We start from the raw sequence: 144,179 nt of genomic DNA, 5'->3' as shown, positions 1-144,179 counted from the left end.
CCTGGGAGACCCCAGGAGGACCCTTGGAGGACTTTAAAGAGTCACAGGGCCTCTCTGCTCTTCTCAAACCAACTTTTCACCTCCCTGCCATGCAGCTCATGAGTCTGTCATCTGGAGGAGGCAGGAAAGAAATGGATCCTTTTGGCAGCTTCCCACGCAGTTGGAAAAGCTGGGAACAAACTCACTCACATTTTCCCATCCAGGAGAAACCACAGGCTGAGGAGGTCTCTCTTGGCCCTGAACTGTGCCACCTTGGGGGAAGGGTAACAAGGGTAAAATCAAACTCTTCCTCTTCAAAACCTAAGCTCAGTTACTGCTCCACAAGTGCTGAAAATGCTCCACTGGAAACGCAGACTTCCACAACGGCGCTCTTGTCTGTGGGTGACTGTCTAAGACAGTACTGTCCAGGGGCTTCCACACTGCAGGGCCCAAGCCAGGACCTAGGTCTGCATGCCTATTAGCCAGTGCATGGGCAGGAGAGACTCCTACCAGGCTGCCTGGCGTGCGGTGCTGGATCCCAAAGCTCTCACCAAGTCAGCTGTGTCTGTAGATGGGTGCCAAGTTGTTTGGGATGGGTGACACAAACAAGGGAAACTGACTCAGCCAGGTTGCTGCCACTTCCGAAGTCGCTTGTCTTTTGTGAAGGCAGCTAGAAGAGATGAGTTTTCAGTAGTTGCTTCTCAGTGGCCAGATTTTCGCCTTCTCTTAGCTTTGTCCTTGTTCTCCAGGCACAGCTGAAGGCTAGAAGTTCAAGATCGAGGTGTTGGAAAGTTTGGTTTTTCCTGAGGACCACAGAGGAAGGATCTGTTCTGGACCTCTCTCTTTGGCTTAGAGATGGCTGCCCTCTCACTTCCTCTCCATATGCTTTCTGAGTACTTGAACTTCCACCTATTCTTAAAGCTAGCTAACAAACACTGGTATTTCTTATCCTGGCAGTTTCAATATATTAATTTCTTTAGCTGCTGGAATCAGAATGAACAAAAATGAAATTATAGCCAACTGACAAGGCCAATGTGTTGACTCCCTTGGGCACCTGCTTAAGGGATCGCCTCAGGGCCTCTGATGACCCAAACAGCTGTATTCTTTAGTCCCTAGGCTAAAGTTGTTCAGGCTCCAAACAAGCCTTGCAAATAGTGGTAATAAAATGTGAATGCTTACTACTTTGCAAGTGATCTTTCTTTCTATGCTTCAAACACATGAGCAGACCTGTTTACTCTGGTTTTCATTCTTTTGGGAATGCTTTCGGGCATGGTACTGGTACTGCTGTAACCTGGGTCTGTGCCTCTTAGTCACTGGAGTGTGAACGTTTCTTGTCTTTCTCATCAGAGGACCTCTAATACACAGCACAGAGCCTGCTCCTCCGGAGGTTATGCATAACTAAACAAACAGGGCAGTAAATTAAGACGGACTTTTTCCCTCTCTCCTTTTCCCTGTGCCCCATGGGGAGATACACTGAGCTAATTAGGGGAAAGGTAGAGTGTGGCAAATGCAGTATTTCTCTATAAATAAGAATACTAGAAGACAGATGTTACTGATGGTACTGAAATACTTACCACAATAAATACCCAGAAATACCACAATAAAAATGTAAGTTTCAAAAGAACAGAAGTTTGCATGCATATATATCAACATAGTTAATTTGAGAATCTCAGTGCTATTTATTTCTATTGCAGCTAGACACAAAATGCTCAGATATAAAACAAATGATACATACTTTAAACACTTTTACAAAGGTGAAAATATAAAGACTATGGATTTATGTTTGCAAATAATTTTACTTCAAATCTGTGAAAAACCTAACAGTTTATCAGACTTTGACACAGCGATGTTAGAATTACAGTGGACAAAATTGATGAAATCCTAATCAGTAACCTATAGCAACTGATTATTCTAATTAAAACTAGTATGACCTTCAACTATCCTAAGTACCGTTGCTACAATTTTCTATTTCTAAAAACTTTTATTTGGGGAGAACAAAACTGACCTTAATGCTATTTTGAGAAAGAGAATAAACATTAAATCTTCAATCTCAACTTTTAAAGCTTAGAGCTCTTTAAGTATTTCTGCTAATCTTAAACTACTTTTGGTTCAGTGCTAACTTTTGAACTATCTTAATCAGTGTGATTTAAGGTCTTTTTTTTTTTGTCCAGATAGTGCTCATGTTTTTTGTCTCTATACCAAAGCAGGAAGGCAAGAAAGGTTTTCCCTTTTCAGATCATATAATATCTATCCATTTTAAAATGCAGGGAATGAAACCACACAAACAATCCTACCAATAGGAAATTAAGGCTGCTATGGTTTTCCTTTATGTTTAAACCATAAGATTAGCAGTGTTATTGCCTACAAATGTTGAATATATAAGCATTTAGGCTTAAGTCACAGGACATCAATATTGCCATTTCTGTGTGTGTTTCAATTTCAGTTAATAAAACATTGTTTTCACAATTACCTTTGATAAGTTTAAAAATGAAGTCAGAAAACACTACACAAAAGCTGAAACTGGGTGACTTTGCTACAGGTAAATGATGCCTGGAGGGACAAGAGTGGTATTCTGGTGTCTGGTTAGTACCGGTACACGGTGCCCCCAGCCCTGCAGAGTGCAGGGCACACTCCAGCCAGCACGACACAAGTGCGGGCACCTTCCGTGCCCCAAAGGGCCTGGCCTGCTCGATTAGGCGAAATGTGTGGCTTTGCAAGAACTGCCAGGTGCCAGTTTGAAGTATATCATTCTTTGAGGCAAGCCCTTCTAGATACGTAAAGAGAAAAATGACATAACCTAGTCTGCAAAAGAGTTTCTAAAATCCTTTCCTAGTATGAATGTGAACCAGGCTTTGCGGAGTACATCTACCAGTGTTAGCACCATAGCTGAGCCTGAATTGAGGTAAAGATACACTCGCACACTTACAACAGCAATTTTGAATGGGGTATTTACAGCAGTATCCTTTCTGATTACTAAAAAAGCTGTTTGAAAAACCCCTTGATCCCAAGTGTGTGTGTGTATATATATAACACACAAGTTTATATTGAAATTGATAAATTACAAACCTAGGTATAAGTATAGTGAAGCAGAACTCATTTTTGAAATTCAAACTATATCATTTTTGGCTTGATGAAGTCAAAGATTTTGATTACTCTGAGCCAATATTACAGAGCCAGTGTATCAAATAGCAATGCCCAGAAATTCTGCTTCTCAGAGTATAGTTAAGCTTACTGTAGATGCTACCCAGTCAACATCCAGCCCCTTGCTCCATTTAATTTTAAAAAAAGGTAAGTGGCTTCTCTCTTGCCCAACTATTTAGGTAGAAAAACCGCTCTGAGACTTGTATTTTCATTTACAAAAAGGAATAGAGAGAAATGGGGAGAAAAGACCCTAAAACTTGGTTAAAATTTTGAAGAGGTACGATATATTTCAGCAAATGAAAACCAAGTTTAGCTAAGGGATAACTGGACAAAAATGAATAACTTTAAAAATTGCTTTTCCCTTCCACATTACTTAACATATAGGAAAATAAGTCTTAAATTTATTTTCTAGCTTTTGGGGATACAATACAGACTGATTTTTCAAAGGAGAATAATTACCATTATTTATTAAATAAGACAGACCCCCTGGAGTTTGAACAACACTAGAATTCAATCTCCAGGCAGAGCTGGTCTTGGTGCTCAGGCAGGGGCACTAAGACCAACGCTTATGGCTCAGGAAGCAGCTGATCAGGCCGTCTGACCAGGGTTCCTCAAAGACACTCAGCAGCAGTATTTTCAGCTGACTCTGAGATTCAGATAAGAACAGGAGTAACTTTCCCCTGGAGCCTACAGAAACATTTTAGGGAAACAGTTTAACATTTGTTCTCAACTTAAATATTTAGCTGAATACTGCAGATCATTCTTCAGAAAACTCATGTAAACCCATTCTTCTTTTATAAATCTGCTGGTGCCAACTGCACCTAACTGGTAATATACATGGAGGTATAACTTAGCTATGTTCGCAAGAATACTGTTTAACATATAAGGTCTTTCAGTTCCCTGTCAGTCAGTTCATTCACTTCCATGATCTTCTCTAAGTGCTCCATATATCGGCTATGGTCCTGCAAAAAGTGAGGAATCCTCATGTTTTCAGTAACTGCCAATCCTTTTAAGCGATCCACATCTTCATAAGAGACCTGAAAAAAGGGATGGGTTAATTTTTAAATGTAACTACCAGTTAAATTTTGAAGGGCAATTTCTTCCCTTGGTCTTAGTGAAGTTTGACGTAGGTAAAATTAATACCTGGAAAATAAAACTTTACTGTGTAGATGCATACCATCACCATATTTTGAAAAGTCAGTATGTGATTTAACAATCTATCTTGGACTTATAGTTTATCTAGAAATTAAACTAAAATCTCCTGCCTAAATCTAAAAGAATTGAGAAAACAGAATGTAAATGCTGTATTAATATATTAGGAAAATCAGCACAATTGTATATTAATTTTTTCTATTTAGTTTGAGAAATACAATTTGTGTTTTGTTAAATTCTCTTGCTTTGAAATTTTTAAGTATTTTTAAAAATTTCACATCTCTTTCATCATTTGAGGAAGAAGCCAGTCTTTCACAGGTACTATATTAAGCTTAGGGGTAAAATTTTTAAGTTCTATAAATTATCTGTGCAATGTGAAATTCCAAAACATGGTTCGTTTTAAGTATTATTATCTTCTGATCAACACTCAATTATTTTATTGAATATTTATGTCACTAACTGTAGTAGGTGATAGGAAATAGGTTTGGTGTTGATACTGATGTAGTTTTATCTTAAACCATTCTGAGTTTAATGAGACTAACGCTGGGAAATAAGGTTCTCATTTCAAGAAAAAGATACACACATGGAATGGAAAGGGCTGTAAAAGCACCTTGTGGTGTCTGATTTGAATTAGAATGTCCTTATGATTTAAAACAAACAAACAATTTGCTCATTGAAAAGGTCTAGAAGTATCAGCACCCCAGAAGTGATGTACACATTTTGTGCTGAGATCTTGTTTTCTAAATACCATTTCCCACTAAGAGGAATCAAGACTTCCTTGAAGAACTATCTAAAGTGAGCCCAGGGTATTTTACTTTGCTGGGAAACATGTAGACATGTTTTTAAAAGCATAAGAGCAGTCATTGGAAGAGCTGAAGAAAAGGGAGTAGGGAAATGCAACAGAATCCAAAGATCTCTATTTTGCTACTACCAGTGTGATAACTGACTTGGGCAAAAATCATCAAAAGATGTTAAAACCATTTCTAGAAAGGTTAGAGAATAGTACATTTAAAGGTATCATTCCACAAATTACTTATTGATGCAGTGGTGAAAAGGTACCTTTACAAAGGAGAGGTCTGGCAGTAATTAACTTACCCGGGTAATTAAAGAGTATCATTAATGATGGGACAAAATACATGCTGTCTAATGTGACACTGGGAGACACATGACTCATTTAAGCAGTATTTCTTGGCAAACATGTTTAACCCGAAGCTAATTATAAGAAATGGCACCCCACTCCAGTACTCTTGCCTGGAAAATCAAACAATCTGATAGTCCAGGAATTCTCAAGGGAATTGTCCTGAATTCTTAAAAATGTCACAAAAAAGAAAAAGCCTAGGGTGAGGGGGACTTTATAAATTAAGAGTGTAGAGAGAACAACTAAATGCAAGGCATAAATCTTGACTGCATTTAGAATCATGAAAAAGCTACACGGGACATTTTAGAGATGATCTGGAGAATATGAAGTGGACTGTTTTTTCAGGCATTATATGGAATCAATGACAAATTTCTTTAGAAAATCATATGGTCATGTCAGAATATCCTTGTTCTTGGGAGATCATGCTAATGCATGAAGATGAGTAGTTATACCTGCAGCTCACTTTAAAATATTTCAGAAAAATATGCATATAAAAATTAATGATTCCAAATTTCCTTTTTTTACTGTCCACAAAGAAATATTGTAACTTGGTTCTGTGACAGAACCCCATTTTTTCCCTCTTATCATCACATAAGGAATATGATTTTATTGGTAAAGAGTTTCAGCTTGAGCCCTATTTAATCATGAAATGAGCTGGAGGAAATGCTGACCTGGTGTGTCTGGGTGTGCTGTTGGTCTAACTCACCTTCCCCAGGGTGGTCAGAAGATGGAAGTCAATAGTCTCTCTATAGCGGAGGATTTGCAGGATACCATCCAAGTATACCTGGTCTTTACTGAAACACCCTGGAGGAACCAAAACAGAGCTTCTTTAATCAGAAAGTAAACAAAGTAACTAGATACCAGCCCATTCACTTTTCTAGAGGAATCAGTCCTGTGTATAACAAAAAAAGGGGCGGAGCAAACTTAGAAACTTAACTATCACCGTAACAATGAATGTAAGGTGCAGGGTCTTGAGAACCACCACGAATGAGTGCAGCCGAGTAGCTTCCCTTTAAGAATTGCTTTTCCCTGACTCCCCATCATCCAAACAGCATTCTCCCCTAAAGAAACACCAGTCATTTAAGGGACATGATTCATAATTGTCCCGCCCACCCTCTGAGCATAAGCTTAACTCCCATGATACACTGAAGCCATCTGGGGGGGGAAGGCTGGGGAAGGTAAGCTGGAGAACAGATGTCAGAAATCCCTTTGTTTTAAATAGTACCCTTTACTCTATTAAAATTAACTGTAGATGATTTTGATACTACCCCTTCCCCCAATGAAACCAAAAACTAGAACTGAATTTGTAAAGAATATGTAATATGAAAACCAGGAATGAGAGCTGAGCCTAGATAAAAAATGGTGTTCTACTTACAAAGAAAACCTTTCTCCCATCATGACATAACTTGTATAAATTTTTAAAATTTTTGCTCTAGGTTTAAATGGACTAGAGGGAACTAGAATTCTACCAAATGGAGGATCATATATTAAGAAATTATTGTTCAAGAGTTCCCAAGATGATGGACTAGGAAGACCCTAAGCACAGCTCCTCTTAGAGGCATACCCAAATTACACAATTTACAGACCAAGTGTCAGTGAGGAAGACCAAAGGCTACCAGAAAATATTTCTACACAAAAGATACAGAGGAGGAGCCACAGCTAGGTGGGCAGGAGGGGAGAAATCGCAGTGTCGGTGGGAGACCTACAAATGGAGACTAATGGCAGGGCGAGAGACCTTTACAAGGAGCAGGAGAATAAGCCGGACATTACCCTCCCCAGCCCAGGCGTACTGTGTGGGGAAGAGAAGACCCCAGAGTGTTTGGCTTTGAAGGTCAGAGGGACTTACTCTGGAGAGATCCAGACACTGTGCAAGAGAAAGACTCCACTTTTAAAGGAAAAGGTGCCCACAAAATTTCACATGCTCTGAGAGCCAGAGAAGGAGCAGTAATTTGAAAGGAGCCTGGTCAGAACTACTGTCAATCCTAAAAAATCTTCCAGTAAGGCAGAGGTCACCCTGGGGATCCAGACACTGGTGACGGCCACTTTGGGGAGTTGGTTTTACCATCTCAGAACTGGTGCTGTAGCACTGTTTTGGAATCCTCCCGGCAGCTTATAGCCTTGTGACCAGGTTCCAGGCCCACCCTACTCACCAGCCTGAAGGCACCAATATTGGGTCATCTCGGACCAAGCAATAAGCCAAGTAGAAATAAATCCCAGCCACAGGCGGACATACACAAGCCCTGGGACAATGGCAGTTTACAATACCAGGACTCAGCCCAGCCCGCAGCAGGGGAGAGCAGTCATAACACCTGGTGGGCCTCAGCCACCAGCAGGACAACAGCTTGAGACACTCTGGGCATCTTAGCCAGCACTGCAGATCAGGTCCCACTTACCAGCGAGCCAACAAAAGCGTCAGGACACAAAGGCCAACTCCCAACTGTGTCAAAGGCCAGTGAACCCACTGGGAGTTTCACCTCCAACATCATACCCAACCAGCTGTGTCAGGAACCCACCCACATTGCTGGCTCAGCAATCTGACAAAGCTCAGAAATTCCAGGAACTAAATAAACAATTCTGCATGTTACTAGTCACACATTAAGTTAGAAAAAAGCAAAAAGGAGTAAACTTACATCTGAATATAAATAAACAAGCAGATGCACAGTGAAATGTAAGTCGACTACATTCACAAGCACTTAGGAGGTAAAGGATACCTGGCGTCCACAAGTGTCCCAGGGTAGGTATGAGAAATGGAATACATAACGGGAGATTTCCCAGAAGCCAGTATCAGGAGGTCAATTTTCATCACACCTTCTTAGACACAATGTGTTCCAGAAAATGCAGACGATATACTCCTTACTGGAGAACTGCAAATCGAAACGACAAGGTGTATCCCCCTAGCAGTAGCAGAATGGACATCACCAAATATCTGCACAGGATAAATGCTAGAGGGGGCATCCTTGGAGTGGCAGGCCATAGAAACTGGTAACAGGCACTGCAGAGCAGGATGGAGGTTTCTCAGGGAGAGTGAGTCACCTGATGATCGAGCAGTAGCACTCCTGGCCAGTGAGGGGCCAAAGCACAGTGCTTCGCAATGCTTCAAGATGCATGCACCCCGCCCGAGACTGCCACATGGTTTACAGCAGCCAGGACAGAAAAGCAACAAAAGTGTCCATCAAGAGAGGCAGGGACATAGAAGCTTAGATACAGACACACAAATGGATACGACTCCTCATGATCAAGAAATGGAATAATGTCATTTGGGACCACACGACTGGACCTGCAGAACATTATACTGCATGACCAAAATCAGAGAAAGACACATATTCTATGATAACACTTAGAGGTGGAAACTAATTTAGCAAAAAAAAAAACCAACAGTTTGAGAGATTCACAGAGAAAAAACAAAACCATAATAGTGCCCCCAAGAGAAGGTACATGAGCAGGGAATTTCATTAGGTCATTAAGATTTAACAGGTACCCATTTATACATTTCAATAGATCATCAAAAAGGACCTAGTGTATAGCACAGGCTTCCCTGGTGGCTCAGACGGTAAAGAATCCTCCTGAAATGCGGGAGACCTGGGTTTGATGCCTGGTTCAGGAAGATCCCCTGGAGGAGGACATGGCAACCGACTCCAGTATTCTTGCCTGGAGAATCCCATGGATAGAGGGGCCTGGCAGGCTACAATCCATGGGGTCACATAGAGTCGGACAAGACTGAGCGAGTAAGCAGTGTACAACACAGGAAACTAAACCCAAAATCTTAACAACTATGGGGAAAGAAGCCTAAAAACAGTAGATCTCTCTCTATCTGAAACTGAACCATGTGGGTGCACAGGAAAAATAAAAACAACACTGTAAATAAGCTATTTCAGTATCAACTAAAACTTAAAAAAAAAAAAGCCTACCCTCGTCCAGGGGTTCCTTGCAGTCTGGTGATTACACATCCACATGGTCAGAGCAGGCTTGTGTGCCAGGGCTGGCAGAGGGCTGAAGGAGATGCGAAGGCTGTGCCAGAAAATGACCTTGCTCGGAGCTGCAAGTGACTGATCCTCCTGAGATGAGACCACAATCTCCAGATCCAGTGAGCACATCCCACAGCCAACTGTTGGCTATGCCCACCAACACAGGTGGACTCTGTGGGCCAGATGAGCTTTGAGAGACACCTGGCCGCCTCCTCTGCCGATGGCTTCCCTATCTCTAGCCTCCCTCATTAGAGATGCCCAGAGTATGGACATAGCACCCTGCACAGAGATCTTCGAGGGCTTGGCATTCCCCTGGGCCAAAAGGAGAAGGGAGAGGAAAGAAACACACACAAACGCTGGGCTGTGTGTTTTGCCACATTCCTCTCATTCACACCCAGCGGTGGGGGGTGGATCTTGCAGAATGACTCTGGATGCCCGAGTCAGGCATGAAGAAAGCCTACCGCCTGGTGGCTCTTTCTCATAACTACACCATTAATACAGGAACTGAGGAGTACAGCATATATGCAAGGACTGTGAGATGGGAAAGCATACCTGCCATCCAGAGATGTCCCGGCGAAGGCATGAGAAACAGAATCCACAGGAAGGCAGACTTCCCAGAAGCCAATTTCAAGAGGTCAGTTTTCATCACACCCTCTTATACATAAAAACTGTCCCACCAAAATACACACGTTATCACTCCTTAGTGGAGAATTGCAAATCTAAAGTACAAAGACCTGGATCCCCTGGCAGTCAGCAGAATGGCCATCACCGAATGATTACACACGATTGATGCCAGAGAGGGACCTCGACAGACAGGCCCCTCCTACAACGTGGCGGAGAATGGACACTGCTAACAGACATCAGCAGAACGGAGGCTTCTTAGGGAAAGAAATAAAGAGTCACCTGATAATCAAGCAACTGCACTCATAGTCAGTAAAGGAACAAAACCGCAATGCATAAAGACTCGTGCACCCCACCCTTGACTGCGGCACGGTTTACAGCAGCCAGGCAGAAAAGCAACAAAAATGTCCGTCACGAGCAGCTGGGATATAGAAGCTCAGGTACAAACACACAAAGGAATATTACTCCTTCCAAGAAAGAAATGGAATAATGCCATTTGGGGACACATGGCTGGACCAGCAGAACATAACTGGAGGAAAAAAAATGCAGTATGATAACACTTAGAGGTGAAAATTCAGATTTATCAAGATAAGAGCATGTTTACAAAACAAAAGAGACTTACACAGAAAAAGAAAAAAATATGAAGCCCCAAAAGAGAAGGTGCAGGAGCAGGGAATTCATTAGGTCATTGACATTAAAAGGTACCCAGTTATAGGTTTGAAATATATCCTCAAAGAGGACCTAGTGCATAGCACAGGGAATCAAACTCCAAACCCTAACAAATCTGTGGAAAAGAAGCCTAAAAGGAGTAGATCTCTAAATATCCGAATCTGAACCACGTGGGTGCACAGGAAAAAGAAACATGACACTGTAAATCAGCTGAACTTCAATATAAACTAAAGAATAAGTAAGAAATAAAATGTCTATCCCTTTACACAGGATCCTCGGGGTCCCGGTGGATACACAGCCACGTGGTCAAAACAGGCTTGTGTCCGAAGGGAGGGCTGGCAGAGGGCTGAAGGAGACGCGAAGGCTGTGCCAGCAAATGACCTTGCTTGGGGCTGTCGTGCCTGGTCCTCTTTGAATGGGACCAAATCTCCAGATCCAGCGGGCACATCCCACAGCCTATTTCTCCCTAGTGCCCACCAAGGCAGGTGGATTCTGTGGACTGGAAGAGCTTCGAAAAGTCACCCAGTCTCCTCTTCTGCTGATGGGTTCCCTATCTCTAGGCTCCTTCCTTAGAGTTGCCCCATGGATGGCTCACAGCACCCTGCACAGAGATGATCTAGGGGCTGACATTAACCCGGGCCAGTAGGAGAAGGGAAAGGAAAGTAAAACACGCAAGGCCTGAGTTGTGTGTTTTGCCACAGCCCACTCTCATTCACAACCCGTGGGTGGGGGGAGGGGGAGGGGGGAGACTTTCATAATGACTGTGGATGCCTGAGTCTCTGACTCAGGCATGAAGAAAGCCTGCCGCCTGGTGGCCGGTTTCTTGTAACTACACCCATAAAAGAGGCACTGAGGAGCACAGCATGTATGCAAGGACTGTGAGATGGGAAAGCATACCTGCCATCCAGAGATGTCCCGGTGAAGGCACGAGAAACGGAATTCATAGGAAGGCAGACTTCCCAGAAGCCAATTTCAAGAGGTCAATTTTCATCACACCCTCTTATACATAAAAACTGTCCCACCAAAATACACACGTTATCACTCCTTAGTGGAGAATTGCAAATCAAAAGGACAAAGACCTGGATCCCCTGGCAGTCAACAGAATGGCCATCACCGAATGATTACACACGATTGATGCTGGAGAGGGACCTCGACAAGCAGGCCCCTTCTACGATGTGGCGGGGGATGGACACCACTAACAGACATCAGCAGAACGGGACAGAGGTTTCTCAGGAAAAGAAATATAGAGTCACCTGATAATCGAGCAACTGCACCCCTGGCTAGTAAAAGGACAAAAACCCAATGCGTAAAGATGTACACACCACACTCTTGATGGCGACACAGTTTACAGAAGCCAAGACAGAAAAGCACCAAAAATGTCCATCATGAGAGGCAGGGATATAGAAGCTCAGGTACAGACACACAAAGGACTATTACTCCTCCCAAAAGAGAAATGGAATAATGCCATTTGGGGACACATGGCTGGACCAGCAGAGCATTGTAGCGCATGAACACAACCAGAGGAGGAAAAAATACCGTAGGATAACACTTAGAGGTGAAAATTCAGATTTATCAAGACAAGAACAGCTTTGAAAAGAAAAGAGACTACGGAGAAAAAAACACCATAGGGTGCCCCAAAAGAGAAGGTGCAGGAGCAGGGAATTCCATTAAGTCATTGGGATTAACAGGTACCCAGTTATAGATTTGAAATATATCCTCAAAGAGGACTTAGTGCATAGCACAGGGAACCAGACTCCAAACCCTAACCAATCTATGGAAAAGCAGCCTAAAATGGGTAGATCTTTACCTGAAACTGAACTATGTGGGTGCACAGAGAAAAACACGACACTGTAAATTAACTATACTTCAGTATGAGCTAAAAATTTTTTTAAAAAGAGCCTACCCTCTCCCATGGGATCCTCAGGGTCCAGGTGAATACACATCCATATGGTCAGAACAGGCTTGTGTCTGAAGGCAGGGCTGGCAGAGGGCTGAAGGAAACGCAAAGGCTGTGCCAGCAAATGACCTTGCTTGGAGCTGTCGTGCCTGATCCTCTTTGATTGGGACCACAATCTCCAGATCCAGTGGGCACATCCCACAGCCTTTTTAAGGCAGGTGGATTCCGTGGACTGGAGAACTCTGAAAATTCACCCGGTTTCCTCCTCTTCTGCTGATGGGTTCCCTATCTCTAGCCACCTTCCTTAGAGTTGCCCCAAGTGTGGCTTACACCAACATGCACAGGTATCTTCGAGGGTTTGGATCCATGCAGGGCAGCAGAAGGGAGAGGAAAGAAACAAAGACAAGCCCTGGGCTCTGTGTTTTGCCACATTCCACTCTCATTCACAACCCAAGGAGGGGGAAAAAACTTGCAGAAAGACTCTCGATGTCTGAGTCTGAAGAAAGCCTGCCCCCCTGGTGGCCATTCTCGTAACTACACCCATAAAACAGGCGCTGAGGAGTACACCACGCATGCAAGGACTTGTGAGGTAGGAAGCATACCTGCCATCCAGAAACGTCCCGGTGTGGGTATGAGAAATGGAACTCATAGGAGGCCAGACTTCCAAGAAGCCAATTTCAGGAGGTGAATTTTCATCACGCCCTCTTACACACACACAGTTGCCCAGAAAGACACACATCATATTGCTCCTTACCAGAGAATTGTAAATCAAAAGAAGTGTATTCCGTGACTGTCAACAAAGTTCCCATCACTGAACAATTACACACGATAGATGATGGAGAGGGGCCTGCACAAAAAAGAATGCTTGTATAATGTGGCAGGAAATGGAAACTGCTAGCAGACATCAACAGAGCAGGATTGAGGTTTCTCAGGGAAAGAATACAGTCATCTGACAGTTGAGCAATTGTACTCCTGGCTGGTGGAGGGACAAAACCACAACGCATAAAGATACATGCGCTTCACCCTTGACTGCCGCCCAGTTTAAAACAGCCCAGACAGAACAGCAACAAAAAGGTCCATCACTGGAGGCAGGGATATAGAAGCGTAGGTACAAACACACAGAGGAATACTCCTCCTCCTGAAAAAACAATGGAATAATTCCATTTGGGGACATATGGCTGGACCTGCAGAACATATACTGTGTGAACAAATCAGAGAAAGACATATATTCTATGATAACACTTAGAGGTGAAAAGTAAGATTTAGCAAAAAAAAAAAAAAAAAGAGAGAGAGAGCTTAAGAATACATAAGAGGCTCACAAAGGAAAAAAAAAAAATCCATATGATGCCCAAAAAGAGAAGGTGCAGGAGCAAGGAATTCCATTAGGTCACTGGAATTAACAGGTGCCTGTTTATACATTTGAAATAGATCAATAAAAAGGACCTGGTGTATAGCACAGGGAACAGGATGAAAGAAACACTGACAACTCTATGGGAAAGAAGCCTAAAAAGAGTTGATCTTTATCTTTCTGATACTGAACCATGTGTGTGCCCAGTTAAAATCCATGTGACACTGTAAATCATTTATACTACAGTATCAACAAAAACTTAGATTAAAAAGACAATGCCTGCCCTCTTCCATGGGACCCTCGGCATCCCGGTAGACACACATCCACAGGGTGAGAGCAGGCCATTGTCCCACGCCAAGACTGGCAGAGGGCTGAAGGATCTGGGAAGGCTGTGCCAGCAAATGACCTTGCCTTGGACATGGACCGCCCTGTTCCCTTTGGCTGGGAGCACAATCTCCAGATCCAGGAGGCACTCCCACAGCCAAAGGCGCCTAGTGCCGCAAAAGCAGGCAGATTCTGTGGACCGGAAACGCTTTGAAACGTCACCTTGTCCCACGTCTCCTGGCGCTGGCTTCTCTAGCTCTAGCCTCCTTCCTTAGAGTCACCCCAGGCATGCGTCACAGCATCCCGCACAGGGCTCCTGGAGCAGTGTGGATGCGCTACGGCTAAAGGAGAGGTTAGGGCACAGAAAGCCTGGGCTGTGAGTTGTGACACACTGCATTCTCATCTGGTTGGGTTCTATGTGGCCTCAGTAGCATCCAAGTCCTTGTGACCTTATGGACTCTAGCCCACGAGGCTCCTCTGTCCTTGCAATTCTCCAGGCAAGCATACTGGAGCAGGTTACAATGCCCTTCTCCAAGGTATTCTCATTTATGACCCAGGAAAAATAAGTTTCAGAAGGCTCTAGTTTCTTGAGTCACAGACTGGGGCATCAATAAAGCCTGCCGCCATGTGGCTGTTTCTTATAACTACACCTTTAAAACAGGCACAAAAGGGCACATCATATTCAGAAAGACTGGGAGGTGGTGAAAGATACCTGCCCTCAACAAATGTGCTGGGGTAGCTGAGAAATGTAATTTATAAGAAAGCAGACTTACGTAGCCAGTTTCAAGAGGTATATGTTCATCTCACAGTTTTAAACACAAAATTGGCATACGATAATATGCTCTATTTGGGTTGCTATTGGAGAACTGTAGATCAAAAGGACAACTAGATATATCCCCTGGCAGTACTCAGAATGGCCACCACCATAAAGTCTTCCAAGAATGAAAGCTGGAGAAGGACACTGAGAAAAAGTAACTCTCCTACCCTGCTAAAAGCAATGGAATCCTGAGGCAGCCACTCTGCAGAAACAAATGGAGGTTACTTGAATACTAAAAACAGAGATACCTAAAGGAGATCAGTCCTGGGTGTTCACTGGAAGGACTGATGCTGAAGCTGAAACTCCAATACTTTGGCCACCTCATGTGAAGAGCTGACTCATTGGAAAAGACTCTGATGCTGGGAGGGACTGGGGGCAGGAGGAGAAGGGGACGACAGAGGATGAGATGGCTGGATGGCATCACCGACTCAATGGACGAGTTTGGGTAGGCTCTGGGAGTTGATGATGGACAGGGAGCCTGGCGTGCTGCGGTTCATGGGGTCTCAAGGAGTCGGACACGACTGAGCGACTGGACTGAACTGAGTGATCCATCAATCTCACTCCTTGGCATATATCTGGCAGAAACCCTGGTCTAAAATGATAATGGTAGCCAAGTGTTGATCGTAGTGCTCTTTACAATGACAAACATTAAGTTTCCATTGTCTAGTCCCTAAGTTGTGTCCAACTCTTATGATCCCATGCACTACATGGAAGTAACCTAAATATCCACTGACAGAAGAAGGGATAAGGAAGATGATGTACATATTTCCACAGGAATCTTATTCAGGCATCGAAAAGGATGAAATAATCCATCGGCACCAACTTGAATGGACGTGAAGACTGTCATACTAAGTAAGTCAAACAGAGAAAGAGAACGATCATCTGAAGTTGCTTACATGCAGAATCTAAGTAAGACTGATAGAGATGACATAATTCATGAAGCATAAGGAGATTCACAGACTTAGAAAACCCACATATGGTCACTGAATTGTAAAGGTGGAGGGCAAGGATAAATTAGGAGTTTGGGACTGACATATATAACCTACATTATTGAAAACAGATAACCAAGACGGACCTCCTGTATAGCACAGTGATTGTGCCAATATTCTCTAATAATCTGGGAAGAAACAAACTTGAGAAACTATGGATACATGCATATGTATAAAGGAACCATTTTGCTTCATATCTGGAACAACACTGTTTATCAACTATACTTCAAATGAAAAAATGAAACAAATAGGACCTAAATAAAATGAAAATTTCTGCACTCCTGAAGAAACCAAAACAAAAGGAAAGATCACCCTCACAATGGGAGAAAAGATTTGTCAAGGATCAACCAAAAAGAGATTAATCATTAAAATATACAAAGAGTTCATGCAGCTCAGTATCAATAAAACCAAAGAATGCAACCAAATAACAGGCAGAAAGCCTAAACCGACATGTCTCCAGAGAACACGTGCAGAACTAAGAGGCATGTGGGAGAAGCTCAACAGCACTGATTACCAGAGGAATGCAAACCAAAGCTACAGTGAGAGGCCATCTCTCACCAGTCACAGCAGCTGCCATCAAAACGTCTATGAACAAGAAAAGCTGGAGTGGGAATGGGAAAAACTGAATCCTAACTATTGCTGGGCATGTAGACTGGCTCAGCCAGTACAGAGAACACTGTGCAGGTTCCGTAAGAACTAAAAATAGAGATACCACATGCTCCAGCAATCCCACTCCTAGGCACAGCTGCCCAAACCCATGGTGCAGAAGATGCAGGCACCCCAATGTGTTTTCAGCACTGTTTACAGTAACTGACATGGAAGCAACCTATTTTTCCATCAATAGAATAAGGGGTAAAGAAGATCTAATACACATGCCAAATGGAATAGTACTCAGCCATAGAAAAGAATGAAATGATGCCATTGGCAGCAATAGGAATGGACCTGGAGATTCTCATACTAAGTGAAGTCAGTCAAATAGGGAAAGATGAATATGCCATGAAATCGCTAACATGCAGACTCTAAACAATGATACAAATGAAATCATTTACAAAACAAAAACAGGCTCACAAGCTTAGAAAACAAACTTAGGGTTATTACCAAAGGGGAAAGATGGAGGGCAGGGACAAATTGGGAGTTAGAGACTTACAATACATTATGAGACTGAAAACAGATAGCCAAGAAGGACCTGCTCTACAGCACTGTGAACTCTGCTCAATATTCTCTAAAAACTTAATTTAAATGGGAGAAGAATTTGAGAAAGAAGAGATACATGTACATGTATAACTGAATCACTTTACTGTGTACCTGAACTAATAGAACACTGTTAAATCTACTTTCAATTAAAATGAAAATTGAAAGAAACAAGATCTAATTATTCTCAAAGGCTTTTGCACAGCTGAGGAAACCATGAACAAAAGACAGCCCACACAACAGGAGAAAATATTTGCAAAGATTAATCTTGAAAATATACAAAGAGTTCACGCAGTTCAATATCAAACAAAACAAACAACACAATCTAGTAATGGGCAGAAGACCTAACAGACATTTCCCCAAAGAACACGCACAGACGGCCACAAGGCAAATGGAGAGTCTCAACATTGCTAACTATCAGAGGAATGCAAATCAAAACTACAACCAGGTATCACCTCACACCAATGCAAATGGTCATGATCAAAAATCTGCTAGACGTGGAATCTAGAACGATCTCCTGTATATAAAAAATAAGAGAGTTGAACTGAACTAAAAAAAATCTATGAACAATAAATACTGAAGAGGATGTTGAGAAAAGTAAATTGGTACAGCAAAAAGTAAATTATGGAGGACATTATGGAAATGCCTCAAAAAAGTTAAAACTAGCGCTACCATATGATCCAGCAATGCCACTCCGGGGCATATATCTGGGGAAACTATGGGTAAAGGATACGTGTACCCCAGTGTTCACTGCAGTGCTATTTATAAAAATGGAGGAAACCAGTATGGATACCGACAGAGGAATGAATAAAGCAATGGTATATATCATGGTATATATCAATGAAGCAATGCTACACAATGGTATATATCACCCAGCCATTAAAAAGAAGCCATTTGCAGCAACATGGATAGATCAGGAGATTATCCTTAGTGAAGACAGAGAAAGACAAAGATCTGATATCGCTTATATAGTGTATCAAAAAAATGATACAAATCAAGTTTGCATCTGTTTGCAAAACAGAAACTGAATCATAGACTTAGAATACAAACTTACGGCTACCAAAGGAGAAGGGTAGGGGGCGAGGATAAACTGGTTGTTTGGGATTAACATGTCCATACTGCTATATTTGAAACAAATAACCAGAAAGGACCTGCTGTATAGAAAAGGGAACTGTGGTAAAATTCTGTAGTAACCTAAATGGGTGATGCACTTGGAAAAGAATAGATATATCTGTGTAACTGAGCAACTTCACTGTACACATTCAGCTAACGCAGCACTGTTAATCAGCTGTGTGTGTGTGCTCGGCTGTTCAGTCGTCTCCAACTCCTTGTGACCCCAGTAGACTCTAGCCCACCAGGCTCCTCTGTAAACTCCAATACAAGATAAATCTTAAAAAATAAATTAGAAAAAAAACAAAAACATCAGTATGACAAGAAACAAAAAACAAATGTCCAAGATGTCTCCCTATTAAAAGTGGTTAAAGAGACATTGCTGCCAGAAGTAATGCATGAGCAGTGATTTTTTCCAACCCCTGTAAAAGACATTTTTGGAGGAGCTGGGAATATTTAAATACGGTATATGCAAGAGTTGATACTGCTGAATTAAAACTCACTTTCTTAAGTGTGATAATGATACTGCTTTAAGTAGAAGAGAATGTTTTTAGTCTTAGAAGATGCGTGCTTAAGTTAAGGAATGAAATGTCAAGTGTACAATTTGCTTTTAAAAATTTACAGAGAGGACTTCTCTGGTGGTCCAGTGGTTAAGAATTTGCCTGCCAATGCAGAGAACATGGATTCGCTCCTTGGCCCAGGGAAGAGCCCACGTGCCATGGAGCAACTGTGCCCACGAGCCACGACTCCTGAAGCCCGTGTGCCACCACGAGAGGCCCCCACCCCACAACGAGAGAGTGGCCCACCCCACAACTAGAGAGGCCCACCCCACAACGAGAGAGTGGCCCTCACTCGCTGCAACTAGAGAGAACCCATGAGAGCGACCTGGTGTAGCCAAAACAGACCAATGAATACATGATTTTTTAAAAAGTCACAAAGAGGGGACTTCCCTTTTTGTCCAGTGTTAAGACTTCATCTTTCAGTGAAAGGAGTGTGGGCCCAATCCTTGGGCAGGTAGCTAAGACCCGTCATGTATCTCTTGCCAAAACTCCAAAAACATAAAAAAACAGATGCAATATTGTAACAAATTCAATAAAGACTTAAAAAATGGCCTACATTAAAAAAAAAAAACTTTAAAAAACAAAGTCAGAATAGCATCAAGAAAGTGAAAAGACATACTACAGGAGAAAATATTTCATTATTTGGTAAGAGATTTGTATCTATACTATACAAAAAAAAAAAAAACCCTCTTACCTCAATAATAAAGACAAACCAATTAAAAATGGGCAAATTATCTAAACAGTTCTCCAAAGAAAATACACAAATAGCCTATAATCACATGAAAAGATACTGAATATCATTAGCCAGCAGACAAACCATGAGTTAACCACTTTATACCCACTAGTATGGCTACAATAGTAATTAAAACATGAAGATAGTAGGTGTTTTGGAGAATATGGTATACTAGAAATCCTCATACACTGTGGTGGGATTGTAAAATGGTGCAGTACTTTGGAAACACTGGCAGTTCCTCAAAAGGTTGGGCACAGAGTTACCTATAAGCCCAAAATTCCACCCCTAAGTATACACTCAGGAGAATTAGCAATATAAGCTTGTACACAAATACTCATAAGAGCGTTATTCATAATAGCCAAAAAGTGCAAACAACCAAAATGCCCATTACCTGGTGAAAGAATAAATAAACTGCATCCTATGCATGCCCTGGACATTATTCAGCAATAAAAAGGACTGGTATGCCGGTACACGCTACAATAGGAGCGAACTTTAAAAATGCACTAAGAAACCAGCCACAAAGGATCACGTGTGACTCCACGTACATGAAACATCCAAAACAGGCAAAACTAATAAAAGTAGATTAATGGTTATTTACTGCTGGGAACAATGGGGTAAGAGAATAGGGAATGCCTGCTAATGGGATAAGTTTCTTTTGGGGGTGATGAAATGTTCTGGAATTAGACAGTGGTATTGTCTGCACAACTCTATGGACATTATAAACACCACTGAACTGTATATTTAAAATTGATGAACTATGTATCTCAATAATGCTATTTTTAAAGTCAGAGAGAAAGCAAAAATGGGAAAATGTTAACAACTAGTGAATCCAGAGTATTATAAGTGTTCATTCCATCATCATTTCCCAATTTCTGTAGGTTTGAAATTTTTCTTAAGAGATGAGCAAAATACTGCTAACAAAATGTGGTTTGGGAAAATCAGCACTGACCTCAAGTAACAAAAGTTTAATTTTTCAAAGGTGAGTGGATTCAATGATGGGAAGAGCAGGATATGACCAAAATCAATAGACAAGTTACCCAATAAGTCACAAAATCTACAGTTAAGGCACTCTTACCTGGTTGAGAGGTATCAGTCCATCCCCTCTTGGCTCGTACACAATAATCCCATCTCGTATTGGGGTCCTTGACAAACTGTCCAAGATCTCTGAATAGTTCACAAAAAGACATCTGGCTGGCGCGATAAACAGTGTAGTAGAGGAGGGCAGCCCTCCATAAAAAGGGGTCTTTTCTAAACAGGACACTGTGGATACTTGCCAGTCCTTCCTCTGTGGGGTTGTTTGGCTTCAGTTCAAGTTTTTTACGGCCAGTCCAACTGTTCCATGGCTGCTGAAGGTTGTTAATACCTCGAAAATAATGTGTGCCTATGGAGAAAATAAGGCACATGAAAAACAAGAAATGCATTCTTATTTCAATTCTTCTCCAAGAAAAGATTCTACCAACAGTTCTAAAACCAAATTGATGTATACCTAACAAATCAAAACAAAGCAGAAAATGGCCTGACCCTAATGCCTTTGGGTTTGACCGAGGACACGGCCTTCAGAAGGACTGTATTTCTCATTAGAAGAGGTATAACTTTTAAGGCAATTTATTTTCTTTTTAAGAGAAGCATTATAGACTTGATATTTGAAAAGTATCTCAGAGGTCACTTAATTCCATTTCCTCAGTTGAAGGTGGGTGAACTGGCAGATGCTTTGCTGTCTGAGCCACCAGGGAAGCCCGACCTGAAATCCAGAGGAGTTAAATGACTCTCCATTTACACAGTACCCTAAAAAATTTAATTTGAAGACACTAATATCTTCACTTTAAGTGACACCTAACAGTTTCATCACTTTTTGCCAAATATTACTAAGAAAAAAAAATTATAAAAAAACAGGTGCTTGAGGTAATTTGTTATTACAACTGAGTAAGTGGAGAAGGGTGGTCGCCTACCTATTTCATGCCTCAGCATTCCTTCCAGCCAGTGCTCTCGTGCAGTGGAAACATTGATGGTCAACGTTGGACATCCATTTACTACTGTCATGGAAGCTCGGGAAAGCAGGTCCTCAGTGAGATGAACTACAATCTAAGAAGCAAAAGTTAAAATACACACACACACAAGACGAAACATAGAAGGCATGGGGAGAAAGTTTTCACAGACAATAGACCCATAAATTAACACCGTTTTCTTTTGTTTATACCAAGAAACCAAGAAGCTGAAATGCAGAATCAATCACTTTCCTTAGAATTTTGAGCTTTGGGAACTCAAGAACCTTTACTAGATTGAAAGAAAAGTAGGTAGCTATGCAGAGGACACAGAGACTGTCCCTCTGCTCTGCTCTCAAATATAGTCCCTGGGATGAAATGATGCAAAGGAAGGCACAGGAGCCTAGTCACTGCTAGGTCAGCACTTATTTTGAGACTGAACACTAAGAACTGGCCATTAATAAGAAAGGCCACTGTGGCAAGTCTCTTCCTTAATAATTTTCCTAAAGCAATTCATATACTCCCACAAGCTACACAAAAATGGTAATAAGAGGAAAAATAAACTGAACACAACAATTCAATGCAACAAAAACTTAAACTTATATTTAATTAGAAATCTGGATGACTTATTCAATGAGTAAAATAATGTTGGGAAAACAAAACCTGCAGGAAGAAAAAAGAAAAACACGTAGCACTCACTGAGAGTTACAACGTTCAGTCAACTCATCATGTTCACTCATGATTTCATACCTCACCCATGCAGCCTTCTTTCATCATGTACTTCCTAACATGACTCCAGATTCGAGTTTTAGACAGCAGGCTACCACCGGTGGCTTGTTCAAATTTTTCATAACTTCCATACTTTTGTAAAGTCAGTTCCATAATATTGATGGACTGTAAAAGAAACAGAGATAAAGTAAAGTGTCTCCGATTCCTCTGATGTGAGTAATGAGCTATATGCTTGTCATGACCTGTTCTGTGTTTACTGATTTACAAATTAAATTGTAGCTAAGCACATTTTTCTAATCCTAAAGAGTTTTCATTCATTTTCACAAGTTTTTACAAAACACTTATGTACATACTTCTTAGCACAGGATAAAGGGGCTCAAAGCACTGCACACCTGTCAATATCTAACAGGCTGAGTTCTTAGTTTCTCTTGGCTTCTCTAAGACCATCTGGTGGTTTTGCAGAACTCAGAAGGTATGTCTCCAGTCTAATCGCTAATATATAATTACCACTTGGATAAAGAAAAAAATATTTCCAATTTTTAAGAACACACAAAAGAATCAACTATTCGTCTGTGATGATCCTATAGAACTTGAAGTTCTCCTTTGGCAGGAAACAGTCTCAACATTACTAAAAATACTTTTTATCTATCATTCAGGGCAGGGTACTATCTACTTCTCATTCTTCATAAATTTTCACATGAAAATAATATGAATGTTGAGATCTTTTTCTCTAAACAGAAATATACAGAAAGAAAGACTAAGAAAAGTAAGAAAACTGGTAAAAAAATCACAGATGATCAGCATCTATGGGAAAGCCACCAAAAAGGTAAACATAAGGATGGAGAATGCTATTGGAAGACAAGGATGGAGAATGCTATTGAAAGATCTTCTGGGAAAAACATCTAGAAAATTCACATATATATCTTATATGAATGGTGACAGAAGCTAGAAAATTCAGACACCTGTTATATTAAGTCTAAAATTTCTAACTGTCGTCAGACTAGTAAAGAGATGAAAAGTACAAGCTCTAGAGTCACACGACCTGAGCTGCCATCCTGGCTCTGCCACCGTCTGGCTGTGTGACTCTGAGCAAGTTACTTATTACTAAGCCTCCTTATTAGTAAATGAGGATAACTACAATAATGTCTACTTCATGGTTCTGTTGCGGAAAACTACCAGCCTCTGTAAAGCACAGTGGCAGATACAAGTAGTCAATACATGGCAATTATTACGTCAGCACTGTAATCACCACCAGTCCGTCATCATTCTTTATGAGTGCCACCACTGTAGATGACAGGCTCAACACAAAGACTACAGTAAAGCTCAGGCACTACAAGTTATAACTGAACATATATATCCCCACTGGAAAATACATGTTACTAATGAACTAGGCATGAATCATCAAGTTATTGTAACAAGAAATGGCTTCAACAGGTCTGCCTGGCTTCTGTTCCCAGAGTTATTATGAAAAGCCTTGCATTTCAAATTATAGCATGTGTTCTCAGTAGTGTCAGACTCTTTGCAACCCATGGACTGAAGCCTGTCAAACTCATCTGTCCCTGGAATTGTCTAGACAAGAATACTAGAGTGGCTTGCCATTTCCTACTCCAGGGGATCTTCTAGACCCAGGGATTGAACCCACTTCTCCTGCACTAGCAGGAAGAATTCTTTACTACTGTGCCACCTGGGAAAACCTTGGTCCAAAAGCATTGGAATTGTCCTGGAAACTGGTTTCAACTTCAGAATTTTGCCTGCCTCCAAGATGCATGCACACTGAATCAGAATTTGCATTTTAACAACATTCCCCAGGTGATTCAGGAACACAGTAGAAAGCTAGAAAGGTCTCAGAGAATGGGAACACAGCAAATAACCCAGAGGCTAATTTACTTATCTGACAACCAGGATAATTAAAAGAACAAATTAGCATATAATTAAAAGCCCATTTTAGCAGATTAGCTAAGGTATTTGCATACACTGGTCTAAAGGTCACTGCTACTGCTGCTAAGTCAGTTGAGTCAGACTCTGTGAGACCCCATAGACAGAAGCCCACCAGGCTCCTCTGTCCCTGGGATTCTCCAGGCAAGAACACTGGAGTGGGTTGCCATTTCCTTCTCCAATGCGTGAAAGTGAAGTCGCTCAGTCGTGTCCGACTCATGGCGACCCCACGGACTGTAGGCTACGAGGCTCCTCTGTCCATGGGATTTCCCAGGCAAGAGCACTGGAGTGGGCTGCCATTGTCTAGTCATCATTGTATCAGAGTTAGAAGAAAGTGAGAAACTTTGCCTTAATTCCCTAAGAGACAGAAGTGGCACTTCTATATTGGACTTACATTTAGACCTAAAAAAAGCTAAAGAATTTTTTTTATTATAACTTGTGCTTGTAAGTTTTTAAAAGTATCTACTTAATTTAGGAAAAATTAGCTTTTCTAGCATATGCTTACTCAGTAGGAAAATGTTATTATCTGGTTACTATTACAGCAGATATAAAACAGTCTAAAGAATTTAGAAAAACTTAAATACAGGTGATCCTAGTCATCACCAACAAATGGTACTTAATAGACGGCTACTAAGAATTCACATACTAAGTATTCATTTATATTCATAATAGGGAACACAGATTTAATTGAAAATTTATCAAAAACAGAAGCAGAAGATATTAAGATAGGGGTGGCAAGAATACATAGAAGAACTGTACAAAAAAGATCTTCATGACCCAGATAATCATGATGGTGTGGTGTGATCACTCACCTAGAGCCAGACTTCCTGGAATGCAAAGTCAAGTGGGCCTTAGGAAACATCACTACAAACAAAGCTAATGGAGGTGATGGAATTCCAGTTGAGCCATTTCAAATCCTGAAAGAGGATGCTGTGAAAGTGCTGCACTCAATATACCAGCAAATTTGGAAAACTCAGCAGTGGCCACAGGACTGGAAAAGGTCAGTTTTCATTCCAATCCCAAAGAAAGGCAATGCCAAAGAATGCTCAAACTACCGCACAATTGCACTCATCTCACACGCTAGTAAAGTAATGCTCAAAATTTTCCAAGCCAGGCTTCAGCAGTACGTGAACCATGAACTTCAAGCTGCTTTTACAAAAGGCAGAGGAATCAGAGATCAAATTGCCAATATCTGCTGGATCATGGAAAAAGCAAGAGAGTTCCAGAAAAACATCTATTTTTGCTTTATTGACTATGCCAAAGCCTTTGACTGTGTGGATCACAATAAACTGTGGAAAATTCTGAAAGAGATGGGAATACCAGACCACCTGACCTGCCTCTTGAGAAATCCACATGCAGGTCAGGAAGCAACTGTTAGAACTACACATGGAACAACAGACTGGTTCCAAATAGGAAAAGGAGTCCGTCAAGGCTGTATATTGTCACCCTGCTTATTTAACTTCTATGCAGAGTACATCATAAGAAATGCTGGGCTGGAGGGAGCACAAGCTAGAATCAAGATTGCCGGGAGAAATATCAACAACCTTAGATATGGAGATGACACCACCCTTATGGCAGAAAATGAAGAACTAAAGAGCCTCTTGATGAAAGTGAAAGAGGAGAGTGAAAAAGTTGGCTTAAAGGTCAACATTCAGAAAACAAAGATCATGGCATCTGGTCCCACCACTTCATGGCAAATATGTGAGCAAACCGTGGAAACAGTGGCAGACTTTATTTTTCTGGGCTCCAAAATCACTGCAGATGGTGACTGCAGCCATAAAATTAAAAGACACTTACTCCTTGGAAGGAAAGTTATGACCAACTTAGACAGCATATTCAAAAGCAGAGACATTACTTTGCCAACAAAGGTCTGTCTAGCCAAGGCTATGGTTTTCCCAGTGGTCATGTATGGATGTGAGAGTTGGAGTCTCAAGAAAGCTGAGCGCCGAAGAATTGATGCTTTGGAACTGTGGTATTGGAGCAGACTCTTGAGAGTCCCTTGGATTGCAAGGAGATCTAACCAGTCCATTCTAAAGGAGATCAGTCCTGGGTGTTTACTGGAAGGACTGATGTTGAAGCTGAAACTCCCAATACTTTGGCCACCTGATGTGAAGAGCAGACTCATTTGAAAAGACCCTGATGCTGGGAAAGACTGAGGGCAGGAGGAGAAGGAGACGTCAGAGGATGAGATGGTTGGATGGCATCACCGACTCAATGGACATGGGTTTGGGTGGACTCTGGGAGCTGGTGATGGACAGAGAGGCCTGGCGTGCTGCAGTTCATGGGATCTCAGAGTCAGACACGACTGAGCGACTGAACTGATCCTGAAAAAGTACCCTAACAAATGTAAGATTAAAAAATTATATTGGCAGTTTAACAACACTGGGGAAACCTTGTTCCTATCAACTAACTATTACATACATCAAAGAAAGAATAAAAATAGTGGGAGCTTTTTTGGAGAACGGATGTAATTTTTCTCTCCAAATGCCATACAACAGCACATCATTTCTTTCACTGCATGACTACATGCACCAACATGGTAGCAACCCTACATGGGAGCCACACAGATGTTCCCAAAAGCTTAGCTGAATATGTCATATTCACTCATTCTTCATTGAAGTGTCCATCCTGTTGTCATCTCTAGAATTTTTTTTATTAGTTTTCAACTGGTCCAACCTAGACACATTTGTCAGTAATCACACAGATTTCTAATATCCTTCACTGACTTTCCAATCCATTTGCATTAGACTCCAAAATAGAGAGACAGTGGTTGGACAGGTGAATAAATTCAAGTTTTAAGAGACAAGTCAGCAGTGTTCAGTGGTTACTTCATCAGTGAGTATTTTTGTGTGACAAGAATTTCTGCTTCGTTATGCAACCTCCTACAGGCCACAAAGATTTTACAAGTATGATTTCAACTTTGGAAAAAAGAAAAGGCAATAAGCAATTTTAAAAGGCACAAAGAAGCCTGGAAGGATACACCCAAATACTACATGATATGATTTTCATCTTTGGGAAAGGGTAATATGCTACACTGATGTTTGTTTGCACTTTACAGGACTTGTTTAAATTGTTTACAATATGCAAAGGAAAAAATCATTTTTTCTAGTTTCCCTGAGGTATGGTTGACAAAAATTACATAATGATGTGTTTAAGGTATATAATGTGATGACTATATATACATACACACACACACTGTGGAATGACTACTACAATCAAATTGATTTACAAATCCATCACCTCACATATGCAGTGGGAACATCTAAGATCTTAGCAAATTTCAAGTATAAAATATATTATTATTACCTATAATCATTATGCTGTATTTTAGATACCCAGGACTTATTCCAAGTTTATAACTGAATTTTGGTACCCTTTGATCTACATCTTGCTACAGGTTTTTATTTTTTAAAACAGGAAAAAAAAAGTTCATCCTTTCCCCCTAGTGCTCAGAGAATCAATATCTATACCACTTTGAGAATCAAACTTTCACACACCTTCACATGGTTAATACTTTTAAGAGGCAATAAATTTCATGTCAAATCTCTCTTCTCCATTAATATCATTTAAGTTAATCAGAAAACTACATCTCCCAATATTATTTGATGGGAGATTCAAACAAGCATCAGGGAATTCCCCAATCACCACTTTCAATTTGTCATTCAGAATATCCCTTTCCTATCTTCAAATATATCGCCACCATTTCTTTAACTTCCAATGACATTCAAGTATTAAAAGGAAAAAAGTTCAAGTTAATTTAACCAATTTAAAACATAAATCACATATCTAATTTAAGATTTTTCACCTCCCCTAGGCAGGGCCTGGTCTGGGCCCTAAAGAACTTTCACTAGGAAAGGAAGGCATAATCAGTGATTTGAGTCCCCCTAATAAGAAGCACAAGCTGGAATCAAGATTGCCAGGAGAAATATCAATAACCTCAGATATGCAGATAACACCACCCTTATGGCAGAAAGTGAAGAGGAACTAAAAGCCTCTTGATGAAAGTGAAAGAGGAGAGCGAAAAATTTGGCTTAAAGCTCAACATTCAGAAAATGAAGATCATGGCATCTAGTCCCATCACTTCATGGCAAATAGATGGGGAAACAGTGGAAACAGTGTCAGACTTTATTTTTGGGGGCTCCAAAATCACTGCAGATGGTGACTGCAGCCATGAAATTAAAAGATGCTTACTCCTTGGAAGAAAAGTTATGACCAAACTAGATAGCATGTTGAAGAGCAGAGACATTCCTTTGCCAACAAAGGTCTGTCTAGTCAAGGCTATGGTTTTTCCAGTGGTCAGGTATGGATGTGAGAGTTGTACTGTGAAGAAGGCTGAGCACTGAAGAATTGATGCTTTTGAACTGTGGTGTTGGAGAAGACTCTTGAGAGTCCCTTGGACTGTAAGGAGGTCCAACCAGTCCATTCTAAAGGAGATCAGCCCTGGGTGTTCTTCGGAAGGAATGATGCTGAAGCTGAAACTCCAGTACTTTGGCCACCTCATGCGAAGAGTTGACTCATTGGAGAAGACTCTGATGCTGGGAGGGGTTGGGGGTAGGAGGAGAAGGGGACAACAGAGGATGAGATGGCTGGATGGCATCACTGACTCAATGGACGTGAGTTTGAGTGAACTCTGGGAGTTGGTGATGGACAGGGAGGCCTGGCGTGCTGCGATTCATGGGGTCGCAAAGAGTCGGAGACGACTGAGCCACTGAACTGAACTGAATCTCTCCCCCATTTCCCTTCAGCATATTGAATATTCAGTACTTTTAATATATTCTGTGGCTCAGCGGGTACAGAATCTGTCTGCAAATGTAGGTGACACTGGTGACGTGGGTTTGATCCCTGGGTCGGGAAGATCCCCTTGAAGTAGGAAATGGCAGCCCACTCCAGTATTCTTGCCTGGAAAATGCCCTGGACAGAGGAGCCTGGTGGGCTACAATCCATGGGGTCACAGAGAGTCGGACATGACTGAGTGACTGTGCTTTTTGTTTGTGTACTGAATATACTCAGTATATGAAAGAAAGAGTGAACAATTCCTGTATAACTGGTTCAGCTGTGGTCCTTCTCCCTTGACTATAATGCTAGGGCAGGCCTTTTATAGAAGGTGCCTCCACTGCACAGCTACTGACCAACTTCCTCCAACAGAATCTATCCAAGAAGTCCCCCTGAAGTGGACCACTACCAAAACAACTTTTACGAAATTTAAAAGCACAACAGACCTTAATCAAAAAATAAGAAAAAATTTCAAGGAAACAACCTAACCTGGCATGTAAAAGAAAATGACAAACATACAAAACCTAAAGTCAGCAGAAGGAAGGAAATAATAAAGGTTAGGGAGGGCTTCCCTGGTGGCTCAGATAGTAAACAACCTGCCTGCGATTCGGGAGACCCAGGTTTGTCCCCTGGGTCAGGAAGATCCCCTGGAGAAAGGAATGGCAACCCACTCCAGTATCCTTGCCTGGAGAATCCCATGGACAGAGGAGCCTGGTGGGCTACAGTCCATGAGGTCACAAAGAGTCGGACACGACTGAGTGACTAACACTTTCTTTCAAAATTCTAAAGGGAGGGGATAATGAGCTTTTAATAACAATGATAATAATGATAACCCCTCCTTCCTAGAAAATCATTATCATTCAGATAGCCCTTGCACTGGAAAACCAAAGTGGAAAACCAAAGCAACTTGACATGACTGAGCAACTGACACTTTCACTTTCTTCACACTCCCTAGTGGCTCTGCAGAGCCTGTGCTCTGCAACAAAAGCAGCCACCACAATGAGAAGGCCACGCACAGTGTAGGCCCCACCTGCCATAAATCAGAGAAAAGCCCGAGTGGCAATCAAGACCCAGCACAGACAAAATACATAAAATTAAAAAATAAAGATTAGGGAGGAAATAAAATAGATACTAAAAACAATAGAAAAAATCAACAAAACAAGAGCTGGTTCTTTAAAAGGGTAAACAAAATTAACCTGTAGCCAGAAGAAATGACAGAGTACCCAAACAAAATAAGAAATGAAAAAGGAGAAATCTTGAGTGATACTACAGAAATACAAAAAACCATAAAAGAATACTATGAACAATTACATGGCAACAAATTTGACAACCTGGAAGAAATGAACAACTTTCTAGAAACATACAGCCTGCCAAAACCGAATTAAGAAAAAGAATTTGAAGAGATGGATCACTAGAAGTGAAATGGAATCTGTAATCATAAAAAAAAGCTTCCTACAAATCAAAGTCCAGGACCAGATGACTTCACAGGTGAAGTCCACCAATCATACAAAAAAGAACTAATACCAGTTCTTCTCAAACTTTTCCAAAAGACTGAAGTGGAGGAACATTCCCAGAGACATTCTATGAGGCCATCATCACCCTGAACCAAGACCAGACAAAGACACCACCAAAAAAGAAAATTACAAGCCAGTATCTTCAGTGAATATAGATGCAAAACTTCTCAACAAATTAGCAAACCAAATCCCAACAACACATAAAAAAAGATCACACACCATGACCAAGTGGGATTCATCCCCAATTCACAAGGACGGTTCAGCATACCCAAAATCAACCACATTACACCACATTAACGAAAGTAAAAAACCACATGTATCTCAATAGATGTAGAAAAAGCACTTAACAAAATTCAACATCCATTCATGATAAAAACTCTTCCCAAAGCAGCAACAGCGGGAACATATCTCAACATAATAAAGCTCATTTATGACAAACCCACAGATAATACAATACTCAACAGTGAAAAGCTAGACGCCTTCCCACTAAAATCTGGAACAAGTTAAGGATTCCCACTCTCACCACTTCTCTTCAACATAGTATTGAAGGTCCTAGCAGCAATCGGACAAGAAAACGAAGGAAAGGGTATCCAAATTGGAAAGGAAAAGATAAAATTGTCACTATATACAGATGATATGATACCATAAATAGAAAACCCTAAGGACGCCACACAAAAACTAGGCAAAACATTCTCTGACATAAATCATACCAATATTTTCTTAGGTTAGTCTCCCAAGGAAATTGAAACAAAAGCAAAAATAAACAAATGGGACATAATCAAACTTACAAGCTTTTGCACAGTAAAGAAAACCATTTTTTAAAAAATGAAAAGATAACTTATGGAAGAAAAATTTGCAAATGATGCAACGGATGAGGTTGTAATCTTAAGATGTATAAATAATATCCCATACAACTCAGCAATAAAAAACCCAGTCGAAAAATGGGCAGATGACCTTAATAGACATTTCCCCAAAGAAGACATACAGATGGCCAGCAGGCACATAAAAAGATGCTCAACACCACTAATTATTAGAGAAAAGCAAATCAGTACAATGAGGTACCACCTCACACTGGTCAGAATGGTCATCATTTACAAGTCTACAAATAACAAATGTTGGAGGGGGTGTGAAGAAAAGGGAACCCTCCTATGCTGTTGGTGGGAATGTAAGTTGGTTCAGTCCAAGGAAAGAAGTATGGAGGTTCCTCAGAAAACTAAAAAAGAGAATTACCACATGATCTAGCAATCCCACTGCTGGGAATATAACTGGACAAAGCTATAATACAAAAAGATACATGCACCCCTATGTTCAGAGCAGCATGGTTCACAATAGCCAAAATATGGAAACAACTTAAATGTCCATCAACAGATGAATCGATAAAGATGGTGTGTTACATATATACAATGGAATACTACTGGGGCATAAAAAAGAACAATAATGTCATTTGTAGCAACACAGAAACAACTAGATTATCATACTAAGTGAAGTGAGTCAGAAAGAGAAAGACAAACAGCATATGGTGGTAGTGGTTTAGTCACTAAGTCGTGTCTGACTCTCTGTGGCCCCATGGACTATAGCCTGCCAGGCTCCTCTGTCCATGGGATTTCTCAGGCAAGAATACTGGAGTGGGTTGCCATCTCCTTCTCCAGGGAGAGACTGAACCGATGTCTCCTGCATTGCAGGCAGTCGCAGGTTCTTTAGCACTGAGCCATGTGGAAAGCCCCAAATTACATATGGTATCACTTATATGTGGAATCTAAAATGTAGAACAAATGAACCTATCTATAAAAGAGAAACAGACTCAGAGAAAACAGACTTGGGCTTGCCAAGGGGGAAGAAGGGTGAGAGAGAGGAGGGCCAGGAGTTTCAAGAAATGGTGCTGGGATAACTGGATATAAATAAAAGAATAAAATCGGACCCCTACCACATATCATATACAAAAATTAACTCAAAATGCATAAAGACATAAATGTTAGAGCTACACACAAAACTCTTAGAAGAAAGCATAGGCACACATTTCACGATCTTGTATTAGGCAGTGGTTTCTTAGATATGACACCAAAACATCAACTAACAAAACACGTAGTTGGACTTCATCCAAATTAAAAGCTTTTATGCTTCAAAGGTCACCATCAAGAAAGCAGAAAGACAACTCAGAGAATGGGAGAAAAGTTTACAACTTTCGTATCTGAAAATGACATATCTAAAATATATTAAGAATTCCTATAACTCAATAATAAAAATACAAATAATCCAATTTAAAAAGTGGGCAAAAGATCCAAACACAGTTCTCCAAAGAAGATATACAAATGACCAAGAAGCTCATGAAAAGATGCTCAACACCATTAGTCAGAGAAATACAAATTAAAACTACAATGATATATCACTTCACACCCACTAGAATAGCTATAAAAACAAAAACGAGTTGACCAAAAAAGAAGAAGAGAGTTGACAATGATGTGGAGAAACTGAAACTCATACACTGTTGGTGGGAATGTAAAATGATGCAGTCATTTTGGAAGAGTTTTCCTTAAAAGGTTAGACACAGAGTTCCCATATGACCCATTATATATGATCTCTGATCTCCTACCATATGACCAACTACCATATAATCTACTATTAATACTAGGTATATACCCAGGATGACCAAGATCATGTTCACACAAAAATCTGGACACAAATGTTCATCGCAGCGTGGTTCATAACAGCCAAAAGGTGGAAACAATCTAAATATCAGCTGATGAATGGACTAATACAATGAGATATATATTATCCAATAATAAAAAGTACTGAAACATGCTATGATACGGACTAATCTTGAAAACATGCTAAACATGCTAAGTAAATGAAGCCAGTCACAATGAACCATGTACTGTATGACTCCATTTATCTGAAATGTCTGGAACAGTTAAATCCATAAAAAGAAAAATAGACTGATGCTTGTCTAAGGGTGGGTAGGGGTGGAAGTGTTGGCGAGAAATGGTGAGTCACTTCTAATGAGTACAGGGTTTCCTTTTTCAGGTGATAAAATGTTCTCAAATTTGATAGTGATAATGACTACATAATCCTAAGCATATTGACAATCACTTAACTGTACACTTTAGATGGATTAACTACATGGCATGTGAATTATATTCATAAAGCCATCATTTAAAAAACAAATAGTAATCAAACAGCACAGTATAATATTTAAACCACTAATTCAGAAAATGAAAAATCTCTGTAGAAAACTTACAGCACTATCTCATATGATATAGCAAACTTTCTGAAAAATCTCAACACTGTTGAATGATCTACTTTTGGTTTACTTGCTGATTCTTTTGCTGTTTAGCAATTTGGAAATCTCACCATCAGTCAAAAGCCACTTCAACAGTCATGTGCTAAAAACCTATTTCCCTTTTCAAATGCAGCTGTCACTCAATGAAAAGCTATATACAACAGGGACACTAATACAATATAAGCCTTGCTGACACTGCGGAAAGACTAGAAGTCAAAAGATCTGGTTTTATGTTGGTGCCCTACCTTTTACTGACTGCGTGATCTTAGGTCTGTCATTTCACCTTTCCGGTTTAGTTTCTTCAACAGCAAAATGGAGATGAAAATCTCTGCCCTACTTACCTAGTAGGGTTGGTGTGAGGATGAAATTAGAGATAGACACAGAGACTAAAAGAGGGGAGGAAGAGAAAGAGAACTTGTTTTGTCATCTATTTCCCAAATGACTGTGGGCTTCCCAGGTGGCTAAGTGGTCAAGAACCTGTCTGCTGACGTGGTTTGATCCCCAGGTCTAGAAGATTTCCTGGAGGAGGAAATGGCAACCCACTCCAGTATTCTTGCCTGGGAAATTCCACGGACAGAGGGGCCTGGCAGGCTACAATCAATGAGATCCCAAAAGAATAGGACATGGCTTAGAGACTAAACTACAGAGGGAATAGAGGAGCATCCTTACATACACACTGCGCTGTCCCCCCAAAGAAACAAACGTGCCCAATGAACTTGACCCTGAGTCACAAATTTGGATCTACTGTTTGTAGAGTATTTCATTGAATTTCTAGCATACCATTAACAACATCTTTCATTCATTCATCTTTATGGTTACTTTCTTTCTGCCAATCCCTGCTTTTATGTTTATATTTTAGAATCTTTTAGAATCTAATTCCAAGCCTGACCATTAGACTGACAGAGATTACACTGAAATTGACATAGTTTAATAATACTCTGTTGGATGTATGAATAACATTTTGTGAAAACACAGAAAGGTAAACTACAGTGGGGCCCTAGAGGAAACAGATGATATTCCAGGTAAAGGGGGATAATATTGTCAAAAGCATACACAAAGCAAAGAAAGTGAAATACAGAGCTTTCAGGCTAGACAGGCACCAGGAAACTCATTTATTTAGTGCCAGGAACTAAATGAGATTGGAAATCTAAATGAGCTTTTCAATCTAAATGAGATTTTGATTTTGAGATTTTCAATGTCTGTGAGATTCTGGGAACAGTTGAAATAAACAAAATACACTTTTATAAAAGAGGTTCGTCTCGTGGTAAAGGCAAAAAAAGAAACTTAAGGATGATAACAGAGTGATACATTTCGTGACAGATAATCTGCACAAGATGCTGTGGGAGTCCAGAGTTGACTTTGGAAACCTAAGCCTGAGCGAGATCAGGAACCATGAAAGACCTGCAGGCCATGGTAAAAATTCTGGACTTCATCCTGAATTATGAGCAGCTCTGAAGTTTTGCAGGAAGGAGTGACACAATCAGATTTGTACCTTAGACACTGACAGTAGTGTGGAGAGCAGGAGAAACTGCATTTGCCAATAATTCAGTTTTCTGTAAGATAGATTGTTAAACTGTGACCAGATTATAATAAAAAGAAAAATATTTCGATAAATTATATTCTACATATGCAGAACCCAGGAAATAGATCCGAGACACTAAGTCTGCCTTAAATGAAGGAACAAGTGAAAGAACATAGAGGACAAAGAAAACCATCACCTACAGCCTTCCCCTCAGTCCCCTTCTGCCCCTTCTGTCTTCAGGGTTAGGGGAAGTTTGGATGTATACAATGTTAAGCGGGAGAGTGAGAGGGTAAATGCTACCAAGAGAAGATATTTGTAAACAGTACAAATTAGTACTGCAAACTCTTCTTTCACTACCTACAAGGAAGAAGTAGATATTCAAGCTGTTTTGGAGAAAAGAATTTGTTAAGATAAGAACCTGAGATTGCAGGTTAGGCAAGTTTTCAAAGGCACATCAATGAAGTGTTGTTTCAATGAGTCATCAAGGTCATACCTTCTTCTAAGGACACACAATCTGATTGGGGTGTTTCCATCTTTGTAAGAAAATCTTCGTTGATACTAGGTTAAGAAATGACCTTACGTCTCCAATCTAATACACAAAACTACTATGAGAGGTACTAAACTCAAAATAATCTTTTAACTTTAATGAATCTGGAAGGCGGCTTGTGATTTGCTCAACAAAAAACTGTGTCACCTAAGGAGAAGTATAGTTTAAAGAAGGCTTGCTTTTCCCTCCCCCTTTATAGTCTGGACAACTTGAGGTCTACCAACACAAAATACCTTAATACTAATACAATTAAAATATGACCTCAAAGAAATTTTATATCAAGACATATTATCAGTGAAGGTATTTGATTTCCAATGGTGTTATTTCTACCAAAAAAGGAAAATGAACACTTGTCTTGTTTTAGAACACAATGTCATTTTATGTATTATGCATGCATTTTAATCTAACAATAAATTACCTATTCCATTTTCACTATAAACTCCAAAAGCAAGACATTTTCTGAGGACCACATTTAAAAATATTTATGCTATGCCATCACTGGCTTCAAAACAGAGCTTATGTGTAATAGATCTGGTCAATCAGAGGTGGCAAACTGGCAACCCAAGGGATGACTGTGGCCCACAAACAGGGTTTCATTGGTTTGAACAACTTTTTTTTTTTCTCTTTAAATTAGTTGTCAACATTTACAAATTGGAAGACTTTGTATAAAATTCAAGTTATCTATCTTCTCTTACAATTTCTGAGGATATGATACACTAGACCCCAACTGCTATCTGGTTTCCGGTTGCCTACAGTGCCCAGACAACTCCCTGCAATCATTTATGATCCTTGCTCAGATCCTACACATGTGACTCTAGCTGTATAAAGTCTGCTAACCAGGAAGAAAAAACAATCAATTTATTTCCTAGCATAATGAAGCTGGGCTTCCCTGATAGCTCAGTTGGTAAAGGATCTGCCTGCAATGCAGGAGACCCAGTTTGATTCCTGGGTTGGGAAGTCCACTGGAGAATGGATAGGCTACCCACCCCAGTATTCCTGGGCTTCCCTTTTGGCTCAGCTGGTAAAGAATCTGCCTGCAATGCAGGAGACCTGGGTTTGATCTCTGAGTTGAGAAGATCCCCTGGAGAAGGGAAAGGCTATCCACTCCAGTATTCTGGCCTGGCGAATTCCATGGACTGTATAGTCCATGGGGTCAGTCCATGGGGTGGGTCGCAAAGAGTCGGACACAACTGAGCAACTTTCACTTCACTTCATAATGAAGTTGGTCCATCGAGATACTTATTTTGAATATTTGAACTCTATAAATGAAAACGCAATGGTATTCCACAGAATGTTAAGCATTATGTTATTTCAATGGAGGAAAAAAGTTAGTCAGAATTCTTTTCTCTAAATACCTCTGAGATTTTATGATAACTCTATCAAGCTACCTCTGATAGCATGGACCATTAACTTTCATTTATTTCAAGAACTATATTTAGGATACTCTAATTACATAAGCAGAACAGCTTTTTTTTTTCAGTTAGACAGATGTAGAATATATTAATACCAAGTAATATCCTAACTCTTAAATAATATGGTTATGATGGAAGTCGTCTTTTTGAGAGACATCAATACCTTTAAAAAATCAATTGTTTCTTGCAGCTTGCTTTCTCAACTGGTACTGTTTCACTCGTGGACATAGCTTTTTATAAGAATTCAAGTCTGTGTCACTCTTAATGTTTTGTCACTACCAATATGCCTGCACTTGGTAACACTATGACTTTGTGCTCAGTCTCCAAGCTGTTGGAACCCCTGTCTGCTCTGAGGTACACAGTTCCTTTCCTGATGACTACTCTCCTTTCCAGAAGGTGCCTTGTCTGTGCTTTCCCCTCAAGATGCTGCTGGACTTCTGGTGACAGGAGCTAATTTTACAATCCAGTAATGTTAAGTGTAATACCTTCCTACTAAGTTTCAGGTTCTCACATTTAAAATTTTTGCCCCCATACTACATACTCATGTAAACATGGTTGCCAGTAAGGAATTTACATTTTCCTAGAGATACGTTGTGAAGTTTAATGAAAAATTCATATGAATTTAATATAAAATATAGATTTGCTCACACCCTGATTTCCTTGGTTATTCTCTTCCTATTTCTGCTATTAGGCTACCTTCTCAGTAACCTTAGTTTAAAAAGCATTCTTTAGAATTGTCAAGTTGAACACACATTGTAGAAAGAAGAACTGCATTGAAATGGTTTTTTTCCACTAGGTTTTGCACTTAGAGAAACAAATCTCACTTACTTGTAAAGTTAATTTTAGCAAACCAAAATATTTGCCAATTATGGGTTGAGTTAATAAAGCACTGATACCGGAAGTAAAAGAATCTTCAGTTAACACAGCAGGCAGAAACTGAGCTTTTCTGTGATTAACACATGATGTGGAAAGACAGTTAAACATTTTAACAAAACGCATGACACAACTGAATACATAAGGACATGAAACGGAATCTTTAAGTGATTAGCCATAAAATTTTGTGGGCTGGAACTTAGGTGTGTGGTCCTAGAAAGGGCTCTCAAGGATCACTGAGTCCATTCCCCTCAATATATATATGAGGAAAATTAAGCAGAGACTGCAATGTTTACATGAGTATATAGTATGGATGCAAAAATTAAAAACGGAAACATTCTGCACCACAGTGTACAAGAAAAACTTCAGAGATCTGGTCTACCTCTCCTCTAGGAAGCAAGAGTCCTAAAAATCAATCATAAGTCAAAGAATACATTTTTAAAGAAGGTAATTCTTCAATTTCTTAATTACATTTGTATGTCTAATAAACCTCTTACTTAAGACAGTGATTCTTATAAATAGCTATAAGATCCATTTCACTATTGGCTAAAAGGGTTATGTTTCAAAATACTGAAAAGATTAACATTTATGGAGTGCTCTGATATGCTAAGATGGAAAGATGAAAGACATTTTACTGTATGTTTTTTACGTCATTTTTTTTTTTTTTTTACAAATATATCTACACATTTCTTCTAGTAATTACAAGCCCTTACCACCTGTTCTTCATTCATACTGCTGCTGCTAAGTCGCTTCAGTTGTGTCTGACTCTGTGCGACCCCATAGACGGCAGCCCACCAGGCTCCCCCATCCCTGGGATTCTCCAGGCGAGAACACTGGAGTGGGTTGCCATTTCCTTCTCCAATGCATGAAAGTGAAAAGTGAAAGGGAAGTCACTCAGTCGTGTCCGACTCTTTGCGACTCCATGGACCGCAGCCTACCAGGCTCCTCCGTCCATGGGTTTTCCAGGCAAGAGTACTGGAGTGGGGTGCCACTGCCTTCTCCGTCATTCATACTAACATTCTTCAATACTTAATCCCCCACCCCATCTTTTCTAACTGCATCTTCTCCTCCAGTGGTTACAAGATAAGATGCCTAGAACCAAATCAAAGGTTTCAAAGAGTTTTCTTCTTTATAAATCACTTCAGTGGATTATTTTCGCTTAGATGGTGGATGTTAAACATCACTTCCTTCTACAACCTCCACTTCCATTAATATGGATAATCAAAAACTGATTGATTGTATTTGCAAATAACAACTGTTTGTGGCTTTTTCTGTTGCTGTGTTTTCTACTTACTATGGCTAGTGTAGCACCATCACAGCAGGAAAGCTAAGATGACTGCCCTGATGAGAACTATCCGAGAAGGAGGGAGCAGGGAATAATCTTGCCATTTTAGCCAATCCATACCAATGTTTCCTTCCATTAATATGGATAATCAAAAACTGATTGTATTTGCAAATAACAATTATTTTGAAAAATGTAATGCCTTAGAAAAACAATGGATATACTACTTCACTGAAGACATTTTGAAAGTTCAATTATTTTGCTTCAGTTGAAAATAACTTAAATTTTATTTTAACCCTCTTGTCAATTCTCAGTTGTGTATACTTCACATGAAATAGAAAGGAAACAGAAGAAATGCAATGAGGACAGTGGTCAACAGGGAAAAGGTTTATATTGTGGGAGCTGCAGAATCCCATGGACAGAGGAGCCTGGCGAGCTACAGTCCTTAGGGCCAGGAAGAGTCAGACACAACTGAAGCGACTTAGCACTCACGCATGTGGGAGCTGTAAATGTTTCTGCTTTTTCCCTGGCAGAGTCAAAGGGGCATGGGGAGAGCAGTCAGTCATCTACAGTGCTATGACAGCCTCTGGGGGCACTCTGTACTTGCTTCTTCCAATTTACTCATTTATGCACCCAGGTTTAACCTTGCTATTCTTTCCAAGGCACTAAATAACGATATATTATGGAGTTGAGACCGCAGCTGTAGCTGGAAGATGGGGATGGGTGCCGAAACAGCAGAAGGTAAATACTCATCTTAAAGCTTCAAAAAATCAGCAACTAATAATCACTCTTTCACAGGTGGGCCCAAGCTCAGTTTGTAAATAGCATCCCCTGAAACTGTGCCATACAATGGTCCTTTACAAAGCTGTAAGAAGCCAGACCTTATAACTCACCAGGAGTCTCAAACTGACGACTATAGCCCACAGAGATGTTTTACTTGAGCAATACTGAGCTTTTTTTTTTTAGTATTGAGTTTTATATTCTTTTTTCTAAAATCTGAATGTAAATGCCCTAAAAAAAAAAAATTAACCTAAGCCCACTATTCCCTGTTTCTTATATCCTGTAAAGTCTGCAGGAAACCAGAAGTAACCTCAAAAGAATCCTTTCACAATGAAGTCACAGGATGCAATTAACTTCTCCAGCAACTGAGTTGTAAAGAACATGTAAAGACTGGTCTACTAATGAAACAGATTACACATTCAATGCCCAAGATTTTTTATCATAGGCTAGTCACATAAGCACCCCTATGCCTAGAAAATCTAAAATTCCAGGCTCCCAAAAGGAAAAGAGGTATTCAATAACATACTGTTTGTACATGAGGCATGGCAAGCTCCTCTTACCACTTAGGGAAAGTTTATTTCAGTATAGGAAACTGTTCAACAGTCAAGTTCCCAGACACTAGGCTCCAATTAATCTTGCAACAAAGGCTTTCTAACGATGGTAGTCTCAGGCCTATTCTCTTAACTCCTCTTACATATCTTTACCATTTCTTCCTTGACAGCCAGCGGGGTAGCCTCAGCCCAGGGTCTTTACCCAACACGCCAAAGCCTTCCTTCCCCCCCGCCCCCCATTTTCCAATCATTTATGATCCCCACTGCTCCAGCTTTACTAACAAGAATATAATTCAAACTTTAATTTATAAGCCAAACAAAAGTTAACTTATTTTGCCTATGTTATTAACTATCACTCGACCAATCAGGCCTTCCAGCTAACAGGATACTAGCCATGATCTACAATGAAATATGATTCCAGTTAGAGTGGGAAATCAGTGACTTAAGCTACCCACTGGCTTTATCATATAAACATATAATTTTCATTTGACTGCTGGACATACTGCCAAGGATTCCTATCATTGCCCTGAAGACTCTTCCCATCTTGTTCAATAATGTGCCGGGTGTGAAGCCATTATGGATTTGATACCTAGGTTTTCCAGGATGGTCAGCCACAAAGAAGTAAGGCAGAATGTACTGGCTGCCAGGTCACTGCTCGAATGTAAGAAGTAAGGCTTTACTTCTGACTCATTGGTGAGGAGACACCTGACCCTGCACAGCTTTCAGCATTTTCTCATCCCTGATCCCTTGCTCTTCCCTCAAAGGTCCACAACTTCAGAAAACAGACATTCTCAGCTTCTGACCCCCAACGGTTGAGGAGCTGAGAGGAGCTGAGACTCACAATGGCAGCCAGCAAGAGGCTAAGCAGAGTTCAGCAGGCTCCACGTGGAGTTATTTTCAAGTCCTGCAGCCCATGCTAGATGCTCTGAACCACCTAAAGGGCCCAAGTACCTCCTGAGGAACCTACTGCCTAGACTAGAAAAAAACTGAGTCCTGGAACTCCTTGACATTGACAGCGCAACCAATTAGGAATGAATAGAACCTGGGCACTACCTTGGTTCCACTATGGTAGACTTATCTGGCCTGGATTTACCATTGCTCTGCCAATCTGTGCACTAAAGAGGACCACAGTCACTGTCCAACAACAATACAGATTGCCTGCCTTGGAAAGATCCAGATCATGAAACTTACAAGACTACCAGCTAGGGGGTTGGCAAGGCCTCAAGGGTGGAGGCCAGAGACCAGTGGGCTAGTTTGGCCACCCTGACCCCTTTGAGGAGCACAATTCTAAGTCCTGAAACTAGGCCTGAAGCTTTAACTTCATAGCTGGGAAAGGGAAGGATGTATCATGTCAGAATTCATTCAGATGCTAAGTAGGAACTTAAGCATATTTTATGGGGGCCCTGTTCTGATGAATCTCCTTTATTAAAGTGGTTTGAAGTACATTTGGCTTTTGTTGTGATCATTCTTCCAAATGGTGGCATTTGAAGTATTTCACACCAGCCAGCTAGGATTGCTGGTCCTATTTAGAAGTCTCAAATGACCCATAAGATGTTGAAATTGGGCTAAAATAAAGATTGTAGGGCCAGAAACCAAGCACCATCAATTCTCAATCTTTGGAGCTGCTGATGCTTCCTAAGTCCCATCCAAGGACATGAAAGAGCATTCATTTTAACCTAACAGTGGGAAATCCCTTTACCAACTGGTAGGGCTTGCAGGAAGACTCCAAATTAAAGAATACTGATAAAGAAATCTCAGCCATCTCTTTTAGCATTAAGGGGGAAAAACACAATAGCAATTTTATATTGCTGTCAATTTTAAGGGAATGTAGTACACACTACTGTATGTAAAACAGATAACTAATAAAGACCTACTGTATAGCACAGGGATCTCTGCTCAATATTCTATAATAACCTATATGGGAAAAGAGTCTAAAAGAAAGTATATTCATGTATAACAGATATACTTTTCTATACACCTGAAAAAATACTGTAAATCAACTATACTCCAATTAAAAAGGGGGGGGAGGCACTTTCCTGAGCAACTAAAACAAAGAAAGAAAAAGCTTTAAAAGACTGGTCCGATTTCATATAATCTATAACAAACAATAAAAAAATTGCTGGCCACAAGTCCAAAGAACTTGCACTGCGGCAAAATGCTAAAACAAGGCATCTGCTAGAGACAAGTGGAATCATGCGGCTTCCTGGAGCCTACAGATTTTCAATCAGTGATGAAGCCAAGTTGAACCTAATGCATTATAAAAACCCTATACAAAGTTAATTTAACCAAATGTAGTCTGCTTTTAAGATCTTAGCTCTATGCCTTGAAGGTAAATATCAGCCAGTTTCTCAAAAACTTAAGCAGATTTTGAAGTTCATAAGACCTTAACACAAAAAACTATGTGCTAAATATCTAAATTGAGCAATTGGAAAGAGATGCTTTTATCATTTGCATCATGATTTGCAAACCCTGAAGGTAATTTTAAAAATTCCATTATTTTCTTCTTTAAGTGAATACTGAAATAGTTATTTGATGATTGTTAAAATTTTCAGTAAAGCATTAAAAAGTTCTTTGGCAAGTTTCAAGCCTCAGTCCCCAAAATGCCGTTTGGGGCCTAAGCAAGCTGTGCACATAATACAACAGGGAGAACCAGAGATATGCGTGCTCCATCTAATGCATTCAAAATCAAAAAGAAAACACAAACACCTGTATGTGGATTTATGAAAGGGCCACAAGTCTGTAAATCCCAAATGAAACGTTAAGAGTCAGAATCTGAAGCTTTTTCCTAATATAGTTGCTTCCTGACACAATGTTTACACAGTAGATTCTTTATAAATTTTGATTAGAGTGAAGTAATTTAAATATGGGTTGACACTCACCTAGAGATTTCTTGTCACATATTTATGTATCCTAGATGGCAGATAACTATAAATAATTGGAGTATTTTCGAACTTTTTTGGCTTTCTATAAGATGGCAAATAATTGTTTTCACTACATAAAGTGAAATCAAATGACCGAAGTAGCATTTTACCTGCTTAAGAAATCGATCAGATGCATTGCTGTGCTTGGCCAATACGCTTGGCAGAGAGGGATTAGCATACTCAAACTGAGGATTGTAGGTGTAGTCAGACTTGAAGAACCTCAGTTTTTCTTTCTCCAAGTTGGTGGGCTTTATAGCAGTCAGTATACAAAATTTCTTTCCAGAAAAATCATCTCCTTTTTCAAAACTTCTCGACAGCAGAGGCTGTGGCTTTGGCTTTGTAAGTGTGGAGAAAAGGTGTCGCTTCACCTTTCTTTCATTTTTGGGTTTCGGTGGCAGTACTACGGTGTTTCCTGAAACAGAAATATCATCTGTAAACTTTACAGGACTTGACACTGAACTGGTGACAAACACAGCAGGCTGCCTTTCTAGGCAGTACCAAGTACTACTGCTCATCACAGGCACTGGGGCTTTCATCTTGCGAAGGTCTTTACTACGTGAAGAGCTAGGAGATTTGCTGGGTTTTCTACATCTTTTGGAGCCGGTAGAGGAAGGCTGTTTTTGTGAATGATGCTTTTTCTCCTCTTTGCTCTGTAGTAGGACATTGTAACTACTGGTTCCAGTTGTGAAAATGTCCTTCAGTATTCCAGGAGATAAATGTGAAATGCTTCTTTTGCTGTCAATCATCAAGGACGCTTCTGCATTTAGAATGGACTTCTTAGCAAGCTCTTGCTCAGGCCAGTGAAGCTTTTCTGTGTTAATAAAATCAAAAGAAATAACAAAGATGCCAGATGAAGCAAATTGCTTATTATATAAAAAGCACCCTGAAGGGTCTTTAAACTTTCATAATTTTGCAACAATCTTTGGAAAACACATTTTAAATATTAAAATAACATATTATTAAATTTGGTCAGGCCAGACATGGTCACTTCTATAAGAATGTATATACACCAAATTGGCTGTAAAAATCCTTAGCGTCAAACCATTTAGATGATCAAAGTTTATTACAGATATGAGATAATATATACAAATAATCTGAATACTCAATTCTACCAAAGCATGTAGATTTTCATAGAAAGGATATACTCTAATGGTATTATCAATATCAAAGTAAAATCCAAGACAGTTTCAAAGCCAACAGAATCTTGAACTCTGACACTATATATAAAGATAGCCACAGTAAAAGAAGGACAACACTCCCTTATCTATATAAAAAACATTTTAAATTAAATAAATGATAAGTATACATTCAAGCATGTTTTAGTAATATCACTGAATATTAATTAATTTTCTTAATTTTAGGCTATAGGTTAAGGTAGGACTTCCCTGGTGGCTCAGCACTAAAGAATCCATCTGCAATGCAGGAGGCGTGGGTTTGATCCCTGCCTCTGGAAGATCCCCTGAAGAAGGAAATGGCAATCCACTCCAGTATTCTTGCCTGGGAAATCCCATGGACAGAGGAGCCTGGCAGGCTGTAGTCCATGGGGTCACAGAGAGATGGACATGACTTAGCAACTATACAACACAGGTTAACATTAAGGAAAATCAAAATTTTTCTTGCCAAGTCTTTTAAAAACATAATTACTGCATAGGATGTGCATACAAGGTAAGTCACTTCAGTCATATCCAACTCTGTGCAACCACATGGACTGCAGCCTGCCAGGCTCCTCTGTCCATGGGATTTTCCAGGCAAGAATACTAGAGTGGGTTGCCATGCCCTCCTTCAGGGGACCTTCCTGACCCAGGAATTGAATCCGTGTCTCTTACATCTAACCTGTATTGGCAGAAGATTCTTTATCACTAGCACCACCAGGGAAGCCCACTATGTACAATATATCGTACAAGGAGAGGTCAGTTTTGCCTTTCTCCTCCATGGATCATAGCCTTGCTGTGGCAAAAGGGCTTGCACAGCTCATTGAAGCTATGAGCCATGCTATGCAGGGCCACCCAAGACAGACAAGTCTAGTGAAGGGTTCTGACAAAATGTGGTCCACTGGAGGAGAAAATGGCAACCCACTCTAGTATTTTTGCCTGGACAACTTCATGGATAGTATGAAGGCAAAAAGATACAAAACTGGAAGGTGAGCACCCCAGGTTGGAAGGTGTTCAGTATGCTACTATGGAAGAACTGAGGGCAATTACTAATAGCTCCAGTAAGAATGTAGTGGCTGGGCCAAAGCAGGAACAATACTCAGCTGTGGTTGTGTCTGGCGGTGAAAATAATGTCCAATATTATAAATAATACTGCATAGGAACATGAAATGTTAGGTCCATGAATTAAGGTAAATTGGACGTGATCAAGCAGGAGATGGCAAGACTGAACACTGGCATCTTAGGAATCAGTGAACTAAAATGGATGATGGGAGAATTTAATTCAGGTGACTATTTACTACCGTGGGCAAGAATCCCTTAGAAGAAATGGAGTAGCCCTCAAAGTCAATAAGAGTCCAAAATGCAGTACTTGGGTGCAATCTCAAAAATGACACCATGATCTCAGTTCATTTCCTAGGCAAACCATTCAACATCACAGTAATCCAAGTCTATGCCCCAACCACTAGTGCCGAAGAAGCTGAAGTTGACTACTTCTATAAAGACCTACAATACCTTATAGAGTTAACACCAAAAACGTTTTCATTTTCACCACAGGGGACTGAAATGCAAAAGTAGGAAGTCAAAAGATACCTGGAATAACAGGCAAGTTATTGGACTTGGGAGTACAAAATGAAGCAGGGCAAAGACTAACAGAGTTTTGTCAAGAGAACACACTGGTAATAGCAAATACTCTTTTCCAACAACCCAAGAGATGACTTTACACATGGAAATCACCAAATGGGAAATACTGAAATCAGATTGATTATATTCTTTGCAGCCAAAGATGGAGATGCTCTACACAGTCAGCAAAAACAAGACCAGGAGCTGACTGTGGCTCAGATCATGAGCTCCTTATTGCAAAATTCAGACTTATACTGAAGAAAGTAGGAAAACCCACTAGGCCATTCAGGTATGACCTAATCAAATCCCTTATGACTATGCAGTGGATGTGACAACAAATAGATTCAAAGGATTAGATATGGTGGACAGAGTGCCTGAAGAACTATGGATGGAGGTTCATACATTGTACAGGAGGTGGTGACCAAAACCATCCTGAAGACAAAGTAATGAAAGAAGGCAAGGTGATTGTCTGAGGAGGCTGAGGACAGAAGAGACATGAAAGGCAAGGGAGAAAGGAAAAGATATATCCAACTCAATGCAGAGTCCCAGAGAAGAGCAAGGAGTGATAAGAAGGACTTAATGAAAAAATGCAAAGAAATAGAGGAAAACAATAGAATGGGAAAGACTAGAAATCTCAAGAAAATTGGAGATATCAAGGGAACATTTCAATCAAGGATAGGCTTGATAAAGAACATAAACAGTAAGCCCCTATCAGAAGAGATTAAGAAGAGGCAGCAAGAATACACAGAAGAACTATACGGTTTTAATGACCCAGATAACCACAATGTTATGGTCACTCACCTAGAGCCAGACATCCTGGAGTATGAAGTCAAGTGGGCCTTAGGAAGCATTACTACTAACAAAGATGATGGAATTTCAGCTGAGTTATTTAAAACCCTAAAAGACAATGCTGTTAAAGTGTTGTACTCAATATGTCAGCAAATTAAAAAAAACTCAGCAGTGGCCACAGGACTGGAAAAGATCAGTTTTTATTCCAATCCCAAAGAAGGGCAATGCCAAAGAATGTTCAAATTACCATACAATTGCACTCATTTCACATGATAGTAAGGTTATGCTCAAAATCCTTCAAGCTAGGCTTGTGTTGTGTGCTTAGTCACTCAGTCGTATCTGACTCTTTGTGACCCCCATAGACTGCAGCCACCAGGCACCTCTGTCCATGAGGATTCTCCAGGCAAGAATACTGGAGTGGGTTGCCATGCCCTTCTCCAGGGATCCTCCCAACCCAGGGATTGAACTCAGGTCTCCCACATTGCAGGAGCATTCTTTACCGACTGAGCCACTAGGGAAGCCTTAAGCAGCACTTATACCAAAAGCTTCCAGATGTACATGCTGGGTTTCAAAGAGGCAGAGGAAGGAGAGATCAAATTGCCAACATTTGTTGATCATGAAGAAAGCAAGGGAATTCCAGAAAAACATCTCCTTTATAGACTACACTAAAATCTTTGCGTAGATCACAACAAACTGGAAAATTCTTAGAGATTGGAATACCTGACCACCTTACCTGTTTCCTGAGAAACCTATATGTGGATCAAGAAGCAACAGTTAGAATCTTACATGGAACAACTGATTGGTTCCAATATGGGAAAGAGTACAATAAGGCTATGTACTATCTCCCTGCTTATTTGACTTGTATGTGGAGTATATCATGCAAAATGGTGGGCTGGATGAATCACAAGCTGGAATACAGACTGCAGGGAGAAATATCAACAACCTCAGATATGCAGATGACACCACCCTAATGGCAGAAAGCAAAGAGGAATTAAAGAGCTTCTTGATGAAGGTGAAAGAGGAGAGCAGAGTGCACTCTTTCATTCCACAAATACAGGCGTATTGCTAATAGGTACATGAATCTGAAAAACATTTGTATAATTACATCATTCTTGTCTTCACCTAGCCTCTAATGTGGCTCTGAAGGTAAGGCAGTTCTATGAAGATTTGAGTACTAATACAAGGTAGTATAAGCTTAAATATGAAAAACAAAAGATACAGACAATAATCTAGAATTCAGAGAAGGAAAAGAGCAATGTGAAGAGAAACACTTGAGGAGAATTTAGCTGAACCCTTTAAGAGCTTTCACATTCAATTAACTGACCAAGCGTTCCAGTTTGTCTTAAATTCTCTTATTTGAATTCCTATCAGACCACGTCTGCCTATATAAAACCTTTTCTAAATCCTTTCTACAAATGTGATACACGATTCTCTCAAAAAGCTCTTTTGCAAGTCTCATGGATCCTTACACCTCTAGTCCTCAACCTCTGGCTCCTACTATAGAGGCAATTTCAAGGCTAGCTGACTTGGATAGCTGCCTTCCTTGCCAAGAAAGACAATCCATTAATTCCATTTAAAAAAATTATCTACATAGATCTGTCACTCATCCATTCAAGATTAGACATGCAGGGATCCTTTCTATGATTAAGTAGTAATAAATAATTTAGAAAAGGGAGAGGAACCAGAGGTCAAACTGCCAACATCCTCTGGATCACAGAAAAAGCAAGAGAGTTCCAGAAAAACATCTACTTCTGCTTTATTGACTACGCCAAAGCCTTTGACTGTGTGGATCACAACAAACTGTGGAAAATTCTGAAAGAGATGGGAATACCAAACCACCTTACCTGCCCCCTGAGAAATCTGTATGCAGGTCAGGAAGCAACAGTTAGAACCAGACATGGAACAACAGACTGGTTTCAAATTGGGAAACGAGTATGTCAAGGCTGTGCATTGTCACCTCCTTATTTAACTTCTATGCAGAGAACATCATGCAAATTGCCGGGCTGGCTGAAGCACAAGTTGGAATCAAGACTGCTGGGAGAAATATCAATAACCTCAGATATGCAGATGACACCACCCTTATGGCAGAAAGCAAAATGGAACTGAAGAGCTCTTGATGAACTTGAAAGAGGAGAGTGAAAAAGCTGGCTTAAAACTCAACATTCAGAAAACTAAGATCATGGGATTTGGTCCCATTACTTCATGGCAAATAGATGGGGAAACAATGGAAATAGTGACTGACTTTATTTTCTTGTAGGCATGAAATTAAAAGATGCTTACTCCTTGGGAGAAAAGCTATGAGCAACCTAGACAGCATATTAAAAAGCAAACATTACTTTTCTGACAAAGGTCCATCTAGTCAAAGCTATGGTTTTTCCAGTGGTCATGTTTGGATGTGAGAGCTTTTCTCTCATAAAGAAAGCTGAGCACTGAAGAACTGATGCTTTTGAACTGTGCTGTTGGAGAAGACTCTTGAGAGTCCCTTGGACTGCAAGGAGATCAAACCATTCAATTCTAAAGGAAATCAATTTGGATTCCTTTTATTTCTTTTTCTGCTCTGATTGCTGTGGCTAAAACTTCCAGAACTATGTTGAATAGTAGTGGTGAGAGTGGGTACCCTTGTCTTGTTCCTGACTTTAGGGGAAATGCTTTCAATTTTTCACCATTGAGGATAATGTTTGCTGTGGGTTTGTCATATATAGCTTTTATTATGTTGAGGTATGCTCCTTCTATTCCTGCTTTCTGGAGAGTTTTTATCATAAAAGGATGTTGAATTTTGTCAAAGGCCTTCTCTGCATCTATTGAGATAATCATATGGCTTTTATTTTTCAATTTGTTAATGTGATGAATTACACTGATTGATTTGCGGATACTGAAGAATCCTTGCATCCCTGGGATAAAGCCCACTTGGTCACGGTGTATGATCTTTTTAATGTGTTGTTGGATTCTGATTGCTAGAATTTTGTTGAGGATTTTTGCATCTATGTTCATCAGTGATATTGGCCTGTAGTTTTCTTTTTTTGTAGTATCTTTGTCAGGTTTTGGTATTAGGGTGATGGTGGCCTCATAGAATGAGTTTGGAAGTTTACCTTCCTCTGCAATTTTCTGGAAGTTTGAGTAGGATAGGTGTTAACTCTTCTCTAAATTTTTGGTAGAATTCAGCTGTGAAGCCGTCTGGACCTGGGCTTTTGTTTGCTGGAAGATTTCTGATTACAGTTTCAATTTCTGTGCTTGTGATGGGTCTGTTAATATTTTCTATTTCTTCCTGGTTCAGTTTTGGAAAATTGTACTTTTCTAAGAATTTGTCCATTTCTTCCAAGTTGTCCATTTTATTGGCATATAATTGCTGATAGTAGTCTCTTATGATCCTTTGTATTTCTGTGTTGTCTGTTGTGATCTCTCCATTTTCATTTCTAATTTTATTGATTTGATTTTTCTCTCTTTGCTTCTTGATGAGTCTGGCTAATGGTTTGTCAATTTTATTTATCCTTTCAAAGAACCAGCTTTTGGCTTTGTTGATTTTTGCTATGGTCTCTTTTGTTTCTTTTGCATTTATTTCTGCCCTAATTTTTAAGATTTCTTTCCTTCTGCTAACTCTGGGGTTCTTCATTTCTTCCTTTTCTAGTTGCTTTAGGTGTAGAGTTAGATTATTTATTTGACTTTTTTCTTGTTTCCTGAGGTATGCCTGTATTGCTATGAACTTTCCTCTTAGCACTGCTTTTATAGTGTCCCACAGGTTTTGGGTTGTTGTGTTTTCATTTTCATTAGTTTCTATGCATATTTTGATTTCTTTTTTGATTTCTTCTGTGATTTGTTGGTTATTCAGAAGCGTGTTGTTCAGCCTCCATATGTTGGAATTTTTAATAGTTTTTCTCCTGTAATTGAGTTTGCAGATGACATGGTCCTCTACATAGAAAACCCTAAAGACTCTACCAGAAAATTACTAGAGCTAATTAATGAATATAGTAAAGTTGCAGGATATAAAATCAACACTCAGAAATCCCTTGCATTCCTATACACTAATAATGAGAAAGTAGAAAAAGAAATTAAGGAAACAATTCCATTTACCATTGCAACAAAAAGAATAAAATACTTAGGAATATATCTACCTAAAGAAACTAAAGACCTATATATGGAAAACTATAAAACACTGATGAAAGAAATCAAAGAGGACACTAATAGATGGAGAAATATACCATGTTCATGGATCGGAAGAATCATTATAGTGAAAATGAGTATACTACCCAAAGCAATTTACAAATTCAATGCAATCCCTATCAAGCTACCAGCGATACTTTTCACAGAACTAGAACAAATAATTTCAAGATTTGTATGGAGATACAAAAAACCTCGAATAGCCAAAGCAATCTTGAGAAAGAAGAATGGAACTGGAGGAATCAACTTGCCTGATTTCAGGCTCTACTACAAAGCCACAGTCATCAAGACAGTATGGTATTGACACAAGGACAGAAAAATAGATCAATGGAACAAAATAGAAAGCCCAGAGATAAATCCACACACATATGGACACCTTATCTTTGACAAAGGAGGCAAGAATATACAATGGAATAAAGACAATCTCTTTAACAAGTGGTGCTGGGAAAACTGGTCAACCACTTGTAAAAGAATGAAACTAGATCACTTTCTAACACCGCACACAAAAATAAACTCAAAATGGATTAAAGATCTAAATGTAAGACCAGAAACTATAAAACTCCTAGAGGAGAACATAGGCAAAACACTCTCCAACATAAACCACAGCAGGATCCTCTATGATCCACCTCCCAGAATTCTGGAAATAAAAGCAAAAATAAACAAATGGGACCTAATTAAAATTAAAAGCTTCTGCACAACAAAGGAAACTATAAGCAAGGTGTAAAGACAGCCTTCCGAATGGGAGAAAATAATAGCAAATGAAGCAACTGACAAACAACTAATCTCAAAAATATACAAGCAACTCCTGCAGCTCAATTCCAGAAAAATAAACGACCCAATCAAAAAATGGGCCAAAGAACTAAATAGACATTTCTCCAAAGAAGACATACGGATGGCTAACAAACACATGAAAAGATGCTCAACATCACTCATTATTAGAGAAATGCAAATCAAAACCACAATGAGGTACCACTTCGCACCAGTCAGAATGGCTGCGATCCAAAAATCTGCAAGCAATAAATGCTGGAGAGGGTGTGGAGAGAAGGGAACCCTCCTACACTGTTGGTGGGAATGCAAACTAGTACAGCCACTATGGAGAACAGTGTGGAGATTCCTTAAAAAATTGCAAATAGAACTGCCTTATGACCCAGCAATCCCACTGCTGGGCATACACACAGAGGAAACCAGAATTGAAAGAGACACATGTACCCCAATGTTCATCGCAGCACTGTTTATAATAGCCAGGACATGGAAACAACCTAGATGTCCATCAGCAGATGAATGGATAAGAAAGCTGTGGTACATATACACAATGGAGTATTACTCAGCTGTTAAAAAGAATACATTTGAATCAGTTCTGATGAGATGGATGAAACTGGAGCCGATTATACAGAGTGAAGTAAGCCAGAAAGAAAAACACCAATACAGTATACTAACACATATATATGGAATTTAGAAAGATGGCAATGATGACCCTGTATGCAGGACAGCAAAAAAGACACAGATGTGTATAGCGGACTTTTGGACTCAGAGGGAGAGGGAGAGGGTGAGATGATTTGGGAGAATGGCATTGAAACATGTATAATACCATGTAAGAATCGAATCGCCAGTCTATGTCCGATGCAGGATATGGCATGCTTGGGGCTGGTATACGGGGATGACCCAGAGAGATGTTGTGGGGAGGGGGGTGGGAGGGGGGTTCATGTTTGGGGACGCATGTACACCTGTGGTGGATTCATGTCAATGTATGGCAAAACCAATACAGAATTGTAAAGTAAAAAAAAAAAAAAAAAGAACACAGAACATTGATACATTAGAAAAAATAAACAGTTAAAAAAAATTCACTTAAACAAAACAATATAATGTAAAAAAAATAAAAATAAATTAAAAAAAATTATTACAAGGAACCTGAAGTAAATAAAGAACAATATTTGTTTAAGAAAAAAAAAAATAAAGGAAACCAGTCCTGAATATTCATTGGAAGGACTGATGTTGAAGCTGAAGTTCCAATACTTTGGCCACCTGATGTGAAGAAATGACTCATTGGAAAAGACCCTGATGCTGTGAAAGATCGAAGGGGGGAGGAGAAGGGGATGACAGAAGATGAGATGGTTGGATGGCATCACTGACTTGATGGATGTGAGTTTGAGTAAACTTTGGGAATTGGTGATGGACAGGGAAGCCTGGCATGCTGCAGTCCACAGGGTTGCAAAGAGTCAGACATAACTAAGCAACTGAACTGAATAAATAATAATAGCAGCCACTATTTGTTGACACATTTATGTGAGTTTGGGATTTCACCAAAGACTGTAATGTTTTATCATTTAACCTTCAGAAATGTTAAATAATTTGCTCAAGGTTATATGACAAAGTAGGGAAGAACAAACTATGATCCGAATGTGTCTGATTACAGAGTCCATGTTCATTCTATTATATAAGGACAGTCATTCAATTATCAACAGACATTCGGTATTAAATCTGCTACACCTTTCTTCCTCTGTACAAGACATGGCACCCTATTAAGACATAGTAATCTGAATCACTAATGTACCAAGATAGGTACCACGACCATGTTTTATTCATCTTTCTCTTTCCAACATCTAGCAAGGTATCTGGTAGACATTCAATAAATGTACACTGAAAAATGAATGAATGGCATGATCCTTAATCTGCCACTCTCTAACCACGATGGATAAACATGTATTTGTAGTTCTAGAACCATTCCATATATCTGTGAGGAGATCACTGCAGAAGTGGAAAAATAACCTGGAAGACCTTGAACCAGTGGCTATCAACTGAGAGCAACTGTGCCATCTAGGGCACACTTGGCTATCACAAACTGGGAGTGATGCTACTAGTATCTTGTAGTTAGAGGCCAGGGATGAGGCTAAACATCTTTCAGTGCATATGACAGCCTCCTTCAACAAAAGCATTCATCCTAAAATTGTGCTAAGGTAGAGAAACTGTGCACTAAATGTTAAGTTTTAAAACCCAGAAATCATAGGATTTAAGGTAAAGAAACAATATGAGGTTAAAAGTGGATAATATACATAAGGTACTCAGAAGTCCTTTTAGTTAACATTTTCTAGGCTATGGCACCCCACTCCAGTACTCTTGCCTAGAAAATCCCATGGACAGAGGAGCCTGGTAGGCTGTGGTCCATGGGGTCGCAAAGAGTCGGACATGACTGAGTGACTTCACTTTCACTTTTCACTTTCATGCATTGGAGAAGGAAATGGCAACCCACTCCAGGGTTCTTGCCTGGAGAATCCCAGGAATGGGGAAGCCTGGTGGGCTGCCGTCTATGGGGTCACACAGAGTCGGACATGACTAAAGTGACTTAGCAGCAGCAGGCCAACGTATGAAACCTGAATTCTACTGTCTAAAAGATAACATGAAAGTATAAATTGTGTATGTGTCTGAAGTCACTTCAATGGTGTCCAACTCTCTGTGACCCCATGGACTGTAGCCCTCCAGGTTCCTCTGTCCACGGGATTCTCTAGGCAAGAATACTGGAGTGGATTGCCATGACCTCCTCCAGGGGATCTTCCCAACCCAGGGATCGAACCCATGTCTCTAAACTAGTAGGAGCTAAATAAACTGTCTACTGCATGGACAAGTTTAGAGGTAGGAACTAGATTGCACAGGGATATGCTGAAGGCTGACTATACAAAGGGGCTGCTCAGTACCATAAAAAACCAGCTCCAAGTAAATAGAACAAATAAAAGTTTCATCAATGGCTGGTAGGTCCCAGATCCTCACAGGTTTAATACTTAAGTGTTGTCAACTGATAGTCAACACTGGGTAGCCTGGGCAAACATGGGCCAAGGAACACGAACTGCAGTCCAAATGCCCACGAACAGTGTCGGTTTCCCTAATAAGACACCGCAAATTTAGAAGACAAGAGGTGATAATCAAAGAAAGACTGAAATGGACACTGCAAGGGAAAAAAGAGAACTGAGATAAGAACAAGGGTGTCATAAACCTACAAAAGTCAGGTAACTGCTAGGCACAGCCAGGAAGGTAAAGCGAGGTAATCAGGTTTTTTTCATTTGCTCTTCATAATAAAAAGGAGGGGAGTTACCTCAAATTAAAATCAGTGAATAAACTGCTCTGAAGAATTCCTAATTTAGGTGGTTTATTACAGGTTTTTTAAAAAATGAATATTCAATGTAAAAGTGTTTTATTTGGTTCCTAAAATTTAAGAGTTTTGTTTTGTCATAAAGTACCAGTGACCAAAATTCATAATTTTGTCCCACTGCAAACAAGTGATAAACTTCAGGATAGTTAAATTCTAAACTATCTGCTAAAACACTCCCTCCCAGGAGTTTCAGTTCACTTGCAAATTATCTACCTGAGAAATTCAGCATTAGTCCTTTTTAAGCTCCACCTGCTATTAAGTAGGCTGGGAGTTACCAATGGTCTATCTGTTTCAATAAATGTGAATCCTGCCAAATGCTGATATCCCATGACGTTCATAAAAGCAGGGCAGGTGGGCTTCAAACAATTCTTACAAGATAGATATAAATTAACTTCTCAAGAGTCATACTAATCTTATTTTGTTGTTACCGTTCAGTAGCTCAGTTGTGTCCAAACCTTTGTGACCTCACGGACTGCAGCACACCAGGCTTCCTCATCCTTCACTATCTCTAAGAGTTTGCTCAAACTCATGTCCATTGAGTCAATGATGCCATCCAACCATCTCATCCTGTATTGCCCCCTTTTCCTCCTGCCCTCAGTTTTTCCTAGCATCAGGGTTTTTTCCAGTGAGTCAGTTCTTCGCATCAGGTGGCCAAAGTACTGGAGCTTCAGCATCAATCCTTCCAATGAATATTTAGGGTTGATTTCCTTTACAATTGACAGGTTTGATCTTGCTGTCTAAGGAATGCTCAAACAAATCTTACTTTGTTGTATTAAGCAGCAGAGAACCTAAAAGACTGTTTTTGTCTTTTAAATACTATTGCTTACTTTAAGAAAAAATGACTTTTAAAACAGGCTTAAGAATAAAAAGATTTCAATGAAGACACCGTATTCGCCTAACTCAATTTTTACCGAAAAATTGAGATTTCTTAAAGCATAAGCAGGCTTCTTTGAGGGAAAGTGTAACTTACTTCCTCTCCTAAAAGTAGAAAAACTCATACTCTCATATTAAGTCACTATTTAAAGTAACATTTTAGCCACCAGCAATATGCTTCACTATAGCCTTGGAGGAAATGAAAATCTGTTGATCAAAGAAGCCATTCACCCCAAACTGATACCCATATTGAGGGAGAATTGCAAAATAATATTATATTAAAGTTGGTGGTCAGTATAGTCACATATATACTGAAATTACCAACACAATGAAAGCTGAATTTGTATCTAGAACAGGGGGAAAGAATACCAGGATTCCTGGCTTCCATTCCCAACTCTTTCAATAACCTCTCTGTAATAGTAGCCTAATCACTAAACCCATCGGTACCTCCTGTTCCTCATCTAAAGAAACAAGAGAGGGAAGGAACACTGTTTACTAAACTCTTAAAAGTGTTTCACAACTGAATAGGTGAGTTTTCACAGTAATTATAAGGTCTCTGGCTAAAGGAAAGATCAGATAATCTGTAACACAGCCTGGTGGAAAATACCATTCAACCAATTTTGACCCATAAAATGGCAATCTCATATATTTCACTAATATTTATGAAACCTGAGAAGCTGGGATAATTTTATACCACACAACAATAGGCTGTTTAATTACAAACAGAAGGCAAAACAAAATAATCCCCAAACAAGATAAACACTTTAATTCCACCAGGTTGTTCATCATTACTTAAATGGTATTTGTCAATAGTAGAAAGGATGAATAAGTTGTGATATATTTGTATAATAACATATATTGCAATAAAAAAACCAATTAGGTTACAACAGTACAGATGACTCTCAGACAATACTGAGCAAACAGCCACATCATGAGAGTTTATACTGTCTAATTTCATTTATATGTGGTTCAAAAACAGACAAAACTAATTATGGTATTAGAAGACAGAACAGTGATTACCCTTGAGGGAGGGGTTATAATTTGGGAGGTGGTACTGTAGTTTTAGGGGCTAAAAATGCCCTGTATTTTGTTCTGGACAGTGGTTACGTATGTACAGATTCATCAGGCTGCCCCTTTAAGACTTGTGAACTTTATTGAATATAAGTTAGACCATAATTTTTTTACATGGTATGTTAAAAATCAGTACCTTTGAAAACATTTATTGCCCAATTTGTCTGCATTATAATAGATGATCTTTTAATTACAAACTGAATTCAACATTATCCAATATAGTTTCTCAACTGTAAGAAGAAAGATGAAAAGGTAGTATCATTTAAGAACTGAGAAACTCAACTGTATTTCAGGATTCTTAAAAATGTCTTAGATTCCCAGGTAAGAGGATTTCAGTGTCACTCTATTAGTAGCAAGGATTCTTACAACATGATACTATTGATTTTTGGCCAGACTGTTGAGTTCTGTATGCATTTAGAAGCACGAAGAGTATTCTATAATGCCACGAAATGATGGTTGTGGTAAAAGAGGACACGACACATTAAACTGTCTAAAACAACAGTGAACATGAAAGAAAACTAACTTCCCCAGGTATTCCACATAAGGTGAAGACAAAATTCCCAATCACAGCACATGAAGTCTCTGACGATCACTGCTGTGCTTCTGTGGCCTCGGGGTGCACGATGTCCACACACCCGCCGCCCCTTAATCAGTCCATTCTAGCCTCCCTTCACTTTGTCAATCTCTCATACTCATCTCTCTCTGGACACAACACTTCATATCCCGTTCCCTATATATGAAGAGCTCTCCTCTCTGTTAGATTAATCCCTATTCATCCTTCAGTTCAAACTTGTTCAGGAAAACTTCCCTGGAATACTCTTTTGGCTCACTTGTCATTGTTGCAGTCTTACATTTGCTTATATGATGGCCTTCCCCATCACTGAAATTTTAAGTTCCATTACGGTATAAATCTATGTTTGTTTTTGCTCACTCACTGTTGAGAGATAACCAAGGAAGGAGAATATTTGAGAGGAGAGAAAGGACACAGGATTTAAATGCCTGAAAGTTGGGGGAAAAATCATAACTGGATGCATAAAGAAATGAAACAATGAGTGATGTTGAAGATAAGTTTTAACGGCAGGTGCCTACTGCTGTAGGACATACATGAGCTACATGCCTAAGTGCATTCATTCCAAATGGCCAAACACCGCTCGCAGGACTTCTGTCTAGTATTTTCAAACATTCACTTTGTTACAAAGGAGCTTCATCTCCAAATGAGTAATGAATCACTTCTCATCACATACGAAATACAGGCAGTAGGTAGTCACAAATGAACATAATCTTATACGGCTTCTGTTACTCACTGAATGAGCTAGATGTCGTCTTCTCTATTTCAAAAACAATTTTATAGTCAGGTAAAATGTCATCTTTCCAGGCAAAAATTATTACAGACTTGCCTGTGATAAAACTTAAAAACACCTGGAGTAAATTATCAGCTAACATAGCACTGGTGTTAAATGAGATTTTCATGTTGAATTTTGTGGCTTAACTCAGCATATCTTTTAACAAGTGTTTGACTTCCCTAGTGGTTGAGAAAACGGGCTTTGGAAGGGAGTTTCTCTGATTTGAATCTTGGCTATTTATTAGCAGTTGTGTGTGACCTTTCTCAAACTATTTGACATCTTTATGCTGCAGCTTCCTTATCTGGAAAATGGAATAAAAATACTACATACCTCACAGTATTAGTGGGAGGATCAAAAAAGTTAATATATGAGTAGTGCTGAGAACAATGCTGGCCTGTACTAAGAAGTGGGTGTTAATTATAAGTATCAATATTATATTCAGCTCCTATAGGAATACTACATGGAACACTGTAAATACTCCAGTATTTGGAATCAAATCTTATTTTACTCCTCCAATTGGCAGTTCACTGGGATGTCATATTTAGATATTAAATCATGACTAACACGTCAAAGGTGAGATATTATATAGGAAATAATTTCAGAAACAAGTAACTGTGCTTCAGTGCTCTACATTTATAGCTATCTTAAAGCTGAAAAGAAATGAACAGAGTACTTTCCATCAGTACTCTCACCACAAACGAGCAATCTTAATGCTCATCAGAAGAACATGGGCTTCTAAGATATCAGCGAATAGTGAGGGGATAGAGAGGGATAGTGAGGGGAAAGGAGGGTATACTTTTGGCTAAACTCTCTTCATAAAGTTTCTGGCTGTTGAAAGGGGGTTTTCTGATAAGTGGGGTTCTAGAACATGGGGGTTCCTTTTAACTAGTCAAGAAACTTACAAAAGAAATGGAAAAACTAATTTGAAAAATGACCAGTTGTTTTAATTTGGGGCTTGAACTGTCTCAAATGACTATTTTAATTTTTATTGAACTACAGTAATCCACTGTCAAATTATTTTGGGATAGCAACAAGCAGAGTTGGACTGATAAGTGTATTGCCACTAAATGATGGAATGAGGGTTCAGACAAGAGAAGTAGGTCTACTATTTTATAAAGTATTTCTCCTCAATCCTCCAACTGTGTATATTGAAAAACAGGAGATCCACATTGTATAGCTGACTGGTCAGAATACTCACTTTCTAAAACTAATATTATCATAATTATATTCTCTCTACCATTATTTTTGTGCTTTGGGAAAATAATTTTGTTTGATATTATTTCTAAATTGTTATCTAATAACCCTCCTTTTACAAAATCTAACTTGATTTTGCTCCAAGGCAGTGGTTCTCAAATGGAATGGGGGCAGTGGTAATTTTGCCCTCCAGGAGACATTTGATAAGGTCTGGAGATAATTTTGGTTGTCACAACTGTGTGTGTGTTGGTGGGGGGGGGGGTGGCATTGGGGGTGAGGGGATTACTAGCATCTAGTGGGAGAGGCTGGGGATCTGCTAAAGATTGTACAATGCCCAGCACAGCCCCTCACAACAAAGAATTACCCACTAATTCAATGTTAACAGTGCCAAGGTTGAGAGACCCTGCTCCAAGGTAAAAAGAAGATACACTATTTTAAAGTAACTTCCAACATTTTCATTGTATTTTAGATGAAAGAACAGCACCTACATCAAATCACTTAAAAAAAAACTAATGCCTCTGAAATCTTAAATCTTGTAATTGTTGATGCTTCCTATCAACATAAACAAGGATGAGACAAATCACAGCAATGTCACGACTGCACAAAATCAGTTCCCTATTTTACAACATGGAACATGAAATATAGTATAATTAAGACCATGAATATTTTCATTAAAACTTGATTTGGTTACACAATTAAAGATTTTGCAGGAAAATGGTCTACTAGGTATTACAATGCCTTAAAGTTTAAAAAAAAAAAACTGGCCTTATTCTGATGTTAGTTTTAAGTTCAGAGAATTTCCTTTACTCTGCTGTTCTTAGGTGTTTCTGGTCATGATATTAGACTATCAAGAACTCTGTCTTGCAGTAATGTTAAACAGAATTAAATGACAGGAAAATGGCCTAGGAAATTATTCTAATGTTATGCAAGATCATTTTTAAATAGTATCCACAGTTTTTTTAATAACAGAAAGCAAATAACTTTCTGACCTGGGGTCTAAACATCCATTTTTTGTGCTTGGTATAATACATTTATTCAGTGACCTATTGATTTCAACTCAAAATGTTCTGACTTAAGAATAAAAGCATACATACAAACCAGCACAAATACTGACATATACAGAGACATGCTCATTTGCTTAGCTCTTTTCTGAACATTCTAGAAAACTAGATTCCAGGGCACTATAATGCCCGATTACATATTTAATAAGCTTTGAAATAGAATTTAACAATATTTAGATTGTAGGGCCGGTAAGCCAGTAAAATTTACCCCATTACAATCCACAGCACGTGGTTATTGATAACTGACAAAATCTAACGGTACCGTTTTCTCTTCCCTGCGCACCTTCTGGGGGCTCCGCACTGTTCTGGGCGTCGCGTTGGGCACCGGAGTCCAAATCCTACCGTTACCTCGACCTCCGGGCGGACCCACCCGACACTCGCCGCAAGCGGCCGGGAGGACGCGGGCGGCTCCCCCCAGCCCAGGGACCACCATGCTTCCCAGCACTCACCTGTCACTCGAATAGACTCCAGCATCGTCCCGCTGAGGCCGCGGACGGTGGGCTCCGCGGGCGCTGGGGGCGAGGGCCAGATAGGAACCTGGCGAGCCGCCTCTAGCCTCCGGCCGTGCCTCGGACCCGGGGTCGCGGCAGGAGGTTGCTCGCGGCGACCAGGGGTAAAATAAGGTGGGAACGGACGGGCAAAGACGTGCGGACAGAGAGCTGCGCACAGCGTTCCTTCCAGCACGCAGGTAGCTGGAAGGTACTCAAGGCCGCCCAACAGTAGGCAGCAGCTCTGAGTACCCGCCGCCGTGACGTTGCCGCCCCCCCGTTGCTAGGAAACGCTTCTCGCTGCCCGCGTGCGCCAAGCTTTCAGAGCCTGCGCGCCATAGGAGGCGCTCGAGCTACGGTGGCCTGACTCGAAGAAGAGAGGAGGAACTACAACTTCCCGCGTGCACAGCGCTCGCCCACGCCTCCGTGAGCTTGTGGGCTGGGCCTTGGGAGAGGCTCGTGTCCCCGCCGGCTGGGATACACGCATTTTGACTCCCCGTCTCCGTAGACGTTTGTGAGCTGTTAACTCCGCAGTAAATTTACAAGAGACAGCTGGTGTGTCACTTAGTCCCAGCTGCGAGTTACAAAGCCGGTCTACTGCGGCTTTTAGTTACCTTTCCAGGTGCAGAAAAGCTAAAATAACTTTAGATTGCAGCTGGTAATCATGAAGGTGCTGGAAGCTCAACCATATTTATCAGTTGAGTGCTCTGGCATAATATCCTTAATACTAAGATACAAACTTTATAATTGTGCAGTTGATAGGGGCTGAATGTTGCTTTTTGTCTATTATTGCCTAGGAAATGTAGAGATTATGTTGTTTTCAGTTGCCCAGTCGTTTCTGACTCTTTGCAACCCCATGGACTAGCATCCAGGCCTCCGACCCTATCTCCCAAAGTTTGCCCAAATTCATGTCCACTGCATGAGTGATGCTATCCAGCCATCTCATCCTGTGCTAGGCTCTTCTGTTCTCCATCTTTCCCAGCATCAGGGACCTTTCCAATGAATTGGCTGTTTGCATCAGATGACCAAAATACTGGAGCTTCACCTTCAGCATCAGTCCTTCCAAAGAGTATTCAGGGTTGATTTCCCTTAAGATCTATTGGTTTGATCTCCTTCCTGTCCATGGGACTTTCAGTGGAGACTATACCATTTAACAAACATTTTCTGAGAGCCTAATATGTGCAAGCATCACTATGAACAAAGCTAGTGGAGGGGATGGAATTCCAATTGAACTATTTCAAATCCTAAAAGATGATGCCAATCTGATCACACAGACCACAGCCTTGTCTAACTCAATGAAACTAAGCCGTGTTGTGTGGGGCCACCCAAGACAGACAGGTCATGGTGGGGAGGTCTGACAGAATGTGGTCCACTGGAGAAGGGAATGGCAAACCACTTCAGTATTCTTGCCTTGAGAACCCCATGAACAGTATGAAAAGGCAAAAAGATAGGACACTGAAAGATGAACTTCCCAGGTCAGTAGGTGCCCAACATGCTACTGGAGATCAGTGGAGAAATAACTCCAGAAAGAATGAAGGGATGGAGCCAAAGCAAAAGCAACCCAGTTGTGGATGTGACTGGTGATAGAAGCAAGGTTCGATGCTGTAAAGAGCAATATTGCCTAGGAACCTGGAATGTTAGGTCCATGAATCAAGGCAAATAGGTAGTGGTCAAACAGGAGATGGCAAGAGTGAACGTCGACATTCTAGGAATCAGTGAACTAAGATGGACTGGAATGGGTGAATTTAACTCAGATGACCATTATATCTACTACTGCAGGCAGGAATCCCTTAGAAGAAATGGAGTAGCCATCATAGTCAACAAGAGAGTCTGAAATGCAGTACTTGGATGCAATCTTAAAAACGACAGAATGATCTCTGTTCATTTCCAAGGCAAACCATTCAATATCACAGTAATCCAAATATATGCCCTGACCAGTAACACTAAAGAAGCTGAAGTTGAACAGTTCTATGAAAATCTACAAGACCTAGAACTAACACCCAAAAAAGATGTCCTTTTCATTATAGGGAACTGGAATGCAAAAGTAGGAAGTCAAGAAACACCTGGAGTAACAGGCAAATTTGGCCTTGGAGTACAGAATGAAGCAGGGCAAAGGCTAATAGAGTTTTGCCAAGAGAACGCACTGGTCATAGCAAACACCCTCTTCCAACAACACAAGAGAAGACTCTACACATGGTTATCACCAGATGGTCAACACCAAAATCAGATTGATTATATTCTTTGCAGTCAAACATGGAAAAGCTCTATACAGTCAGCAAAACCAAGACCAGGAGCTGACTGTGGCTCAGATCATGACCTCCTTAATGCCAAAGTCAGACTTAAATTGAAGAAAGTGAAGAAAACCACTAGACCATTCAGGTATGACCTAAATCAAATCCCTTATGACTATACAGTGGAAGTGAGAAATAGATTTAAGGGACTAGATCTGATAGACAGAGAGCCTGATGAACTATGGACAGAGGTCCGTGACATTGTACAGGAGACAGGAATCAAGACCATCCCCAAGAAAAATAAATGCAAAAAAAGCAAAATGGCTGTCTGAGGAGGCCTTACAAATAGCTATGAAAAGAAGAGAAGTGAAAAGCAAAGGAGAAAAGGAAAGATATAAGCATCTGAATGCAAAGTTCCAAAGAATAGCAAGGAGAGATAAGAAAGCCTTCCTCAGCGATCAGTGCAAAGAAATAAAGGAAAACAAAAGAATGGGAAAGACTAGAGATCTCTTCAAGAAAATTAGAGATACCAAGGGAACATTTCATGCAAAGATGGGCTCAATAAAGGACAGAAATGGTATGGACCTAAAAGAAGCAGAAGATATTAAGAAGAGGTGGCAAGAATACACAGAAGAACTGAACAAAAAAGATCTTCACAACCCTGATAATTACAATGGTGTGATCACTCACCTAGAGCCAGACATCCTGGAATGTGAAGTCAAGTGGGCCTTAGGAAGCATCACTATGAACAAAGCTAGTGGAGGTGATGGAATTCCAGTTGAGCCATTTCAGATCCTAAAAGATGATGCATGCCAGCAAATTTGGAAAACTCAGCAGTGGCCACAGGACTGGAAAAGGTCAGTTTTCATTCCAATCCCAAAGAAAGGCAATGCCAAAGAATGCTCAAACTACCGTACAATTGCCCTCATCTCACACACTAGTAAAGTAATGCTCAAAATTCTCCAAGTCAGGCTTCAGCAATACATGAACCGTGAACTTCCAGATGTTCAAGCTGGTTTTAGAAAAGGCAGAGGGACCAGAGATCAAATTGCCAACATCCGCTGGATCATGGAAAAAGCAAGAGAGTTCCAGAAAAACATCTATTTCTGCTTTATTGACTATGCCAAAGCCTTTGCAGAAAAGGCGATGGCACCCCACTCCAGTACTCTTGCCTGGAAAATCACACGGATGGAGGAGCCTGGTGGGCTGCAGTCCATGGGGTGGCGAAGAGTTGGACACAACTGAGCGACTTCACTCTCACTTTTCACTTTCATGCATTGGAGAAGGAAATGGCAACCCACTCCAGTGTTCTTGCCTGGAGAATCACAGGGACAGGGGAACCTGGTTGGCTGCCATCTCTGAGGTCGCAGAGTCGGACACGACTGAAGCGACTTAACAGCAGCACCAGCAGCAAAGCCTTTGACTGTGTGGATCACAATAAACTGTGGAAAATTCTGAAAGAGATGGGCATACCAGACCACCTGACCTGCCTCTTGAGAAACCTGTATGCAGGTCAGGAAGCAACTGTTAGAACTGGACATGGAACAACACACTGGTTCCAAATAGGAACAGGAGTACGTCAAGACTGTATATTGTCACCCTGCTTATTTAACTTCTATGCAGAGTACATCATGAGAAATGCTGGGCTGGAAGAAGCACAAGCTGGAATCAAGATTGCTGGGAGAAATATCAATAACTTCAGATATGCAGATGACTCCACCCTTATGGCAGAAAGTGAAGAAGAACTAAAGAGCCTCTTGATGAAAGTGAAAATGGAGAGTGAAAAAGTTGGCTTAAAACTCAACATTCAGAAAACTAAGATCTTGGCATCTGGTCCCATCACTTGATGGCAAATAGATGGGGAAACAGTGACAGACTTTATTTTTGGGAAGTCCAAAATCACTTCAGATGATGACTGTAGCCATGAAATTAAAAGATGCTTACTCCTTGGGAGAAAAGTCATGACCAATATAGATAGCATATTAAAAATCAGAGATATTATTTTGCCAGCAAAGGTCTAATCTAGTCAGGGCTGAGGATTTTCCAGCAGTCATGTATGTGAGAGCTTGTTGAAGAATTGATGCTTTTTGTTGGGACCTAACAAATGCCACGATAGGCTTGAGGGACTAAGGTAGGACTCACGGGAAAAGCTGAGTCATTGCCCAGTGAGGTCATCCCCGGGGATGCCAGGACTTGTCTAATCAGCATACTCCCTGTAACCTGGTTTGAGTTTATCAGGACGTAAAAGACATCCCCCTGCAGCCAATAAAGATTAGCCAATTAGTAAATACTAGGAAACTCCTGCAGCCAATCAGCCCTTGCCAACGCTCTGTTCTAAAACCTATAAATACTGCTGTAAATCTGGGCTTGGGGCTCCTTGCTCCACTCCACTGCATTGGATGTGGCGGGAGCCCTAACTCGAACTAGAAATAAAACCCCTTCATGCTTTTGCATTGCTGTGGATGTCTCATTCTCTCAGTTTTGGGGACTCGGACTCTGGGCATAACACTTTTGAACTGTGGTGTTGGAGAAGACTCTTGAGAGTCCTTTGGACTGCATGGAGATCCAACCAGTCTATCCTAAAGGAAATCAGTCCTGAATATTCATTGGAAGGACTGATGGTGAAGCTGAAACTTCAATACTTTGGCCACCTGATGTGAAGAACTGACTCATCTGAAAAGACCCTGTTGTTGGGAAAGATTGAAGATAGGAGGATAAGGGGATGACAGAGGATGAGATGGTTGGATGGCATCACCGACTCAGTGGACATGAGTTTGAGTAAATCTGGCAGTTGGTGATGGACAGGGATTCCTGGCATGATGCAGTCCCTGGGGTCACAAAGAGTCTGACATGACTGAGCGACTGAACTGAAGTGACTTAATATGTGCAAGGTTCTAAGATAAGCCTTGGCATAAACAAGGGAAACCAGGCTGGATTTTACAGTAGAGGAACTCATGAGATAGAGTCGACACTGTCAATTTTCAGAGCCACGTCTTCTCTTTTAGCTTTCCTCAAGGTTGAGATAGGACACAAAAATAATTGTGGGGTGTGTTTTCAAACTTAGGAACAAAAGGAAAGTTGAAGTTATGTCAGAAACATCATCCTCTAAGAATGACAGAGAATATGAGAGTATTTGTACCTTTTTCACTAATTTAAGGAAGGGTGGAAATTTCAGAGTATCGCAGGTAGTGTATAACCTCACATCCTAGTCTGTCAGAAAATCCTGTGGGTACTACCTTTAGAATATATCCAGAATCCAGCCACTTCTCACTATTGCCACTGCCACCATTCTGGCTCAAGCCACCACCATCTTTTGTCTGGATTATAGCTGTAGCTGAACCCTGTATTTCTTTTTTTTTTTTTTTTTTATGGCCCAGGCAGTCTGAGGTTTTTTTGTTTTTGTTTTCTTTTTTAAATAGTGAAACTATGATAACACATTTACAGGAGACTTGAACACTGTATTTCCATTCTTGCCCTCTTTATTCTCAAAACTCAGTGGCCAGATTGATTCTATTAAAGAGTCAGATAATGTCAATTTTCTGTGAAAAGTACTTCAATGTCTTCCTTTCTTGCCTATGAGGTCCCTTATGACCTAGCCTCCTGTCATCTCTTTGGTCTCATTTCCCACTGTTCTCCTCTCCTTGGTCTCCTCCAGACACTCTGGCCTCTTAAATATTCCTCAACTATGCCAAGCACTGTTTCACCACATGACCTTTGCGATTTGGGGCTTTCCCTGCCTGGAATGCTCTGCCACCCCTAGCACCCACCCTGGCCTTGTGTCCACAGGACTAGCTCCTTCACTTCCCAGGACTTAATGTCACTTCTCAGAGACCTTTCCTGGTCACTCAATTTAAAATTCTATTCCTTTCTCAGATTTCCTAGCTCCTTTCTCTGCTTTATTTTTTTCTCCTTAGCACTTAATATCATATAATTTATTATGTCTTTTACTGATTTATCTTGATTATTGTCTGTCTCCATCTCTAGAACAAAATTTCCATAAGTGCAGTAACTTTTGATTGCTCGCTGCTATATTTCTAGCAACTAGAATAGTGTCTGGCACACAGTATAGACTCAATAAATTATTTGTAAGTTAATGAATCAGTAGATAATAGAAAGCTTGCATTTTCAATGATAATTCAAACAAAAACAAAATGATATAAAATGGGCATGTGGATAAAGAACACATCTTCAGGTTAAACATTTGATAATAGTAATGAGTAATGAATGCTTTGCGTTCAGAAGAGCCGTTGCTCTTGCAACATATGTCCTAAGGGAAAACTGTGTAAATGAAACTTGTATACTTATCTTCCTTACATACCTTCCTTAACTTCTTTATATACCTAAAACTGAAACCTGCTTTCCAAGTTTGCTATAAATGCATGTTACCTCTGCAAATTTCTAATTTTTCAAGTCACTGCAGTTTAAGAGCTGTAATTCTCAAAACAAAGAAAAACTAAAAGATGTTTCCATTCATACATCCAGCATCTAAAGAATTTACTCTGATTGTTTTTACTAAAACATACATAATCAGATTGTCTATTTCCATTATATTTTGGAGAAACTAAGATGTATTATTAATTCCACAGCTATTTATTTATATACAAGAGACAGGGCTTAGTGCTTTTAGAGTACATAAAAGACAATATATTTATCCACAATGTATTTGTCCTTACTGACTAGCAATGTGTGTGTATACACATACACCCAATAAAAGTTAGAAAATGATGTGCACCAAAGGTATACCTCCCTCTTCAACATTTCATTAAACTTAAGAAATGTGCAACTCTTTGCAACCCCATGGGCTATACAGGCCATGGAATTCTCCAGGCCAGAATACTGGAGTGGGTAGCTATTCCCTTCTCCAGGGGATCTTCCCAACCTAGGGGTCGAACCCAGGTCTCCCACATTGCAGGTGGATTCTTTACCAGCTGAGCCACCAGGGAAGCCCAAGAATACTGGAGTGGGTAGCCTATCCCTTCTCCAGAAGCTACCAGGGAAGCTGAGCTATCAGGGAAGCCCTTGATGCCCCTGTTAGTTCATTTAGAATATTATTTCTTTACTTTAAAAATCATTTCCATGTTCACCCTACCAATTTTTCTTGTGGATCATTTTGATTTATAAACATTTTCAGTGATAGAAACTATTAATATATAGAGGTACATATCAATTAATTCAAAGCATTAAAAAAAGATATTCTTTGTGTACTATTAGGCACTGAAGTACTCTTACTAACAAATTCATGAAAACAAAGAGTTTATCTAATTACTTACAAAGCTAGTACTGTTGTCAGCTTCTTTTACCATTCCCGCCCATGCCATCATTCATCCTCATCAAGTTTTGTGCATCTGCTTTGTTAATTATTGATTCATGCTATGCCTGCTTAGTATTTCCAATGGGTACAGCATCTGCAGCTGTCCACTTGGCTGCTTTTGAGTCAGCATTGTTTTTACATATCCGCCAGAACAATGAACAATTCCATCTTTTTAAGAAACTTTCCTTCCTACTTGTCTCTATATAAACTTCATTTTCAAAGCACTGATTGCAAAATACAGTTAAGAATTATTAAAACTGCTTTTAATAATTTGTTTACCTCTAAGAATACACCTCCCCCCTTTTTAAAGTTTTACTAAACTTAAGTTTTCCATTAATAGCCAAGAATGCTATTGTAGTTATCCTACTGCAGCATTATACTTCACTTTTTTAATGTTTATTTTTATGTTCGGTACCAGCATTGTATTGTGGATCATTTCAATTTCTGAGTCTCTTTAATGATCATTTCCATTAAATTCTAGATTTAAAAAATCACAGAAAAATAGATATTTTTCACAGAAATTGTTTTTATATTACGAATAAAGAGCTTATATTTTTCTTATTTTTCAGTAACATTTAATTAACTCATCTATTAACATGTATATTTCATGTATGAATCACATGGCAAGCTGCTGCTGCTGCTGTCGCTCCAGTTGTGTCCGACTCTATGTGACCCCATAGATGGCAGCCCATGAGGCTCCCCCGTCCCTGGGATTCTCCAGGCAAGAACACTGGAGTGGGTTGGCATTTCCTTCTCCAATGCATGAAAGTGAAAAGTGAAAGTGAAGTCACTTAGTTGTGTCCAACTCTTAGCGACCCCATGGACTGCAGCCCACCAGGCTCCTCCATCCATGGGATTTTCCAGGCAAAAGTACTGGAGTAGGGTGCCATTTCCTTCTCCACATGGCAAGCTACTCATAGTCAATGGAGTTTCAGGACAAAAGTCAGTTGAAACATCTCAGCAGTAAGAGACGATCAGAATTTTTTTTGAAGAAAAAAGTCAACATCTTCCTTTTTAAAGGTTTAGAATATATTTGGTCATTAACCTGGGTTGTAAAAGCCAGGAAGGAAGAAATAAGATGGTGAAGCCTGGAGAAGGTTGCTAGTATCACTAATGCCAGTGGAGAGACAAATAACTATAATATTTCACTTTCTACAGAAAAAGTTCATTTTGTTGAGAGCAGATCAAGCATATGTTTCTCTTCAAACTGAAAAAAAGTTTAATTTCTTAAGAAGAAGTTATCTTAGTAACTAAAAAAACAGGACATTAAAAAATATTTGTTTACTTTTAAATTTCAGATGAGAGTTTAAAAGAATGAGAAGAAGCTTCTAGAAAATACTTTTTACTTTCCTCCTTGTTCTCTTGGAAGCAATTTATAACATTCTGTGTCTTTGGAAATATATGAATTGAGGAAATTAATCTGCAGTTTGCTGTTATAAAAGAATAGAGGAACTCTAGCTGCAATATTCCAGATTCTAACAAGCATTAACAGAAGCCTCAGGACAGCTGTAAACAATGTTCCCTGATACATAAAAGTTATAAAAAATCCAGACAAAGTTGGTTTCTCTAGGTTAAAAAAAATTTTTTTTCAGTGCTATTTGAATGCTTTTGGGATGTCTGTATTGAGAGAATGGAATGTGTTCAGTAAGTCTTTTTCAGGAGAATGAAAAGCATAAAGTGGAATAAATAAAGAATGCTTTGTGAAATGGCCTTTGCCTTTTCATGTCAATGAAAATAGTGAGAACAGCACAAAAATTCTGGGAAACACTATGATATCTTTTGATAGGATGTTTTATTATAAATAAGGGAAGAAGAATATTTTTTAATCAGACAACAGAAATATTGTTCATCTTAATTACATTTTGAAGAAATCAAGATGTGCATTAATATCCCTGGTGGCTCAGAGGTTAAAGCGTCTGCCTCCAATGCGGGAGACCCGGGTTCGATCCCTGGGTCGGGAAGATCCCCTGGAGAAGGAAATGGTAACCCACTCCAGTATTCTTGCCTAGAGAATCCCATGGACAGAGAAGCCTGGTAGGCTACAGTCCACGGGGTCGAAAAGAGTCGGACACGACTGAACGACTTTACTCACTCACTCATACTCCTTCCACAGATATTTATTAATTATTTATACTGCACACATGCAAGAAAGATTTTGCATATTGGAAGATATGCATACTGGTACTTCATACATACATACGTCAACATGATATACATGTATCAGGCAGTCCTTGGGCACATACCTCAGGGATGCTGTGGTGAATAAATCAAATAGAGTCCTAGTTCTCTTGGAACTTACGTGGGAGAAACAACAATCATGTAAACAAATGATGTGGGCTTCCTTGGGGGCTCACTGTAAAGAATTCCACTGCCAATGCAGAAGACATGAGTTTGATCCTTGGGTTGGGAAGATCCCCTGGAGAAGGAAATGGCAACCCACTCCAGTATTCTTGCCTAGGAAATCCCATGGACGAAAGAGCCTGGTGGGCCACAGTCCATGGGGTCGCAAAAGAGCAGGATTGACTGATTATTGACTGAACAACAAACAAAGATGTAGCATGAAATACAAATAGGGGCTCTGAGGTGTAGTACTGTACACCGCTAGTATACTAGAGATGGTGACCTGAAGCATGGAGGGGCCAGAAAAAGCCTCAGAGGAAGTGACTATTGAGCTGAGACTTGAAGGATACAGAGAGTCGGACATGATTGAGCAACTGAACTGACTGACTTGAAGGATAAGAAGAAATCAGCCACAAGACATTTCGCTTAGAGGGAGGATTCAAGCATTCATAGTAGAGGGAATTGCAGAAGCAAAAGCCCAGAGATGGGCCCGATCTTATCCTGATCCTGGGGCTACGTGAAGGTCAGCATGGTTGGAATCCAGTGAACTGGGGAAAAGTGGTAGGAGAAAAGATCTCAGAGGTAGGCAGGGGCTAAGGAAAGGAGTCTGGACTTTTTTCTAAGTGTAATCAGAAGCCACTGGTGGATTTAAAACACAGCTGTGTTTTTATTTTTAAAGATTGCATTAACTGTTCTGAGAACAACGGAAAAGAGGATGAGAGTGGAAGCAGGGAAACCAGGCAGGAGACTCTTGCAGTGGGTCCAGTGATGGTGATGGTGGCTTAGAGTGTAACGGAAGCTCTAGAGAGGAAGAGAAGTAAAAGACCCAGGGTATACTTGGAGGCAGAGTTGATAGGTAGGTTGGGTATGTGGATAGAGTAGGAGGAAAGGAAGACGGAACTGACAATGACTCCTAGGATTTTGGCTTGAGCAGCTGGGTAGATAGTGGTACCATTTATGGAAATAGAGAAGATTGGAGAAAGAATAGGTTTAGTGGGGAAATTTCATTTTGGATTTGTTAAGTTTAATATACTAGTTAAAAGTCTAAGTCAAGATTTCATATAGTTAGTTGAACGTTCTTGTTCAGAGCTCAAGGAAGAGATCATGCCAAAGAAATAAATTTGGGAACCATCAGTATATAGAAGGTATTTTAAGTCAGTGGAACTGATGAGATCACCTAGGACGTGTGTGTAGGTACACAAGAGCAACCTGGGTAGAATTTAAAGTTCTTAGTCACTTAGTTGTGGAGCAGAGGAAAAGGAGCCAACAGAGTTATTCACACACACATCACACACAACTTATGATGGGGTTATGTCCCGATAAACACAACCTAAGTCAAAAATGCATTTGGTGTACCTAACCTACCTTATTGCCTAGCTTAGCCTGGAAGTTCCTGCTCCGAACAATTATATTAAGCTACTTTTGGGCAAAATTATCTAACATGAGGCCCATTATATAATAAAATGATGAATATCTCATGTAATTTATTGAGTACTGCACTGGAAATGAAAACCGGAACGGTTGTATGGGTATTGATTGTTTATCCTTCAGATCACACGGCTGATGGAATGGCATCTTGGTGCAACTGTGCAGCATTATGAGAAAGCATTGTACTGCTTACTGGTAGTCCAGGAAAAAGATCAAAATCCCAAGTACTGTTTCTACCAAAAGCATGTTGCTTTTGCATTATTATAAAATCCAATTATCGTAAGCAGAACCATCATAAATCAGGGACTCTGCACACAGACACACACACAGAGAAATTTACATATAACTATGTAACTATAGCTACATATGTATATGTGTGTGTGTGTGTGTGTGTGTAAGTTTTTGTTCTTTAGCTGCTTAGTTGTGTCTCTTTGTGACCCCATGGACTGCAGCCTGCCAGGCTCCTGTCCATGGGACTTTGCAGACAAGAATACTGCAGTGGGTTCCCATGTGTCTTCTCCTGAGGGAGGAATTGAAACCACATCTCCTGCACTGCAGGCAGATTCTTTATCATCTGAGCCACCAGAAGAAGGTTACATATTGGCAAATTAAATGCAGCTTGCTTGGCACCTTTCAAGGATAGATGAACTACCTAGTGTGTGGCCTCATAGAAAAAGGGCAAGATAGGAAGTCAGGGCTAGTAAATACATAGGCATGGCTACAAATGAACTACAGTTTCAATTTGACCAAGAGTTGGGAGAGGAGCATGAACTGAAGCTTAGGGTTAGAGGGGGCTTGCAGGCTTAGCAGGAAAGAGGAACAGTGGAAAAGAGATAAGGATTTGATATTTCAATCAGGAGGCCAGTTTGGGGATTTGAAATCTTGAAGATGGAGCACTTTCTGGTACACAAGTAGAAGAGAGGAGGAGGTCAGCAGAGCTGGAAGGTTTCTGGAATGATGAGATCAGAGTGCAGGAGGCTGTGTTTGCAGAGAAATTATCAGCAAACATTTCCTGAGGGCTCAGTACCTGCCAGTCATGAATGGTGCTGAGAAAGATGTGAGAAGCAGGGGAGATGAGATTGAAAGTGAATGTCAGGAGCCCTAACATTTGGAAGGGTTAATGGCTGAGGAGAAGAACCAAGCAACGTTTGGAAGGATTATGTGAGGAGACATTGTTGAAGTGTTTGGAAACTAAAGAAGTTCACGATAGACATCAGTGGAGTACAATGAACCTTGTTTCAAATTTAAGAATATTTTATTTTTGAGGTTCTATAAAAAGAGTTTGATGTTTAAGAAACATGGACTTCTGTTATTCTTTAATATTTAAGAGCTACTTTTATATGCATGTGTGCTAAGTTGCTTCAGTCATGTTCCACTCTTTGGAACTCCGTGGACTGTAGCCTGCCAGGCTCCTCTGTTCATGGGATTCTCCAGGCAATAATACTAGAGTGGGTTGCCATGCCCTCCTCCAGGGGATCTTCCCAACCCAGAGATGGAACCTGCCTCTTTTATGTCTCTTGCATTGGCAGGTGGGTTCTTTACCACTAATGCCACCTGGGAGGCCCACTTTTCTTTTATATGGGATTGCTAAAAAATTTAAAAATAAGGACTTAATTGGTGGTCCAATGTTTAGGACTCCAAGCTTTCAGTGAACAGGGTCCAGGCTCAGTCCCTGGCTGGGAAACTAAGATCCCACAAGGTGCAATGTGGAAAAAAAATTTTTTTTATTAAAAAATAGGTTCTGTGATTATAGCTTTGAGAAATCTAGGTATGGAAAAGTAAAGGTAGCAATATATAAATTATAGTGCAGTAAGTACATAAAAGCAGAGAAAGCAATGGCACCCCACTCCAGTACTCTTGACTGGAAAATCCCATGGACGGAGGAGCCTGGTGGGCTGCAGTCCATGGGGTCGCTAAGAGTTGGACATGACTGAGCGACTTCACTTTCACTTTTCACTTTCATGCACTGGAGAAGGAAATGGCAACCCACTCCAGTGTTCTTGCCTGGAGAATCCCAGGGACGGGGGAGCCTCGTGGGCTGTTGTCTATGGGGTCGCACAGAGTCGGACACGACTGAAGCGACTTAGCAGCAGCAGCAGCAGTAAGTACATAAAAGAATTCATCTTTATGAAAGGATTTACTATGGCCCTTTTCAAGAATGGAATGATTCCCTTAATGCCCTTATAAACCACTTGAGAAAGTAAAAAGGAGACAAAAGCTATAAATTTTGAGAAAAGTTGATTGGATAAAGGGAACATGACTATAGTTGGATTGACTTTTGGAAACAATACAGTATGTTAGAAAACATACAATCTGTTTTCCCTCAATTTGGAATATGAAAGTTTCATTGCTTAAATTAGAAGAGAAAAACATCTGATGTTAAGAACCCTTAAAACTGTTTAAACCCTTAAAATATGATACTAATGTCCATTAATAGCAGATACTGTAAGAAATAAACTATCCCATTTAGTAAACATGTGTATGACATCACTTGATGATTCTTATTTCATTATAATAAATGTGTAAAAGAAGTGGCCCTTCAGCCAGATAACCTGAAGTAGAGATCTTGACCTTAATCCTTCTTGCCATTGCTTTATGGTTAGATCTTGGCCTTTTTGATGCCTGTAAAAATAAGAATATTTATTTCATTGTATTATTTTGTGAATGAAATGAGAATGTGTATGAAAGTACTTTGAAAAATTAACTGTACATACGTAACATAAGGAGTGTCCTTACTGAGGTAAATGCTTTAGACTTTTTCTGTTTTTCTGCCCTCCATTAATTTTATCTGTGAAAGAATGATCACTATTTCCTTTGTTGAAAAAAAAAAGGATCTTTGAAGGAGCAAATAGTAATTTACTAGGGCAACATTTAATTTTTAGTCATCTTTGCTTCGGAGCGTTGATTCCATATTTAAATTAATATAATAAGCTGTAGTCTTTATCTAAATAACTTGGAAGATTGTGGCTTTTATTTAAATAATTAGAGAAACACTTTTGATGACTTTCAGAGTATTAATGTGATTAGGGCAAATTGTATAGTCTAACTACTAATAATCATGTGAACATAACATGTATTTTCTTTCCTAATTTAGCAATTAAAAAATTTTTTTAAGAAAGTAATTTTAAGGTTGTGATTTATTCAGCACTATATATATAGCTCAAGAGCACATTTACATTATTATTTTGTCTTTTGTGATGAAAATAAACAAATTAACTGAAATGTCAAGATCATAAGCAGGATTTGAAATCAGGCAGATCTGGTTCAAATTTTTAGGTGATAGTCTTAAACCAATAGCCTCTTTGTATTTCAGTTTCCCCCATCTCTAAAAATGGAATACTAGTTATCTTACATGCATTCATTTAACAAATATCTACTGAACTCATGTGCTAGGTAATAGCTATAAACACAAGTCCCTGCCATTCCAGTGCTTCCACTCTAGCAGAAAAAGAAGATGGTTAAACTTAAACACATAATTACCCCCATATAAGTGGTAAGTGCAATGAAGAAAACACATCAGAATAATAGGATAGAAAGTGGCTTGGGGGCAAAGAGAAGTGGTGTGGCCACCTGATCAGGGAAGTCTTCTTGAGGAAGTAGCACATTTAAGCTTAGACCCAATTAACAAGAAGGCATGGGCAGATCTAGCAATGTCCAGGGGGTGGAAAGTTCTTGATGCAGGAAAAATTTTGGCATATTTTTATGACTAGAAGAAAGGCTTATGAGGCTGGAGACTAGTGGAAAAAAGGTAAAGTATTGTGATATTTTCACATGATGTACATGCCAGGCTGAATGAATCACAAGTTGGAGTCAGGATGGCAGGAGAAATATCAATCACCTCAGATGTGCAGATGACACCACCCTAATGGCAGAAAACAAGGAGGAACTAAAGAGTCTCTTGATGAGGGTGAAAGAGGAAAGTGAAGAAGTTGGCTTCAAACTTAACATTCAGAAAACTAAGGCCATGGCATCTGGTCCCATCACTTCATGGCAAATAGATGGGGAAACAATGGAAACAGTGACAGACTTTATTTTCTTGGGCTCCAAAATCACTGCGGACAGTGACTGCAGCCATGAAATTAAAAGATGCTTGCTCCTTGGAAGGAAAGCTATGAAAAACCTACACAGCGTATTGAAAAGCAGAGCCATCACTTGCCTGACAAAGGTCCATATAGTCAAAGCTGTGGTTTTTCTAGTAGTCCTGTATGGATGTAAGAGATGGACCATAAAAAAGGCTGAGTGCTGAAGAATTGATGTTTTTGAACTGTAGTGCTGGAAAAGACTCTTGAGAGTCCCTTGGAGAGCAAGGAGATCAACCCTAAAGGAAATTAAACCAGAATATTCATTGAAGGATTGATGCTGAAGCTAAAGCTCCAATACTCTGGCCATCTGGTGTGAAGAGCTGACTCACTGGAAAAGACCCTGATGCTGGGAAAGATTGAAGGCGGGAGGAGACGGGGGTGACAAAGGATGAGATGTTTGGATGGCATCACTGACTTAATGGACATGAGTCTGAACAACTCTGGGAGATAGTGATGGACAGGGAAGCCTGGCATGCAAGTCCATGGGTTGTAAAGAGTTGGACACAACTTAGCAACTCTATAATAATTGTGATATTTGGGCCTCCCCAGGGGATGCTAGTGGTAAAGAACCTGTCTGCCAATGCAGAAGACATAAGGGATGTGGGTTTGATCCCTGGGTCATAAAGATGCCCTGGAGGAGGGCATGGCAACCCACTCCAGTGTTCTTGCCTGGAGAATCCCAGGGACGGGGGAGCCTGGTGGGCTGCTGTCTATGGGGTTGCACAGAGTTGGACACGACTGAAGCAGCTGAGCAGCAGCAGCAGCAGGATACTAAGAGAGGAAGGTTAGTCCCAGGTCATGTAGGGCCCTGTAGGTATGATAAAGAATTTGCATATTATCCTACTCGCAACAGAATACATAAACTGGCTCTACACAAGAAATTGACACTGTATAATTTACAGTTTAAAAAGCTCCTACCCTTTGGATAAATTACTAAAATATGATAGTTTAGTAGGTTTATAATAATCATGTTCCTATATACTAATAATAGATAAAGTATAATTTAAAATGTATAACTTAAAAAGCAATAACCACAAGGATGCATGTGAATACATTAAAGAATATAAAGATCTTTATGGAAGTACATTATATATATTTTTGGAAGATGTTAAAGTAGGCTTAATGATGATATATCCATGTGCACTAATAAAATGGTTTGATGTCACAAAGATGTGGTATGTAATATTACATAATCAAAACAGTTTGATATTGGAAGAGGACTAGACAAATAGACCAGTAGAATAGAATAAAGAGCTTCTAAATAGACCTACACGTACAGGTACACTACAAAAGTGGCATTACAGGTCAGTGGGGAAAGAACGGACAACTAAATAAATGCTGCTAAGACATTTGGTTTTCCAGATAAAAAACAAGATCAATTCAGATAATTTAAAGACAGAACCATTAAAAAAAAAACCACACTTTTTAGAAGAAAATATGGGAGAACAGATTTATAACCTCAGGGTAGGGAAGGATTTCTTGAGACACGAAAAGTACAAACCTTATTTGAAAATATACAAGTATTTAATTACATAAGGCTTCCCTGGTGGTGCAGAGGGTAAAGCGTCTGCTTCCAATGCGGGAGACCCAGGTTCGATCCCTGGGTCGGGAAGATCCCCTGGAGAAGGAAATGGTAACCCACTCCAGTATTCTTGCCTGGAGAATCCCATGGACGGAGGAGCCTGGTGGGCTGCAGTCCACGGGGTCACAAAGAGTCGGACACGACTGAGTGACTTTACTTACTTACTTACTATTTAATTACATTAGTAGTAAACATTTCTGTATATCCAAGACATCCTAAAATGAAAAGACAAACCTCAAACTAGGAAAAGATTTTTTCCAGCCACAAAACCAGGAAGAGTTATTTTCCTATAAAAATAGTAAACAACAAAACGCTTTGAATCAATAAGAAAAAGCAACCACATAGAAAAATGAGCAAAGAATATGAATTCTTTGAAATTCACAGAAAAGGAAAACTGAAAGGCCAATAAACACACAAAATAATGTTCATTTCCACTAGTAATAGGAGGAATGTATACAAATAAGAATGATAGAAGCTAAAAAGCATCCAAGTACTAAGGAGGGACTATAGTAGCAGACATACTCATAGAAAGGTGATTAGAATATAAATTGTTAGAATCATTTTGAAGGGCAATTGATGGTGACTGCAGCCATGAAATTAAAAGATGCTTACCCCTTGGAAGAAAAGTTATGACCAACCTAGACAGCATATTCAAAAGCAGAGATATTACTTTGCCAACTAAGGTCCGTCTAGTCAAGGCTATGGTTTTTCCTGTAGTCATGTATGGATGTGAGAGTTGGACTGTGAAGAAGGCTCAGTGCTGAAGAATTGATGCGTTTAAACTGTGGTATTGGAGAAGACTCTTGAGAGTCCCTTGGACTGCAAGGAGATCCAACCAGTCCATTCTGAAGGAGATCAGTCCTGGGATTTCTTTGGAAGGAATGATGCTAAAGCTGAAACTCCAGTACTTTGGCTACCTCATGCGAAGGGTTGACTCATTGGAAAAGACTCAGATGCTGGGAGGGATTGGGGGCAGGAGGAGAAGGGGACAACAGAGGATGAGATGGCTGGATGGCATCACCGACTCGATGGACGTGAGTCTGAGTGAACTCCGGGAGTTGGTGATGGACAGGGAGGCCTGGCGTGCTGCGATTCATGAGGTCGGGAAGAGTCGGACACGACTGAGCGACTGAACTGAACTGAGTACTGAAATATATACTTTTTGAAATGATCCTCTAATTTTTAAGTATATTACTCTAAAGAAAGTTTTGCATGGAGACATAAGGAGACATAAAAAAATTCATGGCATCATGGGGTCTTTGGAATGAAAAACTGGAAATGAGTTAAACATCCACTAACAGGATAATGGATATATAAATTACGAGTATATTAATAAAACAGAATTATCTCAGTGATAATGAATAAAATGCAGCTATATCTGCCAGTGAGGATGTATCTCATAAAGAGAATATTCGGAAAAGAAACCAATTGCAGAAATTTTTACTTACAGTAAAAACAAAATTTATGTAAAACACTATATATTGATATATATGTAAATGTAATAAAAGTACATACATTTCACAGGAATGATAAACATGAAAATCAGGATAGTTTAACCCCTGGGGAGTGGAAGGTAAATGACACGAAGGAGGAATACATAGGAGAATTTAATTACAAAGGTTTTTAAGCTAGGTGGTAGGTACATGGTTATCTGTTCTATTCACTAATTCTTTGTTACACTGGAAATATTTTATAGCACAGTGTTTAAAGAAGAAGGGTAGTTCTAACTATCAGGGGGTAAGAAGGGAAATAGGGAGACCTGTTAGGAGATCTGACCAGTCGATCCTAAAGGAACTCAATCCTGACTATTCATTGGAAGGACTCATGCTGAAGCTGAAACTCCAATACTTTGGCCACCTGATGTGAAGAACTGACTCACTGGAAAAGACCCTGATGCTGGGAAAGATTGAAGGGGAGGAGAAGGGGAGGACAGAGAATGAGATGGTGGGATGGCATCACTGATTCGATGGACATGAGTTTGAGTAAGCTCTGGGAGTTGGTGATGGACAGGGAAGCCTGATGTGCTGCAGTCCATGGGGTTGCAAAGAGTGGGACATGACTGAGTGACTGAAATGAACTGAGACTTCAGTCTCTAGCACTGCTTCTGGCACAGAGTAGGGGTTTAACAAACTTCAGCTTTATAGAGTGGTTGCTATTATCATCATTATCAGGGTAAAGACAGAGAGATTGTGAATAAACATAAACTAAATATTCTGAGTAGTTATATTGCACTACATATTCTATTTATCTCGTTTAGTCTTTATTAGAATCCAGTTATAAAGAATCTAAGGGGCTTACCTGGTGGCTCAGTGGTAAAGAATCTGCCTGCAATGCAGGAGATGCGAGTTCCAACCTTGGGTCGGCAAGAACCCCTAGAGAAGAAAATGGCAACACACTCCAGTTGCCTGGAAAATTCCATGGACAAAGGAGCCCCATGGGCTCATGCGTTTGCAGAGTTGGACACGACTGAGCACGCAGGCACACAGGCATAAAGAATCTAAGGCTCAAAGAGGTCAAAGCTGGAAGGCACAGGGCTTCATAAGTTTCTAATGACTCATTTTCCAATGCTGTGTAAACTTCCTCCTGAACCTCCAACCCTAATATACCCACCACTTTCTTGTCCAGCATTTGAAAAAAAATTCAGGCATCTTTTCTCTTTGGTTCATAGCTAGCATGGGCTTCTGTAGTGGCTCAGATGGAAAAAAAAATCCACCTGCAATGCAGAGGACCTGCATTCGATCCCTGGGTCAGGAAGATCCTCTGGAGAAGGGAGTGGCTACCCACTTAAGTATTCTTACCTGGAGAATCCCATGGACAGAGGAGCCTGGAGGGCTACAGTCCATATGGTCGCAAAGAGTCAGACACAAATTAACGATTAACATTTTTGAGTTGAAAAGAAAGTTAACGTCACTCAGTTGCATCCAACTCTTTGCAACCCCATGGACTATACAGTCCGTGGAATTCTCCAAGCAAGTGAAAGTCACTCAGTTGGGTCCAACTCTTTGCGACCCCATGGACTATATAGTCTCCAAGCCAAAATAATGGAGTGGGTAGCCTATCCCTTCTCCAGGGGATCTTCCCGACCCAGGAATCGAACCAGGGTTTCCTGCATTGCAGGCAGATTCTTTACCAACTGAGCTATCAGGGAAGCCAAGACTTTTGAGTGAGATATTAATAATTCAAAACACTTGGGTAGGACCTTATTACAGAATACTTTTGGATTGCTCTCAGTTTTTCACCTGATCTGCCTAACAACTCTGCGAAAGGCAGGGCAGCTGATTATTTCTGTTTTACAGATGAGAAAACCAAAATCCAAAGAGGCTAAATTGGAGGTTCTTAACCAGTGACCATGAATTTCATGGAATCGTATCTTAAAATGCTTATGATTGAAAGGGCATTTTAAAGCTTTAATTGTATTTTCAAAGGACTATGAGTCCCAAAAAGATTTAAAGGATGAGTTAAATGATTTGACTCCCTAAAAAGGTTTAAAAGATAATGAGTTAAATGGTTTGCCTAAAGCCTAGGGTCACATAGTCCTGGTGGAGTCAAGGCCCCAAGGAATTTATTCTCATCCCACAGTCAGAATTCTTTCCATTACTACATAAAGTCGCTCAGTTGTGTCTGACTCTTTGCGACCCCATGGATTGTAGCCCACCAGGCTCCTCTGTCCATGGGATTCTCCAGGCAAGAGTACTGGAGTGGGTTGCCATTTCCTTCTCCCATTACTACATAAAGTACCACAATTCAAATTACAGATATTACTAGTGAAATACTTTCTGTAATGGTCACTGACTGCTGAGATAGAAACCTTATTAAATATACTGAAATTCTTACTTGGGCGTAATGGTTTTGGCCTGTTCAACTGTTGGGCAGCCATTCAGAAATCTACACAGTGTTACAGATGAACAGGTCACAACCTGTTTGTTGTCTTTATAACAAGCCCTAATACAGACTTGTTAAATAAGGTATGACTCCAATACAGTAACTATAAAACATATTTTTCAGTTCGCAATAAAGAATAGTCATGAGACCTAGCTATGATCCAGTGGTGGAAAGTCGACTGAGCCAAGAATGGGATTTTCATTTCTCCAGGACCAGTTACTTAAAGTGTTAGGGTCTCCCTTCTCTTACCTGTAAAAGAAAGGATTAAAGTGGGTAGCCTCTCAGCTCTAACTTTGCATGCAGTTTGATGGGGTTAAAATAAGAAGAGCCGACAGGAGTTTTGTGTATAAGCATTAACAGGTCTGTTAAAGTTAACCTTATTTTCCCAGTGATAAATGTCAGTGCTCAAGGCAGCTCACTGGTCATTAGCCACAAGTGTCTGGGGGCTCACCAGACCTGCGCCTCAAGAAGGCCAAGACTGAGTGCACCTTGGAGTGAAGCAGGAGCTGGCGAGCATATGAACATAAAGCTATGTAAGTTCAAAGGTCCAGTGGGATTCCAAACAGAAGGGTCCTTAATCCTAGATTTAGGAATGAAGGAAAGCAGGAAGGCCCAGGCACGGGAGTGTGAAGGGATCTGCTTAAACAGGGTGGGGTGTTGAGAGCGTTGGGGGTGGGGCTTTGAGCCAGGAGGCAGTTGATGCACTGGAGAGCCGCACCTACCGCTGCATCCCCGCCGCCCGGGCCAGGCTGTCACTAAGCCGGCAAAGGCACCCTTGGGAACCTCCCAGCCCCGGCGAGGCCACGTGATCTAGCGCCAGGGCCAGGAGAGGCGTGCCCTGCCCCCCCCACCCCGCCCGTGCGCATGCGCGCGGGTCCGGGCGCTGAAATTCAAATTTGAACCGCCGCTGCAGGCCGAGTCGGACTTCGGAGGCAGCGGGGAAGAGGAGAGGAGCTTGGGAGAGTTCCCCACCACCTTCTTGTTTTCTACAAGTGACACACTGAGCCAGCACTCACTTTTCTTTTTCTGAATTTGAACCACCGTTTTGGCCGTCTCGTAATCGACACGCGAAGTCCGGGGCGATGGACCCGTTTACCGAGGTGAGAAAACTTACGGGCAGAGCCAGCCATGACGGCTCCCGCCCCCCACCCGCCCTTCCTACCTCTGTCAACCTCCCGGCCCAGTGGCCGGAGAGCGCGTGCGCGCGCGTGCGCAGAGTGGGCGTGCGCGGGTCCAGCTTGGAACTGGCAGGGTGCGACGGGTTCCCTCTTCTCTGGGCTGTAGTTCCCTCTTCTCTGGGCTGTAGTTCGTCCGCGGTTGCCTTGGTCTTGCTCTGCGGGGAAAGTTTTGAGTCTGTCCTCAGTAGCAGTGGTGAAAAGACCTCCTGTCAGCCCCGGTTATTGTACACCCCTCTGGAGTGGACCCCTAGGTCTTCCAAGGGTGCGGTGGGGGCCTGAGAAACAGAGTCTTTTGGAAGTAAAAGCCGGGATATTGCAGGGTGGAGTCGGGTGGCCAAGTGACTCAGTGCTGTGTGTGCAGCCGCCGCCTGGAAATGGAATGGAATGCGGTTTGCAGGGTTCGTGTGACTCGCAGAGGAGCGGTGCATTTAATAGTCTCTCAGTTGTGTCCGACTCTTTGCGACCCGGTGGTCTGTCCATGGAATTTTCCAGGCAAGAATACTGGCGTAGGTTGCCATTCCCTTCTCCACTCCATACCTTTAAGAATGCAGTGAACAAAATGACAGCAAAATGTAAGCCGCTGCCTGAGACCATTGCATCCGTTCCTATGAAGTCAATAGTTCTCTTTAGTTTCTATTGCTTACCTAACTATAACTAGCAAAGACGATTCATACCTGAGGTTGACACTAATTGAAAGGAAAATTGCTAATCAAATATGTTCAAATCAAAAGTTACAGCCCACGATTAAAAAAATAAAAAGAAACCTATTTTGGGTAGTGACTTCCCTGGTGGCTCAGACGGTAAAGTGTCTGTCTACAATGCGGGAGACCCGGGTTCGATCCCTTGGTTGGAAAGATCCCTTGGAGAAGGAAATGGCAATCCACTCTAGGACTATTGCCCGGAAAATCCCATGGACAGAGGAGCCTGGTAGGTCCATGGGGTCGCAAAGAGTCGGACACGACTGAGCAATTTCACTTTCATGGGGCATAACATTATAGCAGGCAGGACTTAACTCATCTTTTGTTCTTTGGAAATTAAATATGAATTAATTACATCATTACTGTGTCGATTATTTGTCTAGCTTTGACTTTTGTTGCGAATGTACATTGACACACTCGGGAATTTCGTGTGGCCAGTTGTCCACTACCTTTTCTTCAAGAACAATTCCTCTTTTTTTAGGGTGTTGTGCAAGTGTCGAACTGTTACTTTTTAAGTTGTTGCAAAGTGGGCCTAAAAATTTCTCTACAGTAGATTGAAAAGCTTGAGTGGAGAGTATTAATACTCTTTTTTTTTTTTTTTGATATGTAGTTACAATTCTGTTAAGTCTAAGATATTAAAAGTTTTAGCAATTACAGTTTACTTGTATTCAAACACAACAGTATTTGTTTCCAAATTCTCAATCATCTCAGGGATACACATCAATTTGTTAACCTGAAATATTCTAACAGAAAAATCCTGAGCACATTTTTGTATTAGCTTTAGGAAATAGAGCTGGTGGTTCGCCATGCATTTTTCACATACATTGAAATTAAAAAGGATATATTATGTTACAACTTAAAATAGGATTCCTTAAAATATTAGCCCTTCCTGTTCTCAATAGTTTTATGTTTCTAAGTAACTGACAAGAGCAAAGCATTTTGAAAGTTGGCTGAAAATTGCACTTCATTTTACTTAAAAATGTTATTCTGAACTGGTACAAATCTCAGTTGAAAGAAACTTTTATTTAAAAGAAACTTTTCATTTTACCAGAAATATGTGTGATTTAGTGTGTGTGTTTTATATTTTGAGAAGTTAGACCGGTTGCAGTTGGAATCAACAGCTTTGACATCTTTTCCTTAATTGGGAGTGAGTGAACTGTTTGAAATGGTTCCAAAGATTAGGTGCTTAATTATAGCATTCATAACATTTTTGTACAGTGAAGCTAACTGTTCCTCGTCTGAAAAGAAAATTGAAAGTCAGTTAAAATGACTTTCTCAGCTGGAGTTCCTTATCAGAACCACAGAACACAGACAATTATTTGAGAGAAACTGTTTTTCTGTTTTCCCGGAAGAGATTTTTTTTCTCCCAAAAGTGATTCTTAACCATGCCATTCTGTAGGCATAGGAGAGATGCTAATTCATTACATTAATGCCAGGGCCTTAAGGATTAATTCTCCTGGTACCTCTTGTTGAGAAAGGCTGTGCTGTGCTCGGTCGTGTCTGACTTTGCGACCCCATGGACTGTAGCTACAACCATCCTAAACTCTTGTTTCCTCAGACAAGGCTGTTGTGCAGTGGTTCCCCTCCCTGTTGTCACTGGTGTTGTCTGGCTTACTTTGTCTTCCTGCCTGTTCTGCCTGGCAAACTTTGTTTTGACCTCCGGCTCACAGTTTGATTCCCCTTCTTCAGAGGGGACATCACCTTTCACAATACACATCTCACTTGCATTTATATGCACCTGTTGAACATGTTTTCTCTTAGAATGTAAGCTTCATGAAGGTAGGAAATTGTTCAGAGAGATGTTTCTGGAACATCAAGCACAATCCAATAACGGTCTGCTGAATTGATGTGAAAGAGAGCCCTTCAGTGTAAATTGTTTTACAGACAATTAAATAAAGCAGTAACTGTTAGAACATTTTAGCAATATTCTTTTCTTGTAGGAAATCTCAAGCATAATGCATCCATTGCCCAGCAACACATGGCCATGTTGTTTTACTGTATCTGCCTCTAATCCCTCTCACTGAATTATTTGGAAGCAAATTCTAGAAGGCATATAATTTTATACATAAATACATAGGTATTCATCACTGAACACTAAAGACTTTAAAAAAAAATCATAATGCTGTTATCACACCTAAAAAATAAACAGCAGTTCCTTAAAATCATCAAGCATTGTCGTGTTCAACTATTCCTAAGTGTCTCATGATTTTGCAGTCTGAATCAGCATCTAGACAGAGTCCACAGGACCATGTGTTCCTGATGTTCTTCATGGACCAACCAGAGATAAAGAATCCATCTTGGTTTATGGATAAGCTGGCAGTTAAGGCACACATTTATTATTATGATCAGCTAATAGCATTAAAAAGTTAGTGTTGACCATATGAATTATCATCAGTTCTACTGATGATAAGTTTTTAAAAGAACAATTGGATTTAGTCAAGCTATAGTTTTTAGCAAAGCAGTTAAGAGTCCAGACTCTGGAGCCTGGTTCTTAATCTTGCCTTGCTACTCGTTAGCTGTGTGACCTATGGCTTGTTATTTAACCCCTACCTGAATTTTTTCATCTCTAAAACAGTAGTAAAAACAGAATTTTAACAAATCATATTTGAAGATGAAATGAGTTAGTGTATGCTGACACTGAAAGTACTTTTAAGTCCTGTCTAAGCACTAGTGATTGTTGTACTTGTTGCTTGCTGTGCTTAGTCACTCAGCCATAATCGACTCTTTGTGACCCCATGGGCTGTAGCCCATCTGACGCCTCAGTCCATGGGGTTTTTCGGGTAAGAAATACTGGAGTGGGCTACCATTTCATTCTCCAGGGGATCTTCCAGACCCAGGGATCAAACCCATGTCTCCTGTGTCTCCTGCATTGCAGGCAGATTCTTTATCCATTGAACTATCTGGGAAGTTCTTTTTGAATTTGTTGTTAGGTGGATTTAAAGCCATAAATTTATTACTCATAATGTCAATATTAGCATTTTAGTCTGAAGATCTGCTGATGGTGATGGTCACCCCAGGTTAGCACAGGAAATCCACAGCTAGTTGTGTCAAGTCAGAACTTTCCATGTAGGAACTTTAAAAGAGAAAAAGCTACAATTAAAATATATGAAACATTTTTTTTCTTGTGATGTAAATTGACAAACATGCTATCACTGTTTTGGATAGTTTCTTTAATTTTCCAGAATTAAGTGAACTCTCTATGATGACCAGGGAAGGAATGCTTCTAGAACATTTTGAAAATAATAAGTTGTTATTGAGTCTACTTTGTTTAAGAAGGTAGGAAATCAGTAATATCTCCCAGAAAAAAATTCTGTCACAAATGGTTTGAGGGATGTGGGTAGAAATTGCTTAAGGACTATACACTTCAGTTATTTTAGATCCCTTCATGTGGAGTATCTTATTTCCTGATTGTTAGTAATTGCACTGTTTAATTTTTTTTAATACCTCTATTATTTGAAGGAGGAGGTGTGATATTTGAAGGAATGTACCTTATAAATAAAAAAAGCTCTTAAATTCCTGATACACTATTATAAGGAAGGGTAACTTACATTTATGTAGCTGTTGACTTTATGTATTTTAGATATGTCACTTCTTTTACATTAATAATCTTTGGTATCTATAAGTTTTATATTACAGATTAGGGAACTTTTTTGCTTATCTACTCCAATTTGTTTTAATCTTGAAAATTTTGAATCTAATGTGACAATAGAACACTTTGTGTATGTTTGAATTGCAAAACCTCATTCTTTTGACCCATTGCTCATAGTAACTGAAAATATACTGACTCATAAGTATTCTAACTGACCAGAATGGAATGTGGCTGTGTCCATGAATGAACATACTTAGGCTAGTTTTGTATCTTAGGAATGATATATTTTATTGTGGGGAAAATTATCAGACATATATGAATTTGTATAACACTGCCACTTTTGAGTTTGTTGAAGACTTTAAAAGATAAAGGTTTTGTGTTTTGGAAGGCATTTGGCTCACAAATTACTCTTTCAGCGACATAGCATTTAGATTTAGTGTTATTTCTTTCAATGAGAAATCATTCCTAAAATAAGCTCATGCTTGTTTTTCATATTCAGAGGGACTTAAAAAGTGATTATTCTGTCTTAATTAAGCAATTAAAAAGATCAGGTGGAGTTAAATTCCTTAGTCTGCAATAATTACTTTATCTGTGTTTGCAGGACAGTGTATACTCCAGCCAGTAATCTGCACGCCTTCTTTGGTTGTGTTCAAAGAGAATGAATTGTTTTACAGGGTTTTGTGTTTGTTATACTATATTGATTCCAATAGGAGCATATTTTGGGGTTTGAAAAGAGTCATATTCATGATTCTATGGAATATTAAGATTTCAACTTAAAACTGTTTTATTATATATGGATATTTAATTAAATAAAACATAAAAATATTTAGGTTGATTTTTCTTTAGGCAACTGTTATTCTGCCTACCATCGTGATTAAAACAACCACCATGTTATTTCCCATGACTCAGTGGCTTAGCATTTGGGCTTAGCTGAGCCGGACTTCTGGTGTCCCTGGGAACATGCAGAAGTCTGCAGTCATATAGAAATTTCCGGGACTGGTTGGTCTAAAATTGTCTTCCTCCCAAGTCTGATGGTTGATGCTGGCTGTCAGCTGGGCCCTGTTTCTAGCAGGCTTAACCTGGGCCTCTTCACAGGAAGACAGTGTTCCAAGAGAGTGAGAACAGAAACCACAAGACCTCTTGAGCCCTGGGATTGGAAGTCACATACACAGTATCACTTCTGCCATGTTTTAACAGTCAAAGTGAATCATAAAGCCAGCCTGATTCAAATACGTTTTGAGGGAAGCAGAAAAAAGTCTGTGGCCATTTAAAATCTCATACAATGAACTTAACACATTTCATTCCCCCTTTAATGGTCATATTATATCTAATCAAATTTTGACATGACAGTACTCATTTGGTGAATCTTAGTTACTGAGAATTTGACTTTTGAAATGTATTTAACTGTTATTATACATGTTTGATGACAGTTAGTGATTTGAGAAGGCATCTGAAGTTTTGTGAACCTTTGACTAAACTTATGCTTTAATGCTCTGGTGTATTGTTTATGTAGAAATTGCTTGAGCGAACCCGTGCCAGACGAGAGAATCTTCAGAGGAAAATGGCTGAGCGGCCCATCCCAGCAGCAGGGTCTCTGACTCACGCCAAGCGGATCAGGGAGCCACTTTCAGAAGCAAGTAACCAGCAGCCCGTATCTGGTGGCGAAGGTAATAGGTTTTGTGGGGAAAAGTAGAATTTGCAGTTTTCAAAATGCAAATAAGTGCCAAACACTTTATTGTTCCTGCAGAAGACCAAGATCTTTGGGAGACAAATGTAATAGCTTCCAGGGGAAAGATCAACCTTTTATTGTATTCCAGGCCTATTATATTAGGTCTGGAACCTATCAGGCGAGAGCAGAATTTCTAACAAATATTTCAGATTAACTGGTTGAACTTTATTTTCCTCATTCCAAAAGTATCATTAAAAGCTCTAAGGGAAGAATACTATGGGAGCAGTGGAGCATTTACACTGGCCGTAGTGTTGAGTTTCTCTACCCCGCTTACATGAACAGGGCAACAAAAGGCAGGCCTGCCTGCAGATGCTTGAAATATCATGAGTCTTTTCATCCTCTGTCTGCTGAACCACGTCCCTCAGGCTGGGCACAAAGTATAGGTTGTTAATCTACAGAATTACTGAAATTAAATAGAAACAAAATTAACCACCAACACCCCCATCCACCCCAAGAGGGTCTTCCTTGGTGGCTTAGTGGTAAAGAATCCTTTTGGCAATGCAGTAGATGTGGGTTCTATCCCCAGGTCAGGAATATCTCTTGGAAGAGGAAATGGCAACCTACTCTAGTATTCTTGCCTGGAGAATCCATGGACAGAGGAGCTTGCAGGCTATAGTTTATGGGGTCACAAAGAGTTGGACACAGTATAGCAACTAAAACAACAACTGCAACAAACTCAAATGTACCTGGAAACTTTCTTATTCTTTCCTAAATCCTGGCCTCCTCAGCCTGTATCAGTCAGCTGGTTTAATCTTTTGGAATAATCGGAGATGATAATGTTCCTTAGTAGACATTTAAAATGCACATAGAAAAATAATATTACAGAGGGCAAAACCAACATTACAAAAGAGATGAGGTTGTAGTGCTGGCTCCCAACTATTTTGTAAGCTAACCATAAAATAAGAATTTCTTTTGTATGTTAATACATGTTGAAGGGAGGGAATACCGTATATATTACATGGGAAAACAGAGATCTAGCTCTAGTCTAGGATCTCTTCACTGTGGCACAGCTTTATGCATTCAGATGTTGAGTACTATGTACTTGAAAACTAGTGGTTAGAACTGTATTTTGATGCTTAAATGGAAATATTTACTGTTTCATATAAGAAATGTAAACTTAAAGCATTCTGTATTTTCAGGTAGTGAAGCATGTTAAATAGGAACACTTCCAAAAAAGGATTAGATTAGTTCATTTAAAATATACCCTTAAGTGAGTTGCAGAAGATTAGAAAGTTTCATGATGTATTATTTAATTAGATTGATATATATGAGGGCAATCATGACTTCCCACTAATGATACTTCAGTTACTGCCAGAACAAGAACACTTGGTTAGACAGACAGTGAAACTGACCTCAAATGGAATTTACATTCTTACCTTTTAAAGGATTAGTTTTATAGGAGGTATAGTAGAACTCATTCATGGGTAAAAATTATATTCCTTGTGTTTGGATCATTCCTTTTTCTTTTAGGACTTTTTAATTCGTTTATAGGTGTTCATAGAGGTTTAAAATGTAAAATGTTGTTTAACACTTGAGTTGATGAATTTGACTGTCAGATGAGTCAGTCAGTCTTTTGGTTCTCTGCCTCCTAAACCTCAAGCCAGGTGTCCTTCTACTCTTGTTTACTGTTCATGAAAAATTGTTTTTAAAAGCAGAAAGCTTGTTTTTACCCTTAGCTCAGGTGTGTCATGTTAAGCAGGTAACTCGATTTCTCTGGACTTGATTTTTCTTATTTAAAAATGTGGTAACTGGACTGTATGATCTTTAAAATCCCTTAGAACATTTGCTTTGCTTATTCTGTGTGCGTACTTTTTATTCCCTAGTATCTGAAGACCACAAAGAACATTATACATAAATCTTGAGGATGTTATTTGAAGATTTTTTTCATTCGGGTTTTTTTAAACTGCTGAATTATATGCTTGCTTAAACAGAAATCTCTCATGTCAGATTTCCAAGTTACTGAAAAATGTAGAACTTTACATATTTCTTCTTGTGAATTAAATCATTTAAAGGAACAGAGAGACTAGTGTTTTATTCATTTGTACCTACCATTAAAGATTTTCATGCCATGCAGAATCACAGAACTTTTAATTTTTTGTCCTTTTTAACCTAGAGAAATCTTGCACAAAACCATCACCATCCAAAAAACGCTGTTCTGACAACACTGAAGTAGAAGTTTCTGATGTGGAAAATGAAAAGCCGGTTGAGTCAATGTCTGCAAAACCTTGTTCTCCGAGGCCTGTGTCCCCTCAGGCTCAGCCACAGATGTCTCAGGCACCCGCTGGTGTCAGTGACTCCTTGGCTGCCCCAGCCTCAGCACCACTGCTGGGTGTGAGGAGCGGGCCGAATTCAAGACTGGGAGCAGCTGCAGCCTCCTCAGTCAGAACACGAATGCAAAAGCTGGCTGAGCAGCGGCGTTGTTGGGATAGTGACGATGTGACAGGTATGCACTCTTGTGGACCGTGTGGTCCTTAAATCTGTTTCAGTGCAGTTCAACTTGGTGGGTTAAAAATTTATTTATCAGTTAACACATGAAAGGTAAATGCTTTTGATCTATGTCCTGAGTATCCATTGCTTGCTAATGGCTTATATATCAATTTATATTTATCGGGTGTGTTCTCATTGAAGTAAATGAGATGAGGTTCTTAGACTGGTTCACAAAACCTTGATCTTATAAAGGAACTATCTTATATTTGCAATGAAAACACTAAAGGATAAACTGTACTCTTGGCATTATCAGCCTTGCTGACCTTCAGTTCTATATTCAAGAAATCCTGTTACATGGATTGACTGAATAAACCTGAGTGACTAAGGTATGCAATGCTGTTCATAGCGGAAAAAGAAAATTTCAAAAAATATTCATCGAGTACCTGCAAAGCATGTAATCATGCTAAGGTGCTGGAGACTATAGATAAAGTGACCTGATCTTGCATTTCATGGGCCCGTAATCTAATGGAGAGCTTATCTCTTACCTTATTGTGAAAAAAGCCTTGGAATGGCTTACAAAAATGAGTGTGCATGCTCAGTAGTGTGTAACTCTTTGTGACCCCATGGACTGTAGCCCACCAAGCTCCTCTGTCCATGGGCTCTTTCAGGCAAGAATACTGAAGTGGGTTGCCATTCCATCCTCCAGGGGATCTTCCCGACCCAGGGAGGAGGAAACGTAAACCTGACTTTTGCATTTCATGGGCCCGTAATCTGACGGAGAGCTTCTCTCTTACCTTGTTACCAAAAAAGCGTTGGGATAACTTACAAAAATACCTGTGTTAAAAATTGGAAAAATGAGAAAAATCAATATGAAGAGAAGGAAAAACAAAGTGAAGGGTAAAGTTAGTTTACTAGTACAGGCCTTAAGGTCCTCCTCACTTCCTAGAGATGGTTCTGAACTCACTAGCAGCTGATCAGAGAGGTGAAACACTATTAGTTACATGATAAAGTTTATAAAACAGAAGAAACAGAGTCATGGTTGGCATTAAGACCTGAGAGAACTTTCCTCTCTGGGTCCTAAAGATATTTTTTGTAGGAGCTAGCAAAGGTGTAAGGTTTCTCAGGGTAGGCAGACTTCTGGCTCAGTTCAGTAGAAGCAGTGCCGAAAGGAACCAGCCAGTGCAGGTGGACAGTCCACGGTGACTAAGCCTTATCCAAGGAAGCTTTGGCTTTCAAATATTGTAGGAGAGGAGACTGAGTTCAAAGAGGCTAAGACACCTGCCCACAGTCAGCACTAAAATGCAAACACTAAGATTTTGACTTTAGGGCTCAACTTTTATGTCCTGCCTAATGTTAATGGGTTACACACCCGTATTCCACTGATACTCCACACTGTCAGTTATACCTATTGATTTTAGTAGCGGGTGGGGCTAACCATGCTGCTTTTAGTATGTCTGAGGAAGCTAGCCAGTTAATGTGCCTGAATAGAAAGATGTCCCATTCTATTTTGTAGGAAATATCTATGGGCAGCAGAGTGCAGATTTTCCTTTCAGAAAAAAGAAAAAGAGTTGTGATCTAATACTTGATCAGAAGAACAATCAAGGCCCTAAGCATTCTTAGGAGAAACTGCTGCAACAGTGATCTTGAATATTTTGAAAGCAAATATTAACAAATGCCTACCTCAGTCTTGAAAATAAATCTCCTTAAGGCATCATAGCTCATCTAATTTTAAGGATTGAAACTTGTTAATAAAGTGTTTGTGATGAATGATTTAGTGAGTGCTATTCAAGACTGTGGCTATATGCCAATTAAAGGTTTGAGGAATAATAAAGTATAATTTATCTGAAGCCTTTGTTTCTGATAGAGAATAGAAGAGCGAGGTATCTATTAAGTCCATTTCTAAAGCATGGCAGTAAAATTGTCATCTGTTTAGAAAACAGTGTGTAGTCTAAGGAAAATGATAAAGTTATGCAAAAAAGTATTGTAGGGAAGGTGGTGGTCAGGGAAGCTTTTCTGGAGGTGACGAAGGCAATTAACCTGGACTTTGAAGGGCAGCTGGCTTCAGACAGTAGAGATATTCTAGGCAGAATCAACAGAACATATATATTAATAAAAAGCACAGAGGTATCATGAACACAGTATGTGTATAAAGAGTCGGCATTCTGGTATACTATTCATGTGGTATAAAAGCAAGACAGAAATTCAAAGAAAGCAGCAGGGTCCGTAGCATTTGGAATTTAATCAGAAGGTGATGGGTAGGTACTGAGAGTTTAGGTAGGCAAATGCTTTAGAAATATCACTCTGGCATCTGAATTGAGGAGAGATTGAAGAGGGCAGAGATTTGAAGCAGGAAGACCAGTTAAAAGATTAATATTGTGATTTGGGCATAATGATTAAGGCCCATGAAAGTAAAGAGGCTGGATTTGAGAGATTTAGGAGAAAGAATCTGTGGGACCTAATGACCAGGTGGTGGATGGTAAGGGAAAAGGGAGGAAGAGGCATGAAAAGGAGGAATGTGTTTGAAGCAGTTTCAACATCAGATATATTATTTGAGGTGCATGTGGGATAGCCAAATGTCGGTAGTTGGTAGTTAGAAGGAGACCATGAAGGATAGGCTGCAAAGACAGAACTAGCAGAGGATGATGTCACATATGGAAATACAAGGCCTGCCAAGTGTGTAGGCATTGGGTGAAAATACCAAAAGCAACTTGAGTGCAGCTGTGTATGCAGAAGTCAGATTGAAGTGAGTTAAGTGGTGAGTGAATTTAGTGCAGGGAAAGAGGGACAGTAGCTAAAAGCGGGTGTATGTTGATGAGAGGGTGATTGATTTTAGCTCTAAGATGAGAGAGAATTGAGCATATTAATGTGTAGAAAACAAAGTTTGTAGAGAGGAAGAAGTGGTTATTTGGAGCAAGATCCCTGAGAAAGTTTAAGAGGAGTAGAATTGAGAATTCAGGCAGATGTATAAGCCTTGAACAGTAGGAAGGATATCTGTTCTGTTGACGGAATTTGTGGAATAGGAAGTGCCATGAGCTTTGCCGTATATGCTCTTTATGCATACAGACCTTTTGTGGTTAAGTATTGTGTATTTGAGATTTATTTCCAAATGAAGTAACTGAGCAGAAAAACATATTAGTCTAACCCTGTGCTATTGGTATTGGATATGGTATGATATCCAATATGGTATTGGATATGGTATTCAATACCATAAACAAAAGTCATATGTCGCTTTTTAAATTTAAATTAATTAAAATGAAATAAAGTTTCTTATTGCTCATACCACAGTTCAAGTGCTCACTAGCCACAGTGGCTAGTTGTTACTGTATTAGATGACAAGAATATAGAACATCTCCATCACTGCAGAAAGTTCTATTGTGTAGCACTAGCCTAGTACACTTACCTGGAGAATCCCAGGGACGGGGGAGCCTGGTGGGCTTCCATCTATGGGGTCGCACAGAGTCGGACACGACTGAAGCGACTTAGCAGCAGCAGCAGTACATTCTAAAAACAAGTATGTTGAATATGTAATCTTAATTTGTGCAGTGTTATAACATCATTAATTAATCCTAAAAATATAACCTAAATGTATGGTGTTTTATAGATTTCATAATCTATCAAATAATTGAAAAAGTAAGTAACAAAGTATTTCTTTTTTAATTTGGGTTAAGTATCTGATTTGAAAATATATTGTCAAATTTAAGCAGTTTGCTAGTTTCATGTGTATTAGAAAAGCTTTTTTTTTTTGGAGTGATCCCTTTATTACATACACATATAGCTCATGGACTTTAACTTTCAAAACATTTTCAGATGATATACCTGAAAGCTCACCCATCTCAGCAATGCCGTCAGAGGAAAAGGCTGCCTTCCCTCCCAAACCATCCCTTTCAGATGCCTCAGCAACTCCAGTTGGGAGAAGGGGCCGACTGGCCAACCTTGCTGCAACTATTTGCTCCTGGGAAGATGATGTAAAAACCTCATCTGCAAAGCAAAACAGTGTGCAAGAACAGCCTGGTACCACTTGTTTATCCAAATTTTCCTCTGCAAGTGGAGCATCTGCTAGGATCAATAGCAGCAGTGTTAAGCAGGAAGCTACATGCTGTTCCCAAAGGGATGGCGATGCCTCTTTGAATAAAGCCTCATCTTCGAGTGCTGTGGGTGCACCTTTGATTAACGTTGCGATTTCTAGCCCTGGGGTAAGTAAATATAATTTTGGTATTTGGAAACCTTTTTGTTATGAGTAATAATTTATATTATATATATGTCTGTAGGTATGTATATTATATCATATATATAGGATGTTTATGTATTTTTAGAGTATTTCATAGAAAGTAAAAATCATAAATTTGATATTCTGACCCATTAAGTTATCAATTAACTACTAAATTATACAAATTTAATGTACTTCCAAAATATGTGCTTTTGAATGATGGAGACTCTTCTTACTCATCATGAGAGCCTGAAAATTACCTTCTCTATTAAAATGCTGTATGTATGTGTATAAATACAAGAAAGACATCAAATATCTCTGAAAGCTAATAGCTGTAGTTAGCTCCAGAAGGCAGTTGTCAAGGGTGGGTATGATCCTTTCACTGATATCCTTTTGAAGTATTTGAAAGATTACCCTACCCATGCGTTATCTCAGTGGTTTTTTAAAAATAATATGAAAAAAACAAAAATGAAAAAAAAATATTGTGTTTCTGAGCATTATCTTTAAGTATAGAGCTCAGTTTTGGAATGACACCTGCATTCAATCCCAGCCCTACCATATAATTAGAAGTGTGGCTTTGGAGAAGTTACTTAATCTTGCAGAACTATTTTTCCATTTGTAAAATGGGAAAGAAAAGGTTATGGGAGGATTAAATGAGATAATGTTCATAAAGCACTTAGTATGGTACTTGCACATAGTAAGTAGTACTTATAATTCACCTTTAAGTACATGATACATGACTTAATTAAAATACAAATATATATGTATTTGGCCTAATACAGTTAATATTCATAAGGGTACTAGTATGATGATATAAAAGAAATTGTTTTTTAAAATAGTGAGTAACCCTCTCCCTTGTACTAAATTACCCATCAGAATATTATGTAGACTAAACTACATAATTTGAATAATCACATTTTCTAAGTTAATTTTTTTCAAACCTTTCAAATTAATTTGATCTATTAGAGAGGAAGAAATTTTTTTACATGAGTGTACAAAAAGGCTATCAAGCATATAGGATTTGAATTGTTTTGTTGTAGAAATATCTTTAACTATTGTAAGTGTTGTTATTTACCCAAAGTGTTATCATGTTTCAGAAAGCTACTTCTTCTCCAGTGAAATCTTCTACAACATCCATCACCAGTGCTAAAAATTGTAAGGTCCAAAATCCTGAACTACTACAAAAAACCTCTGTTAGTCCTCTGAAAACAGAAGTATCAAAACCAGTTGAGAAGTCAGCTGTATCCTGTACAGTTCGGCCCAAGGAAGAATTAAACAGAGAAATTTGTCTGCAGTCTCAATCTAAGGACAAATCTGCAACACCAGGTTACATATTTTGAAAAAATCTAAAGTACTGCTGACTATTTTCAGGGTGTCTGTTCTTAGCATTTTAAACATCCAATTGTGAATGTTATAGTGTTGGTTTGCCAGGGCAATTGCCTGAATGCATCAAGTGAGATTTCTTCAAAGTCAACTTTAATTGAGTGAATAAATATTCATTTTTGTAGATTAGCCCAGTTACTGGTCAAAGAGTTTAACTTTGTTTAAGCATGTTTTTTTTTTCCTAGAATGACCATGCTAGATACTTTCTTCTATACCTGAAAATCACATTTTAAGGATATAATGCAGAAACATTCTTACAACCAAGTGTGCAGAGCACTGCATCTCAAACGGCACTATGACACATCCCTAGTAGCAAAGGGAAGAGAATATGTATACAGATGACTCCACTCTCATTAAATTTATATGTGGGTATACTGTACGTGAATATATACATAGGAAAATTCAGTTTTCCTACAGTAAATTGATGCTCCAGGAAGTTCATATTTATCTTGTGTATACTTCTGGTATACCCCCCACCTGACTGAGAAACACAGGATTAAAAAGTATCTCTCAAATATATGGTAATATAGTTTACTTTGAGCTATATTCTTTTTCATTAGAACTGCTCTTTGTATTAATTCTCCATTTTAACTTCTAAAAAATACAATATCTCTGGGAACAAGAGTTCATCATAAAAGAGAAGTATACAGAGATGAGAGTGGGGAATCCATTAGTTACAGGATAAGTAGAATCCAGCAGTCAGTTTCCAGATGAGCCGAAATAAGAAACAATAGCAAAATCCCCATGTGAAATTGGACTGTGACTCCCAGTATTCTAAAGACTTATGGCATAGATAAGAATGACATAAATAAGAAGTATTCTTGGGAAGTCTCTGCTGATGCATTCATTGGTTAGGACTTGTTGTTTTCACTGCTGTCATGGGTCAAATTCTGCCCTTTACCTGTTTTTGCAAATAAAGTTTTATTGGAACACAGCCATACCCATTTACTGTCTGTGGCTGCTTTCATGCTTCAGTGCAGGATTGAGTAGTTGTAGAATGTGCAATGGCCATGTGGCCTGCAGAGCCCAAAATATTTACTCTCTGGCTGCTTTTGGGAAAATGTTTACCACCTCTTTTTATGCAGTACAACCCCTAGCATTGTTATAGTGGAAGTGATTTATAGTCCACTTGTATTTTAAATGTATTTCATGCTATTTAAAATAAGTACTAAGACTTGGTGAAATCAAGACATACTTTGAAAAACTAAATTATCCTTAATTATCATTTTTTAAAAAGAAAAAGGATTTAATCACTGGATTTTCATGTTATACTTCCTTAAAAAAAATAAAATAAATTGGACTGTAGAGATATTAGAAATTTAGTTATCATGGCCAGGATACTTGGTGTTTAGGGCATATCATTAATGCACATATAGTCAATTTCCAATTATTTAGGTTCTGATTAAGTAGTTTAAGGGTTTTCTAATCCCCTCTATCCTCTCACTCTACCTTTTAAAAATTCCTTGTGTTTTTTAAAGTATTAAATCCTATAAAGCAGATTTTAGGATATAGAACTAAATAGTATGGTTAAAAAAGGTATTTTTAAGTTTTTTGAACTATTTTCCTACTGTTTTCTTTCTGAATGAATATTCCTAGTGGAATAAAAGCATTTTGGAGCTGAACTGGATTTAGAACATTTCCCATAGAAATCATAATTATTATTTATTCTAAGTAGCCTCTAAAATGTGTGTATTTTCTTTAGGAGGATCAGGAATTAAGCCTTTTCTGGAACGCTTTGGAGAGCGTTGTCAAGAACATAGCAAAGAAAGTCCAGCTCGTAGTACACCCCGTAGGACTCCCATTATCACTCCAAATACAAAGGCCATACAAGAAAGATTATTCAGGCAAAACGTGTCTTCATCTACTACTCACCTAGCACAGCAGCTCAAGCAGGTATATCTTACTGTGTTTAACATTATTCGTTACATAGCCTCAGCATAGGACCTAGATGTCAAATTCTGATGCCAGTCTTTTTGACTGAGATGAATAGCATCTTGATTCTCTGTATCACTTATTTCAAATTAAAAGTGTTGTTGTCTTATATTCCATGTATATTATGAATTTTTTAATCTTAGAAATGAAGAGAAGCCAAGTTAGTAGTATTTGGATATTATTAAACATACTTCTGGCTCTTGTGTAAAATAGAGATTTTGATGGTTTTAGGAACGTCAAAAAGAACTAGCATGTCTTCGTAGCCGATTTGACAAGGGCAATTTATGGAGTGCAGAAAAAGGCGAAAACTCAAAAAGCAAACAACTAGAAACCAAACAGGTAACATAAACAACAACTGGGATTAAACTTGTAGTTCTGTATTGCAATGGAGAAGGAAATGGCAACCCACTCCAGTATTCTTGCCTGGAGAATCCCATGGACGGAGGAGCTTGGTGGGCTACAGTCCGTGGGTTGCAAAGAGTCAGACACGACTGAGCAACTTCACTTCACTTCTGTATTGCAAAACAGTTCTCTATACACTTTCTTGTTCTGATTAACTATGCCGCTTTCCATTCATAAAGTCTTTAAATGTTCTTACCAACTCGGCTTTTCTCTTGTGATATTTTGCCATTTAATGGAACTTCTAACCATGTTTATGATGACCTACTTAAAATCAAATTTAAAAAGTATTCTCATCTTCAACTGATTTCAGATTCCTTTTGACATTCTATTTAGATGTTGATTTTCAAGTGTTTCTCAGAATCTACTTTTATCAGTAATGATTATATATCTCTCCTCAAATATCATACATTTATACTATCTGTAATCCTTTTAGTCACCAAATGCCTCCCAGATTTCTTTTTGCTTATGTTGTTCTACGTGCTAAGTTGCTTCAGACGTATCTGACTCTTTGTGACCCTGTGGACCGTAGCCCACCAGGTTCCTCTGTCCATGGGATTCTCCAGGCAGGAATATTGGAGTGGGTTGCCATGCCCTGCTCCAGGGGATCTTCCTGACCCAGGGATTGAACCCACGTCTCTTATGTCTCCTGCATTGGCAGGCAGGTTCTTTACCATCAGTGCCACCTGGGAAGCCTCTTACCCATACTACTTCTCATAGTATAATTTCATGGATAAGCCTTCAACAAAATTCCTACTGTGTTAAACTCTCTTCTATTTCATCTAGATGCCTATTGTGTACAAAAATACTATGTTAGGAGATAAATATGCATATATATTACTTACAATAAATATGATTGACATACAGCACTGTATAAGTTTAAGGTATACAGCATAATGACTTACATTATGAAATCATGACCCCAATAAATTTAGTGAATCTCCGTCATCTCATAGGTAGAAAATTAAAGGAGAATAAAAACATATTTTCCTTGTGATATGAACTCTTAGGATTTACTCTTTCATATTTAATTTAACAGTAGTGTTAATTATGTTAATCATGTACATTATATCTCTAGTACTCATTTGTCTTATAACTGGAAGTTTGTACCTTTTGACTACCTTCATCTAATTCTACATCTCCCTCCCACCTCCTCTGGTAACCACAAAGCTGATCTTTCTTCCTATGAATTTGTTTGGTTTTTAAAGTATAATTGACCTGCAGTACTATGCTAGTTCCCATACAATATAGTGATTTGTTATTTTTATAGATTACAAAATGGTCATTATGATAAGTCTAGTTAATCTTTGTCACCATACAAAGTTATTACTTTATTATTGACTGTATTCCCCATGCTGTACATTTCATCCCTGTGACCCATTTATTTTGTAACTGGAAGTTGTACATCTTAATTTCCCTGTGTTAGGTTACATTTTTAAGCTAAAAATAATAGAATTACATTTAACATGGGTACCGGTAGAAATAGAATAATACATTTTACCATATTCTTTGAGAAGGATCTATTTGATTTTATTTTTCACCAGTTCCCTTGCTTAACAAATCATGCTTCCCAAGGTTCTGATCTCTCTCTCTCTCTCTCTTTTTTTTTTTTGGTCTCACTTGTCCTGGAACATCTCTTTCCCATCCTCACATCTAGCTTCAGCCAATCACAGAAATGCTGATAATGCTTGACTGTGCAGCCCTCACCTCTCTCCTGAACCCTAGTCGAGCTTTGGTTGACTGAGGAGCTTTCTTTGCTGGAGTATCTTCCCCAGGTAGTCTCTGTCTTCACTTAGGGCTTTACTGTATACGTCCTCATCTAAAACAATCTGGTAGTTCTTCCTTGGCTCCTTCCTTTTGTTAGTGTCTTTCTTCCCACTGGCCTCTAGCACATATTATGCATAAATACACACACATCCAGTGATATGTTTTCTAAATATGTTGCCAAGCTGCCTTGTCCTCTGTATTTTCCCCTGCCATTGCCTTACTCATTCCTATACCCTTGCATGAGCACCTTGCTTTTAGTCTGGCTACTCTCCAGTCCACTGCTAACCCACTGCTGCCAGAAAAATATTTCCAAGAGGCAGATAAGCATGTATTCCTTTGCTTAAAATCCTGGAGAGCTTCCCATAGCCATCATCAGAAAAATGTCTAAAGTGCTTGATTGGATATCTAGAATCATTCAGAAATCTGACTTCTCTTCACTGCTCCTCTGCACGTGTGCTTCAGTCCTGTCATGCAGGCTATTTGCAGTTTCTTGAATGTACGCATGTTTTCAGATCTGTTTGTCTTTGCTTTGCTAGTCTCTCTGGGTGAAGTATCTCTGTGATGAGCTGCTTCATTAAGAATAGGTCAAACTTTAATTACCTTTGGAAATTTTTACTTGGTCCTTTCCCCAGTTCCCCTCCCTCCTTGTTTGGGTCCATGTCATCCTGTTTTTACCTCACTAGAATATTTATTTTCTTAAAAGTATTTTAACTTTGCTTTCCAGCACTGTATGAGAGCCTCATTCTTTTCTATCTATGTTCTTAGGGCTTGGCTCATAGTAGGAACTCAGTAAATTTGTCTTTGGAAGAAGTTCAGTTCAGTGGAGTCGCTCAGTCATGCCCGACTCTGCTTCCCTGTCCATCAACAACTCCTGGAGCTTACTAAAACTCATGTCCATTGAGTCGGTGATGCCATCCAACCATCTCATCCTCTGTTGTCCCCTTCTCCTCCTGCCTTCAATCTTTCCCAGCATCAGGGTCTTTTCAAATGAGTCAGTTCTTCACATCAGGTTGCCAAAGTTTCAGCTTTAGCATCAGTCCTTCCAATGAATATTCAGGACTGATTTCCTTTAGAAGGAAGAAATGAATGGGCTAGTTCTTCCCACTAGCATTTGTTGTTTGGTCGTCCATTGAGTCGGTGATGTCATCTAATCATCTCATCCTCTGTTGCCCCCTTCTCCTGTGCTCAGTCTTTCCCAGCATCAGGGTCTTTTCCAATGAATCAGCTCTTTGCATCAGGTGGCCATAGTATTGGAGCTTCAGCATCAGTCCTAAAGAATATTCAGAGTTGATTTCCTTAGGATTGACTGGTTTGATCTCCTTGCTCTCCAAGGGACTCTTGAGAGTCTTATTATAGCACCATAGTTGGAAAGCATCGGTACTTTGGCGCTCAGCCTTCTTTATCGTCCAGCTCTCACATCTGTACATAGCTACTGGAAAAACCATAGCTTTGACTATATGGACCTTTGTTGGCAAAGATATGTCTCTGCTTTTTAATATGCTGTCTAGGTTTGTCATAGTTTTTCTTCAAGGAGTAAGCTGGAAAAACCACTGCTTTGACTAGACGGACCTTTGTTGGCAAAGTAATGTCTCTGCTTTTTAATATGCTGTCTAGGTTTGTCATAATTTTTCTTCCAAGGAGCAAACGTCTTTTAATTTCATGGCTGCAGTCACCATCCACAGTGATTTTAGAGCCCACGGAAATAAAATCTGCCACTATTTCCCTTTTTTCTGCATTTAAATTTCCCATGAAGTGATGGGGCCAGATGCCATGATCATAACAAAAGCAACTCATTTAATCTCCTATTCCCCTCCCTTTCTTTGCCTCCTTTTCATCCAGACTCTTCCAAAGGAGTGTCTCTACTTGTATCTTGCAGCTTTTCTCTTCCTTCTCTCTTGATTTCTCCGCTCATGCTCTTGCCACTACCTTTATCAAATTTACCAGTGATCTTCAGAATCGCTTTTCTAGTGTTTAACTTGACCTGTTAGCAGCGGTTGACTTTGTGAATCACTCCCTTTTGTCTGAAGCACCTTCTTCACTTGTTTGCCAGTATGTTACAGTCTCATGATTTTCCTTCTCTTTCTCTAGGTGTGTTAAATGATTCCTGATAAACCTGTGGAATCCTTCCCTAGAGAGTTGTACATATGCATGTAAAGAAAATTCTGAACACAGTATTGGGAGAGTTCAAGGGTCTTCCCACTTCAGAATTCATCTGTGGTACCCATAGAAAAAGCAGCCTAAGTGATGGGAGGAGAAAGCAGTTGAGTGTGATATAACTAAAGTCAAGGGAAGAAGGAGCCTTTCAGAAGGAAGGAGTGGTCAGTATTGTCACGTGTTTGTTGTAAATGTGGACTGAACCGAGATCACAGTAAGGAGCTTATTGTGACTTGGCAGAACCTTTTGGTGAAGTGGTGAGGGTAGGAGGCAGGTAGTGGGTGAAGAGTAGAGTCCATTAGTGAGGCAGTCCCAGAGGTTTGGCTCTAAAGGGCAGGGAGCAAAGATATGGTGGCTGAAAAGGGATGTGGAAGTGGCGTATAGTTTTAGCTTGTATTTGTTTTGTTCTTCTTGAGGAGACTTAATTATTTTTTCCTCTTATTTGCCTTTCACTTGAATTGGTTTAATAAAGTTGACCTCTGATGTGAATTTTCCTTCTCTGTTGCCTAGTGGTCTCTAAAAAAGATTTTATGTACTGTGAATTATCAGGAATATGAACTAGTGTTCTAAACATGGCTGGACCTTTTCAACATTCATTTTCTGTTTTGTTCTGAGGGAGTTTATTTCTAACATTGACTCTTATTTGTTTCACTTAGTAACATGTAAAAAGACAAGATTTATAGTTTTGAGAAATAGAATTTACATTTGCTTTTTGCAGGAAATTCACTGTCAGAGCACTCCCCTCAAAAAACAAGTTGGTCCAAGTACCCCATCACTTACAGTAACAGAAAAGGTGACAGAAAATCAGACACCAGCAAACCCTTCTAGTAGAGAAACTTCAGGTAAGCATTTTCTATTTCTTTTTCACTTAAAATGTTGATTTTAGTCTACCATAATTTTGGAAACAGCAGAAATGCTGTTCTAGTGTAAAAAGACAAATTAATTTTTTTGTTTCTAGCTATGCTATATGCTTCTTCCTTAGTTTTCTCTCCAGAGTGAGAACTCATACTCTTAATGAGAGTATAAATTTACTGTAAATATTTTTTGGAGAAAAACTCAGTAATATCTGTTGAATTGTAAAGTGTGTGTACTCCTTAATTCAACTTCTTCACAAGTGTTTCTGTAAGTTGAATTCTTAGAACTAGTGTGCAATGGATGTATGTACAAATTTATTAATCATTGCGTCATTTGTAATAGTGGTAAGATTTAAATAACTTAAATGCCTATCAGTAGAAGACTGTAAATAAATTGTGCTTAATCCATGAAATTGAGTACTATGTAGCTGTTTAACGAAAATAAGGTAGCTTTGTATGTAGTGACATTTAATATATCATAGACAATTAATTTTTTTTGAAATTGTGAAAAACATATTACTAAAATTCACCATCTTAACAGTTTTTAAGTATGCAGTTCAGTAGTATATTCACATTGTTGAGGAACTTTCATCCGGCAAAACTAAAACTATATCCATTAAACAACAACTCTCCTTTCCCCCTCTTCAGCCCTTGGTCACCAGCATTCTACTTTCTGTTTCTGTCAATTTGACTACCTTAGGTAGCTCATGTAAATGCAGTCATATGGTATCTGTATTTTTGTGACTGGCATATTTAATTTAACATAATGTCCCAGGGTTCATCCATGTTGACATGTCGTATGTCAAGTGTGTGACATGATTACTTTCCTTTTTAAGGCTAAATAATATTTTCTTGTGTATATATACCATATTTTGTTTATCTATTATCCATTGATGGACATGTGGATTGTTTCTACTTCTTAGCTATTGTGGATAGTGGTGTTATGAACATGGGTGTGCAAATATCTCTTTGAGACCCTGCTTTTAATTCTTTTGGCTATATACCCAGAAGTGGAATTGCTTGATCATATAGTAGTTCGATTTTTAATATTTTTGAGGAACTATTATACTGGTTTCCATATTGGTTAAATTATTACATACTGGTCACACAGTGTTGTCAACAGTGCATGACGGTTCCAATTTCTCCTCACTCTCATCAACACTTGATGTTTTTTTGTGTGTTCTTAATAGTAGCCATCCTAATAGGTATGAGTTGTTAGCTCATTGTGATTTTGATTTACATTTGTCCTATGATTGATGATGTTGAGCATCTTTTCATATGCTTGTTGGCCATTCATATATCATATTTGTAGAAATGTCTGTTCATGTCCTTTGCCTATTTTTTTAATCAGGTTGATTTTTTTGTTATTGAGTTGTAGGAATCCTTTTTATATTCTTAATACTAACTTCTTAGATGTGTGATTTGCAGATATTTTCTTGAATTCAGTAGGTTGGTTTTTCACTCTGTTGACTGTGTTCTTTGATATACAGACATTTTTTTAATTGATGCATAGTTGTGAAAGTGCTGAACTCAATATGCTAGCAAATTTGGAAAACTCAGCAGTGGCCACAGGACTGGAAAAGGTCAGTTTTCATTTCAATCCCAAAGAAAGGCAATGCCAAAGAATGCTCAAACTACTGCACAGTTGCACTCATCTCACACATTAGTAAAGTAATGCTCAAAATTCTCCAAGCCAGGCTTCAGCAATACATGAACCGTGAACTTCCAGATGTTCAAGCTGGTTTTACAAAAGGCAGAAGAACCAGAGATCAAATTGCCAACATCTGCTGGATCATCGAAAAAGCAAGAGAGTTCCAGAAAAACATCTATTTCTGCTTTATTGACTATGCCAAAGCCTTTGACTCTGTGGATCACAATAAACTGTGGAAAATTCTGAAAGAGATGGGAATACCAGACCACCTGACCTGCCTCTTGAGAAACGTATACGCAGGTCAGGAAGCAACAGTTAGAACTGCACATGGAACAACAGACTGGTTCCAAATAGGAAAAGGAGTCCGTCAAGGCTGTATATTGTCACCCTGCTTATTTAACTTCTATGCAGAGTACATCATGAGAAACACTGGGCTGGAAGAAGCACAAGCTGGAATCAAGATTGCCAGGAGAAATATCAATAACCTCAGATATGCAGATGACACCACCCTTATGGCAGAAAGTGAAAAGGAACTAAAAAGCCTCTTGTTGAAAGTGAAAGATGAGAGTGGAAAAGTTGGCTTAAAGCTCAACATTCAGGAAACTAAGATCATGGCATCTGGTCCCACCACTTCATGGGATATAGATGGGGAAACAGTGGAAACAGTGTCAGACTTTATTTTTGGGGCCTCCAAAATCACTGCAGATGGTGACTGCAGCCATGAAATTAAAAGATGCTTACTCCTTGGAAGGAAAGTTATGACCAACCTAGATAACATATTAAAAAGTAGAGACATTACTTTGCCAACAAAGGTCCATCTCGTCAAGGCTATAGTTTTTCCAGTGGTCAGGTATGGATGTGCGAGTTGGACTGTGAAGAAAGCTGAGTGCTGAAGAATTGATGCTTTTGAACTGTGGTGTTGGAGAAGACTCTTGAGAGTCCCTTGGACTTCAGGGAGTTCCAACCAGTCCATTCTAAAGGAGATCAGTCCTGAGTGTTCATTGGAAGGACTGATGCTGAAGCTGAAACTCCAGTACTTTGGCCACCTCATGCGAAGAGTTGACTCGTTGGAAAAGACTCTGATGCTGGGAGGGATTGGGGGCAGGAGGAGAAGGGGACGACAGAGGATGAGATGGCTGGATGGCATCACTGACTCGATGGACATGAGTCTGAGTGAACTCCGGGAGTTGGTGATGGACAGGGAGGCCTGGCGTGCTGCGATTCATGGGGTCGGGAAGAGTCGGACCCGACTGAGCGACTGAACTGAACTAACTGATTTACAATATTATCTTAGTTTCAGGTGTACAGTGATGAAACGTATTTATAGATTATACTCCATTTTAGTTATTATAAAATATTGTTCCATATGTTGGACAATATATCCTTGTAACTTATTTATTTTATACATAGTTGTTTGTACCTCTTTATCCCTACCCCTACTGTGCCCTGCTTGCCACGAAAGTTTTTCAGTTTGGTGTAGTCCCATTTGTCTATTTTTGCTTCTGTTGTCTGTGCTTTTTGTGTTATACACAGGAAATCACCAAATCCAGAGTCATAAAGCTTTCCCTTGTTTTCTTCTGGGAGTTTTGTAGTTTTGAGTCTTATTAGGTTTTTAATCTGTTTTGAGTTGACTTTTGTATGTGGCATCAGATAAAAGTCTAACTTAATTCCTTGCATGTAGCTATCCAGTTTTTCTAACATTTGTCCTTTCTTCATTGAATTATCAGGGCAGCTTTGACCATATATTTGAAATTTTCTTTTTGGGCTCTCTATTGTTTTCCATTTGTTTATATATCTATCTTTATGTTGGTACCATACAGTATTAATTATTATAGCTTTATAATATATTTTGAAATGAGGAAATGTCAGTCTTTTAACTTTGTTCTCTTTCAGAATTGTTTTAGATATTCAGAGGTTCTTGAAGTTCCATACGAAAATTAGGACAGGCTTTCTATTTCTCCAAAAAGCGCTGTTGGGAGTTTGATAGGAATCGCATTAAGAGTCTTTTACTGAACAATTCTAAGTTTTTATATATATTCAAATTGTTTTTCCTATTTTTTTAGATTTTACTGAACGTGAAATGACGAAGTCTAGCCCTTTGAAAATAACACTGTTTTTAGAAGAGGACAAATCCTTAAAAGTGACATCAGAACCAAAGGTTGAACAGCAGACTGGTTGGTTTTCATTGTTTTCATTCTTTGTTTCTTATTAACTCTGGATATGCTAGGAGAATTAGTATTCTCATATTCAAATATGTAGCGTTCTATATTTCAAAATGTCTTGTGATTTTATAATACCCCTTTTAAAAAAAAATAGGAAATATTCTTGCTTTTGCAAAATATGGTACTGTTAACAGTTATCTTTAGGTCCCATGCCCTGTGAAAATGTGATTAAGGCTGTCACTTACTTTCATAGGGAAAGGAAATGTGCTACCCTTCTACACTCTGCATGTACAATTGGAAGAAATCAGTGCCCTTGAAGTTTATTTGTGAACCCTGCCCTTATTTGTGATGTTATTATTGTCCTGCTATTGACTATAGTGTGAAAAGACAGTTCTCAGCAAGAGAAAGAGAATTATTTGAAAGAGTATATTTTGTAAATCTGAAGCTTTTGGCTATTATCTTGCAGTTTGAGTCCTTAATTATCTTAAACCTGTGGCACTGAATCAGCTTTTAGTCGTTCCTACCTTCATTACTTAGAAAATGTTATTGGACCATTATAGCAGTATTCTGTTTCTTTTTGTTTTGTTTGTGTAGGAGATACATTTTCTTAGGGCCTTTTTTCCCCCCTATTTATTGAGTAAGCATATGAATATTAAGTCTTCTCTGTTATCTCTTTAATTCTTAAAGGTCTGAATCACAGTATTCACCTATTGAAATATTTTTCAGAAGTGGTACGTGAAATTGAGATGAGCGTGGATGATGATGATGATATCAATAGTTCAAAAGTAATTAATGACATCTTCAGTGATGTCCTAGAGGAAGGTGGACTAGATGTGGAAAAGATCCAAGAGGAGATGGATCAAGCAGATGCAGAAAGCAGCGAAGAACAGGAAGATGCACTGAATATTTCCTCGATGTCTTTGCTTGCTCCATTAGCACAGACAGTTGGTGTGGTAAGTCCAGAGGTAAGACAGGACTAAATGTAAATAGGCCCAGGACATAAAGAAACTAAGTAGAATTAGGATCTGTTTTTGTTTTAGTTGGTACCTGGGGATTTGGCACGCTATAGCCAGGGATATTTTGCAAACTTGATGTTAATTCTCTTAGACGAGATCTTAAAACTCTTAATTGGTTTCCTGTTGGCATCAGATGAAATCCAAACTGTAACATGGCTTAAAAAGCCAGCTACTTGGGCTCACATCCTGGCTCTGCCATGTACTGGTGTTTACTGGTCAGGTTATTTAACCTTTTTGTCACAATTAAATGTTCAGTTCAGTTCAGTTCAGTCGCGCCCGACTTTTTGCGACCCCATGAATTGCAGCACGCCAGGCCTCCCTGTCCATCACCAACTCCCGGAGTTCACTCAGACTCACGTCCATCGAGTCAGTGATGCCATCCAGCCATCTCATCCTCTGTCGTCCCCTTCTCCTCCTGCCCCCAATCCCTCCCAGCATCAGAGTCTTTTCCAATGAGTCAACTCTTTGCATGAAGTGGCCAAATTAAATGTTAAATTAGGTTAAAAACAGTACCTCCATCATGGAGTTGAAGTGCATATTAAATTGTATTAGAACATCAGTAGTTAGCACAAGATAGATAACTAACATTTATTAGCTATCATTCTGAACTGAATAACTGCAGCTTCTTTGGAAATTGATTCAATTAGAAATATTTTTTTAAAAAGTTACAAGTGTAGGCTTCAGCTGTCTGTGAATTTTTATTCATATACTTTTTAGCAATGTAGTTTGTCTTGTTTTTATGATAAATCAGTCAACTTTTTGGATATTTATTTTCTAGTAATAGAGAAGGCATTCAGTTCCTCAGATTTCTCATTTAGAATCAATGTCATCCATAAAATCTAATATCTGATGTGCCTTCCTGCAGAATTTAGTTTCTTCACCTAGATGGGAAGTGAAAGACACCAGCATCAGTGATGAAAGTCCAAAGCCAGGAAAATTCCAAAGAACCCGTGTCCCTCGAGCTGAGTCTGGTGATAGCATTGGTTCTGAAGATCATGATCTTCCTTATAGGTGAGAATATCTTGGAAGACATTCAGTCACTAAGCGTCATGGTTTAGGTTAAAATAAGAAGTTTTGTTATTTATAATTATAATGTTATTAGTGTTAATCTTCATAAAACTTTGAAACAGCTTTGGTCACCTTCTTTCACCCAGTGGCATTTTCCATTCTAGTGAAGTGTTCTGCTGATACTACTTTGCAATATTAGACTCTGCTGATATGTTCAACAAAGCGTAGTGCTTAGTGTGTTGCTGGATTTTTAATAGAGTGTAACTTATTTCCTGAAGCATTGATGCATATAGATCCCAAAGAGTCAAAGAAACGGACCGTCCTTCGATAAAGCAAGTGATTGTTCGGAAGGAAGATGTTACTTCAAAATTGGAAGAAAAAAAGAATGGTTTTCCTTGTCAGGTTAACATCAAACAGAAGATGCAGGTATGTGCTTCACTGGAAAGGGAATTTGGAATGTTAACACCTTGAGACTGTGAGCTTCTTGAGGACAAGGATCCTGTCTTATTCATCTCTGTATCCAGGACTAGGATAGTGTATGGCTTGCAGGGCCTCAGGAATTCAGTCCTGAATTCAGTCTGAGAAAAGTCCTCTTTACTGGGAAAGTTGGAAGCTTGTTTGATATTACTGAAATATTTACTTTTAAGAATGTTTGTCATACGCAAATGAACCTATCTTTGTGGAAGAAACGGACTCAAAGATATAGAGAACAGACTTGTAGTTGCCAAAGGGGAGGGCCAAGGGGGAGGAATGGATTGGGAATTTGATTAGCAGATGCCAGCTGTTACAGATAGAAGGGATGAACAGCCAAGTCCTACTGTATAGCATGCATGCTTGCTCAGTAGCTTCAGTTGTGTCCAACTCTTTGTGACCCCCATGGACCACAGTCCGCCAGACTGCTCTGTCCCTTGGATTCTCTAGGCAAGAATACTGGAGTGGGTTGCCATTTCCTCCTCCAGGGGAACTTCCTGACCCAGGGATCGAACCCGCATCTCTTATGTCTCCTGCATTGGCAGGCTGGTTCTTTACCACTGGCATCACCTGGGAAGCCCTGAGTAGTACAGCATAGAGAACTGTATTCAATATGATATATTGTATAGCACAGGGAACTATAGTCAATATCCTATGATAAGCCATAATGAAAAAGATGTTAAATGTTTTTGGTGCATAGTCTAGAAACTTGAACAGTGAAACTAACATTTTGACTTTCCTCTCTGGAGATTTTAGAAATTACCTAATTGGATAAATTATAAATAAAGCTTAAATAAAGTAAAAATCGTGATTCAATGTGAATTTTTTTTCTCCTCTCATTGGTTTCACTAGGAACTCAATAATGAAATAAATTTGCAGCAGACAGTGATCTATCAGGCTAGCCAGGCTCTTAACTGTTGTGTTGATGAAGAACATGGAAAAGGGTCACTGGAAGAAGCTGAGGCAGAAAGACTTCTTCTAGTAGCAAGTATGTGTGATACACCCAAAACAATTCCAACACAGTTTCACACCAGGAAAAGCTCATTTTGTCTAGTATATTCAGAAATTTCTAATTCTAGAGAAAGGGCTTTTTTTGATAGCCTGTTTCAGCCGATCTGTTTTTAATTTTTTTTTTTAATGAGGTTTGTGAAAACTTTGCATGTAAAATAAGGCATAGTTTACATGAAAGGGTCAAAGAATCTGGAGTGCATCTGAAGAAATGTAGAGTGTGCTGATAATGAATATATGAGTATATTTATACACACACACTATCTCTGTATGTGTAGCTAAAAACAAGTGTATGAATTTTGTTGTGTGTGTCTGTATGATGAAGGATGACAGGGCACGATAGGATGGAGAAATTAACCGTACGAGAAAACTGAGCAAAAGTTGGAGTATTGAGCATTTTGTGAACAGATGGGTGATCAAGGTCTTACCTAACTACCTATCACCTGTTTATGTGAAGGAAGAGTTACGGATTTTGTCTTTGGTGTTGTGTACAGTTGCCACATGAGTGCATGTGGTTTCATTTCATTTCTTGCACTGGTTTCATTTAGAAACATTTGCAGTTTTAATATTTGAAATATTAACTTGCATATTTCTACACAGCTGAGAAGAGAACACTTTTGATTGATGAGTTGAATAAATTGAAGAATGAAGGGCCTCAGAGGAAGAATAAGGCTGGTCCTATATCCCAAAGTGAATTTGTCCCTTCCAGAGGATCAATTACTTTGTCAGAAATCCGCTTGCCTCTAAAAGCAGATTTTGTCTGCAGTACAGCTCAGAAACCAGGTATGGTGATCTTTATTTTGTCACTTCGAGATCGTCTGTTAAATTATGAACCTAGGTTGGAATTGTGCAAATGGGAACAAGTAGAGCATCCGGAAAGAAGCAAGACTTGTATATCTTAGGCCTTGATTTCTTTTTATTTAAATATGTATCTAAAAATAACCAAGGACAAATTTCATATATGATCTTACTGATTACAGAATAACACAAATGGCTCCAACTGAAAGTAGGGCTTGTTAAACATAATACTGAACATAAATTGCCAAGGTGAGTTATTCTGACACAACAGACCATTTCACATTCATTAATTTTTTTGTGGAAAGTATTGGGCATCTAAAATAACTTATTTTACTTACTCTGTTCTATTTAAAATTCACTCCATTATGGAAATCTGTTTTTTGAATCCTGAATTACTGATTGTGGGAGTTAAGAGCACGATAGTATAGATACGTCTATTGAAATGTTATTTCGTTTAACCCTCTAGATTGAGTAAACTTTTCTAAGCTATGTATTCTACTTAAAATGGTATTTAAACAAGGTGGATAAAGGAGGTTACGGCACCAGTATCTGAAAAATAGGACAAGGTGGTAACTTTCACAGAAAATATAGTGTTTTAATTTCAGCTTTGAAATAACAAGCCAGAATATACCCTTTTGAGATATATACTATTAGCTGAAGAATTTTGGGTCAATAGGTAAAATTTAAAGTCAGCAGAAATTAGGAATGTGTAGTGAAGTTTTTTCAGTTTACGTAATAGGAAGATATCTTGATGATGCTACTCCAGGTATATATCTGTCCGCTTATGTCTTGTCTTTTTGTGTCTGGAAAGTTGACTTTAGTAAATTTTAAATAAATTTTATATAAATCAGTTGCAGTATTACTTTAGTCATTTGATCTCCCAGAATGCTGATTAGCTAAATCTGATTCTGCTTGTGCTTATTAGATAATGTAATTATTTCTTACAGATGCAGCAAATTACTATTTCTTAATTATACTAAAAGCAGGAGCTGAAAATATGGTAGCCACACCATTAGCAAGTACTTCAAATTCTCTTAACGGTGATGCTCTAACATTCACTACTACATTTACTCTGTAAGTAAATTAGGCTTTTGGTGGTTGAAACATGTTTTTCTTTTAATAGAATTAAGATAGTCTAAGCATACAGGTAGAATTCATAATCTTTGAAATGTAATCTGTATGTTATTTTTATATGGACAAATATCTCATTTTTCAATTTGTTGATTTAACTCTTATGTTTCTGATCTTCCGTTGAGGAGCATGTTTCTTCCGTGTGTCTACAAGTATTTGATATTTTGAAGTGTTTTAACATATATTTACTATACATACACACACGCACACACACACACACAAAATCTGGACCACAATTTTTTAATATATGCTTTAAATCTATGAATATACTTAACTTTCAGTCTCTGTGTAAGACATTTGTATTTAGTGTTACGTATTTATTTTGAAAGTAGAGTCAAAATCCAATTTAGAAAAAAGTTATTTTTATTATTTAAGATCTAGAGTTGTAAAAACTGAAGAAAATGTTTGACTTGTATTATAGGGAAAAAATTAACTGTTCTTACCAATTTTTATATTCTTTAATAATTTATAACTATTGTCTTTAGTCTAAAATATAGTGAATTCCTTTACTCTCAGTCTTGTAACAGTATTTATGGCATTGTTTTTAATGGCATAATTTGATATTTTTATTTTTCCAGGCAAGATGTGTCCAATGACTTTGAAATAAATATTGAAATTTACAGCTTGGTAAGCAGTTACAGCTTTCTAAAATTACTAATGGTGTGTTTTTCTTAAAGTTATCAGATTTTAAGTTAAATTCTGCTTTAATTTGTACGTAGGTACAAAGGAAAGATCCCTCAGGCCCTGATAAGAAGAAAAAAGCATACAAGTCAAAGGTAAGAATGAAAGAAACCCAGTAAAAATATAATCAGAAGTACAAGACATAATGTCAGTTAAAAATTATGTGTATTTTTAAAGAATTATCAGGCTTTTGGGTCATTTTTATGCCTCAGATTTCTAGTTACTGCATTTATTAGATATGAATACTAAGAGTAAACTTACAGTGAGTGACCATAACCCCAATTATAAACTACTGATACACTCAGGCTAGAAATTTTATTTTCTCTATATCTACTTGACAGCTAACTTTATAATGTGCTATGCCTAGTCGCTCAGTTGTGTCTGACTCTTTGCAACTTCATGGACTGCAGCCCGCCAGGCTCCTCTGTTCATGGAATTCTCCAGGCAAGAATACTAGAATAGGTTGCTATGTGCTCCTCCAGGGGTTCTTCCCAACCCTGGGATCAAACCCAAGTCTCCCACATTGCAGGCGGGGAGACTGTTTATTGACTGATCGATCAGAGAATCTCTTGAAACTTTTCTTAAGCTTTTCCTCTGAACTTTTGTCTTACAAACTCCTCTAAGCAATACTTAAGAATGATGTGATTGCTGTAGGCATATGGAATAGAAACAACTTAGTTTCTGTCCTTCCTAGCCTTTGCTCTTTTGTTCTTTTTCTAAATCATCATTTAAAAGAATTTTATTTAGCTTTAATGGAAAAGGAGTAACAGTATGGGGACAAACCCTAATAAAGGACTCAGGCAAAATGTATTGATATTTAAGAATTATTTTCTGTGTGGGAGAATCTCAAATTTAGTTAAAGTTCTGAATCATAATGTTTATTAGGAACTATACTAAGTTATCTTTTTTCCAGGCTATTACTCCTAAACGACTTCTCACATCGGTAACCACTGTAAGTAGAATTTTCAAAAAACTGAAGTTCCTTGAAAATTCTTCACCTTCTACATATACTGCCCTCAATTTGGGAGACTTGGGTTCTATTCCTGGATCAGAAAGATCCCCTGGAGAAGGGAAAGGCTACCCACACCAGTATTCTTGCCTTGAGATTTCATAGATAGACGAGTCTGGTGAGCTATAGTCCATGGGGTCACAAAGAGTCGGACACAACTGAGTAACTAAAACTAACCATTTCTACACCCTTAGCGCTTTGGAAATCTTTAAAATATCCTAAAAGGAAAAAATAATGTTTTCTGAAATGTAGTCCTTGCAGTGTTAAAGAGTTTTGTACTTACTATTTAAATCTTTGTATCATATAAAGAAAATAACATGTTCTTCTTCACGCCTTTTTTTTTTTTTTTTTTTTAGAAAAGCACCCTTCATTCTTCAGGTGAGTGGATCTTGAACTATTTGAAACACTAGAATAAGGAAAAAGAACTAAAGCAATTCAATACCTATTCGTGTAACCCTCTTGATTTATAAGTATCTACTTTAGTCTCCTTTGAATAATATTTTCTTAGTAACCTATAAGATTACTAGCCAGAATAGTCTGCTGTCAGAAACCACCACAGGCCACCAAACTGCACATTGTTCAGACTCTAGCAGGCACTACACATAGGATGCCTAGTCACTTTACAGCTGCAGCAAGTAGCATTACTCTTCACCATAGCTGCTCTTGTTCTGTAGATTTATTTTATGATGTTCACACTGTAGAACTCTTTTAACTGTACTGATCATGACAATTGTTATCATGTCAGTAAAACATCTTTCTAGTTTACTGAGAACTGGGGTGCCAGTAAGCCAGGAAAGACTTTTCCAGAGTAATGCTTTAGGCCAAAATTTTCCAAAAAGGGTTAGGGTTGAGCTGGTTTCCCTCATCTTTGGACTTTTGATTTCTGCTTCTTGGCACAAGAGCATAGCTGAGAAGAACCACGCAGATAAAGTCCTGCTGCTCATTGTGTCATCCTAGACTATAGCAGTAAAGTCCTTTCATGTCTCTTATAGGAAAGTTGCTTTTTATGTACATATTTTTAGGTTCTGTATCTTTAAAAACATCTGCCTCAAATGTTAAGGAGTGCTTGTACCTCATTTAAGTTAAATATAAATACTTAGCAGTTTATTTCATTAGGAAACATGTTGATGTTTTAGTCCCCCTGCCCTGCCCCCATATTAGAAATAAAGGAAAATGAAGCAATTTTGTCCCCCCTCCCCACCCGTGGCAGTTTAATTTCATTCTCTTAGGGTGGGGTGAGGGATTGTTATTTTATATGTACCAGAGTCACTCTGAACTAAACTTCGTTTCGTTTTTCTTTAGTTATGGCCAGTCTTAATGCTGTGCGGACCAGCAACTTTGCCCTTGTTGGATCTTACACTCTGTCATTATCTTCAGTAGGAAACACAAAATTTGCTCTGGACAGGGTAATCCAAATTTATTTATTTATTTACAGAAAAGTTAGGTCAATGGAAATGTCCCATTTCAAGTATTTGAAATCTTTGGCTGAATGTATATGCTCTTAGAATTGTGTATGTTAATTGGATATAGGTTTATTTGCATGATATGTTTTTTGATGTTGGAAGTATTTCTCCCTTTATCTTAATAGTTAAGTCTTCAAAGCGGTATATATTGGTTCATTCTAAATGTCAGTTCTGACTAAGAAAGTATTGCTGCTTGCATATAGATGTTAAGCTTACAGTTTTAAAACAGTATCTTGTTCATTTAAAACCAATATTTTGACATGATTAACATTTTTTATATTTAGTTTTACAAAATAGGGAAAGATAGGTTAATTTCTTGGAAAAGTACTCGTGAATCTAAGGGATTTCTTTCCCATCCTTTACTCTCCAAGTTTAAGACTTCATAGTTTAAATCTTTGTAATATCACTATTAAGAGCTTTTTACCACACTATAAAGACTAAACTTTTAATAGCAAACAAGACCATTTTAAGTGGCAAGAGAAGTAGAGGCAAACTTCAGTCCTAGGGTTGGCTTCTGCTGTATAATACAGACTATTTAAAAATGCTGTGAGAACTTTCTGTGGTTAGAATATAGAGATGTTTAAAAAAAAATCCATGTAACTTTTAATTTAGTAATTCAGCTAGATTAACAAATTGAGTGATTCTGGGTCTTTTTTCTCTTTGTCTTTTATTTTGTTTGTTTTAGATAAATTATGATGTAAAAGAGCGAGAGCTACTGGGCTATATGTTCCAGGAAAAGGTTGCCACATTTTCTTTGCTTGAAACTAATAAGCTTAAAAATTGGTCCTTAATTTTTGGCCCTTATATTTTTGTTTTACTAACCACTCTCATGTCTTCTTGATTATTTTGAATAATTAAGGACATTATGTTAATTATGCTTTATTTAGACCCTTGGGCATCTTTTTCTTTACTCTCATAATTCTTTAAGGCTTTCTTTAAAAGTTCTCTAGTTTTTTTTCATGCATGTTTGGTGTTTGGGCTTTTCTCCTGTATTCTTTTTTTTCATGTTACGATACTTTAAGATTCTGTGGTCACTTCAACATTGATTTTCTGGGTACCAAAATGCCAAATTTAGTAACTATCCTAAAATTAAAATTTACTCAATATTGTTGACTTCCTACCTATTGAAAGACCTGTTGGTGATGTTTTAAGTAAAAGTAGAAAACTTTTATGGTCTTAATTGGCTAATAGGTATGTTGCTATGTAGGTGATGCTGTTTATTAACTTTAAAATTAAAATTCATTTAATGCTAAAATTATACTAAATATAATCATATATTTTAGAAGATTTCTTTTTAGAATTTTTAATATTCCTGTGAAGATCAATCACAAGCATTTTGTGGGTGTATATAGAAATGCTAATTTGCAAAATACTGGATAGTGTTTTTTATTTTATTTAAAGTTCTTCAAACAAGATTTGCAAATTAGGGAAACATAAGAACTGGAGTTCTGTGAACTGTATTCCTTACTCAGTGTTGTCATATAGCCAATTTCTATGTATGTAGTTTCATTAATCTCTAAAATGAAAAAGATTTCAATGACATGTTAAATATAGACTGCTCTCTAAAAAATTTTTTCACTGCCATTTTAGTGTCACACGAACTAAAAATAAATTGTGATATGTTCATTCTCTTAATGATTTTTTTTGTAATTATAGCTAAAGTATCTTACCACATGACGTGAGTGTAAAAATCACTCAATTTAATTGGTTTGTGTTCAGTACTGTAAAGTCTCTTCCTGAGTCAAATACAATATAGATGTAAAAATTTTTCACAAGTATGCTTTTTTGAATACCAGGGGGAGGAAATATTTGTTCTAATATTTTATAGTTGATGTAGGAGAATGAGATAGTTAAATTTAGATGTTCTTTAAATTGATGGGGAAAATGGATGACCTTCTGTATACACATAATAACCTATTTGATTAAGTTTGAGAGAGTAAAGTCTCCTGTGTGCTCCCAGAGACCATTAGTGCAAGGGAGCGTTTGCTTATTTCACGGTTGTCTTGACCAGTAATGACAATGACATTGTCTCTGAGATCCCATCAGAATGCAGTTTCTTTTGAGGTTAGTCCGACTGTTGACTCTACAGATATAGGATAGTACTAATAATGAATTCCCTCGTGGCTCAGTCAGTAAAGCATCTGCCTGTAACGTGGGAGACCCAGGTCTGATCCCTGGGTGGGGAAGATCCCCTGCAGAAGGAAATGGCAACCCACTCCAGTATTCTTGCCTAGAAAATCCCATGGACGGAGGAGCCTGGTGGGCTACAGTCCATGGGGTTGCAAAGAGTAGGACACGACTGAGCGACTTCACTTTTCTTATTTGAGGTTATAGATATCTGATGTAGAGATTGGCATTCTGGAACTTAAATTATGAATCTCAATGAATCACAGTTTCAGATCCTTTCTTTGAATAGAGAATCCAGAATAGTCATAGGTTTTACTGTACTTTTATGGATAAAGGGAGAAGGATATCCCACAATTCATCTTCTGACTTAAAGAAATCTCATAGATATATGTACCTTCCAGGAAATAGAGATGTCAGTTTAAACAGTATTAGGACAAAAAACTGTAAAGTAGAACAACCGACTAGCATTGTAGAATTTTGAAGTTGTAGGAAGAGTGATTAGGTATTCTGGTGTGTCCGAAGCTATCCTGGTTTATACCTTTTGGCCTGGTGTGATTATTAGCAGGTATAATTATTCTCACTCAGAAGTATCTCGGTGTATAAAGAATTACAAAGTAACCCTGATTATAGAGTACATTTTACACCTCTTAATAATAATCCTTGAGGTGTTGATAATTTTAAAAGACCCCTTTTATTAAACAGAAAACAGAATATGATCACACATTTTCACGTCTCCACACTTGATAGGGCGTAGTAACATTGACGTCTGTGAATATTCTCAGTTCATTTCAGGATAAGCTTCTCACCAAGAATATTGTCTACTTTTCACAGCTTTTCACATTTTCTTGTCATCTTTCTGAGATTCTTTATACAGGAGCGCTCTCTTGGCTAAATGGTAGAATTCTATTAATTAGCATTGAGAGGCTAAGAGCTTAACACTGACAATATGGAAAAGAAAATGGTAAGGGAATTTATAACTAATGCAGTTAATGAGGCATATGACGTCTTGACCCTGATTAGCATTGTATAATTACATTATAGATGCCTTTAAAGTTCAGAAAGTTGAAAGTTTATTTTATGAAATTAGTCTGTTGAAATCTATACTTTTTGGTCAAGAAGTCTCCCTTTTTATCTTTATTAGGGTGGAGGAGTAAATTTTTATAAACTAACCTTCCATCAAAACTTTCAAATTTAGACTGAACTATGATTATTCCAACCAGAGTGTCATTCTTTTTCACTGGGCAGCAGGAATGACAGAGTTAATCATTTCCCTTTCTATCTTGACCCAGAAGTCAATATCACTTTAAATATGTGAATGTTACCATTTTATTCTAATGACACAGTTTCTCCAATTGAATTTTTCTTGTATTTGTAATCTTTAATTTAAATTCAAGATTATTTTATATTATCACATATACTTAAGCTCTTTTATTATTTAAAAGATACTTTTGGCCTGAGGTCTCTTTGCTAAACTTTAATATACTGGTGAGAATGACATATTTAAAATATTTATGTGAATATTTTCATACAAGATAGAAAGCATGAATTTATTTGGAAGAAAGTATCAGTCCCTCAAACTTCCAAGCAGTAAAAGCAACAGAGTCTCAATTTAGGCATTTAGTTTTGTTTGTCAATTTATGCTCCATGTTTTTTAAAGCTATGCTACTGGGTACATAGATACTTAAGATTATCATATCTTCTTGATGAATTGTTAACACTTTGTCTCTCTGGTAGTTATCTTTAAGGTCTATATTGTTTGTTATTAATATAATTACATCAGCTTTCTTATGATTAATGTTTGTATGGTATATCTTTTTCCATTCTTTTTAATTTTTCCTGGCCATGTCATGTGGTATGTGGGGTCTTAGTTCCCCAACCAGGGATCAAACCCATGTCCCCGTGCAGTGGAAGCATGGAGCCTAACCCCTGGACCACTCGGGAATACCCTCTTTTTCCATTCTTTATTCTTAACTTGTCTGTGTTCATATATGTCAAATTTATGTCTCATAAGCATATTTTATGGTCATGTTTTGTTATTGTTAAACAATTTTTGGTCTTTTCATTAGAATGTTTGATACATTTATATTTAATGCAATACTGATAGGGTTGGGTTTAGTCTATTACAAAGCAGGCATACTTACACTACAGGTTAAATCTGGCTCTTGGCCTTTTTTTTTTTTTTTTTGACAAAAGTTACTTTTGTCAGAATTAGTGAACTGATATTGATATATTATTAACTAAAGTTCAGCAGCCTGTTTTTGTAATTAAAGTATTGAAACATAATCATGCTTTTTTGCTCTGTAGCAACAGTTCTTTGTTCATTTGTTTTTCCTTTTTTGACTGCTTCTGAGTATTTTCATAATCATTTTTCTTTTCTGTTGGCCTTTTAGCTGTACCTCCCTGTATTGTTTTTCAGTTATTATTGAGAATTACAATATGTATCTTTAGCCTATTACTGTCACTACAGTCTACCTTGAAATACAATTACACTTTATGTACCTTGCAACTGTTAGAACTTTGCATTTGTCCATCCCATTATATTTTACTTCTACCCTTGTTATAAACCCCAATGCATTGTTATTTTTTCAATCAATTTTTAAAGGAAATTTAAAAGTATTGTCATTTGTATTTATCAGTTGTTATGTTCTTCATTCATTTCGTAGAGTCAGACTTCCATGTGGGATTGTTGCCGTCTTAGGAAGAAGTTTTTTTGTTTTTTAATTTCATTGTAGCATACGTCTGCTGGAAATCTCTAACTTTTGTTTATCTAAAAATGTCTTTCTTTACATTGTCTTCATTCCTGAAGGACTGCTAGACTGACAGGTTTTTTCCTTTCACCCATTCTTTTAAAGTTGACATTTTATTGTTTTCTGACTTTGTTTCTGATCAGCAGTCAGCCATCAGTCTTACCTCTTCTGTTTTTTAAAATTTTTATTATCTTTATTTTTATTTATTTGGCTCTGGTGGGTCTCCATTGCTGCTCACAGGCTTTCTCTAGTTGTGGCAAGCAGGGGATATTCTTCATTGCAGTGCGTAGGCTTCTTGTTGCAGCGGCTTCTCTTGTTACGGAGTATGGGCTGTAGCTGTTAGTAGTTAATGGCACGTGGGCTCTGTAGTTGCAGCTTACAGGCTTAGTTGCTCTGAGGCATGTGGAATCTTCTCCAATGGGACTGAATCCCTGTCTCCTGCATTGGCAGGCAAATTCTTAATCACTGGACAACTAAGAAAGTCCTGTTTTTATTTTTTTGTCTGTGCCAGTGCAGCTTGTGGGATCTTAGTTTCCTGACCAGGGATCAAACCTGGGCTCCCAGCAGTGAAAGCACTGAGTTCTAACCACTGGACTGCTAGGGAATTCCCCTTTTCCACTGTTAATATTTAAAATTTTTAAAATCTGAGGCAGTTTGACCCTAATCTGCCTAGGTGTGGTTTTCCTTGTCATGCTGGGTCATTTCTTTTTCATACTAAGTTAATGAACTTTATGGAGCGCTATCTAGTTCATGTTTTATAAGTTTTGGCAAATGCTTAGCCATTATCTCATCAAATATTTCTTCTGCCTTGTTTTTTATTCTTTCTAGGACTCCAGTTGAATTGTATGTTGGACTCTTGATTATGTTCCTACAGATCTATAGCCCGCTTTTTTTGTTTGTTTTTAATTTAATTGTTTTTTCCTTTGTGTTTCATTTTGGATCATTTCTATTTACCAGTTTTTGAGTTCATGTCTGTTTTTCTAATGTTCCCAGTTTCCTGTAAAGCCTATCCAATGAAAGCCGATTCAATTTCAACTTTTTTCTTATTCTAAGATTCCCACTGGAATTTTTTTTTAATATATTCTTTAGAGTTTCCAATTCTCTGTCGAAATTCTCCCTTTTCTCACCCATTTTTGCCCTTCTTTTCCTCTAAATTCCATAACAAAATATAAACGTCCTTGTCTTATAATTCTAACATCTAGATCATCTGTGGACCTGCTGTTGACAGGATTTGTTTTCTTTTGATTAAAGGCCACCTTTTCCTGCTTTTTCATGACTTGTAAAACTTTTAAACTGTAGGCTAGATGTTATGTTATTAAAAAGCAGTAGAGTCTGAAGTAGGTGGTGATAATACCCTTTTGTCTCTTAGTGTAATCAGTAGTGGAGCTGAGATGGGGTTTTGTTACTTGGGGTCAACACTTCTTTTTTTTTTTTTTTGCTTAAGAAGCAGTTTATTTTTTACAGTTCTGCAGACTGGAAGTCCAAAATCTAGGCTTTGAAGGGGGTGGGTTCTTCTGAAACCCTCTCTCCTTAGCTTGTAGATGGCTGTCTTAGGTGTCTTTCACATGGTCTTTTCTCTGTGTGTCTAAATCTTCCTCTTTTTATAAGGACACAGTCATATTGGTTTAGAGTCCCTCCTAATGAACTAATTTAACCTTAGTGACCTCTTTAAAGGCCCTATCTCCAAATATAGTCGCATTTTGTGGTATGGGGAGTCAGAACTTCAACATGTGATTTTGGTAACGGATGGATGGAGAGGGGACGCAGTTCAACGATAGCATGGTTAAAGCTGTAGCATGAATTTTAGGATTATAAATGTTGGAAACATATTTGTTTCTAAAGAATAAGAAAAACTTTATGGGTACAGAATGATTCAGCTTTAAAATAAGCAATAAAAAATTCTGTTTTCAATAACTTGTTGGTTTTGTAATTTAGCTTATGTTTATTTTGGTTCAAAGCGATGTGCTTCCAATGAAAGAATCAGATTCCTTTTTACTCATTCCTCACTAAATGGTTCTGGACACGATGGCAACATGAGATTTCCATTAAAATATTCATCCTTATCTTCATCATTATCATTAGTGTTGGCATCATCATCAAGCTAACAGTTATTACCTAATGACTATTTTAAAGAAAATTTTAATTGGAGGATAATTGCTTTACGATATTGTGTTGGTTTCTGTTGTGCAACAACTTGAATCAGTTGTAAGTATACATATATCCCCTTCCTCTTGAGCCTCCCTTCTTACCTAATGCCTATTGATGTTGAACATTTTTTCATGTGTTTGTTGGCAATTTGTATTTTGATTCTTTTGGATGAATTCTGAGAAGTGGAGTTGATTTATTTTATGAAAGTTCTGTTTTTAATATTTTGAGGAACCCTCATACTGAAAAGCTTTTCATTTTGGTGAAGTTTGTCTATTTTTTCTTTTGTTGGTCATGCTTTTGGTATTATATTTGAGAACCACTGCCAAATCCATGATCACTGCAGATTTACTCATCTATTTTTCTTCTAAGAATTGTATGGTTTTTGCCCTTATATTTAGGTCATTGATCCATTTTGAGTTAATTTTTGTATGTGACATGAGGTAGGGATCCAACCTCACTCTTTTGCATGTGGCTGTCCAGTTTCCCCAGCACCATTTGTTGAAAATACTGCTCTTTCCTCATTGAATGCTTTTGGTACCCTTGTTGAAAATCAGTCTGGGTTTATCAGTGTGTGGGTTTATTTCTGTACTCTCAGTTCTATTCCTATGGTCTGTATGTCTATCCTTATTCCAGTATCACACTCTTCTGGTTACTGTAGCTTTGGATTTGAAATTGAGAAGTACTATTTTGGAGACTGTTTTGGTTATCTGGGGCCTCTTGCAATTCCATATGAATTTGAGGATTAACTTTTCCATTCTGTAGTTCACTGTTCTTTATTGCTGAATAATATTATACTGTTTAAATATGCCAGTTGGTTTATCCCATCTCTATCAAGTATGTTCTGTTGATAGAGAATGGATAAACACATGTATTGTCTTCTTAAATCTGTGTTTTCTTTATCACATTAACTTGGGACTTAGGGTTCTGTTTTTAATCAGGCTGTATGTTGAATGAATTTATTCTTCAGAAGCATTTGTTGCTAAGGAACCAGTGGCTTTTTGGCCACCTACTTTATACTCCAGCTTTAGAAAATACCGTGTTTTCAAAGCATAATATTCTCTATTCATGCTATTCTCGATTTAAACATGTTTTATCAAGAAAAACTTTTACAAATAATTTGCTCTTTTTCCTCATAGGTGCCCTTTTTATCTCCTTTGGAAGGTCATATTTATTTAAAAATAAAGTGTCAGGTGAATTCAAGTGTGGAAGAAAGAGGTTTTCTAGTAAGTAACATCACTGGATCTATATATATATATTTTTCCATCTTTTGAAGTATAGACTTGGTTTCCCATAGGAATGAAAGTCTGTGTGACTAAGCAATTAACTGGTTCAGTAAAGATTTGTTGCATGACTGCTATATGCCTATCACTGTGCTGGTGTTGGAATGTAATGGGCCGCAAAAAATAATCCCTCCACTCAGAAACGTGTAGTTTAATAGGGAGAAATACAATGCAGCACTGTAATGGGAGAATGTATAGCGGGTGCAAACTGGCGGGACACCACGTCTTAGGCATGTGTGGGAGGGCTTACTGGAAGCTATTGGAAGTAATTTGTAAACTGGCAGCTGAACAAGTCAGCCAGGGGAAGAGAGGACAATCTGGGTGGAGTGAAGGACTCATTGTGGAGGGATGCAGGAGGAAGAAGGGCAGACCTTAGTGGTTTGGTTTTAGGGGTAGAGAAGCAAAATTAAGAATGTCACCCAGATCCCTGCCTTGCACAATTTGTTGGGTGACTACACTGAGATTAGGGACCCTGGGGAAGGAGCAAGTGTTTGTGTTTGTGATGGAAAGTGTTTTTTCCCCAAATTTAATTGTGGAAAATTGCAAACATACAGCAGTGTTGATAGACTTTGAATGCCCGCATACCATTTTAAGGTATGCATCTAGGTTTTGCCATTTTAACGTTTTTTACTGTCCTTGCTTTATCATGTATCTACTACCGAGCTATCCTTCTAGCGAGTCCTGAAACTATATTTGTGGGGGAGGAATTTCAAAATATATCGTGGACATTAGCATGTTCCCCTGAATCCTCAGTATCCATCCCCTGAGTTTTTATACAGGCATACATCTATGTAACCCAGATTTCTATTAAGATACAGAATACTGCCCCAGAAAGTTGCCTCATGTTCCGTGTCAGTCAGTCCCCACCCAAGGGAGAAAGTTTTAATGGTTTAAGTTTTAAACGACTTGAAGTTTAAATGCCTAGAGACATGTTTCAGAGGTTTGAGTTTGATACTCAAGGTAGACATTTTAGATGAGATGAAGGTTTGGAAATCTGCAGCAGAGAGGTAGTATTCAAAGTGCAGGCAGAGTTGAATAACCAGGAGAACGCTAACATTTAAGCCACAGACCTAAGAACAGAAGACTACAGGGCGGGCAAGGGATAATTTAGTATCATGGTTGCCAGGGGAAGAGAGTCTGAAAGAAAGAGTGATCAAGTTAGGTAAGGATTTATTGGAGACTGTTGGACTTATTTATGAGGTGGTCATTCTAGTCTTGCCAAGAGCAGGAGCTAGATTGCAAATGGCGTGGAAGATGAAGAATGAGAGTGCAGAAGCTCTTTGAAACAAAGTTTGGCTGCAGTGGGGTAAAAAGAATGTGGTACTTGCAGAGGTATGTAGGGTGAAAGAAGGATTTTGTTCAGATTTTATTAGGACTAAAGAGACTTGAGTGTCTGTAAATTCAAATGGGTAGCTTCTAATAGGGCCAAGGAGGGTAAAGATAGAGGCAATGGGGAACTTGCACTAGGGTTAAGGAATAATGCGTGGAACAAAGTCATGAAAGAGAGCAAATAAGATCCAAGCCACGGTTCATGATCTTGTACAGAATTACACTTTTTCCATTATCAAAGGAGAAAAGTATGTGTGTAGAATATACAGAAGATTGTGGATGTGGTACAAGAAGTAGAGAAAGTGTAATAGCTTTGGTTTTCTTTGTGAAGCAAGAGTTTGAACTGTATGACAGATATCACAAACCAATTTGTAGTGCTGACATAGGGTGCGGAAAGAAGAGCTAGACTGGACAGGAAGTCCAAGCTGCCAGGATGACTGTACATCAGACTTCACAGCTTTTACACATGTAAATCCAGCAGATGGCACTAGATATTCTTGGAAGAGTGTTTTTGTAAATATCAGACTTGAACATAGTGTATGCTTACTGACCTTTTCCTTTAATGTAAATATAATATTTCCACATCTTGCTTTAGATACCTTTAGCACCTGATAGACTCTTATGCCAACTGGTTCATTGGCCTATAAGGTCTGGCCTGTTTAACTTTTGAGCTGGGCTCTTAATTAAGTAGTTTAGAGTTCTATCTTTCCAGGTTAACTCTGTCTTGAATCCCAGAGCCCATTCTTATTGCATCCACACTTATAGAAATGTGGTAAAAAAAAAATTGCTCAGGACTCCCACAGATAACTTCTGTCCCCTGTCTAAATTGTGCCCTTTAATTACTTCTAACCTCTATTTAAAAATAGAGATAGTAATTGAAATTAAAGTTACTTGGTGCAGTTTTCTTTCCTGATGTGCCAGGGGCAGCTGAATCGAAGGAGACTACACCAGTGAAACTCTAAGTGATTCTAAAATGGTGCTAGTCTAGCTCTGCCAGTACTGATGAGCAGCAAGGAAAGTACATTCTGCATTAGCTAGAAGGTTCCAGTTCTTCTTTGTGATTGTATATTGTCATTTAATTTCCTTGGCCTTCAGTTACCCTAGCTATAAAAATGAAAAATCTGTCCTCTTGTTATTTTTCTCTGATTATAGTAGGGAGTAATGATAACTTGGTATTATTTTTATCTATCAAATTTTTCCTTTTCTATTACCTTTATAATGTAAAAGATGAATGTAAACACAAAAGGGAGCTGGTGAGTCATTTGTACTAACTTTGCTCTTGAGATTGAAATAACAAGATTTCTGGTCTTGATACAGAGTAGAATAAAAAAAATAAACTTAAGTACTTTTTAAAAAAAGGAAAAGAAAATCATGCAAGTCGATTTTGAAGTATGACATGTCAACATATTGAAGTTTAATGTGTAGAAAACATTTAATTGATCCTCATGTTTCTAAAGTCAGTATTTCATTGACTTTTTCAGACCATATTTGAAGATGTTAGTGGTTTTGGTGCCTGGCATCGAAGATGGTGTGTTCTTTCTGGAAACTGTATCTCTTATTGGACTTATCCAGATGATGAGAAACGAAAGGTAATATTAATATTGATGGTCAGTGGTGAAAGCCCTGACTCACTTTCAGGTAATATTTTATACAGGTGTTCCCTGTGGCCATAAGCCACCCAAACTCTGCACTCAGGTTTATTTACTAAGCCATTAAAATGTAGTGAGTGAGTGAGTGTGTGTGTGTGTGTATTTGTGTAACAACTTTATATCTTGTTCATTCCCTGTGATTTGACCATTCTTTAAATACTTTAAGGCATATATTTTTCTTTTCTTTTTCTAGAATGTTTTATAATATTTTTAAATTGATTTTTAGTCAGAAATATGTTAAATTCACTTGTGTATTTTATTAACAATTGATTTACCTAAATTTGGGATAAAACAGAAATGGAAAACCACCATAGGAATATTGTGATTTTAGTTTGTCTCTAAAATTTGATAATAGAATTTTATGTAATACATTGCATCTTATTTTAAAAAAATTTAATGTTATTGTCCAAGTGTGGTAATTTATTATCCAAAGACTGGAAAATAGAAATAAGCAGAATTATAAAGTAAACTCATCTATAAAAGATAACTACTGTTCACTTTTTGGTTGTATATCCTTCTAAATTTTTTAAATATATAATATATAATAATAATAATTATATATCCATTTATGAATCTTTTTTTAACAGAAAATATCATGTCTTTTTTAATTTGATTTTTACTTGATAATGAGTGTCCTGATATCTTTCCACATAGGTAAAAATACATCTATGACATTGCATTAGATAACTGTATGTATTACATTATAGCCATGTAGAATTTTATTTTAAAATTTATTGTGAAATATTTGGAACATTCAAAAAAAAAACATAATTTCCACCAGCCTCTATATTATCAGTCCAGTTGAAACTCCTTATATAATTTTCTCTCCTTCATAGAGATAACCCCTATCCTAAAATTATTTTTTTCCCATGTATTTCTTTAAATTTTTTTATATGTGATATATATAAGCAGTGTATTATTGCAATTGCATATTTTGAAACATTTTACAAATAGTATCACACTGTATATAGTGTTTTGCAACTTGCATGTTTGAATCAACATGATTTGTGAAATTAGTGTTGGCTGGTGTGTGTAGCATGTATGTAGCTCTAGTTTGCAGAGCTTTACCCATCTTTCTCTGTACTGAAATACTCCATTATAAGAATGCATCACAATCAATTTATACACTTCTCTTATTTATGGGCATTGATTATTTCAAATTGTCTTTGTTATAAACAGCTCTGCTATGACTTAACTATATGGATCAGTGCTCTTTCTTTATTTAAACTGGCGTATAATTGCTTTGCAGTGTTGTGTTAGTCTCTGCTGTACAATAAAGAGAATCAGCTACATGTATACTTATCACCCCTCCCTCTTGGACCTCCCTTCCACCCCTAACCCCCATCCCACCCATCTGGGTCATCACAGAGCACCAAGCTGGATCAGAGCTCTTTCTCGAGTTTGTATCTAGCAGCAGAACCTCTGGTTTGTAGGGTTTTGCATGTCTTCAGTTTAGCTAGATTTTGTCCGGTGAATGTTGAAATTGGTTGTATAACGTTCTGTTCCCACCAGGAGTTCTCAGTGTTCCACATCCCAGCAACATTTGTTGTTTCAGCCTTTTAAACTCTGAATGTGATAGGTGTGAAATGTTATTTTACTGTGTTTTTATTTTAATTTTCCTTGACTGAGCATTGAGCAAGCATCTTTTCTTATGTGTTTTGGCCACTTGTTTTTCTCGTCTTTTGCTTGGCATATGCTTTAATTTATCCTTATAGTATCTTTTCGTAAACAGAAGTTTTAATCTAAGACAAATCTATCAGTTTATTACTTTATTGTTTGCTTTTTTGTGTCTTAGTTAAGAAAACCATCTCTACTCTATAGTCATAAAGAATATACTTCCTTATGACTTCTAAAAATTATAAAGATTTATGTGTAACATTTAATTTACCTGGAGTTGATCCCTCCCACCCCCCAGTCTGGAAACCCCATTGTGCCAGCATCATGGGATGATCCATTCTTTCCCCACTCATCCATATGCTGTTTCTGGCATGTATCGAGGTATAGTTTTATATGTGGGTCTATATTTAGGCTTTCTATTCTGTTTTCTTTGGTCTGTATCTCTCATACTCAATTACCATAGCTTTAAAATAAATCTTTATGCCTGGTAAGATAACTCTCCTAAGTTGTGTTTTTATTCAATAGTGTATTTATTCTTTTACTTACACACACACACACACACAGAGAAATAGATGTACCTATATATTTAACTTTTTATAATTGAAATGTACCCCAAAAAAGAGAAATTAGTAAGATAGAAATTCCTTGTTTCATTTATCCTCCACAGCACACATTTGTTCTCATTGGTTTGCTAAGGTATTTTAAAGCAAATATCACATTTCATATTATATCATATAATCTGTGAGTCAAAGTTGCCAGTTCCTAGCATTGGTAAATTTGCTAGGAGCCCAAGGAAGCCAGGTTTCAGGCTAGCCTACCATTTTGCACTCTCTTCCTCATTAATTTTGGCCTATGAAGGTTTCTTTTGCTGCCTTGCAGCTTCAGTTATCTAGCATTTGGGGGGTTATGGCAGGACTCTCAGACTACTTAGTTTCCCATACTTGCTGAAAACATAATGTTATTATTTGTTTTAAATAGTCCCCTATTACTGTCATTTTATTTGTTTCCATCTTTTCTGCATTATGAAGAAACAGCAATTACACCTATATAAGAGCTCCCCAGTAGCTCAGTGGTAAAGAATTTGCCTGCCAGTGCAGGAGACAGGAAGATCCCTTGGAGAAGGAAATGGCAACTCCAGTATTCTTGCCTAGGAAATCCCATGGACAGAGGAGCCTGGCAGGCTCTAGTCCATGGGGCCGCAAAAGAGTCAGACATGACTTAGCGACTAAACAACAGCAGTACCTATATAAACATCTTTGTGTACCTATATATTTACTTAGGATAAATTTCTTTTAGGTGAAGTTGTATGTTCATTTAGAATGTTTTTTGATCACTGTTATTAAATTGTCTACCAGTAATAGACCATTTTATGCTTTCACTAGCAATGTATAGGAATTTGTTACCCCCAACCAATCAACATTGGTTATTACTATTCTTTTCAGACTTGGTCAGTCTAATGTTTTTAAATGGTATATTTCATTCTAATTTCTTTTTAAAATTACTAATACATTTGACACTTTTATTGGCAGTTTCTAAATTGTTTGGACCCAGGACTTCCCTGGTTAAGAATCTGCCTGCCAATGTAGGGGACATGGGCTCAATCCCTGGTCCGGGATGACTGCATATGCTGCAGGCAGCTAAGCCTATGTGCCTCAGTTACTGAGCCCACATGTTGCAACTACTGAAGCCCCTGCACCTAGAGCTTGTGCTCTACAGCAAGAGAAACCACTGCAATGAGAAGGTCATGCACCACAATGAGAGAGTAGCCCCTGCTTGCTACAACTAGAGAAAGCCCGTGCATAGGAACCAAAACCCAGTACAGCCAAAGATAAATTTAAATAAATAAATAATTGTTTGGGCCCATACTTGTCCCCTTTCCCATTTTTCAGCACCATTTAGTCTCACAGTATTTTTTTTTTTTTTGGACTCTCATACTGTAGGAATGACATGGCTTCTAAAAGTCCAAGGCAGTAGTTTGGCCTGATCTTTTAGAGATACGTAAAAAATATTTATGGATGAAATACTATGTCTAGGTTTCTATTTGTAGGAAGGGAAGAAGTAAGAGGGTTCAAGACAAAAAGGGTTGAATGTTTGTTTCTATTTGTTAGAACTGATTAATGGGTACATGGAAGCTTATTATGCTGTTCTTTTTATTTTGTATCTATTTTAAGTTTTCTATAACAAATGGTTTGTTTTTTAAGCTGGCTAAGATGACCATTTGACATTGTTGGTTTCTATTTTTCTATCCAGCAAGAAATAATCATAAATATTAAATATGTTTCTCTAAATACAGTGTAATTAAGTTTTAACTTTTAAATTAATGATTTTCTTATTTTAAGTTGGGATCAAGTTGAATACTGCTCAGTGCTTACTGACTTAAATGGTCTTATTTATTTTCTACTAATCATATTTTTTAAAAATTTGTTTTAAAGAATCCCATAGGAAGATTAAATTTGGCCAATTGTACCAGTCGGCAGATAGAACCAGTCAACAGAGAATTTTGTGCAAGACGCAACACTTTAGAATTAATTACTGTTCGACCACAAAGAGAAGATGACCGAGAGACTCTGGTCAGCCAATGCAGGGACACACTCTGTGTAACCAAGTATGTATTGGGCTATAAATGTTTCTGTCAACTAAGTAATTGATTGCCCACTATTTCCTTACCACTGTGAGAAATATCAGAGATGGTCTTTGTCTTTGAAGACGGTACGATTTAAGAATGAGAAGACAAAACACATACACATCAGTAAGAGAGGAATATAATAACAAAATTAATATAGCTAACAAAAACACAGCATTCAACTTATGTCTTAGTTTATCATGTTTTCCAGCATACTTAACAGTTTTGCCATTTTCGGGGCAGTTAGCTAATATTCTTTGTGTTAAGTTTGAAGATTTCATGTGTACTTGATAAGTCAAGTATTATTTAAAGAGATTTGACACATCCCTGCTTGTCCCTTCCCAAAGTACCAAAGTACCTTCCCAAAGTACTTCACTCTACTCTGAAAATTTCTGGTTGGTGATGGATAGAATAAACTACTGTTGGTGTCAGTTATTGTTAACCCTAAAGTTAAGTATAAGATGCAAGAACTTATTGGTAAGAGCCTAAGATTCTTTTGCTTGAATGCCCAAGAGAAGCTTGCAGACCAACTTCAATGTAAAAACTTGTGATTAGGGACAAAAGTTAGAATTTGACAAAATCTCTGTTAATCAGATTGTAGCTGAATAATGCAGACAGGGAGATGGGTAGAACTGGCTCCGTGAGTTTCTGTTGTGGAAATGTCAGATAGCTTAGCCAAGAGACACTCTATTAAAATAGAACAAAGTTGCCCCAATACCACCATTTTGTTTTAAAACAGAGAGAAAGGGGACCCGTTCTATGGGAATTCTTGATGTCTAGATTGCTTTTAGGTTAATTTAGTTCATTCAGCTCATCCACTCCTTTCCTCTGGGGGTCTTCTGTGTAGCAGTGACCTCAGATAGGAGAGGCAAATTGGATTTATAGTCACTTTCTTTAGTAGCTACCCTGTCTGTGGCCATAGTCAGTGAGGAAACCAAACAAAATTCAGTCCCCAAGTACTTCCTGACCACCATGGCCCTTTTAAACATTACTCACATTTTTCATAAAATCTTCGTTTACTTGTTACATAAACCTTCCCAGATTTCTCCTTCTACCTTCTCCTGTGGTGGAAATAGTTATATCACATATTGCTCTAATTATGCTGTATTTCACTTGCATGTAATTTTTCTCATTATAACATTATCATAATTTGAGTGGACCAAGCATTTGAGAGAGGCCCATTCTCAATTCAGTCTTGACTGACTGAGTCTTTTAGCTTTGCTTGGTGACTTCTTAAAAACTTATTTCACTTTTTGATCATACCTTTTGCAGAGTATATACATTTACAGTTATACGTTCTCCTTTGCCTTATTTATCTCTTTCTCCCCAGGGCCTTTCTGACCTATGCCTTTTATCTAAATTTAATGTGTCACACTTTTATTTCTACAAACCAACCTTGCTATATTTCCCTCCTTCAATGCACAGTATTTATCATCTGATCAGTAGTGCCTACTTTGAAATATAGATTAAACATTTGAATTAGAAATGCTTTATCACATGGAAAGCAATATTGTGCAGTTGAACACTGAGAGGTCAACAGACCTAGGTTTAAATCCCGACTCAGTGACTGACTGATGTAGGTTTAAATCCCGACTCAGTGACTTACCAAATGTGACTATGGCAAGGTATTTAACTTTGCTGGCTCTCTGAAATCTCCTGTGTCGTAAGAGAAGAATAAACTCCACAGAGTGACAGTAAAGGTTAATGAGTAGATTACTTAGCATATTGTCATACACACAGAATGAGCTCAACAAATGGTCGCTATCTTTATTGTAAATGTGTTCCCTCCATTTACTAATAGATGATCAACTCACAGCTTATTCATGCTTATACCATTACTAGTACCAATGTGGAGAAATTATAAAGATGTAGAAGTATAATACACCTGGCTGTAGTCTAGAAGAATGGTCTGGCTTGTGACTTAGGAAATTTCCCTTTGCCCCACCTTCGCCTGCCCCATCAACTGTTCAACTTTTAACTGAATATGGATGTAAAGAAGAGATTCCTGGTGTGAACAGAGAGATTAGGATAGACAAAATCTTAGGATCTTTAGATCACTTATTGTAAATACTCTGCTCTACTAACAGTGGCGAAAAAAAAAAGAGACAGTATAAAATAGTATTATCTGTAAGGCCAGGAGAAAGTCCATAAGTCTGTGGAGCTCCTGGAGGGATCTAGAGGGCTGGTCCCCATATTTAAGTCTGTGGTGTGCTTGTTCTTCTAAGAAGTGACCCACCCACCCTCAGTGACTGTCTTGGCACCAGCAAATTGTGCAGTCATATCACCTGTGCAAGATTAGTTACTGTCTTTGATGTGAAGTTCCATCATTTTCTAAATGTGATTGGTGTGAGTTATGGCTCAGCTAACCAATCTGCAAGATGATTTTCTTTTATTATGATTGGAGAAACACTTTACTATATATTCCTAATTTGGCATCCATTAAAACAGGGCGAAGAGTTACTCCTTTCACTGTTCAGGCTCCCCTCACTTCACCCCACAGTAAGAGTACTTGGAGGTATGGAATAGGGGAAGGGATCCTGATATTTTTGTTTGTTCCTGTAGGAACTGGCTATCTGCAGATACCAAGGAAGAACGGGATCTCTGGATGCAAAAACTCAATCAAGTTCTCGTTGATATTCGCCTCTGGCAACCTGATGCTTGCTATAAACCTATTGGAAAGCCTTAAACTGTGGGACATTTCCATGTCATATAGAGGTTTTCTGACCTATGTCATAAGTGTATCTTAAGAACATCAGATTTGCTGGTTGCTTTTTAGGCTTTAAATACAAAAGGGTATGTGCCAATATTCATTCACTACATATTATGCAGTATTTATATCTTTTGTATGTAAAACTTCACCGGATTTCACTTGTGTTATTCATAAATGATTAGTAGAAAAAAATTTATTATAGTCAATTTTGCTAAATTTTAATTTAAAAGCCTCATTTTCCTAGATAACTAATTATTCAGTTATTCATGATAAAGCATTTATTTTAAGGTAAGGAATTTTGAATTGTCTCCTTAGAGCTGTGGGTCTCAAAGTAGAAAGATCTTCCACAATTGGAGACAGAAACGTCCGACTTGACCATTCTTTCTCTAGCCTGAGTACTTTTTTTCTGGAGATTGAGGTCATTTACTGATCATGATATATCTTGTTTCTAGAGCACTGAAAAAAATTCTAAGGGACTTTGCAGAAACATTTTTAGTAATGGAGGTAAGAACCTTTTAAAAATAGCAAATGCATATTAGTTTGAAGCTTATGGCTGCTGTCAAATAAGACATGAGGACATGGGGGATATTGTGTGAGATTTGGGGGTTGAATGTTTTATTTAGAAGACTTAATCACATGGTTTATGTTTACTCAGTTACTATAGATGCTGTGTGATGCACATTTCCATGGAATACAGGCTTTTAAAAATAACTTTTTGCTATATAGCTTACAGGCTCCTCAAATATACCTGGCAAATTACTTCTTTCTGCTCCTGTAATAAGAATAAATGTAAATTTGAAGACTCCTTATGTAAGAAAAGTAAACCTCACCAAGCTGCTATGGACTAATACTTTGCTTGCCTAAATTCTTGTCTTTTTTTTTCATATCCATATATGATGGTGTCTAGAAACCCATTATGAAAATCACTTGAAAAACTGTTAAGTCATGTATTACGTTTAAAAGCCTAATGCCTTTTTTTTTTTCACTTTTAAAAGATTATAAATGTAAACCACAGGCTCAACTTTAAGTACACTTTCAACTTCTTCTTTGAATTGTTGGTTATTGATGGGCTCATTTATAAACACTAAATTCTGTCACCTCCTGTCATTTTATTTTGTATTCATTCAAATGTGTTTTTTCTTGTGTATATTATAAAACTATATTTTATGATCTCCTACCTAAATAAATACTTGCAAATGACCTAAGGAATTAGCTATTTAAGAAATACTATTAAATTGTGCTGTACAACTGCTCTGCATTCCAGGCTGTAGGCTCCCTCAGGGAGTTGTACTGACTTCGTGAGGATATTTCACCATCTTTTTACCTCTAGCCCAGTGCTTAGCTCATTGTGTGTTCTTAGAGTCCCTGTTGAGTGAGGAGGTAGGTGAAGGATCCATTTATGAGTCAGTTTGATAGAATATGGTACTTGGATACACATCTGAGGAGATGGAGGATGAAAATATTCACAACATATTTGATAATCCAAGAAGTACTACACAAAATATATAAAGAGCTTCTTTGATTGGCTATCATCATTTGAACATTTACTATGTACCAGGAGATATTCTTGGTGTTTCACATACATTATCTCGTATAATCTTCATGTGACTGTATGAAATAGGCATTGAATGAGGAAACTAGAACTTAGGTAAGGCAACATGCTTGATAGCAAGTGGCAAGCCAGGATTTGAACCCAGAATCCACATACTTTATTATTACACTGTGATATTTCTCAAGTTAATAAGAAAAAATTTATCCTAAAAAGGAGTCAAATATCACTAGTAGAAAATGCACACACACAAATCCAAAGAACCAACAAAATATAAAAATGATACTAATAAGCAAAAACACACATTAAATGCCAGTGGGTTATTGGCCCTCAGATTGTTGGAACTACTCAGTGTTGCTAAGAAACCTGTACTCTTGGTGAGAATGGAAACTGCTACAACCTTCTTGGATGACAGCCTGGCATCCTCCAGTAATCTGTGTGCTAACACACAGGATCAGTATGTCAGATCATACTTCATGCATCAGAGATCTTATCCATATAGAGCTTTATTCATAATTTCAAGAACACGAGTGATCAAGGCACTGGCTAAGCAAGAAATCTGAAAAATCCTGCATACCTCCTGGACCTTTCATTCCTGCTTTGAACAAGTAATAGATAAGACCGCTCATGAGATTCGTGAGACATCAAGCACAGCAGGGAGCCTGGAGGCAAGGCAACATGTCCATTTTGTGCCCTATATAGTTATATAGCTGGTGTGACTCTCAGAAGTCTTGCCTCATGAATCCATAAATTCTGTTTACCATAAGCAATTCTTAACCAGCCACATCCTACTAAGAGCATTCCATAGATAAGAGATCTAGCAAATATCATTAGTCTTACCAGCCAGGAGGTCATTTTCAGCACATTTGCAAGAAATTTATGTGTCACCTGCCTTCTTTCTTTCCCAGAACCCCAGATACTTTAACTCCTTCCTCCCCACTCTCTTCAGATGAACTTTCAGGTGAGCAGACACATAAAAGGATGATCCTTACTATACTGTTTTTAAAGAGGAAAAATTGAGATAAAAAAGGAAGAAAATTGGAAATAGGAAGAAATCATGGCACACCCTTTCTACAAGAAGAAAAGGAAACCATGTATATGTATATTGATATAACTTTTCAGAACATCTTATGGGGAAAAAGGATATGCCCTGCAACATGAAACTGTATATGTAACATACAAATACACAAATACCCAGATGAAAGTGGGGAAGGAACCACACCAAATTTTATATGGAAAAGTGCAATGGAAAGAGGTTGGGGGTAGTTAGTGCAGGATGGAGAAATGCTTTGACTTTTGACTCTATTTCTAGAATATTTGATTTATTTACAATGAAAATATTTTCATTTTGTTCATGTTCATGCACTTGTAAACACTTTAAAATTTGAACTCAGAATGAAACTTTGAGTGGAAGACTGAGTAAAGACTACAGGGTATTGGATTGAGAAGGGAAAGGCACAATGAGACAGCAGTTAGGTGGGGAAATGTTGAGGAGGGATATTTGTTACTACACTGATGGGGAAGAGTCAAAGGTGAGGGAAGACCTGAGGATAGTGGTAAAAAGGAATTTAAGAGATGGTGGAGGATGAATTTGTGAAGCAGGATGAAGCGTCACAGAACCAAGATGATAAGTGGAGTTTAGACCCCATCCCAGCAGTCTCCTGTTCATGGGAACTTTGTGACTAAGTAATGAAGAATTGGAGCACCCAAACTACGCAGTCATGTAGGACTGGACGCGACTTTGGAGTGATCTGTAGGATTTACTCCTCTTTTGTGAAATATGCTGGCTGCTGGGAGCCACGTGAAGGCTGAGGCAACTGCAATGTGGAAAATTCCACAACTGTTTCAACATGAAGCTGGAGCATGACTAACTATAGCAGAGTCTCTAAACCCTAACAGTTTATATCATAAAAAGAGTCTGAACCCTAAAAGCATGTATGCCCCTCTCCCATTTTCAGGGACCAGCCGCAGGCCCTGCCACTACTTCTAACTCCTTCATTTTCTCTTTTTTTTACATAGGCTTTACAAAGATGTTTGTTTCATGGAATTTAAGCTGCTCATTTTGTCAGATGAAAAATTAGAGGTGAACAATAGCTTACATTTCTAAAACAGATAATCAGTTCTATTCCCCTAGTTCCATAAAAACAATGTAAATACGAGCGATTTATACATCTTGCTGGGGAATTCACATAATGCTGGGGAATTCACATAATGCTGTGAATTCCCTGATCCTTAGGCTTCCTCTCCTCTCCAGTTACTCTGATCGGTTTTGATCACTGGCCACAGGAGTGGAGTGGCGTTGGGAGTCTATGGTTATTTGATATGGTCATTTGTTTTATTGCTTGCCCTTTTAGTTCACTCCCATTTCTCAACACATAGAATCAAAGTTTGAGATTTAAGCCCTTAAACCTGTAGGAATCCCTGTCGGCTTTTTGCATAGGCATTACTCAGGTTCTGAATGATAGTGAGTCTGGTGTGGAAGGTGCCCAAAGCCCACTATTCCCATAGAGACAGCAACCCAGAAGCACTGGTCCTGCCCTCGCGAGGAATCACCTAGCGCTGCTGTTGCCGTCTCAGCTGTGTCCACGGGTCCATGGAATTAGATCCCAGAAAGGCAGTTCCAACTTTAAATTGCTAAAACCTTTTGGCAGTGGGCTAATTGCTTTAAAAATGGGGAGAAAATAGTAGATCCACTTTAAAGATCTTGCAAGTGGAGAATCTGCAAAGATTCCTATAAAAGTTAACTGAAAAAACTGATTGACATGAGTTACTAAGGACTAACTAGGAAAATGTCAGTAATCATCAGATCTCAGTAAAACCAGGACGATCAGTTTACAGTTCCCTTAGTTTTCAGATTGTCACAAGTGTCGTTAAACCAAAAAACTAAAATAAAAAATAAATGTGGGAGCCATCGGGATAAATGCAGCCTCATCCGTGGCGATGGAACACATTGGTTACACTGGGGTTCCTGGGTGTGGAGCAAGTGCCCTGTGGGAGACTGGCCTGAGGAGGGCAGCAGTCTGATGCTGAAGCCAACAGGAAGACATTCCTTCTCCATTGCCTGCTCCTGACTGTTCCAAGAGGAGTCTCAGTTTGGGTCTGTGTGCTTGGATTTCTATTCTTAACTAATGTCCCTAATAGAGAATCAGGGGACTCAGGTCACACACCCTTTATCTGGTAAACTGGCTCAGTCCCTCCCTGGGTTGTATTATTATTATCTTATATATTGTATTAATACAATATAATACAATACAATATATTTTATTATATATTTCCCAGTTGCCTCTCATTTACAGCAACTGCTAGTAGCTTTGCTTTTTTAGAGCTAACTCCTTTTTTTTTTGAAAGCAGAGATAGGAGAGCCACCTGAGTTGCAGAATAGCTGCAGAAAGGATTTGTTATTTTGCCTTGAGAGTCCAGAAAAACGGCTGTTTGAATTGTCCCTTTTCTTTTAGTTTTGGGAGGTTTTTACACACCAAGAAAATGACATAGACTCTATGACACAGTAAGTGTGTCTTGTTAAAGCTGTTCAAGCGTTGAAGTCTCAGCTCCCTAGCAGGCCTTTGCATGGGTGGTGGTGGGACCATGCTTTTTTCTGTAGTGTTTGACTGGGATAGGGTGATAGTTGTCTAAAAGTTTTCTATCTTGCTAGACTGTCTCTTTTCTGGTCCTTCAGCTAGAGAGAGAACTGGTTTTTCTTGGGCTTTTCTTGCTGCCATTGGCCCCTCTGGGTTGCCAGCTTCTCCAGCACCCAGTCCAGAATATATCACACAAAAGTCCAGAGAACTCACCATCATGTTGTTCTTTGGGTCTCGAGTTCTCCAGATGGGCTACCCTTTTCTTTTCACCTCTCAGAGCCTTCTGGTGTTTGTTTTACATACAATGCCCAGGGCTTTGACCGTACTTACAGGGTGGAATAGGAAGAAATGTATCTACTCCATCTTGGTTCCACTGAGAGTTTTAGCAGTCTGTAATTTCCAGAGTTCTCAGGCACTTCAAGTGGGCTTTAATGATGTTAATTTAAACAGTCCTTTCTATTATGGAATAACTTTTTTCTTTGATTAATTCTATTAAGAAGTGTCCCAAAAAACTGATGAAGTTTTTAAATCACTTAGGCAATTTTGATAGATTCAAGTGAGTTTCAATATCTTTTCATGTGTTAGTCCTATGCATTGCTTCATTTGTGAATTCTGTATTTACACTGTTTGCCCACATTTCAGTTATCCTTATTATTTGATTTGTAAATTTATATGTTAGGGAGATTAATGTTTGTTTATATGTAGCTGCATCTACACTCGGTTCCTTTACTAGCTGAGCATTCTTCAGCTACAAATTGAATATTCTAGTACCTACAACATAATCCATTGGGAGCATTAAATAAGACAATAGATATTAAGGCCTCAGACCAGTAAAAAGGCAAAGTAAATTCCTAATAAGTGGCAGTGATTGTTTATTGTGGAATTAGCTGCCCAAGAAGGTCTAGACAGAGGCAGATATAAATCTGATTAGGCTAGCTGCCTTCCCAACACCAAGATTTCTGTTCTTGTCAGAACAGAAGTTAGAAGTTGCTGGGAATTTAAAGATGTCTAGAAATTCTCTTGGCAACAAATAACATTTTACGGCATTTATTGAAGTTTTGTCATAGAGAAAATAACAGTAATGATACAGCTTTAGAATTGCCTCCACTCAATATAACATCTTTTTCTTGTTTTTTTTTTTTTTTAAGACTTCCGTGAGAAGTTAAAACAACTTTTACTTCTATAAAAGTGGAAAATGGACTTAATCTGCTTTCTTCCACAAGTTAGATTTTCATGTGAGTGAAGTCATTTAAAAAATAAGTACTTCACAAAATTCAGAGGTTTAGGCGTAGTAAATGAGGTTTAACAAAGCAGGAGACTCCAGACTGGTAAGATGAAAACTTAGATGGCATAGTAATTTTATGGGATTACTTAGATGCTCCATATTACCTATTATTTTGCTCAGTTCTTGGAAGTGTTATGAGCCCCCTGGGACTGATAGGCAAGTTTCAGTTTGCTTGACTCCACCTCCCACAGTGCATTTAAAATAACATTGTAGAGAGAACATCTTCCCATCTCCTAGTTACAAATTGTTGTGGAAATTTGTAATGTAATCTTAAAATAATATGAAGCCCCTAACAATGTAGTGTAAGTCAAAGCTCAATGTTAAAGCTGATGAGAAAGAGTCACCATAGCTTTAATTGCCCCAGTGAAATGAAAACATTTAGAAATGTAGGAAATCTTATATAAGAAATCTTCTGAGAATAAAAACCAAAGGAAAAACAAACTGATCAAATCATTTATCTACTTTTTGGCTAGTCTGTTCAGGAAGGAATAGAGTAATGGAAGAAAACACCTTGGCACAGAACACCAAGTTAGGAAAGAAAAGAAAGAAACTTAAGTGTACACTACTTTTCTATAGCCTAATTTTATGCTTGCATGCTCTGCTCAGTTGCTTTAGTCACGTCTAACTCTTTGTGACCCCAGGTTCCTCTGCCCATGGGATTCGCCAGGCAAGAATACTGGAGTGGATTGCCATCCCCTCCTTTAGCAGATCTTCCCAACCCAGGATCAAACCCACTGTCTCCTTTATCTCCTGCATTGCATGTAGACTCTTTACCACTGAGCCACTGGGGATTTTTTTCAAACTACTTTTTTACTCTGAGCCTCTGGCTTCCTGGTTTGTAAAGCGGAAACAAAACTCTGAAGGTTTTGTGATGTAAAAATCCTTTATAGAGCTTGACCTTGGGGCATGCAGCTTCAGCCTCTTAACGGAAACTTACTGATCCTTAAGTGAGGTGATGATCACACAGAACCTGGTGTGTGATTCACAGTTGGTGCTCGATATGTGTCTACCAAATGAATTGCATTAAACCAATTAAAATTGATTGCTAATTTTTAAAATTTATTTTTAATTGGAGGATAATTTGCTTTACAATATTGTGTTGGTTTCTGCCATACATATGAGTTAGCCATAGGAATACATCTGTCCCTTCCCTCTGGAAGCTCCCTCCCACCTGCCACCCCTTCAGGTTGTCACAGAGCAACAGATTTGAGCTCCCTGTGTCAGACAGCAAAGTCCTACTGGCTGTCTATTTTACATAAGGTGATGTTCCTGTTTCAAAGCTACTCTCTCAGTTCATCCCACCCTCTCCTCCCCCTGCTGTGTCCACAAGTCTGTTCTATGTCAGTGTCTCCATTGCTGCCCTGCAAATCGGTCCATCAGTACCATCTTTCTAGATTCCGTATATATGCATTAATATACAATATTTGTTTTTCTCTTTCTGACTTACTTTACTCTCTATAATAGGCTCTAGGTTCATCCACCTCACTAGAACTGACTCAAATGTGTTTCTTTTTATGGCCAAGTAATATTCCATTGTATGTATGTACCGGACCTCTTTATCCATTCATATATGGTCTGGCATAAATCACACTTACATAATTCTCCTAAAAAATTAGCAGATAACATTAGGAGATCTAAGGGTGTTCACACAGAATTCTAGCATGCAAAGTTTAAAAAATGTATTTTAGCAGTGGCCCAGAGTTTCTTTGGGGTAGCAAATGTCCTTGTTTTGGAAGATGCCTTGAAAGGTATGACAGAGACTGTAGTGATCCCCTCTTTATGTAGTGATAGAGCTCAAAGAATGGCATGTAGCTGCTCAGAATAAAGACTACACTTCCCAGCTTCCCCTGAAGGTTATAATGGCCATGAGACTTGAGTTCTGGCCAATGCGATGTAAGTATAACGTTTGTTGCAGCTTTGGGGACTATTCTGGAGACACTTGGCTTGTGTCCTTTGTACTTCAATGTTCCATCCTTCTAGCTGCCAGCATCATACAGCTTGAGAAATAAAGCCAGACCTTAGGGTGCAGAGCCACCTGGGAGCAGAAAGGTGCTCCATCTGTTTGTAACAGTGGTAACTACTGTTATGATCTGAACCTCACGTCTTGTTGAGGCTTGGAATACATTTTCTCTTTTGCCCAGAGTCTTCTCTTGAGATTTTCTCTTCAAACCTGCCTTCTGTCATTCCTCCTGCCCACCTGGCAGACAGTTTTCCATGGTTCTCTTGCATTTCCACACAACTTGTACTTCCCTTGCAAGTTAGTTCTAGACAGTCTTCTCTCAGATGTTGTATAGTGGAAATTCTTGGAAGAAAAAGTATCTGCCTCTGGAGCAAAGAACAGGTTTGTT

General features: G+C 38.7%; 2 protein-coding genes across 6 annotated transcripts; one reads left to right on the top strand and one right to left on the bottom strand.

Moving 5' to 3' along the window:
- Positions 1-2,139: 2,139 nt before the first annotated feature.
- KIAA0895 (KIAA0895 ortholog) lies at positions 2,140-44,570 on the bottom strand. The gene is made up of 6 exons (XM_040260189.1): positions 43,843-44,570; positions 22,367-22,510; positions 21,584-21,716; positions 20,710-21,015; positions 6,117-6,214; positions 2,140-4,157 (listed from the first exon to the last, which is right to left on the bottom strand). The coding sequence occupies exons 1-6, from the start codon at positions 44,476-44,478 to the stop codon at positions 3,996-3,998; spliced, it is 1,479 nt and encodes a 492-aa protein (XP_040116123.1). The 5' UTR covers positions 44,479-44,570; the 3' UTR covers positions 2,140-3,995.
- Positions 44,571-83,362: 38,792 nt separating this feature from the next.
- Positions 83,363-136,589, top strand: ANLN (anillin actin binding protein). Of its 5 annotated transcripts, none has more exons than XM_040260184.1 (24): positions 83,363-83,574; positions 89,453-89,606; positions 91,782-92,111; positions 95,903-96,288; positions 97,400-97,628; positions 99,388-99,578; positions 99,849-99,956; positions 104,656-104,779; positions 108,506-108,616; positions 109,331-109,557; positions 110,486-110,631; positions 110,907-111,054; positions 111,952-112,087; positions 112,708-112,890; positions 113,853-113,979; positions 114,615-114,663; positions 114,756-114,812; positions 116,083-116,104; positions 117,029-117,132; positions 117,875-117,928; positions 125,348-125,434; positions 128,302-128,409; positions 132,519-132,691; positions 135,272-136,589. In XM_040260184.1, exons 1-24 carry the CDS (start codon positions 83,557-83,559, stop codon positions 135,393-135,395), a joined length of 3,396 nt encoding a protein of 1,131 aa, XP_040116118.1. In that variant the 5' UTR covers positions 83,363-83,556; the 3' UTR covers positions 135,396-136,589. The 5 variants fall into 5 exon arrangements, with proteins under 5 accessions (XP_040116118.1, XP_040116117.1, XP_040116121.1 ...); XM_040260183.1 differs by having other exon boundaries at positions 109,331-109,569; XM_040260187.1 differs by lacking the exon at positions 117,875-117,928 and adding an exon at positions 115,631-115,669 and having other exon boundaries at positions 109,331-109,569.
- The last annotated feature ends 7,590 nt before the right edge of the window (positions 136,590-144,179 follow it).

Source organism: Oryx dammah, unplaced genomic scaffold (assembly GCF_014754425.2).
Source record: "Oryx dammah isolate SB20612 unplaced genomic scaffold, SCBI_Odam_1.1 HiC_scaffold_18, whole genome shotgun sequence".
Lineage (NCBI taxonomy): Eukaryota > Metazoa > Chordata > Mammalia > Artiodactyla > Bovidae > Oryx > Oryx dammah.
This window is presented reverse-complemented; position numbering and strand designations above follow the sequence as displayed.

Coding starts and splice junctions, on each gene's coding strand:
- KIAA0895 (XM_040260189.1), bottom strand. CDS start 44,478: ATGATTGACAGCAAAAGAAGCATTTCACATTTATCTCCTGGAATACTG. Junction 22,511..43,842: donor CTGATCGATTTCTTAAGCAG/GTAAAATGCTAC, acceptor TTTCTTTTACAG/TCCATCAATATTATGGAACT. Junction 4,158..6,116: donor TTCTGACCACCCTGGGGAAG/GTGAGTTAGACC, acceptor CCCTTTTTTCAG/GTCTCTTATGAAGATGTGGA.
- ANLN (XM_040260183.1), top strand. Junction 109,570..110,485: donor TTGGTGTGGTAAGTCCAGAG/GTAAGACAGGAC, acceptor GCCTTCCTGCAG/AATTTAGTTTCTTCACCTAG. Junction 117,133..117,874: donor CAAAATTTGCTCTGGACAGG/GTAATCCAAATT, acceptor TGTTTGTTTTAG/ATAAATTATGATGTAAAAGA.